Below are 144179 nucleotides of genomic sequence, written 5' to 3' on the forward strand. Positions count from 1 at the left end.
TTTCTTTTTCAACCTCTCTTTCTCTTTAATTTTCATGATTTCATGCCTGAGCATGTTTGTTAATGTATTACGTGCGGGCGGGGCTTGGTGCAATGGTAAGGTTGCTCCATTTGACCTGTGCATCATGTATTCGAAACACCTCAGATGCTAAGTGGCAGAAACCTTGGGGATGCCTTTTTTTGTTTTCTTGAATGTATTATGTATCATAAAGATAAGGCTTGTGATATGTCGGGATGATTATATTATATTAAGTTGTGAATGATTGTTTTATGATTATTATTTTTTAGGATGTAGTCTTATCTTCTAAAGTTCAAATGGACCAACAATTAGCATATCTGGTTGACTCGGTGATTTATTTTTCGAACTGAGGTTGGCTCGTTACAAAGCCAAATATTGTGTCTTGTAGGTAAATTGTCTGTTTTGGTTTCTTAGGACTCACTTCTCGTAGGCTAAACATGATTCCTTTTTTGGCTTCCAAAAAGGCTCCATTTATTTTTATACAAGAATTGACTTGTGTCTGGCCTGTAGTGGATATAGCTTTGTGTTCTTTATTATTGGAAGCCATTCTTTTCTTTTCTTTTTCTTTTTTCTAACATTTTTTAATATTTTTTTTCTTTTTTTAATAAAAAACGTTGTCTTCTTGCACCTTCCATGCTAGACCTAATGATTTCTATTGAACACAGATAATTCCTTGACCTGTACGTGGTTTGACGGCCATAGTCTTTCTGGTTCCCTTTAGATGAGATGAAGTTTCTTGATTCCACCTAGTTTGAGACTAAGTTTGTTTAATTTATTTACATAAATAGTACACTTGTATTGCGTTCAGATGATAATGTACTTGCTTGAGTTTCTATTGTCCGCCGGCCTTTGTAGTTTAGGTAATTATGGATAGCCACTCTCTTTGCCAGCTATCCCTTTTTAACCACAACTTTTATGTTGATTATACACTTTGCATTTCGCTTTATTCATGGTAAATCTACTTCATCAGTTTTTGTGGCTTGGACCTTCAAATTGCATCATCCTAGAATTTTACCAAACTCATAAAAACTGTTCAAGTATATTCGTGTCTGCTGTTGTCTTATCTATTTATCTTCTGAGCTATTGCTGACCCTATGCAGCAGCTAAAGTCCGAACCTTTTGGGTGATGATGACATCTTTACTCCTTTCTTTGATAGCCTTTAAATGAAATATTACAGCTCCTAGTCATCTTATCTTATAGGGGCTTGATTCGTGATTTTCTGTGGAAGCTGTCCTCGATAAATCCTAACCATTGATGTCTCTTTAGCAAGCATATCTGATTGGTGGAACAGCGTGCTCAGGTCGAAAAATTTTCTGATCGCATTATTTCTTGAAGTATATAAGTATATTTTGATTTATTTGCCAACAATTTGTCATAGTATTACTTTTATTGCTTTAGGCTGTGATTTTTTGAATCAAATTAGCTTTTTGGTCTATTATTGACGTTCAACAAGCATCAATAGTCTTGGACACCAATTTTTAGACTGGTATACTAGATTAAATTATCCATGTGTTGGTGACCTGTTCTGGCCAGATCTTGATTTGAAAGCATTGGTAGCTTGCGGGTTGGGAGGGAACCCTCTTGGTTCACGTATCCAAAAGCTCCAAAAAAATTTGGAACCGGTACGGGCCGATACGGTTAGCCGGTTCGGGCCGGTACGGGTTTTTAACACCGAACCAGACCGTTCGGAGCCAGTATCGGTTCGGTACGGGCTGAACCGGCCGGTACAGCATTCCTTGCTTTTTTGTTTGTATGGATGCATTTTTGCAGGAATATTGATGCAACAAGGGTTGACTTCTAAATTTGTTCTCTTCTTTGCATGCCACCTTATCTGGCAATAGGCGAGGCATTTTTGGAAGGTCTACTACGCTGCTGACAACCAATCTGCATTCATTGTAAGTTGGAGAGGTCATCACCCGAGGAGAGGAGCGGGGATCTTCTCCTCTTTTTTGTGTGTATGTATGTATATTGATGAGATGATGGGTGACTTGTAAAATTGCTCTTTTCTTCTTTGCGTGTCAGCTTCTCTAGCAATTGGCGGGGAACATCTGGAAGTGGCGAATTTGAGCCTCTTTTTCCTTTTCCCATTTTGCCTTCTAATTTCTTGTTTTTTGAAGATTATATTTTTTTTAAGGCTTCTTTAATTACAAAACTGTAATTAAATTTCTTCTGATGTGTTTTTTCTGCTGTTCCTGAAGAATTCATATGATTTGGAGGCTGATGATAGTTTCGAGATAAAGATGGTATCAATAAAGGTACGATTTTGACTTCGAGAACCGACATTCTCAAAGTTCGTGTTTTGCTTGTCAGAAATCAGGAGTTGTTTGCTCAATACTAGAATGTGTCGCATATTTACATTTTCTCCTTCACAAAATCCCGACCATAAATAGATGGGCTTTTTTACATGAACTACCAGTTTGTGTGAATCTTATTGTGCTATTTTTTTCTGCAATTCTTTTATGTCTCTTGTTATTAAGTTAGCTGAAATGCCTGCTTCACCATTGGATAACTTTTCTCCTAATTGTTGCGATTGGCTAATTAATTTAATTTGTTTTTTCATTTTTATTTCTGCTCTCATTTAATTTGGGATGCTCTGGTGTTTTTCTGACATTTACATCTTTGTTTTCCGATCGCAGTATTTCTTGAAGTATGTAAGTATATTTTGATTTATTTGCCAACAATTTGTCATAGTATTACTTTTATTGCTTTAGGCTGTGATTTCTTGGATCAAATTAGCTTTTTGGTCTATTATTGACGTTCAACAGGCATCAATAGTCTTGGACACCAATTTTTAGACTGGTATACTAGATTAAATTATCCATGTGTTGCTGACCTGTTCTGGCCAGATCTTGATTTGAAAACATTGGTAGCTTGCAGGTTGGGAGGGAACCCTCTTGGTTCACGTATCCAAAAGCTCCAAAAGAATTTGGAACCGGTACGGGCAGATACGGTTAGCCGGTTCGGGCCGGTACGGGTTTTTAACACCGAACCAGACCTTTCCAAGCCAGTATCGGTTCGGTACGGGCTGAACCGGCCGGTACAGCATTCCTTGCTTTTTTGTTTGTATGGATGCATTTATGCATGAATATTGATGCAACAAGGGGTGACTTCTAAATTTGTTCTCTTCTTTGCTTACCATCTTCTCTAGCAATAGGTGAGGCATTTTCGGAAGGTCTACTACATTGCTGGCAACCAATCTGCATTCATTGTAAGTTGGAGGGGTCATCACCCGAGGAGAAGAGGAGCGGGGATCTTCTCCTCTTTTTTGTGTATGTATGTATCTTGATGAGATGATGGGTGACTTGTAAAATTGCTCTTCTCTTCTTTGCGTGTCAGCTTCTCTAGCAATAGGCGGGGAAGTTCGGGAAGTGGCGAATTTGAGCCTCTTCTTCCTTTTCCCATTTTGCCTTTTAATTTCTTGTTTTTTGAAGATTATATTTTTTTAAGGCCTCTTTAATTACAAAACTGTAATTAAATTTCTTCTGATGTGTTTTTTCTGTTATTCCTGAAGAATTTGTAGGATTTGGAGGCCGTTGATAGTTTCGAAATAAAGATGGTATCAATAAAGGTACGATTTTGACTTTGAGAATCCACATTCTCAAAGTTCGTATTTTGCTTGTCAGAAATCTGGAGTTGTTTGCTCAATACTAGAATGTGTCGCATATTTACATTTTCTCCTTCACAAAATCCCGACCATAAATAGATGGGCTCGTGCTATATTTTTCTGCAATTCTTTTATGTCTCTTGTTATTAAATTAGCTGAAATGCCTGCTTCACCATTGGATAACTTTTCTCCTAATTGTTGCGATTGGCTAATTAATTTAATTTGTTTTTTTATTTTTATTTCTGCTCTCATTTAATTTGGGATGCTCTGGTGTTTTTCTAACATTTACATCCTTGTTTTCTATACATCATGACAGTGACACCTCTACTTTTGTTTTGGTTTTTATGTGCTGTGTATGTTGCTTAATCTTTTATTTGACAAAAGTGATGGGTTCCTTTAGTACAACTTTCAAATCATATCATATGCAGTTGCCATGAGATAATGACATGATCTTCTGAAAATGCTTTTACATAATCTTAGAACTATTAGACTAATCCCTGTATAGCTCCTATCCCTTTTTATATTAGATCAAGTTTCGAATCGGAAGAATTTCTCATTGTTTTGTCTGCTGGCCATCAGTTATGGTTATATCCTTGTGACATACCGTGTGGTAATTCCAATCCTTTAATCTTTTTTTATTAACCTTGTTGGTTACAATGAATCTGCATGACTTTCCATTTGCTTGGAAACTTTAATTTTCATGTTTTCATGCCTGAGTTTGTATTGTAATTTTAGTATGTTTGTTAATGTATTTTATGTGGGCGGGGCTTGGTGCAGTGGTAAGGTTGTTCCATTTTGACCTGTGCATATTATGTGTTCGAACCACCTCTCGAGATCCTGTGGGGCAGAAACCTTGGGACGCCTTTTTTTTTCTTTTGAATGTATTATGTCTAATAAGGGTGAGATTTGTGATATCTTGTAATGATTATATTCTATTAAGTTGTGAATGATTGTTTTATCCTTATCATTTTGTAGGGTGTAGCCATATCTGCTGAAGTTCAAATGGACCAACAATAAGCATATGTTGGTTGACTCTGATTTATTTTTGGATCTGAGATTGACTTGTTACAAAGCCAAATATCGTGTATTCTAGGTAAATTTTCTGTTTTGATTTCTTAGTACTCACTTCTCAGCTATTGTTGGACCCTATGCTGCAGCAAAAGTCCGAACTTTTTGGGTGAAGATGACAGCATCTTTACTCATTCCTGTGTTATCCTTCAAATGAACTATTTCTACTCCTGGTCATCTCATTTTATAGGGGCTAGATTCGTGATTTTCTGTGGAAGCTGTCCTTGATAAATCCTAACCATTGATGTCTCTTAAGCAAGCATATCTAATTGGTGGAACAACATGCAAAGGTCGAAAAACTGTCCGATCGCAGTATTTCTTTAAGTACGTAAGTATATTTTGATTTATTTCCCAACAATTTGCCTTACTATTACCTTTATTGCTTATGGCTGTGCTTTCTTCAATCAGATTGGCTTTTTGATCTGTTCTTGATGTTCAACAAGCATCAATAGAGCTAGTCATATTTTAGATTGGTATACTAGATTAAGTTATTCATGTGTTGCTGACCGGTTCTGACCATATCTTGATTTGAAAGTACTGGTAGGTTGTGGGCTGGGAGGGAACCCTCTTGAGTCATATTCAGATTTGCGGTAAACCTTATTTATTTATTGCAGTAGACCTGATTATCGAATGCTCGAGATTTTGTGAGCTTGTCATGCAAGACATAAGCTTCAAAATGGCTTTTATAATGGTTCCATGCTTTAGGTGGAGCACGGGCAGGCATACAATGTGACGGATAATCGCCTTCTCAAAGAGTTGGTTCTTGTATGTTGGTAAAAAAGGCTCAGCCTTCCACCTCTCCTGCCCCCTAGCTTTCTTCTGCTCTTTTTTGTGTATGTATGTATATTGATGAGAAGATGGGTGACTTGTAAAATTGCAGTTCTCTTCTTTGCGTGCCAGCTTCTCTAGCAATAGGCGAGGAACTTCTGGAAGTGGTGAATTTGAGCCTCTTCTTCCTCTTCCCTTTTTTCCTTTTAATTTCTTGTTTTTTGAAGATTATGTTTTTTTATGACTTCTTTAATTACATAACTGTAATTATATTTCTTTTGATGTGTTTTTTCTTCTGTTCCTGAAGAATTCATAGGATTTGGAGGCTGATGAAAGTTTTGGGATAAGGATGCTATAAAAAAAGGTACGATTTTGACTTCGAGAACCCAAATCCTCAAAGTTTGTATTTTGCTTGTCAAAAATCAGGTGTTGTTTGCTCAATAACAGGCTGTCACATTTTTACATGTTTCAAATCTACTCGCATTCCAACATCATTTTTTCAGTTTTCCTGACTCTTCTTTTTTATTTCACTTATTCTTTCCCAGGTAATTTTTGGTCTTGCATGGATTCTGTCATCCTTCGTTATTCTCTTTTTTCCATCTTTTCTTCAAGTAATAGTGTGAAAAAAGACGAAGTGGCTTGCTTAGAGGCCAACTAGTGCTGGCGATAACTTTAAGTTCCATTTTTGCGCTTCCTTTATGTAGGAGTTGCAGAAGCCGAGGTAGAAATTTCTCTAGAGTTGGTATTAACTAGGGTAATCTCTTTGGACTTTCCCATGATGATGTCCTTAGTCTTGGTAACAGTTATCCAATCAATCAATTATTTATTCTGGTCCTTTGTCTACTTTTATTTTTCCTGATCTTGCTACTTATCTCTGTATATCTGGTGGTAATTTGATTCACTTGTAAACTTTTATGCTTCAGAGGCCTGGATCATACTCTATTGCTATGTGGTGGTCTATCGGTTGCTGCTGCAGGAATTTCTATACAATAGTTTGAATTTGATTTTCCACTACAACTGTTCATGAAATACTCTTTCCTTATAAACTTATTACTATTGTTTGACTACTAGAATTATTCCGAATTTGTTATTTATAAGATTCACTTCTATTTATTTGCCCCTTTTTCTTCATAGCTATTTATTTGCCCCTTTTTCTTCCTAGCTATTTCGTAGTATTATTTGCTAATCAAATTGGAAAGGGCGGAAATAAAATATAAAAATTTTATGCTTTGCAAGTTGGAAGGTCCATTGTTCTGCAGGCTACTGCTGCAGCCTATTGGAGACTGGACAAGATTTTTGGATCGCTAAATGCCTTTCCTCCTACTCAACTCTGTATACCATTTCTTTTCCTACTCTTCTGTTGGTTGATTTGTTCATTAAATATTGCACTTTATTCTTTTATTGACAGCTTTTGAATTTATATGTTAAGGCCATTTTCTCCAGAAGGTTGTGATGATTCTTGGACCCGGGTTTTGCTATGAAAGGAAAGCGGCTATTTTCTTGACGACGAGGCAATCTTGGATTTGGCATTCTTGGCTGTTTGTGGGACTCCGTTTAATTTGGTTCTGGTGGTTATGTTCTATATTGTTTCGATGTGCTCTCTCTCCCTCTTTTCAATTGTTAATGTTCTGGCTTGTGAAATGATCTCTGACATGCTAAATTCATGGGAAATCCTAAACCATTAAGCTTAAAAGGTTGCTATTTAGGATTTCTCCGGAGGCTTATTTCGTTAAATGCTAAGACTAGTTCTCTGGTTCTTCATATAAAGAGTTTGGATTATTTTATTGCTTTTATATCTCTCATCCTACTTGGTTGTTGTGCATAAATTTGTGCTGGTTGTTGTTTCGGTTGGCTGCCGTTGCTTGCTCCATTTGATGACATGTGAAGGATGGTCATCAAGTTCTGGGCAAACTTTTTTTGGGTCTGTTAGTCTTGGTGATGTAATTGGTTGTCCACCCGCTTTAATTTGTTGTTGCCCGCACCACGTTTGTGGAATGCCCCCGCATCTATTTAATGTTGGCATTATGTGGTTCTGTATGCTGTTTTTTGCCACTGTGACTGAGACACATAACTTTAGTGTTTTCGTGGATGTATTATTAGTAATTTCTGCGCGTTTGTTACCTGTTGCTATAAACTTTGAATGATATGATCGACCCTTTCTTGGTAGATGCTGTTTGTAGGTCACTGTTGGTTTGAACTGTGGATGAAATGTTCTGCTAGTTGATTGCACTTCTAGTCATCGTATCTGGCGTTGATAAATAGTTAATTTTTGAACCAACAATTTTATTTTTTTGGGCTATGGTAATGTGCATTTTGTTGTTTTAATTCAATGTTCAATAAGCATTATTCAGTTGATCTCACCTATGTTCAATCTTCACGTGTTCAATAAGTGGTTCTGTATGCTATTTTTTGCCTTTGTGACTGGGGCACACATATAACTTTAGTGTTTTCATGGATCGATTATAGTAATTTCTATGCTTTTGTTGCTTCTTGCTGTCAACTTTGAATGATATGGTCAGGCTTTTCATGGTGGATGTTGTTTGTAGGTCACTGTTGGTCTAGACTGTGGTTGAAATAGTTTGGTGTTGGAGATTATGTTCTCTTCAGCAGCGATTGAGCGAGCAGCTCCGGAAGGTCTGCTGTTCCGCAGACAATTGAGCAGCAACAATCGTTCGATGGGGGGAGGAGAATAAGAGACACTGTGGGATCTTTTCCCCAGCTCGGCTTCTAGTTCTTTTACTCATGATTTGTTGGTCTTCTCTTTCTTCTTCTCCTTCAACTTGTTGTTGGTCTTCCGGGGGGGTAATTGTTGGGAGTTGTATCCTACGTGTCAATCGTCAGCGTGTTGATCTCTTATATTCATTGTTGGGAATTGATTGATAAATTAATAAAGTGTTATTTGGCATTATTCATCATTTCATTGTACATCTTCAAATGATCTCTTATATGATGTTCTTAAGACTTATTTTATGATAAAGAAGGATTTATGTTCTTAAACCTATTTGCGACCAAATGATATGCTGTTAATAGGACAACAACATTGTCGAGATTAGGTCGTTATGAGACATATACGTTGGTTGTCCTCTTAACCAAGGAGTGTGGAGATACTGATATGTCACACAGGTGAAGTGGAGTACATTTCACTGAACGTGACCAATTCCGGAACGCTCTACTGTCAAGAGATGTTCCGAGTGGATATGGGTGTAAATATCCCTCAGACCTGAGATCACCACAGTGATTAGCAAGCAACTTACTGTACTTTGGTACCGAACTAGCAGAATTTCTAATTCTGGAACGGAAGGTTACTGGTGCAGTCAAGTACTTGCGAAATCAGTTCGTGAGTCAAGATGGTATTGACCCCTCCTGGAAGTAGGAGATAATGCTGTGTTCAATTTAGCAAAATCTTGGCCAGGGCAATCCTTGTGATGAGTCACAGGATTTCTAAAGTTGATCACATAGTGGATGTACTGATTAGAGAGTTGACAGAACTCTGAGGTCATCCTAGCATTAGGAGTCAAAGGGATGAATTATACAGTAACCATAGTCTAGGGTTTCAGAATATTTGCTTCGCATATATTCGGCCTATCCCGACGTCGGATACCATTGCTAGATGGTCACATCGATTAGTGCAAGAAGTCGTTCCTGTACTACCGGCTTAGGTTCGAACCAATGAGGTCACACGCATAGAAGTTTTCTGATTGATCAAGATAGCTGATGGATGATTGAGAATCATTTAGGAATAATTTGGTCAATTCGATTGGCAAATTATCCTATAAAATAATTAAAGTAATTATTGGAGGATTAATTAGTAATTTGATTACTAATAAACTCGATTTGATTGAGTAAACGGACTAAGAATGAGCCAAATTGAATTGGATTTAATTTTGGTTTTGACCTAATTGGATTAGTGGCGCAGGGGTCGACTCGAAGTAAAGAGGGGTCGACTCGAGATGGGCTGGGGTCGACTCAAGCTTGGCTGGGGTCGACTCTCTCTCAGAGAATCCAAAGAACGAATTCTTCCCAGGTGGGGTCGACTCGAAGTAAAGAGGGGTCGACTGGAGATGAGTTGGGGACGACTCTCTCAGAAAATGCAAAGAACGACTTTTGTTTTTGCAGGTGGTGTCGACTCGAGTTTCCTTGGGGTCGATTCGAAGCAAGTTGGGGTCGACTCGAGCTCTGAAAGGGTCGACTCGTTGGGGGTATTAGGAGTTCTCTGTCGTCTCAGCCAGGGTTGACCTGCGAAGCTATGGGGTCGACTCGGGTCGACTTTGGAGTCGACTCGAAGGGGAAGGAGTCGACTCGAGGCGACTTGGAGTCGACTCGAGATCGGGAAGGTCGACTCCTTCTGAAAATCCTGAAACTCGTGGACGGGCTGAATTCGGAGGATTCGATCCGGACGTGGATTTTCAATGAAAAGTGAAGGGATTTGGATCGTGGGACGTGGGAGAATGGTTAGATGATGATGGAATATCTGCACCATCTATTTCGATCCTATCTCACCTGCATGAACTTTCTATTGTTTGAATTTTGAATTCAAACAAGATAAGAACTATCTTGTTACAACCAACACCTTCATGAGCCAACAAGATTACCAAATTTCCATTTGAATTTCGAATTCAAATGATCAGATGGCGCGCCTTTAAAAGAAGAGTTCCAATTGTGGCTAAAAAAGAAATGAAATTTTGTGAATGAAATTCAGCCTTCCATCTCGCCCATTTTCATCTTCCTCTAAGTCCATCTCGCCATAGCTGGTAGGGATCCCAGATAAGAGCCTTTAGATCAGATCAAGTCCTCTTCAATCCCTACTAACCATTCCTCCAAGTTCTTCCAAGAAGGCGAACCAAAAGTTGATAGCGTTGGAAAGATCAAAATTCAGCAAAGGAAGATCCTGCGCAAGCTAGCACTTCCGCGGGATTGGATCACTCCAGGAGCTTCGTGTGGATTACTTGTAGAGGCCAGACGAGTGTGTGGCTACGAAGCTCGAGCATCAGATCCGTTACTTTCAGATTTCATAAAGGTATAATCCGTATAAATCTAGGTCCAAAGATATCTTATAGGTTTCAATCCCCGAGGGTTAAACCTCTTTTGGGGCTCTTCACAGAGTAATCTTCTGAGCCTATTCGATGGGCATTCGAAGATTAGTTGGGTGTTAGATTAGTTGAGTTTAGAACTTAATTAATAATCTCATTTCAGATCTGAAATTAATCGTGCAATGATTTTAGCTTAATCGTTTAAACAATCCCGACATATTGATCATGTATACTTGTAGTGGTACTTTGAAATTTGATTTCTTATGCATATCTGAATTAAAATGTCTAATTTGATTTTTTCGCTGTGAATTTCAAAATTAAAAGAACTACGTATGGCTTGATCTCCCTTGTGAAGGGGGTACGTAGGCAACCCCAACAGGTACAGCCATTATTTTTGAAAAATTCTAAATTTCAACATGCTATCACTACTAGCATCATAGGATCGCTTTCGGTAATGGCCGTGATGTTGTGCTTCTTGTTATCTTGTTCTCTTTGTTTGTTTATGTTTCTTCTCTTTTGCTTTTCTTCTTCTTTGTTTCGCAAACTGGGAGAGCGGCATTGCTTTTGGGTTCTATACAAAGAGGCTGTGATGATTCTTGGATGAGGGTTTTGATGGAGAGAGAATATTTTGATCGCTATTTGTTCAATCTGGATTTGGTATTCTTGGTTGTTGGTGAGATTCTGTCTAATTTGGTTCTGGAGGTTATGTTTATATTGTTTCGATGTGCCATCTCTCCCTCTTTTCAATTGTTAATGTTATAGCATGTGAAATGATCTCTGACATGCTAAATCCATAGGAAATCCTAAACCATTGAGCTTAAATGGTTGCTATATAGGATTTCTTCGGAGGCTTATTTAGCTAGATGCTAAGACTAGTTCTATGGTTCTTAATACAAAGAGTTTGGATTATTTTATTGCTTCTATTTCTCTCATCCTGCTTGGTTGTTGTAGATAAATTTGTGCTGGTTGTTGTTTTGGTTGGCTGCCATTGCATGCTCCATTTGATGAGATGTGAATGATGTTAATCAAATTTTGAGCAAACGTCTTTTAGGTCAGTTAGTCTTGGTGATGCAATTGGGTGTCCACCTGCTTTAATTTGTTGTCGCACGCACCACATTTGTGGAATGCCCAAACATCAATTTAAAGACGGCATTATGTGGTTCTGTATGTTGTTTTTGCCACTGTGACTGAGACACACATATGATTTTAGTGTTTTCATAGATGTATTATAGTAATTTCTGTGCTTTTGTCGCCTCTTCCTGTCATGATATGATCAAGCCTTTCAAGGTGGATGCTGTTTGTTGGTCACTGTTGGTCTAAACTCTTAAGCTGTGGATGAAATAGTTTGGTGCTGGCGGTTATGTCGTCTTCGGTAGCGGTAGAGCGAGCAGCTTTTGAATGTCTGCTGTTTTGCAGACATCCGAGCAGCGGCCATGGTTAGAAGGGGGGAGGAGAAGAAGACATTGTGGGATCTTTTTCCTAGGTCGGCTTCTAGTTCTCTTTCTCAAGATTTGCTGGTATTCTATTTCTTCTCCTCCTTGTTCTTGGTCTCCCGGGTGGATAATGGTCACAATGTTGTGCTTCTTGTTATCTTTTTCTCTTTGTTTATGTGCCTTCTCTTTTGCTTTTCTTATTCTACTTTGTTTCCCAAATTGGGAGAGCGGCGCTGCTTTTGGGTTCTTTACAAGGAGGCTATGATGATTCTTGCTTGAGGGTTTCGCTACAATTGAGAGGAAAGCAGTTATTCTCTTGACGGCAAGGCAATCTTGCAGGCAACTATTTGCAGCCATTTTGATTTATTAGTTGCAGATCAATCGGTGAATCAGAGCCCCCCTCTCCATCTTCCCCTTCCCTGCTTTCAAATTGCTGGGATTTTTGTTTTCAATATTCTTTTTACGGTTGTGTTTCCGAGAGATTTTAAAGTAGATTTAGGTGGAGAGTATAGGAAGTGGGGAGATCTTGGTCAAAGTCTCTCTCCCTCTCTCCCTTTTCTTCAGTATATCTTCAAAAGTATTGAACTTGGTTCAGATATTTTATGTTGTCAACTTTGCTTTAAGTTCTCTCTGGACTTGAATAATAGTGAGATAATATTTTGATCGGTGTTTGTTCAATCTAGATTTGGTATTCTTGGTTGTTGGTGGGACTCCATCTAATTTGGTTCTGGAGGTTATGTTCTATATTGTTTCGATGTGCTTTCTCTCCCTTTTTTCAATTGTTGACGTTCTGGCATGTGAAATGATCTCTGACATTCTAAATCCATGGGAAATTCTAAACCATTGAGCTTAAAAGGTTGCTATATAGGATTTCTTTGGATGCTTATTTCGTTAAATGCTATGACTAGTTCTCTTGTTCTGCATAGAAAGAGTTTGGATATTTTATTGCTTCTATATCTCTCGTCCTGCTTGGTTGTTGTACATAAATTTATGCTGGTTGTTGTTTCGGTTGGCTGCCATTGCTTGCTCCGTTTGATGACACGTAATTGATGGTCATCAAATTTTGAGCAAACTTTTTTTGGGTCCGGTAGTCTTGGTGATGCAATTGGTTGTCCACCTGCTTTAATATGTTGTTGCACGCACCACATTTGTGGAATGCCCGAACATCTATTTAATGTTGGCATTATGTGGTTCTGTATGCTGTTTTTTGCCGCTGTGACTGAGACACATATAACTTTAGTATTTTCATGGATGGATTATGGTAATTTCTTTGCGTTTGTTACCTCTTGCTGTCAACTTTGAATGATATGATCAACCCTTTTTTGGTAGATGCTGTCTGTAGGTCCCTGTTGGTCTAAACTGTGGATGAAATGGTCTGCTAGTTGATTGCACTCTCTGTCATTGTATTTGTCTTTGATAAATAGTTAATTTTCGGACCAACAATTTTTTTTTTTGGGGCTATGATAATGTGCATTTTGTTGTTTTAATTCATTTTCGATAAGCATTATTCATTTGATCTCACCTAAGTTCAATCTTCACGTGATGCTACAGGCCTTAAAGCATTCACGTCATAAGTTATATTAATTGCAATTGTGTTCAAAGTATTTCCGTTCCCTTTTTTATTTTTATCATATCCACAACTGAAGTGACATATGTCACGCCCCGGACCCGGATCCGTGACATGGCCGTGCTATTGCCGACTACCGCCCACAATAGCACGAAGCCTCATACATGGGTAACAGGGTAGTCAGACTTGTCAAAGTGTCATATATTTAAAATATTTGCTGTGTATCATATAAGGTAGTACAGGGTATTTCTTCTTCCATCTCTGTGCCAGTCTTTTTTCCTCTGTTTTACTGTTGAAACAGAGGGTAGAAACATTCCACATAGGAACTTTCCCTCTTTTTATTTTGTTTAAACCCATTTAAGTAAATCAGGTCATACCTTGCTCCGGGTTGGCTACAGCCGAGCAGTACACCCTTCAAGAAATCCCTCCTTCCTCTCCTAGGGCTTCAGAGGTTCAGCTCCATCAACCTTCGGCTCTAGGGTTCGGCTTCTCTGGTACAGTACTCGAGAGGGCTAAGGAATAAGAGGGTATAGTAACTCCTAAGTTAAGAAACTGAGAGTTTAAATAAACTCTGCTTAGGAGGTGACCCTTGGAGACGCGGCACCCTCTCCTTCCTCGTTGCTCCGGAAGCCTACAGATGCACTTTCCCTCAGGCCAGCTGGGCTTGTCCTTTCAACCTGGGTGAGGTGGCAGACTCCCATTTTGCATGGATGAGGGCCCAACAGCTGGTCTTCCCCCCTATTGGCCAGCGGGGGCCTGTCACTTCAGTCCTCAGGCGTGAGGTGAGGGTTGCCATCCATGGGCCCAATACGGCCCCATTAAAGACCGAGCCCAAATACCCTTAAACTGGGCCTCAGAAGTATTGGGCCCAGTTAGTATCAGGCCCGGATGTTACATTCTTTCCCTCTTAAATAAATTTCATCCTCGAAATTAATCATACCTCTATTCTTAGGTATGCAGTGTAATTCTCTAGAAAAACTAACTGAAATAAAGAAATGTGCATGGCCAGAATCAAACAAAATCCATGGGAAATCCTAAACCATTGAGCTTAAAAGGTTGCTATATAGAATTTCTTTGGAGGCTTATTTCGTCAGATGCTAAGACTATTTATCTGGTTCTTCATATAAAGAGTTTGGATTATTTTATTGCTTCTATATCTCTCATCTTGCTTGGTTGTTGTACATAGATTTGTGCTGGTTGTTGTCTTAGTTCGCTACCATTGCTTGCTCCATTTGATGACATGTGAACGATGGTCATCATATTTTGAGCAAACTTTTTTTTGGTTCCATTAGCCTTGGTGATTCAATTGGTTCTGGAGGTTATGTTCTATATTGTTTCATTGTGCTCTCTCTCCCTCTTTTCAATTGTTGACGTTCTGGCATGTGAAATGATCTCTGATATTCTAAATCCATGGGAAATTCAAAACCATTGAGCTTAAAAGGTTGCTATATAGGATTTCTTCGGATGCTTATTTCGTTAAATGCTAGGACTAGTTCTCTAGTTCTTCATAGAAAGAGTTTGGATTATTTTATTGCTTCTATATCTCTCGTCCTGCTTGGTTGTTGTACATGAATTTATGCTGGTGGTTGTTTCGGTTGGCTGCCATTGCTTGCTCCGTTTGGTGGCACGTAATTGATGGTCATCAAATTTTGAGCAAACTTTTTTTGGGTCCGGTAGTCTTGGTGATGCAATTGGTTGTCCACCTGCTTTAATATGTTGTTGCACGCACCACGTTTGTGGAATGCCCGAAAATCTATTTAATGTAGGCATTTTGTGGTTTTGTATGCTGTTTTTTGCCGCTGTGATTGAGACACATAACTTTAGTATTTTCATGGATGGATTATGGTAATTTCTTTGCATTTGTTGCCTCTTGCTGTCAACTTTGAATGGCATGATCAACCCTTTTTTGGTAGATGCTGTCTGTAGGTCCTTGTTGGTCTAAACTGTAGATGAAATGGTCCGCTAGTTGATTGCACTCCCCGTCATTGTATCCGTCTTTGATAAATAGTTAATTTTCGGACTAACAAATTTTTTTTTTTGGGCTATGATAATGTGCATTTTGTTGTTTTAATTCAATGTTCGATAAGCATTATTCATTTGATCTCACCTAAGTTCAATCTTCATGTGATGCTACAGGCCTTAAAGCATTCACGTCAAAAGTTTTATTAATTGCAGGTGTGTTCAAAGTATTTTTGTTCCCTTTTTTATTTTTATCATATCCACAACTGAAGTGACATATGTCACGCCCCGGACACGATCCGCGACACGGCCGTGCTATTGCCGACTACCGTCCACAATAGCACGAGCAGTACAACCTTCAAGAAATCCCTCCTTCCTCTCCTAGGGCTTCAGAGGTTCAGCTCCTTCAACCTTCGGCTCTAGGGTTCGGCTTCTCTGGTACAGTACTCCAGATGGCTAAGGAATAAGAGGGTATATTAACTCCTAAGTTAAGAAACTGAGAGTTTAAATAAACTCTGCTTAGGAGGTGACCCTTGGAGAGGTGGCACCCTCTCCTTCCTCCTTGCTTCCGAAGCCTACAGCTGCCCTTTCCCTCTGGCCCGCTGGGCTTGTCCTTTCAACCTGGGTGAGAGGTGGCAGACTCCCATTTTGCATGGATGAGGGCCCAACAGCTGGCCTTCCCCCACTGGCCAGCTGGGGCCCGTCACTTCAGTCCTCAGGCGTGAGGCGAGGGTTGCCATCCATGGGCCCAATACGGCCCCATTAACGACCTGGCGTAAATACCCTTAAACTGGGCCTCAAAAGTATTGAGCCTAGTTAGTATCGGGCCCGGACATTTATTCTTTCCCTCTTAAATAAATTTCATCCTCGAAATTAATCATGCCTCAATTTTTAGGTATGCAATGTAATTCTCTAGAAAAACTGACTGAAATAAAGAAATGTGAATAGCCAGAATCAAACAAAATCCATGGTAAATCCTAAACCATTGAGCTTAAAAGGTTGCTATATAGAATTTCTTTGGAGGCTTATTTCGTCAGATGCTAAGACTATTTCTCTGGTTCTTCATATAAAGCTACTAATGCGTCTCAACCCCCCAACACGCCAATACTCGCAATTGGATTATTTTATTGCTTCTATATCTCTCATCTTGCTTGGTTGTTGTATATAGATTTATGCTGGTTGTTGCCTCAGTTCGCTGCCATTGCTTGCTCCATTTGATGACATGTGAACAATGGTCATCAAATTCTGAGCAAACTTTTTTTGGTTCCGTTAGCCTTGGTGATTCAATTGGTTGTCCACCTGCTTTAATTTGTTGTTGCTCGCACCACGTTTGTAGAATGCCCCAACATCTATTTGATGTTGGCATTATGGGGTTATGTATGCTATTTTTTGCCTTTGTGACCGAGACACATATAACTTTAGTGTTTTCATGGATCGATTATAGTAATTTCTATCCTTTTGTTGCCTCTTGCTTTGAACTTTGAATGATATGATCAAGCCTTTCATGGTGGATGCTGTTTGTAGGTCACTGTTGGTCTAGACTATGGATGAAATAGTTTGGTCATCTCATGGTCATCTCATCTTATAGGGGCTAGCTTCGTGATTTTCTGTGGAAATTGTCGATAAATCCTAACCATTGATGTCTCTTTAGCAAGCATATCTGATTGGTGGAACAGCATGCTCAGGTCGAAAAACTGTCCGATTGCAGTATTTCTTGAAGTTTGTAAGTATATTTTGATTTATTTGCCAACAATTTGTCACAGTATTACTTTTATTGCTTAAGGCTGTGATTTCTTGAATCAGATTAACTTTTTGGTCTGTTACTGACGTTCAACAAGCATCAATAGTGCTGGACACCAAATTTTAGACTGGTATACTAGATTAAATTATCCATTTGTTGCTGACCTGTTCTGACCAGATCTTGATTTGAAAGCATTGGTAGGTTGTGAGTTGAGAGGGTACCCTCTGAGTCATATTCGGATTTGCAGTAAACCTTATTTATTTATTGCAGTAGACCTGTTTATCTAATGCCGCAGATTATGTTAACTTTTCATGTAAGACATAAGGTTCAAAATGGTACTTATAATGGTTCCAAGAATTAGGAGCATGGGCGGGCATACAATGTGATGGATAATCGCCTTCTCAAAGGGCTGGTTCTTATATGTTGGTAAACAAGGCTCAGCCTTCCACCTCTCCTTTCTCCTAGCTTTCTACTTGAGAGAGGAGGTGAGCATCTATAGTGATTTCTCAGTTACCTTTCAAGCATTGTTCCTTCTCCTTTTCTTCTTCGCTTTTTTGTGTACGGATTTATTTTTGTATGAATATTCATGCAACAAGGGTGACTTCTAACAATTGTTCTTCTCTTCTTTGCATGCCATCTTCTCTAGCAATAGGCGAGACATATGTGGAAGGTCTGCTACATTGCTGGCACCTGAGCTGCATTCATTGTAAGTTGGAGAGGTCATCACCATCGGAGAAGAGGCGCGGGGATCTTCTCCTCTTTTTTGCGTGCATGTATATTAATGAGATGATGGGCAAGTTGTGAAATTACTCCTCTTCTTTGCGTGTCAACTTCTCTAGCAATAGGCGAGGAACTTCTGGAAGTGGTGAATTTGAGCCTCTTCTTCCTTTTCCCTTTTTGCCTTTCAATTTCTTGTTTTTTGAAGATTATATTTTTGTAGCACTTTTTTAATTACATAACTGTAATTAAATTTTTTTTGATGTAATTTTTCGGTTGTTCCTGAAGAATTCATTGGATTTGGAGGCTGATGGTAGTTTCAAGATAAAGATGGTATCGATAAAGGTACGATTTTGACTTCGAGAACCCAAATTCTCAAAGTTTCTATTTTGCTTGTCAAAAATCAGGAGTTGTTTGCTCAATACTCGAATGTGTCACATTTTTACATTTTCTCCTTGACAAAATCCCGACCATAAATACATGGGCTCTTTTACATGAACTACCAGTTTATGTGTGAATCTTATTGTGCTTTTTTTTTTTCTGCAATTCTTTTACGTCTCTTGTTATAAAGTTATCTGAAATGCCTGCTTCACCATTGGATAACTTTTTCTCCCATTTGTTGCGATTGGCTAATTAAGTTAATATGTTTTTTCATTTTTATTTCTGCTCTCATTTAATTTGGGAAGCTGTGGTGTTTTTCTAACATTTACATCCTTGTTTTCTATAAATCATGACAGTGACACCTCTACTTTTGCTCCCATTTTTATGTGCTGTGTATGTTGCTTAATATTTTATTTGACAAATGTGGTTGGTTCTCTTAGTACACTTTCAAATAGTATCATATGCAGTTCCCATGAGATAATGACATGATCTTCTGAAAATGCATTTGCATAATCTCAGAACCGAACTATTAGACTAATCCCTGTATAGCTCCTATGCCTTTTTATATTACATCAAGTTCAGAACCAGAAGAATTTCTCTTTGTTTTGTCTGCTGGCCATCAGTTATGGTTATATCCTTGTGACATACTGTGTGGTAATTCCAATCCTTCAATCATTTAATCATTTTTTGTTAACCTTGTTGGTTACATTGATCTGCATGACTTTCCATTGGCTTGGAAAACATTTCTGCATGTTGTTCTGGATACTTTACCATTTCTTTTTCAACCTCTCTTTCTCTTTAATTTTCATGATTTCATGCCTGAGCATGTTTGTTAATGTATTACGTGCGGGCGGGGCTTGGTGCGATGGTAAGGTTGCTCCATTTGACCTGTGCATCATGTATAAGAAACACCTCAGATGCTAAGTGGCAGAAACCTTGGGGATGCCTTTTTTTGTTTTCTTGAATGTATTATGTATCATAAAGGTAAGGCTTGTGATATGTCGGGATGATTATATTCTATTAAGTTGTGAATGATTGTTTTATGATTATTATTTTTTAGGATGTAGTCTTATCTTCTAAAGTTCAAATGGACCAACAATTAGCATATCTGGTTGACTCGGTGATTTATTTTTCGAACTGAGGTTGGCTCGTTACAAAGCCAAATATTGTGTATTCTAGGTAAATTGTCTGTTTTGGTTTCTTAGGACTCACTTCTCGTAGGCTAAACATGATTCCTTTTTTGGCTTCCAAAAGGGCTCCATTTATTTTTATACAAGAATTGACTTGTGTCTTGCCTGTAGTGGATATAGCTTTGTGTTCTTTATTATTGGAAGCCATTCTTTTCTTTTTCTTTTTTCTAACATTTTTTAATATTTTTTCTTTTTTTAATAAAAAACGTTGTCTTCTTGCACCTTCCATGCTAGACCTAATGATTTCTATTGAACACAGATAATTCCTTGACCTGTACGTGGTTTGACGGCCATACTCTTTCTGGTTCCCTTTAGATGAGATGAAGTTTCTTGATTCCACCTAGTTTGAGACTAAGTTTGTTTAATTTATTTACATAAATAGTACACTTGTATTGCGTTCAGATGATAATGTACTTGCTTGAGTTTCTATTGTCCGCCGGCCTTTGTAGTTTAGGTAATTATGGATAGCCACTCTCTTTGCCAGCTATCCCTTTTTAACCACAACTTTTATGTTGATTGTACACTTTGCATTCCGCTTTATTCATGGTAAATCTACTTCATCAGTTTTTGTGGCTCGGACCTTCAAACTGCATCATCCTAGAATTTTACCAAACTCATAAAAACTGTTCAAGTATATTCGTGTCTGCTGTTGTCTTACTTATCTATTTATCTTCTGAGCTATTGCTGACCCTATGCAGCAGCTAAAGTCCGAACCTTTTGGGTGATGATGACATCTTTACTCCTTTCTTTGATAGCCTTTAAATGAAATATTACAGCTCCTAGTCATCTTATCTTATAGGGGCTTGATTCGTGATTTTCTGTGGAAGCTGTCCTCGATAAATCCTAACCATTGATGTCTCTTTAGCAAGCATATCTGATTGGTGGAACAGCGTGCTCAGGTCGAAAAATTTTCTGATCGCATTATTTCTTGAAGTATATAAGTATATTTTGATTTATTTGCCAACAATTTGTCATAGTATTACTTTTATTGCTTTAGGCTGTGATTTCTTGAATCAAATTAGCTTTTTGGTCTATTATTGACGTTCAACAAGCATCAATAGTCTTGGACACCAATTTTTGGACAGGTATACTAGATTAAATTATCCATGTGTTGCTGACCTGTTCTGGCCAGATCTTGATTTGAAAGCATTGGTAGCTTGCAGGTTGGGAGGGAACCCTCTTGGTTCACGTATCCAAAAGCTCTAAAAAAATTTGGAACCGGTACGGGCCGATACGGTTAGCCGGTTCGGGCCGGTACGGGTTTTTAACACCGAACCAGACCGTTCGGAGCCAGTATCGGTTCGGTACGGGCTGAACCGGCCGGTACAGCATTCCTTGCTTTTTTGTTTGTATGGATGCATTTTTGCAGGAATATTGATGCAACAAGGGTTGACTTCTAAATTTGTTCTCTTCTTTGCATTCTCTGGCAATAGGCGAGGCATTTTTGGAAGGTCTACTACACTGCTGACAACCAATCTGCATTCATTGTAAGTTGGAGAGGTCATCACCCGAGGAGAGGAGCGGGGATCTTCTCCTCTTTTTTGTGTGTATGTATGTATATTGATGAGATGATGGGTGACTTGTAAAATTGCTCTTTTCTTCTTTGCGTGTCAGCTTCTCTAGCAATTGGCGGGGAACATCTGGAAGTGGCGAATTTGAGCCTCTTTTTCCTTTTCCCATTTTGCCTTCTAATTTCTTGTTTTTTGAAGATTATATTTTTTTTAAGGCTTCTTTAATTACAAAACTGTAATTAAATTTCTTCTGATGTGTTTTTTCTGCTGTTCCTGAAGAATTCATATGATTTGGAGGCTGATGATAGTTTCGAGATAAAGATGGTATCAATAAAGGTATGATTTTGACTTCGAGAACCGACATTCTCAAAGTTCGTGTTTTGCTTGTCAGAAATCAGGAGTTGTTTGCTCAATACTAGAATGTGTCGCATATTTACATTTTCTCCTTCACAAAATTCCGACCATAAATAGATGGGCTTTTTTACATGGACTACCAGTTTGTGTGAATCTTATTGTCCTATTTTTTTTCTGCAATTCTTTTATGTCTCTTGTTATTAAGTTAGCTGAAATGCCTGCTTCACCATTGGATAACTTTTCTCCTAATTGTTGCGATTGGCTAATTAATTTAATTTGTTTTTTCATTTTTATTTCTGCGCTCATTTAATTTGGGATGCTCTGGTGTTTTTCTGACATTTACATCTTTGTTTTCCGATCGCAGTATTTCTTGAAGTATGTAAGTATATTTTGATTTATTTGCCAACAATTTGTCATAGTATTACTTTTATTGCTTTAGGCTGTGATTTCTTGAATCAAATTAGCTTTTTGGTCTATTATTGACGTTCAACAAGCATCAATATTCTTGGACACCAATTTTTAGACGGGTATACTAGATTAAATTATCCATGTGTTGCTGACCTGTTTTGGCCAGATCTTGATTTGAAAGCATTGGTAGCTTGCAGGTTGGGAGGGAACCCTCTTGGTTCACGTATCCAAAAGCTCCAAAAGAATTTGGAACCGGTACGGGCCGATACGGTTAGCCGGTTCGGGCCGGTACGGGTTTTTAACACCGAACCAGACCTTTCCAAGCCAGTATCGTTCGGTACGGGCTGAACCGGCCGGTACAGCATTCCTTGCTTTTTTGTTTGTATGGATGCATTTATGCATGAATATTGATGCAACAAGGGGTGACTTCTAAATTTGTTCTCTTTGCTTGCCATCTTCTCTTGCAATAGGTGAGGCATTTTCGGAAGGTCTACTACATTGCTGGCACCCAATCTGCATTCATTGTAAGTTGGAGAGGTCATCACCCGAGGAGAAGAGGAGCGGGGATCTTCTCCACTTTTTTGTGTATGTATGTATCTTGATGAGATGATGGGTGACTTGTAAAATTGCTCTTCTCTTCTTTGCGTGTCAGCTTCTCTAGCAACAGGCGGGGAACTTCTGGAAGTGGCGAATTTGAGCCTCTTCTTCCTTTTCCCATTTTGCCTTTTAATTTCTTGTTTTTTGAATATTATATTTTTTTAAGGCCTCTTTAATTACAAAACTGTAATTAAATTTCTTCTGATGTGTTTTTTCTGTTGTTCCTGAAGAATTTGTAGGATTTGGAGGCCGATGATAGTTTCGAAATAAAGATGGTATCAATAAAGGTACGATTTTGGCTTCGAGAATCCACATTCTCAAAGTTCGTATTTTGCTTGTCAGAAATCTGGAGTTGTTTGCTCAATACTAGAATGTGTCGCATATTTACATTTTCTCCTTCACAAAATCCCGACCATAAATAGATGGGCTCTTTTACATGAACTACCAGTTTGTGTGAATCTTATTGTGCTATATTTTTCTGCAATTCTTTTATGTCTCTTGTTATTAAGTTAGCTGAAATGCCTGCTTCACCATTGGATAACTTTTCTCCTAATTGTTGCGATTGGCTAATTAATTTAATTTGTTTTTTCATTTTTATTTCTGCTCTCATTTAATTTGGGATGCTTTGGTGTTTTTCTGACATTTACATCCTTGTTTTCTATACATCATGACAGTGACACCTCTACTTTTGTTTTGGTTTTTATGTGCTGTGTATGTTGCTTAATCTTTTATTTGACAAAAGTGATGGGTTCTTTTAGTACAACTTTCAAATCATATCATATGCAGTTGCCATGAGATAATGACATGATCTTCTGAAAATGCTTTTACATAATCTTAGAACTATTAGACTAATCCCTGTATAGCTCCTATCCCTTTTTATATTAGATCAAGTTTCGAATCGGAAGAATTTCTCATTGTTTTGTCTGCTGGCCATCAGTTATGGTTATATCCTTGTGACATACCGTGTGGTAATTCCAATCCTTTAATCTTTTTTTATTAACCTTGTTGGTTACAATGAATCTGCATGACTTTCCATTTGCTTGGAAACTTTAATTTTCATGTTTTCATGCCTGAGTTTGTATTGTAATTTTAGTATGTTTGTTAATGTATTTTATGTGGGCGGGGCTTGGTGCAGTGGTAAGGTTGCTCCATTTTGACCTGTGCATATTATGTGTTCGAACCACCTCTCGAGATCCTGTGGGGCAGAAACCTTGGGACGCCTTTTTTTTTCTTTTGAATGTATTATGTCTAATAAGGGTGAGATTTGTGATATCTTGTAATGATTATATTCTATTAAGTTGTGAATGATTGTTTTATCCTTATCATTTTGTAGGGTGTAGCCATATCTGCTGAAGTTCAAATGGACCAACAATAAGCATATGTTGGTTGACTCTGATTTATTTTTGGATCTGAGATTGACTTGTTACAAAGCCAAATATCGTGTATTCTAGGTAAATTTTCTGTTTTGATTTCTTAGTACTCACTTCTCAGCTATTGTTGGACCCTATGCTGCAGCAAAAGTCCGAACTTTTTGGGTGAAGATGACAGCATCTTTACTCATTCCTGTGTTATCCTTCAAATGAACTATTTCTACTCCTGGTCATCTCATTTTATAGGGGCTAGATTCGTGATTTTCTGTGGAAGCTGTCCTTGATAAATCCTAACCATTGATGTCTCTTAAGCAAGCATATCTAATTGGTGGAACAACATGCAAAGGTCGAAAAACTGTCCGATCGCAGTATTTCTTTAAGTACGTAAGTATATTTTGATTTATTTCCCAACAATTTGCCTTACTATTACCTTTATTGCTTATGGCTGTGCTTTCTTCAATCAGATTGGCTTTTTGATCTGTTCTTGATGTTCAACAAGCATCAATAGAGCTAGTCATATTTTAGATTGGTATACTAGATTAAGTTATTCATGTGTTGCTGACCGGTTCTGACCATATCTTGATATGAAAGTACTGGTAGGTTGTGAGCTGGGAGGGAACCCTCTTGAGTCATATTCAGATTTGCGGTAAACCTTATTTATTTATTGCAGTAGACCTGATTATCTAATGCTCGAGATTTTGTGAGCTTGTCATGCAAGACATAAGCTTCAAAATGGCTTTTATAATGGTTCCATGCTTTAGATGGAGCACGGGCAGGCATACAATGTGACGGATAATCGCCTTCTTAAAGAGTTGGTTCTTGTATGTTGGTAAAAAAGGCTCAGCCTTCCACCTCTCCTGCCCCCTAGCTTTCTTCTGCTCTTTTTTGTGTATGTATGTATATTGATGAGAAGATGGGTGACTTGTAAAATTGCAGTTCTCTTCTTTGCGTGTCAGCTTCTCTAGCAATAGGCGAGGAACTTCTGAAAGTGGTGAATTTGAGCCTCTTCTTCCTCTTCCCTTTTTTCCTTTTAATTTCTTGTTTTTTGAAGATTATGTTTTTTTATGACTTCTTTAATTACATAACTGTAATTATATTTCTTTTGATGTGTTTTTTCTTCTGTTCCTGAAGAATTCATAGGATTTGGAGGCTGATGAAAGTTTTGGGATAAGGATGCTATAAAAAAAGGTACGATTTTGACTTCGAGAACCCAAATCCTCAAAGTTTCTATTTTGCTTGTCAAAAATCAGGTGTTGTTTGCTCAATAACAGGCTGTCACATTTTTACATGTTTCAAATCTGCTCGCATTCCAACCTCATTTTTTCAGTTTTCCTGACTCTTCTTTTTTATTTCACTTATTCTTTCCCATGTAATTTTTGGTCTTGCATGGATTCTGTCATCCTTCATTATTCTCTATTTTCCATCTTTTCTTCAAGTAATAGTGTGAAAAAAGACGAAGTGGCTTGCTTAGAGGCCAACTAGTGCTGGCGATAACTTTAAGTTCCATTTTTGCGCTTCGTTTATGTAGGAGTTGCAGAAGCCGAGGTAGAAATTTCTCTAGAGTTGGTATTAACTAGGGTAATCTCTTTGGACTTTCCCATGATGATGTCCTTAGTCTTGGTAACAGTTATCCAATCAATCAATTATTTATTCTGGTCCTTTGTCTACTTTTATTTTTCCTGATCTTGCTACTTATCTCTGTATATCTGGTGGTAATTTGATTCACTTGTAAACTTTTATGCTTCGGAGGCCTGGATCATACTCTATTGCTATGTGGTGGTCTATCGGTTGCTGCTGCAGGAATTTCTATACAATAGTTTGAATTTGATTTTCCACTACAACTGTTCATGAAATACTCTTTCCTTATAAACTTATTACTATTGTTTGACTACTAGAATTATTCCGAATTTGTTATTTATAAGATTCACTTCTATTTATTTGCCCTTTTTTCTTCATAGCTATTTATTTGCCCCTTTTTCTTCCTAGCTATTTCGTAGTATTATTTGCTAATCAAATTGGAAAGGGCGGAAATAAAATATAAAAATTTTATGCTTTGCAAGTTGGAAGGTCCATTGTTCTGCAGGCTACTGCTGCAGCCTATTGGAGACAGGACAAGATTTTTGGATCGCTAAATGCCTTTCCTCCTACTCAACTCTGTATACCATTTCTTTTCCTACTCTTCTGTTGGTTGATTTGTTCATTAAATATTGCACTTTATTCTTTTATTGACAGCTTTTGAATTTATATGTTAAGGCCATTTTCTCCAGAAGGTTGTGATGATTCTTGGACCCGGGTTTTGCTATGAAAGGAAAGCGGCTATTTTCTTGACGACGAGGCAATCTTGGATTTGGCATTCTTGGCTGTTTGTGGGACTCCGTTTAATTTGGTTCTGGTGGTTATGTTCTATATTGTTTCGATGTGCTCTCTCTCCCTCTTTTCAATTGTTAATGTTCTGGCTTGTGAAATGATCTCTGACATGCTAAATTCATGGGAAATCCTAAACCATTAAGCTTAAAAGGTTGCTATTTAGGATTTCTCCGGAGGCTTATTTCGTTAAATGCTAAGACTAGTTCTCTGGTTCTTCATATAAAGAGTTTGGATTATTTTATTGCTTCTATATCTCTCATCCTACTTGGTTGTTGTGCATAAATTTCTGCTGGTTGTTGTTTCGGTTGGCTGCCATTGCTTGCTCCATTTGATGACATGTGAATGATGGTCATCAAGTTCTGGGCAAACTTTTTTTGGGTCTGTTAGTCTTGGTGATGCAATTGGTTGTCCACCCGCTTTAATTTGTTGTTGCCCGCCCCACGTTTGTGGAATGCCCCCGCATCTATTTAATGTTGGCATTATGTGGTTCTGTATGCTGTTTTTTGCCACTGTGACTGAGACACATAACTTTAGTGTTTTCGTGGATGTATTATAGTAATTTCTGCGCGTTTGTTACCTGTTGCTATAAACTTTGAATGATATGATCGACCCTTTCTTGGTAGATGCTGTTTGTAGGTCACTGTTGGTTTGAACTGTGGATGAAATGTTCTGCTAGTTGATTGCACTTCTAGTCATCGTATCTGGCGTTGATAAATAGTTAATTTTTGAACCAACAATTTTATTTTTTTGGGCTATGGTAATGTGCATTTTGTTGTTTTAATTCAATGTTCAATAAGCATTATTCAGTTGATCTCACCTATGTTCAATCTTCACGTGTTCAATAAGTGGTTCTGTATGCTATTTTTTGCCTTTGTGACTGGGGCACACATATAACTTTAGTGTTTTCATAGATCGATTATAGTAATTTCTATGCTTTTGTTGCTTCTTGCTGTCAACTTTGAATGATATGGTCAGGCCTTTCATGGTGGATGTTGTTTGTAGGTCACTGTTGGTATAGACTGTGGATGAAATAGTTTGGTGCTGGAGATTATGTTCTCTTCAGCAGCAATTGAGCGAGCAGCTCCGGAAGGTCTGCTGTTCCGCAGACAATTGAGCAGCAACAATCGTTCGATGGGGGGAGGAGAATAAGAGACACTGTGGGATCTTTTCCCCAGGTCGGCTTCTAGTTCTTTTACTCACGATTTGTTGGTCTTCTCTTTCTTCTTCTCCTTCAACTTGTTGTTGGTCTCCCGAGGGGGTAATTGTTGGGAGTTGTATCCTACGTGTCAATCGTCAGCGTGTTGATCTCTTATATTCATTGTTGGGAATTGATTGACAAATTAATAAAGTGTTATTTGGCATTATTCATCATTTCATTGTACATCTTCAAATGATCTCTTATATGATGTTCTTAAGACTTATTTTATGATAAAGAAGGATTTATGTTCTTAAACCTATTTGCGACCAAATGATATGCTGTTAATAGGACAACAGCATTGTCGAGATTAGGTCGTTATGAGACATATACGTTGGTTGTCCTCTTAACCAAGGAGTGTGGAGATACTGATATGTCACACAGGTGAAGTGTAGGAGTACATTTCACTGAACGTGACCAATTCCGGAACGCTATACTGTCAAGAGATGTTCCGAGTGGATATGGGTGTAAGTATCCCTTAGACCTGAGATCACCATAGTGATTAGCAAGCAACTTACTGTACTTTGGTACCGAACTAGCAGAATTTCTAATTCTGGAACGGAAGGTTACTGGGTGCAGTCAAGTACTTGCGAAATCAGTGCGTGAGTCAAGATGGAATTGACCCCTCCTGGAAATAGGAGATAATGCTGTGTTCAATTTAGCAAAATCTTGGCCAGGGCAATCCTTGTGATGAGTCACAGGATTTCTAAAGTTGATCACACAGTGGATGTACTGATTAGAGAGTTGACAGAACTCTGTGGTCATCCTAGCATTAGGAGTCAAAGGGATGAATTATACAGTAACCATAGTCTAGGATTTCAGAATATTTGCTTCGCATATATTCGGCCTATCCGGACGTCGGATACAATTGCTAGATGGTCACATCGATTAGTGCAGGAAGTCGTTCCTGTACTACCGGCTTAGGTTCGAACCAATGAGGTCACATGCATAGAAGTTTTTTGATTGATCAAGATAGCTGATGGATGATTGAGAATCAGTTAGAAATAATTTGGTCAATTCGATTGGCAAATTATCCTATAAAATAATTAAAGTAATTATTGGAGGATTAATTAGTAATTAGATTACTAATAAACTCAATTTGATTGAGTAAACGGACTAAGTATGAGCCAAATTGAATTGGATTCAATTTTGGTTTTGACCTAATTGGATTAGTGGCGTAGGGGTCGACTCGAAGTAAAGAGGGGTCGACTCGAGATGGGCTGGGGTCGACTCAAGCTGGCTGGGGTCAACTCTCTCTTAGAGAATCCAAAGAACGAATTCTTCCCAGGTGGGGTCGACTCGAAGTAAAGAGGGATCGACTGGAGATGGGTTGGGGTCGACTCTCTCAGACAATCCAAAGAACGACTTCTGTTTTTTCAGGTGGGGTCGACTCGAGTTTCCTTGGGGTCGATTCGAAGCAAGTTGGGGTCGATTCGAAGCTAGTTGGGGTCGACTCGAGCTCTGAAAGGGTCGACTCGTGGGGGGTATCAGGAGTTCTCTGTCGTCTCAGCCCGGGTTGACCTGCGAAGCTATGGGGTCGACTTTGGAGTCGACTCGAAGGGGAAGGAGTCGACTCGAGGCGACTTGGAGTCGACTCGAGATCGGGAAGGTCGACTCATTCTGAAAATCCTGAAAATCCTGAAACTCGTGGACGGGCTGAATTCGGGGGATTCGATCCGGACGTGGATTTTCAATGAAAAGTGAAGGGATTTGGATCGTGGGACGTGGGAGAATGGTTAGATGATGGAATATCAGCACCATCTATTTCGATCCTATCTCACCTGCATGAACCATCTATTGTTTGAATTTTGAATTCAAACAAGATAAGAACTATCTTGTTACAACCAACACCTTCATGCGCCAACAAGATACCAAATTTCCATTTGAATTTCGAATTCAAAGGATCAGATGGCGCGCCTTTAAAAGAAGAGTTCCAATTGTGGCTAAAAAAGAAATGAAATTTTGTGAATGAAATTCAGCCTTCCATCTCGCCCATTTTCATCTTCCTCTGAGTCCATCTCGCCATAGCTGATAGGGATCCCAGATAAGAGCCTTTAGATCAGATCTAAGTCCTTTTCAATCCCTACTAACCATTCCTCCAAGTTCTTCCAAGAAGGCGAACCAAAAGTTGATAGCGTTGGAAAGATCAAAATTCAGCAAAGGAAGATCCTGCGCAAGCTAGCACTTCCGCGGGATTGGATCACTCCAGGAGCTTCGTGTGGATTACTTGTAGAGGCCCGATGAGTGTGTGGCTACGAAGCTCGAGCATCAGATCCGTTACTTTCAGATTTCATAAAGGTATAATCCGTATAAATCTAGGTCCAAAGATATATCTTATAGGTTTCAATTCCCGAGGGTTAAACCTCTTTTGGGGCTCTTCACAGAGTAATCTTCCGAGCCTATTCGATGGGCATTCGAAGATTAGTTGGGTGTTAGATTAGTTGAGTTTAGAACTTAATTAATAATCTCATTTCAGATCTGAAATTAATCGTGCAATGATTTTAGCTTAATCGTTTAAACAATCCCGACATATTGATCATGTATACTTGTAGTGGTACTTTGAAATTTGATTTCTTATGCATATCTGAATTAAAATGTTTAATTCGATTTTTTCGCTGTGAATTTCAAAATTAAAAGAACGACGTATGGCTTGATCTCCCTTGTGAAGGGGGTACGTAGGCAACCCCAACAGGTACAGCCATTATTTTTGAAAAATTCTAAATTTCAACATGCTATCACTACTAGCATCATAGGATCGCTTTCGGTAATGGCTGTGATGTTGTGCTTCTTGTTATCTTGTTCTCTTTGTTTGTTTATGTTTCTTCTCTTTTGCTTTTCTTCTTCTTTGTTTCGCAAACTGGGAGAGCGGCATTGCTTTTGGGTTCTATACAAAGAGGCTGTGATGATTCTTGGATGAGGGTTTTGATGGAGAGAGAATATTTTGATCGCTATTTGTTCAATCTGGATTTGGTATTCTTGGTTGTTGGTGAGATTCTGTCTAATTTGGTTCTGGAGGTTATGTTTATATTGTTTCGATGTGCCATCTCTCCCTCTTTTCAATTGTTAATGTTATAGCATGTGAAATGATCTCTGACATGCTAAATCCATAGGAAATCCTAAACCATTGAGCTTAAATGGTTGCTATATAGGATTTCTTCGGAGGCTTATTTAGCTAGATGCTAAGACTAGTTCTATGGTTCTTCATATAAAGAGTTTGGATTATTTTATTGCTTCTATTTCTCTCATCCTGCTTGGTTGTTGTAGATAAATTTGTGCTGGTTGTTGTTTTGGTTGGCTGCCATTGCATGCTCCATTTGATGATATGTGAATGATGTTAATCAAATTTTGAGCAAACGTCTTTTAGGTCCGTTAGTCTTGGTGATGCAATTGGGTGTCCACCTGCTTTAATTTGTTGTCGCACGCACCACATTTGTGGAATGCCCAAACATCAATTTAAAGACGGCATTATGTGGTTCTGTATGCTGTTTTTGCCACTGTGACTGAGACACACATATGACTTTAGTGTTTTCATAGATGTATTATAGTAATTTCTGTGCTTTTGTCGCCTCTTTCTGTCATGATATGATCAAGCCTTTCAAGGTGGATGCTGTTTGTTGGTCACTGTTGGTCTAAACTCTAAGCTGTGGATGAAATAGTTTGGTGCTGGAGGTTATATTCTCTTCAGTAGCGGTAGAGCGAGCAGCTTTCGAATGTTTGCTGTCCCGCAAACATCCGAGCAGCAGCCATTGTTAGATGGGGGGAGGAGAAGAAGACATTGTGGGATCTTTTCCCTAGGTCGGCTTCTAGTTCTCTTTCTCAAGATTTGCTGGTATTCTATTTCTTCTTCTCCTTCTACTTGTTCTTGGTCTCCGGGTGGATAATGGTCATGATGTTGTGCTTCTGGTTATCTTTTTCTCTTTCTTTGTTTATGTGCCTTCTATTTTGCTTTTCTTATTCTTCTTTGTTTCCCAAATTGGGAGAGCGGCGCTGCTTTTGGGTTCTTTACATGGCGGCTGTGATGATTCTTGCACGAGGGTTTCGCTACAATTGAGAGGAAAGCAGTTATTCTCTTGACGGCAAGGCAATCTTGCAGGCAACTGTTTGCAGCCATTTTGATTTATTAGTTTGCAGATCAATCGGTGAATCTGAGCCCCCCTCCATCTTCCCCTTCTCTGCTTTCAAATTGCTGGGATTTTTGTTTTCAATATTCTTTTTTACGGTTGTGTTTTCGAGAGATTTTAATGTAGATTTAGGTGGAGAGTGTAGGAAATGGGGAGATCTTGGTCAAAGTCTCTCTCCCTCTCTCCCTTTTCTTCAGTATATCTTCAAAAGTTTTGAACTTGGTTCAGATATTTTATTTTGTTAACTTTGCTTTAAGTTCTCTCTGGACTTGAATGATAGTGAGATAATATTTTGATCGGTGTTTGTTCAATCTACATTTGGTATTCTTGGTTGTTGGTGGGACTCCGTCTAATTTGGTTCTGGAGGTTATGTTCTATATTGTTCTGGCATGTGAAATGATCTCTGACGTTCTAAATCCACGGGAAATTCTAAACCATTGAGCTTAAAAGGTTGCTATATAGGATTTCTTCGGATGCTTATTTCGTTAAATGCTAGGACTAGTTCTCTAGTTCTTCATAGAAAGAGTTTGGATTATTTTATTGCTTCTATATCTCTCGTCCTGCTTGGTTGTTGTACATAAATTTATGCTGGTTGTTGTTTCGGTTGGCTGCCATTGCTTGCTCTGTTTGATGATACGTAATTGATGGTCATCAAATTTTGAGCAAACTTTTTTTTGGGTCCGGTAGTCTTGGTGATGCAATTGGTTGTCCACCTGCTTTAATATGTTGTTGCACGCACCACGTTTGTGGAATGCCCGAACATCTATTTAATGTTGGCATTATGTGGTTTTGTATGCTGTTTTTGCCGCTATGACTGAGACACATAACTTTAGTATTTTCATGGTTGGATTATGGTAATTTCTTTGCGTTTGTTACCTCTTGCTGTCAACTTTGAATGATATGATCAACCCTTTTTTGGTAGATGCTGTCTGTAGGTCCCTGTTGGTCTAAACTGTGGATGAAATGGTCTGCTAGTTGATTGCACTCCCCGTCATTGTATCCGTCTTTGATAAATAGTTAATTTTCGGACTAACAAATTTTTTTTTTTGGGCTATGTTAATTGGATTTTGTTGTTTTAATTCAATGTTCGATAAGCATTATTCATTTGATCTCACCTAAGTTCAATCTTCTCGTGATGCTGCAGGCCTTAAAGCATTCACGTCATAAGTTATATTAATTGCAGTTGTGTTCAAAGTATTTCTGTTCCCTTTTTTATTTTTATCATAACCACAACTGAGGTGACATATGTCACGCCCCGGACACGATCCGTGACACGGCCGTGCTATTGCCGACTACCGCCCACAATAGCACGAAGCCTCATACATGGGTAACAGGGTATTCAGACTAGTCAAATTGTCATATTTTTAAAATATTTGCAGTGTATCATATAAGGTAGTACAGGTTATTTCTTCTTCCATCTCTGTGCCAGAGTCTTCCTCCCTCTATTTTACTGTTTAAACTTGAAACAGAGGGAAGAAACATTCCACAGAGGAACTTCCTCCCTTTTTATTTTGTTTAAACCTATTTTAGTAAATCAGGTCATACTTTGCTCCGGGTTGGCTGTAGCCGAGCAGTACACCCTTCAAGAAATCCCTCCTTCCTCTCCTAGGGCTTCAGAGGTTTAGCTCCTTCAACCTTCGGCTCTAGGGTTTGGCTTCTATGGTTTAGTACTCCAGAGGGCTAAGGAATAAGAGGGTATAGTAACTCCTAAGCTAAGAAACTGGGAGTTTAAATAAACTCTGCTTATTGGAGAGGTGGCACCCTCTCCTTCCTCCTTGCTTCGGAAGCCTACAGCTGCCCTTTCCCTCAGGCCAGCTGGGCTTGTCCTTTCAACCAGGGTGAGAGGTGGAAGACTCCCATTATGCATGGATGAGGGCCCAACAGCTGGCCTTCCCCCCTACTGGCCAGCTGGGGCCCGTCACTTCAGTCCTTAGGCTTGAGGTGAGGGTTGCCATCCATGGGCCCAATACGGCCCCATTAATGACCTGGCCCAAATACCCTTAAACTGGGCTTCAAAAGTATTGGGCCTAGTTAGTATCGGGCCTGGACATTACATTCTTTTCCTCTTAAATAAATTTCGTCCTCGAAATTAATCATGCCTCAATTCTTTGGTATGCAATGTAATTCTCTAGAAAAACCGACTGAAATAAAGAAATGTGAATAGCCAAAATCAAACGAAATCCATGGAAAATCCTAAACCATTGAGCTTAAAAGGTTGCTATATAGAATTTCTTTGGAGGCTTATCTCGTCAGATGCTGAGACTATTTCTCTGGTTCATATAAAGAGTTTGGATTATTTTATTGCTTCTATATCTCTCATTTTGCTTGGTTGTTGTACATAGATTTGTGCTGGTTGTTGTCTCAGTTCGCTGCCATTGCTTGCTCCATTTGATGACATGAATGATGGTCATCAAATTTTGAGCAAACTTTTTTTGCTCTGTTAGCCTTGGTGATTCAATTGGTTGTCCACCTGCTTTTATTTGTTGTTGCATGCACCACGTCTGTGGAATGCCCCAACATCTATTTGTGTGGTTTTGTATGCTATTTTTTGCCTTTGTGACTGTGACATATAACTTTAGTGTTTTCATGGATCTGTTATAGTAATTTCTCTGCTTTTGTTGTCTCTTACTGTCAACTTTGAATGATTTGATCAAGCCTTTCATGGTGGATGTAATAGTTTGGTGCTTGAGATTATGTTCTCTTTTTTTTTTTTGGTGTACCGGCATCTCACTGCAAACCGTGAAAACGCCCAGAATAATCAAAAAGCAAAACATGCTCTAGTGCCACCGGCACTCGCTCGAAACCCCTCCATAGGACGGCTCCAGAGTGGTGTGCTACGAATGAGGCGACCCAGTCTGCTGCATTGTTCGCCTCACGAAAGACATGCGTGGCTCGGAAGGAGTCCACCTCCCCCACCAGATAGCAGATATCATAGACAAGAGGGTGCAGATCTGGCCGCGGCTCTTTAGCAGCGATTGAGTGAGCAGCTCTGGAAGGTCTGCTGCTCCGCAGACAGCCGAGCAGCAACGATCGTTCGATGGGGGGAGGAGAAAAAGAGACACTGTGGGATCTTTTCCCCAGGTCGGCTTCTAGTTCTCTTACTCAAGATTTGTTGGTCTTCTCTTTCTTCTCCTTCAACTTGTTGTTGGTCTCCCGGGTGGATAATGGCCGCGATGGTGTGCTTCTTGTTATCTTGTTCTCTTTGTTTGTTTTTGTTTCTTCTCTTTTGCTTTTCTTCTTCTTCTTTGTTTCGCAAACTGGGAGAGCGGCATTGCTTTTGGGTTCCATGCAAAGAGCCTGTGATGATTCTTGGATGAGGGTTTTGCTACATTTTGAGAGGAAAGCAACTATTCTCTTGATGGTGAGGCAATCTTGGATGGTCTGCTGCTGTTGTTCTGCAGGCAACCGTTTGCAGCTGTTTTGATTTATTAGTTGCAGATCAATTGGTGAATCTGAGTCTCCTTCTCCATCTTCCCCTTCTTTGCTTTCCAGTTGCTGGGATTATTTTTTTCAATATTCCTTTTTAAGGGTTTCTTGAATTTCTGAGAGATTTAAAGTAGATTTTGGTGGAGAGCGTAGGAAGTGGGGAGATCTTGGTAAAAGTCTCTCTATCCCTCTCTCCCTTTTCTTCAGTATATCTTCAAAAGTTTTGAACTTGGTTAAGATAATGCCTTTTGTCTAAGTTGCACATGATAATGTACTTGCTTGAGTTTCTATTGTCCGTTAGCCTTTGTAGTTTAGGTAATTATGGATAGCCACTCTCTTTGCCAACTATTCCTTTTAACCACAAATTTTATGTTGATTATACACTCTGCATTCCGCTTTATTCATGGTAAATCTACTTCATCAGTCCTTCAAAACTGCATCATCCTAGAACTTTACCAAGCTCATAAAAATTGTTCAAGTTTATTCTTGTCTCTGTTGTTGTCTTAATTATCTATTTATCTTCTGAGCTATTGTTGGACGGTCCGGTCCGGTACGTACCGGCCGGTACCGGTACCGTACCGGCCGGTATGCAGTAGTTTCAAAAACCACGCGCGCTGTGGTTCTAAAAAAAAAATCGTTCACACCGGTACGAGGCCGGTACCGGCCGGTACCGGCTCCGAACCGGCCGGTACGCACCCGTACCGGCCGGTTCGGATAAAAAATCGGAAAATACCGGTTTTTTATCCGTTCCGGTACCGGTCTAGGACTGGACCGGTACGGCATTCCATGGTTGGACCCCTATGCTGCAGCAAAAGTCCGAACCTTTTGGGCAATGATGACAGCATCCTTACTCATTCCGGTGATAGCCTTCAAATAAACTATTACAACTCATGGTCATCTCATCTTATAGGGGCTAGATTCGTGATTTTCTGTGGAAATTGTCTTCGATAAATCCTAACCATTGATGTCTCTTTAGCAAGCATATTTGATTGGTGGAACAGCATGCTCAAGTCGAAAAACTGTTCGATTGCAGTATTTCTTGAAGTTTGTAAGTATATTTTGATTTATTTGCCAACAATTTGTCAGAGTATTACTTTTATTGCTTAAGGCTGTGATTTCTTGAATCAGATTAACTTTTTGGTCTGTTATTGACGTTGAACAAGCATCAATAGTGCTGGACACCAATTTTTAGACTAGTATACTAGATTAAATTATCCATTTGTTGCTGACCTGTTCTGACCAAATCTTGATTTGAAAGCATTGGTAGGTTGTGAGTTGAGAGGGTACCCTCTGAGTCATATTCGGATTTGCAGTAAACCTTATTTATTTATTGCAGTAGACCTGTTTATCTAATGCCGCAGATTATGTTAACTTTTCATGTAAGACATAAGGTTCAAAATGGTACTTATAATGGTTCCAAGAATTAGGAGCATGGGCGGGCATACAATGTGATGGATAATCGCCTTCTCAAAGGGCTGGTTCTTATATGTTGGTAAACAAGGCTCAGCCTTCCACCTCTCCTTTCTCCTAGCTTTCTACTTGAGAGAGGAGGTGAGCATCTATAGTGATTTCTCAGTTACCTTTCAAGCATTGTTCCTTCTCCTTTTCTTCTTCGCTTTTTTGTGTACGGATTTATTTTTGTATGAATATTCATGCAACAAGGGTGACTTCTAACAATTGTTCTTCTCTTCTTTGCATGCCATCTTCTCTAGCAATAGGCGAGACATATGTGGAAGGTCTGCTACATTGCTGGCACCTGAGCTGCATTCATTGTAAGTTGGAGAGGTCATCACCATCGGAGAAGAGGCGCGGGGATCTTCTCCTCTTTTTTGTGTGCATGTATATTAATGAGATGATGGGCAAGTTGTGAAATTACTCTTCTTCCCTTCTTTACGTGTCAGCTTCTCTAGCAATAGGCGAGGAACTTCTGGAAGTGGTGAATTTGAGCCTCTTCTTCCTTTTCCTTTTTTGCCTTTCAATTTCTTGTTTTTTGAAGATTATATTTTTGTAAGACTTCTTTAATTACATAACTGTAATTAAATTTCTTTTGATGTGTTTTTTCGGTTGTTCCTGAAGAATTCATAGGATTTGGAGGCTCATGATAGTTTCAAGATAAAGATGGTATCGATAAAGGTACGATTTTGACTTCGAGAACCCAAATTCTCAAAGTTTGTATTTTGCTTGTCAAAAATCAGGAGTTGTTTGCTCAATACTCAAATGTGTCACATTTTTACATTTTCTCCTTCCCAAAATCCCGACCATAAATACATGGGCTCTTTTACATGAACTACCAGTTTATGTGTGAATCTTATTGTGCTTTTTTTTTTCTGCAATTCTTTTACGTCTCTTGTTATAAAGTTATCTGAAATGCCTGCTTCACCATTGGATAACTTTTTCTCCCATTTGTTGCGATTGGCTAATTAAGTTAATATGTTTTTTCATTTTTATTTCTGCTCTCATTTAATTTGGGAAGCTGTGGTGTTTTTCTAACATTTACATCCTTGTTTTCTATAAATCATGACAGTGGCAGCTCTACTTTTGCTCCCATTTTTATGTGCTGTGTATGTTGCTTAATATTTTATTTGACAAATGTGGTTGGTTCTCTTAGTACACTTTCAAATAGTATCATATGCAGTTCCCATGAGATAATGACATGATCTTCTGAAAATGCATTTGCATAATCTCAGAACCGAACTATTAGACTAATCCCTGTATAGCTCCTATGCCTTTTTATATTAGATCAAGTTCAGAACCAGAAGAATTTCTCTTTGTTTTGTCTGCTGGCCATCAGTTATGGTTATATCCTTGTGACATACTGTGTGGTAATTCCAATCCTTCAATCATTTAATCATTTTTTGTTAACCTTGTTGGTTACATTGATCTGCATGACTTTCCATTGGCTTGGAAAACATTTCTGCATGTTGTTCTGGATACTTTACCATTTCTTTTTCAACCTCTCTTTCTCTTTAATTTTCATGATTTCATGCCTGAGCATGTTTGTTAATGTATTACGTGCGGGCGGGGCTTGGTGCAATGGTAAGGTTGCTCCATTTGACCTGTGCATCATGTATTCGAAACACCTCAGATGCTAAGTGGCAGAAACCTTGGGGATGCCTTTTTTTGTTTTCTTGAATGTATTATGTATCATAAAGGTAAGGCTTGTGATATGTCGGGATGATTATATTCTATTAAGTTGTGAATGATTGTTTTATGATTATTATTTTTTAGGATGTAGTCTTATCTTCTAAAGTTCAAATGGACCAACAATTAGCATATCTGGTTGACTCGGTGATTTATTTTTCGAACTGAGGTTGGCTCGTTACAAAGCCAAATATTGTGTATTGTAGGTAAATTGTCTGTTTTGGTTTCTTAGGACTCACTTCTCGTAGGCTAAACATGATTCCTTTTTTGGCTTCCAAAAAGGCTCCATTTATTTTTATACAAGAATTGACTTGTGTCTGGCCTGTAGTGGATATAGCTTTGTGTTCTTTATTATTGGAAGCCATTCTTTTCTTTTCTTTTTCCTTTTTCTAACATTTTTTAATATTTTTTTCTTTTTTTAAATAAAAAATGTTGTCTTCTTGCACCTTCCATGCTAGACCTAATGGTTTCTATTGAACACAGTTAATTCCTTGACCTGTACGTGGTTTGACGGCCATACTCTTTCTGGTTCCCTTTAGATGGGATGAAGTTTCTTGATTCCACCTAGTTTGAGACTAAGTTTGTTTAATTTATTTACATAAATAGTACACTTGTATTGCGTTCAGATGATAATGTACTTGCTTGAGTTTCTATTGTCCGCCGGCCTTTGTAGTTTAGGTAATTATGGATAGCCACTCTCTTTGCCAGCTATCCCTTTTTAACCACAACTTTTATGTTGATTATACACTTTGCATTCCGCTTTATTCATGGTAAATCTACTTCATCAGTTTTTGTGGCTCGGACCTTCAAACTGCATCATCCTAGAATTTTACCAAACTCATAAAAACTGTTCAAGTATATTCGTGTCTGCTGTTGTCTTACTTTTCTATTTATCTTCCGAGCTATTGCTGACCCTATGCAGCAGCTAAAGTCCGAACCTTTTGGGTGATGATGACATCTTTACTCCTTTCTTTGATAGCCTTTAAACGAGATATTACAACTCCTAGTCATCTTATCTTATAGGGGCTTGATTCGTGATTTTCTGTGGAAGCTGTCCTCGATAGATCCTAACCATTGATGTCTCTTTAGCAAGCATATCTGATTGGTGGAACAGCGTGCTCAAGTCGAAAAATTTTCTGATCGCATTATTTCTTGAAGTATATAAGTATATTTTGATTTATTTGCCAACAATTTGTCATAGTATTACTTTTATTGCTTTAGGCTGTGATTTCTTGAATCAAATTAGCTTTTTGGTCTATTATTGACGTTCAACAAGCATCAATAGTCTTGGACACCAATTTTTGGACTGGTATACTAGATTAAATTATCCATGTGTTGCTGACCTGTTCTGGCCAGATCTTGATTTGAAAGCATTGGTAGCTTGCGGATTGGGAGGGAACCCTCTTGGTTCACGTATCCAAAAGCTCCAAAAAAATTTGGAACCGGTACGGGCCGATACGGTTAGCCGGTTCGGGCCGGTACGGGTTTTTAACACCGAACCAGACCGTTCGGAGCCAGTATTGGTTCGGTACGGGCTGAACCGGCCGGTACAGCATTCCTTGCTTTTTTGTTTGTATGGATGCATTTTTGCAGGAATATTGATGCAACAAGGGTTGACTTCTAAATTTGTTCTCTTCTTTGCATGCCACCTTCTCTGGCAATAGGCGAGGCATTTTTGGAAGGTCTACTACACTGCTGACAACCAATCTGCATTCATTGTAAGTTGGAGAGGTCATCACCCGAGGAGAGGAGGAGCGGGGATCTTCTCCTCTTTTTTGTGTGTATGTATGTATATTGATGAGATGATGGGTGACTTGTAAAATTGCTCTTTTCTTCTTTGCGTGTCAGCTTCTCTAGCAATTGGCGGGGAACATCTGGAAGTGGCGAATTTGAGCCTCTTTTTCCTTTTCCCATTTTGCCTTCTAATTTCTTGTTTTTTGAAGATTATATTTTTTTTAAGGCATCTTTAATTACAAAACTGTAATTAAATTTCTTCTGATGTGTTTTTTCTGCTGTTCCTGAAGAATTCATATGATTTGGAGGCTGATGATAGTTTCGAGATAAAGATGGTATCAATAAAGGTACGATTTTGACTTCGAGAACCGACATTCTCAAAGTTCGTGTTTTGCTTGTCAGAAATCAGGAGTTGTTTGCTCAATACTAGAATGTGTCGCATATTTACATTTTCTCCTTCACAAAATCCCGACCATAAATAGATGGGCTTTTTTACATGAACTACCAGTTTGTGTGAATCTTATTGTGCTATTTTTTTTCTGCAATTCTTTTATGTCTCTTGTTATTAAGTTAGCTGAAATGCCTGCTTCACCATTGGATAACTTTTCTCCTAATTGTTGCGATTGGCTAATTAATTTAATTTGTTTTTTCATTTTTATTTCTGCTCTCATTTAATTTGGGATGCTCTGGTGTTTTTCTGACATTTACATCTTTGTTTTCCGATCGCAGTATTTCTTGAAGTATGTAAGTATATTTTGATTTATTTGCCAACAATTTGTCATAGTATTACTTTTATGCCTTTTCGAAGGGGATTTTTTCTTTCTGGGTTTGTTTTTGATCCCAAATGGATGATTTGTTGCCCCTAGCCAAGGTTCGGGAGCTAGATTTTATGTTTTTCTTTCTATTGGATTCGATTTTCTGCCAAAGATTTGGTTTTGGAATCTCTATCTTGATTGCCCATCAAAGATGGAACCTTTATCTTGATCTCTTTAAATTTTTCATTGTCTTTTTTTTTTAATTATTATTTAGCTGAATTCTTTATTTCTTATTTGCTTTGTTATTTCTCTCTCTCCAGCGCGCGCGCGTCTCATGCCAGGTATTTAGAGTCACTTATCTAACGTTGGAGTTTGGATTTTATAATATCATGGAAGAGCTGCTTTGATAAATTTTTTTTCCTGATTTTAGTTTCTATTTATTGAGAGTCGAAATTTGGCACTAGTTAAACATCTGCTTGAGTTGTGAAAAACAAAAAGATCTGAATTTGGGTTTTGAAGATTGAAGAATAAGTGGCAATATTCAGAAGCCAGGATTTTTTTTTTCTCAATTGTTTAGCTTGTCCAAGAATGTTCTGACCTCGTAAAAGTAGATATGATATGTTTTCAGCTTATGTTTTAACTATGACTGCCGTGAGTGTTGGACTAACTTTAATTTACTATCTTAGCTCGTTTACAAAACTTAATTTATTTGGATTGTTTAATGATTACAGCAGTCTTTTGTTAAGTATGTCGAATCTGAAAAGGTCCCCAAGGAATTTAAATCATTCCTTTACTGTTCTCCTTGAGGCTTGGAAGAAAAATTTGCTCCATGGCTTTTTATTTAGTCTGTATTAAGTTATTTGATTTTTCATTTTTCCCATCAATTTCCTATGCCTATCAGAGCATCATAATTTTACTGTTGTTAATTCTTTTTTTATCATGTAAAGGATTTCAACCAATTTTTACAAGACAATTATAAATGTGATATAAAATTTTGCCCCAAAGTCAAACCTATGGAAAAAACATTAATTTTTCTTGGATTAAAGTTGGAACACTACCTTGCTTTTGACCCAGCCTATTTCAGATATTGTTTTCTTGTTTTGGATGAAGACTTTCTTAAATGCAATTAAAGAAGTTGAATTTTATGTAAACCTAAATTGATTATACTCTCATCTGCTTGTGGTCAAGAAGTTTTCAACCCCATGCTATTAGCACAATGGTCATTGAAAATATATTTATAATTTTCTTGATGAATAGAGTATTTTTAAAAATCTAGCAAAGTTTGCAAGTACTTTACAAATCACTGTGACAAGATTTTGCTGTACTCTTCCCTTTTACATACTCAAATTTCAGGAGATTCGTTATTTTTCCTACTTTACTCGCAACTTTATCTCATGTTATTACATTTCCTCTATCATCGTTATCCCATATTTTGACATTGTTACCGTGACAATCTAAACTAGAATATGATTCTCAGTGTTTTGACTTTTACGCTATCAAGGTTAAGGACTAAAACTGTCGTTCTTTTTCCTAATGTAGGTATCTGCCCTTGCTTATACTTTTGTAGAATGGGAGGCACCATCAACTGACTGCTTTTGCCTCCATAATATTGTGTAATAATTGTAAAGTAACTGGTTGACATGAAATGGCGACCAGTGTTGGTCAGACTTATTATGGATGGTCACAGGAGGAGTTATCTGATCGAGATGATTCTCAAGTAATTTTTTTCTAATCTCTTTGGGTTGTTCACCATCATAATTATTTGTCTAAAAAAATCTTTAATGCTCCTTTAGAGTGCTAAACTAACAGCAATTCATTCTTACATGTATCAAACCATCTATTTTTTGCTCTTTAACCCTTTTTTAATGACATTATTCAGGTTACATAAATGCTAACTACAATGATACGATATTTATCTATTGCTAGTTTCATTTTGCATTTCAGATTTTTTAATATATGATCTTACATGTAATATATTGTATCAAATTCTACACTATATTTGCAACAGAATGGTACGAGTTCTTTTATTCTCTGCTGTGGTCTTATTGGTTCTATTTTGCTTGTTTTCCTCTCCTTGCAGTTTCATTGCTGTTTTTGAAGTATATACAGTTGGGATGATATAAACTCCTTACATCTGCTTATTAAGTTAGATTGCTATGCAAAAGGTCTATAATGAATATAATTTTCCTATTCTGTTGTTATTGGGTGGCTAAATGGGTGCTTGAGCTTTATTAAGTACCTGAGTTTCATTTCTCTGTATTTCCTGATGTGACCTACTTTGTTATTCTTCTCCTATATTGAATTCTGAACTCATGATACATTACCTTTCAGCTGTGTTGGTATATTAATTTTCCCCTTTTTGTTTCTTACATTTTCTGTTGATTTATATGGATATTATATTAAGTTTGATACAAAGTTAGCAGAGAATATAGCATGTGATACAAAGAAGCCAATGAAAGATAATTGGGGTGCTGTAATTATTTAAATATATTGTTTTCTTTCATTTATGTAGAGTATTAATATTGTTAATGTGGTTTGCAGGAAGCTTCGGTCTCGCAAATGCTTGATCATGGTTCTATATCCTTTGGAAGATTTGCAGCTGAGTCATTGTCATGGGAGAAAAGGTCAGTGTTTACTCACGACAGACGCCAGGAGGAACTGGACAAGTTTAGTGGCTTAGTTGCCAAAAAGAAAGCATACTTTGAAGAATACTACAGAAGGCTTCGAGCTTTAAAGGCCTTGGAACAGAACCAGCAAACTGAGCTCACATTGGATTATGGTGGTGATGGTAGTAATTCTAGCCAAACTGGAGAAGATGATGAAACAGCTCTGCAGCATGGAAGTCTTAGAGATGGGGCAGCAGAAACTATTGATGCCCCTTCTACAGAAACTGAAAATGAACTAAACTTCAAGCAGGATACGAAGTGCAGTCAAGCTCTTCAAACTAGACCGCTGTATCCAGGATCCACAACATCAAATATAGACTCGCTGAGAAGAAGCATGGAAAAAATTGAGCCAGAGAAAAACTTTAACCATGCTGTGATGCAAGACCTGGACAGAGAATCCTTGTCGTCATTAAGTAGAAGCATAGAAGAGATTGAACAGAATGATATCAGTAGTGTTGATGACAGAGAGATTCTGAGGGAACAGGAGAGTCCAGGGTCTAATGTTGAATCTGGGCCTCCTACCAACAGGTCTGTGTCAGACGTGACAAATTCTAGAACCGGAGTCTCACAGCATGCACCTGGTCACAACTTGATACCATACAAAACCAAACTGGCTGTTGAGAAACCTCCAGACTGTAAATCAGTTCCTGAAGTGAAGAAGGTATGGCAAACTTGGAATGTTTTCTTGCATGTGTATAAAAACTACTTGTTACTTTGAATAAGCTAGTTTGTTTTTCTTCAGTGACCAAATGAAATCAAGACTGGGAAAGGAACTGGAAATGTTTGTTTCGCTATGCTGCAGCAAATCCAACTTCCCAGTCAGATATGATGTCCAAATTTGTTTTAAAAATACGGCGTGCTAGGGACATACTTGGGCAATAGCTCATTTAGGAGGAAAATCTTGACCACCATGGGTCACCCAGTCCACAAAATTGATTCAGATAGGATTTTGGGTGCAGTAGTTCGTGCACATTTTCTAAATGCAATATCTCCTTTCCACCATTCAGCTCAGAGCTAAAGCAGAGCCGGCTTGTTACTGACGGTCTCCACAGAATCCCAGCATGATTTATTGATCAGAAATTGTTTCTTCCTTTCATCCCTTTAACCTTCCAATCAGATATAACTTATTTTTATATTAGTTATCTAACCAAGGGTATATATCATGGCCATCACCCACAATTCAGAGAAGCATAAAAAAAGAGAAGTTGATGTACTCCATACGGTGGATTTTGATATGCCAAATATTACCTATTCTTCAGTTTATTCTTAATAGTAAATACAGACTTACTGTATATGCTAAGTATTGTTTGTTCCTACTAGCGTACTGAATATATTCAGTCAAGAGAATAGTGTAAGCCTAATTCTGTTATACCATGAGATTGATCCTTAACATTCTAGGAAAATGCTTCCCTTAAAACAATATCGTTTTGGTTGTGACAGGCGAGAAACACCACGATGGCAATGACTTGTCTGAAGATGCAAAGCCTCAGGTGTTCCCATTAAAAGTAATCAATCATCAGATAGCTGCAATCATGCATAATGCAGTGTGTCAGCAGCTGCCTGCTGTGTGCGGTTAACTAGTTATAATACCTGTTTTCTCTCCTAGTTAAAATGGCTGCTGCTGTCAAGTGGTACATATCTGTAGTCTGTGTAACTTGCTGTATCATATATGCCATAAAAGGCTGTAATTTAGATCTTGTATTGCTTTGGAGCGTTGATCCCGTCGGATTACTCTCGCACGCGTTGCGACGATTGCAGTGGAAACACACGTGCGGGGTTGTTCATCACATGAACATTCCAGGAAGGGTAGAATTCAAAAAAATTCTGAGTTCACAAACTCAGAAAATTATGAATTAAAAAAAAGAGATTAAAATTAAAACTTGATTAATTTAATTCTATAATAAAGAATTGTAAAGATTCTATTTTACCTTTGAGCGGGTAGATCTTTACCGCTATCTGATGATCGAAGGATTAAACCGTACAAGTGTCCAACCTTTATAGGTATCCACACGAGGTACAGATCGTTTCAAGCATCTTGATTTCATCGGAGTGCTAGCTTTCTTACAGAAGATTCTCTTTTGAAGGTTGAAACTTTTTTAAGCAATTAACTTTTGATTGCTTCCAAGAGGAGGAAGAAGGAAGAAGAAAAAGAAACATTTCTCTTTTTCTTGGAAGGAGGAAGAAGAAAAGGACTTCCTTGCGGCTAAAGAAGAGGAAGAGAAGGCTGAATTCAATAATCTCTAATGCATATTTAGCCCTCACGCCCCCCTCCTCTTTATGTATCATGTCTAGCTTAAAGAAGGAAATGGATTTGGAGAAATTCTTTCTTGATTCACCCCTTCCAATCCTTTACTTAAAAGAGGTTGGAGAGAACCAAGGAGAGGCAACATGGCCTCTCCTTGTGCCGTGTGGAAGGCCAAAAAAGGAAGGAGGGGTGGGGCGTGATGCAATCAAGAGGTTCTTGGCGTGATTCAAGGAGGGGTGGATGCCCCTCCTTTGTTTCACCCGAGGAAGAAAAGGAGGGGGAGTTCCTTCCTTTTATGCTTTAGATTTTCTAATTCAATTAGGAATCATATGGTTCCTCTTGATTAATTGAATCCTAATCTAATTAGGACCCAATATGTCCTCCAATTTGATTCATGTAAATCCTAATCCAATTAGGATCCAAATTGGATTTATGAATTAAGTTCCTTATTAAATAAGGAGTTCTAATTAATTAGGACTTTCCATCCTTATCTAATAAGGTTAAGCCTAATTGATTTAGTCCAATTGAAATCCTCCTTCTTTAACTCACTAACTCTTAGTGGGTTAAACCAATTATCAATCAAATTGACAATCAAGATATATTGCAATTCTAAATCGCAATCCAACCGTCGGAATGATCAAAATCTCTTATATGTGTGACCCCATAGGTTCGATTCTGTCTGATAGTGAGATATATTGTGATCTCCATCATAATATTATTGAAACTCCTTTCAATTGGTTGAAATAATTTCAACTCTTTTCTTCAGAATTTACTGATCATCAAGTGAATGCCTTCGAGTCTCACAATCCACCAGTGATACCTAGCAGCATGTAGTGACAATCCAGTAAAACGGAATAGATGAACTTCTAGGTGCAGTTAGCGTATGATATAGTCCTTCTATCATGGATCCCGACAAGATGGAGGTCATGGATAACTCCTCAAACCCCATCATCTGTCATATGTCAAAATTTATTTGACTTAAGTTCGAGATTAGAAAACTCCTTTTCCAAAATGTCTTAGCCAAGGTTTTTCGAACTCAGACTCATAAATCACATAGGATCTCTCTTAGTCTATCAAGATCGATAGATCCCATCTAGATGCAATCCTAATTCGACAGTGAACCTACTGCAGCCAATCTGCACCACAAGGATCCTAATGGATAGGGCCCATGTTTATGTGCTCGTCAAACTACAGCGACCTCACTGTGAATAGCTATGGCATCGCAGGTCTAAGTACCAATCATACAACTGCAGCATCAAGTAAATCACTGACATCCAAGTGACTTCTTGCTTTGGTCACGCTCAGTACCCTTATTCTCTAACAAGCACTTGCACAATCATTTCAGTGTCCCCACACTGTGGACTCAAGACTCGTCCATTAAAAAATATGATATGTGCACTAATCTCATCGAATCGATCACCGTCCTTCGTAATGATCCATCGATCAAGAGTAATTCAGAAATTAATCAACAATGGCACATGCTTTAAATTCTCAACTCTTGAGAATATATGTCATTATCTTATTAATTCTTTGGACAATTCATGGACGGATAATAACATGAATGAAAAAAATATCCAATTTTATTAATTAATAAAAAGATCAAGTACAAATTTATGTCTCAGAATATATACAATTTTTCTGCCAAATTAGCTTCTAGGGCATACTTCTAATAGATCCTGCAGCTAGAAGTGTCATTGGATATTTAAAGATGGTGTATATACATCAAAGAGAAAGGAATGAACTTAGATATATGAGCATGATAGATCATCAAACATCTCTTTCTAATTTTGATTGATGTGGTGATCATGTAATTTGGAATGTATAGTAGGTCAGTGGATTCCTTTGGGCCTTGATATGCATGTTAATGGTTCCTTTTGCCGTGTTGCTTCAGCAGCTCAACCGAAAAAAAAAAAAAAAAAGCTGGCTAGAGGCTGTTGTCTTCCAGCAATAAATCCACCTCATATTTATGAGGAGAAAGGGCTGTGGTATCTACCAACCACTTGCTCATGCAATTCCCCACAAGGAGCAGAGTAGGAGAAATCTGAGGTGATTAGATGATAGCTCGTCAATGCTACAGGGCCACCCTCAAGAGAAAGAAATCCATAGAAATCCTACCGATAGAAGGGTTGGACACAAGGGACAAACTGAAGGAGCAGCGAGGAGAACTAGCCGAAGAGTTGGCGCAGGTTCCCTTAAAGAAATATAAGCCTGACCAAACTGTTTGGATCAGCTCCAACTTGAGTGAAGAAAATCGAGGTAAAGTAATCAATTTCTCTATGCCAATGCGGATGACTTCACCTAGTCGGCCCAACAACATGCTGGGTTTAAGCTCCAAGGTGTTGGTTCACAGGCTCAATGTGGACCCAACTCATCGACTTGTGTAATAAAAGAAGAAAAACTTCATCGTAGAAAAACAACAAGTCATCGACCAAAAAGTTGACAAACTCTTGGAGAATAGTTTTGTTCACGAGGTGAACTATTCTGATTGGTCAGCCAATATTGTACTTGTGAATAAAACTAACAAAAAATGACAAGTTTGCATCGACTATACCGACTAGAATAAGACTTTTCCGAAAGACAGCTTTCCACTCCCCAAGATTGATCAGCTCGTAGATGTGACCTTTGGACATCAATTACCAACCTCCATAGATGCAATCTCTAGGTACAACCAGATCCAAAAGACATCCGAAGACGAGTAGAAAACAACCTTTCTCACTGGCAGAGGCCTCTACTGCTACAAGGTAATGCCCTTTGGCTTAAAGAATACAAGGGCAACTTACCAACACCTCATCAATAAGATCTTCAAGGAGCAAATCGGCCGAAACATGGAGGTGTATATGGATAACATGTTCGTAAAAAGCTAAGTAATGGGGCAGCACATAGCCGACTTAGAGGAAACTTTTGCGACCCTCAAAAGGTTCCAAATAAAGCTCAATCGGACGAAGTACGCCTTCGGAGTTGCGTTAAGAAAATTTCTGGATTCCGTAGTGACACAGCGAGGCATTGAGGCAAATCCAGAGAAGATCTGAGCAGTGCAGGACATACAACTCCCAAAGACCGTCAAAGAAATTCGGCGCCTGGCTGGTCAGGTCGCCGCGCTGGCAAGATTTGTCTCCAAATCAGTGGAGTGCTGCCTTCCATTCTTCAAGATCCTAAAGCATCCAAAGAACTTTCAATGGATCAAAAGTGTCAAAAGGCCTTCGACCAACTAAAGAAGTACCTCAGCTCTATCGCCTTTCCTCACCAAGCCATAAGTTAGAGAAATGCTTTACTTATAATTAGTCGTTTCTCCTTCTGTTGTGAGTGTGATCTTGGTGCAGGAGGAAGAAGGATGCTAGAAACTGATCTACTACACAAGTAGTATCCTACAAGATGCCAAGACCAGATATTCTAAGTTGGGGAAGGTGGTTTATGCTCTCATCATCTCGGCTCGGAAGCTCCGCCCATATTTCTAGACCCATTCAGTCACAATCTTGACCGACCAGCCAGTGAGGCAAATTATAAGAAAGCCCAGAAATGCAGATTAGTTGGTGAAGTGGGCAGTGAAGCTCGAAGAATTCGACTTGGAGTACCAACCTAGGCCGTCCATCAAGGCAAAAGGGTTGGCATACTTTCTGGTGGAATGCACCATCCCTAATGAAGATCCTGCCGAGCTCTCCAAAATAAAGACCACAGAGTGGTTATGGATCCTGCACGTAGACGAGTCATCAAACCTAGGGGGCAGTAGGGTTGGGCTCATACTTACCAGCCCAGATGGAGTAATCATAGAGTACGCTCTGCGATTCAAGTTTTCAACCTTAAATAAGAAGGCTAAATATGAAGTGCTCATCACCAGGCTCAAGCTTTCCAAGGAGCATGGGTCCAGCAGTTGAAGGTCTTCAAAGACTCACAATTGATCGTCGGCCAAGTTCGAAGAGAATTCGAAGCTCGGTGGCCATCGATGATCATATATCTACAGAAAGTAAACGACATCACTTTAGCCTTTCATAGCTTTGATATACATTAGATTTCTCATACGGAGAATGCAAGGGTCGACCTGCTGTCAAAACTAGCCACCTCGAAGATTGTCGACCCGACCAAAGCTACATCTCTCGAAGTCCTAGAGAAGCCGAGCATCGACGAGCCCGAGGTCATGATAAACACTATTGTTGAGCCGAGCTAGATTGATCCCCTCTTCGACTTCTTGAAGGATGAAAAATTGTCTACGAACTAGGGTGGAGCCTGCTGGATGAAGCAACAAGCCTCCCACAATGCTCTCCTTGATGACAAGTTATATTGGAGATCATTTTCATTGCCTCTCCTCAGATGCCTTTGTCTGACTGAGGTAGATTATACACTTCAGAAAGTGCATGAGGGCATCTGTGGAATCACTTGGGGGGAATATCCTCGGCCTATAAGATCTTACGACAAAGATACTGTTGGCCCACCCTGCAAAAGGATACTGCCGACATCGTCAAGAGATGCAACCAATACCAATGCTAGGCAAGCATCCAATAATGACTAGCTGTGTCGCTGACACCGATTAGTGCCCTTTAGTTATTTGCACAGTGGAGAATCGACATCCTTGGACCTTTTTCAAAGGCAATCGGGCAGTGCCAGTTTTTCTTTGTGGCGGTGGACTACTTCACCAAATGGGCAAAAGTCGAGCTAGTGGCTTGGATTACCAAGGTGAAAGCTCAAAATTTTGTTTGGAAGGCCATATTTTCTATATTCGGACTCCCTCGAGTGATCATCACCGATAATGGGCGTCAGTTTGACAATGCCCAATTCACAGAATTTTACACTAAGCTCGGAATCGACCACCGGTTTACTTCGGTGGCACACCTCCAATCAAACAGAGAGGCCAAAGTAACCAACCGAACGATTTTGTAGGGACTAAAGGCAAGACTGGACTGAGTAAAGGGCATGTGAGTTGAAGAGCTCTACAATGTTTTGTGGGCATATAGAACCACGTCTCGAGTCCCCACCAAAGAGACGCCCTTCAACCTTGCTTTTGGAACAAAGGCAGTAATCCCATTAGAGATTAGGCTTCCATCACTTCGGGTGAAAAGCTTTGATGACCAAACAAATCTCGATCAGCTCCGAGCCAACCTTGATCTATTGGAAGAAACTAGAGAGCAAACTCAAATCCGCCTGGCAAAGTACCAGTGGAAAGCAGCTAGGTACTACAACTCAAAGGTCAAGAGTAAGATCTTCTGACTTAGCGACCTCGTCTTAAGAAAGATCGAAGTATTTTGACCAAGAGAGCCCGAAAAGCTAAACCCAAACTGGGAAGGCCCATACTGAGTAGCCGAATCAATGCGACCTAGAATATATAAGTTGGAGCACCTTGACGATGCTCTGATCCCATGAACTTAGAATTTCGACAATCTTCATATTTATCACCAATAAGGTTCGTTTGTATTTCAAGTTTATTCCTAATAAAAATTTTCTCGTTATGTCTCTATCTTTTAGATTGGACAAGTATAACAAGCATTTTGACTCAAGACACCCCACGAATGCCTGGGCTCCGAACTAAGGAGACACCCCAAATCCGTCTAGGACATCCTCAAGCCGAGCTCATTTGAAGTTCTTCTAGACTCGAACTCTAGAGAGAACAACTAAGGAGACACCCTGAATCCATCTGGGACCTCCTCAAGCCAAGCTCACTCAAAATTCCTCCTAACATAAATTTCGAAGAGGTCAACTAAGGAGACACCCCAAGCCAACTTGGGACCTCCTCAAGCTAAGCTCACTTAAAATTCCTTCGGAGACGAACTCCAAAGAGGTCAACTAAGAAGACACCCAAGGCCGACCGGGAACCTCCTAAAGCCAAGCTCACCTAGAGTTTATCTAGAGACAAACTCAAGAAGGATCAACCAAGGAGCCCAAGATAGGCCAAAAACCCTTGCCAATCCTGTGGTTGGAATTGAATATAAGAAGATGCGTCAAAGGAAGGTTCAATGCTATAACCCAAACACAAGCAAAAAGTAGACAACATAAGCAAAATCTGAAGTCAGGTATTTTAGAAAATTCTTTATTTTCATTACTTTTAAATATATACATTGACCTCGACAAAGGTCGAGCAAAAATAGATGTACATCAACCTCGGTAAAAATCGAGCCAAAAATGAAGTACAAGCCCAGTCCAAAGCAAAAAAGGTAAAGAAGTGAAGGGCTTCATTCTTTGCCTTCACCCTCACCAACATCGCCGTCCTCGCCATCTTTGCCGCTTCTGCCGGCCTCGCTACCTTCGCCGTCCTCATCGCTTCTTTCACCGAAGTTAGGTTGAAGGTCGAAAAAGTCCATCTCCGGGAAGAGTTGCTGGTCCCGAGCTCAACATTCCTCAAAGCCCTTTACAAAAGCATCAGTCGCGTTCTCCTCGTAGTCATCCTTATACTAGTCTAAGGAGAGATATTCCTCAATTGCCTTGGCGGCCCTCTACTTGGCTTGGATGACGAGCTCCTTGGCCTCTGCGACTTACCCCTTAGCTCAGATGACAAACTCCCAGACCTTGTTAGCCTTTTGTTCAGCCTAACCTAGCTTCGTAGAAAGCTCTGCAGCCTTTTGCTTGATAGCTTTGAAGGCCTCCCTGGCCGCAGACAGTTGAGATCTCATTGCATGATTGAACTGATTCATTTTTTATGAGCAAATATTAAACTCATTCTTTCTGCAGCTGCATAATTTATACTGTAGCCTTTGAGTGCGATCACTTCTAACTTACCGTCCATAAACCATTAAGGTCTTTATTGAGAGAGATGCTGAGGTCTTTATGGGCCTCTCCTGTGGTTACCTGAGCTGAGGCTATAAAAAGGCTCTAAATCTTCGAACTTGAGCACAACATATCACACCTGAGACAAGCCTTGTACAACTACTTATCAGATAGAGAACTTCCACTTGCCCACTTATTTTTCCACTCTTTTCCGCTCTCAATTTTTCTATCTTTTCTTTTTGGATAATAAAGGAGAGTTAATTGGATCAGATCTTCACACAATGATGTCATGATAGGAGGACTAAGCTGAATTTATTGTACCTTAGAGATGATCTCACAGTGAAGTTGCACAAGAGGGATATTTATACCCTATCTCAACAATCTAGCTGATGGTTAAGAGCAAGCGCGACGTAAATCAGATTTGATAAAATCCATCACATGGCCCTTACTAAATTGAGTAAAGTTTGATTACAATAAAATTCAACATGTGTGGATGCACAGATCGAAGGAGAAGAGTTAGGTCAAAAACAAACCGAAGGCCTAGGACTTGGCTATAATTAGCTACGATATGTAGAAGTAGACTAAGATGACTAAAACATTTTGAAGGATAGCCTCAAATATAAAACTGCATCTTAGCCAAAAAAATACATGATTATCTGTCTAACAGTTGTGGAGCAACTATACTAAGGAGCGTGCATAATGAGGCATACGTAGCGCTAGTTACTAGAATTGCTAAGAATAGAGGCCAGACATGAGAGCAATCATCAAAGTGTGTATACACTATCTATTAGTATAAATAAGTAGAATTGTACTTTGTAATAGATCCTTCAACAATCAATCCGATGCATATTTATCTCATCTTAGTTTTGCCTTACGTTTTATCCTAGAAATAGGCATAACTTAGCTTTTTACTATAGCCCAATGCTATATCCCTACCGTAGCTCGATGCTATACCGTTAATCTCTCTTCAAACAGTAGTGTAATGGTGATGCAAATTTTTGAAAATCAAGGCATCCAAACCTACGCTACTTTTATCCTTTCTTTAATCCCGATCATCATATTTCCAGCTGATCAGATGTCGGTGGTATGTCCGCACACAATAACCTTGATGCTGTTGAAGATTTGGTGCCTTTCTCCGCCTACCAATCGAGTTCCGTAGGACCCCAAGTTTCCTGGCACTCACTTGAACGGGATAGAAAAATCACAAATGGAGGTGAAATTTGTTCATAAGGTAGCCTTTTAACATGCCTCATTCCAAGAACATCTTCCTTCCCATTTATTTTTTTAAACTAATCTTGTTATTAATTTTTGAAATTACTATTTTATGTAATTATTGGTAATTTCTAGGAACTACATCTCCAATAAAAAGCACTCCAGGGATCAAGGTGGAGCAGAGAAGATAAATGTCGGCGCCATTTTAATTAGACATTTTCGTTATATATAAAGAGTTAACAAATTATATAATTTACTTTGAAGAACATAAACTAGGGGATGAATGACCTTCTTATGACACAACGTTTTAATACATTGGAACACAGAAGAAAAAATGTTAACCAGAAGGAACATATGGTTGTTGACAATTACACAGATGGCAAGAGCCAGATAGGTCCAACATAGGCACATAGCTATAGACAGTTAGTAACTTCATGAGCTAAGGTGCAAAACCTCTATTGAGGAGTCGAAAAGGATTGCGAGCCAACCGATGCTAGACTAAGCCTTCCAACTCCGACTTCAAGTGACTCAATTGACATAATTTGACAACATCCAGGGTGCCATGATATAATCAAAATGGATGTTTGGCACGTTATGTCATTTAGAAGGCCGCCAAGTGTCAAAATACAAGCCCCCTTCCCTCATAATAAATTCCAGCAAAAACAAGCTTGTCAACCAGCATATATACATATATATATATATATATATATATATATATATATATATATATATACATATATACATATATATATATATACATATACATATAGATATATATATACATATACATATGCATATATATATACATATACATATATATATACATATATATATACATATATATATATCCACCATCCGATGCTGCCATGCGTCTACATCGAGACACCGAACACCGTAGATAATCTGCTGTCACATGTCACGCGGTAAGGAGTAGAGATGGGCATCGGGCCGTGCCGGGCCCGGCCCGGCCCAGGCCCCCCGGGCCACAGAATAAACGGGTCGTGCCTGGCCCGGCCCGCTTCGTAAATGGGCCGTGCCGGGCACGGCCCGCTTAGCCTAAAAGCTAAGCCCGGCCCGGCCATCACGGGCCGCGAAATGGGCCGTGCCTGGCACGGCCCGTCTAGCAGGGGGAAGAAAATAGCCGTTTCCAAACGGCTATTTTTTGGTTTTTACCCAAAATACATGTGGAGTGATTGATAATACCCCAATTTGATTTTGATGAGACCAAAGCATTTGAGTATATTTTATGTAATACTAATGAATTCAATATAATATCTCAGGCAAAATTTGTGAGAATCTTCTTTTGAGTGCATGTGAAAATCAGCTTGAGTCAAAGGCTGAAACTCGAGTCGACTCTGGAGGATTACGAGTCGACTCCAAGTGTTTCAGATGTTCTGGCACAGGCTCGAGTCGACTTCGGCACACTGCGAGTCGACTCCGACTGAGAACAGAGAGCAGGACAGAAAGATGAATCTCAGACCCTGTCACCGAGTCGACTCAACGGCTTCGAGTCGACTCCGATGCTTACCGAGTCGACTCCCAACAGTTCCGAGTCGACTCCAAGGAATAACAGACCGAAAGAGAGAGAAGTGGTTTCTGGACCCTGTTACCGAGTCGACTCCGGAAGAATTCGAGTCGACTCCAACGGTTGGGAAGTCAACTCCTAAACAAGCAAGAGTCGACTCTCAGAGGAAAGCAAGACTAATAGTCAGAGAACCAACTACGGGCTTTGAGAGCCGAGTCGACTCCAAGATGATCCGAGTCGACTCCGAGGCAGTTCAACTCCAAAGACAGAAGATCAGTTTTTGGGTTCTGAGAGCCGAGTCGACTCTAAGATAATTCGAGTCGACTCGAGAAAGAAATACAGAAAAATAGATCTCTGGAATCCTGAGAACGAGCCGTCTCCAGAGGGCCGAGTCATCTCCGGATACTGGCGAGTCGACTCCAAGTTTGGCCGAGTCGACTCCAGAACGGGACAGCACTTTAATTCAAATTCTGAACAGTGGGCGAGTCGTCTCCAGTGAAGCATGAGTCAACTCCAGCAACAGCTGAGTCGACTCCAGATCGAGCGAGTCGACTCCGATCCCAACGGACACATTGTCAGGAGTTGCAGATTGTGCAGAACGGCCATAAATTGGTGTCTAACGGCTAGTTTTCAAAGTGGACTACTTAAATAGCCAGAGTGAACAGTAATAGACATTAAGAGAGAGATTCTATTCAAAGAAAAAGTGATTTCCACCTACCAAAGGCTCTTAAGAGTAAATACAAGGGAAAGAAGGAAGAAGCGCATTGAACTTCATCCTACATTCTCTTTCCTTCGCATTCAAGGCTCTCCTTCTGACATCAAGTCTTTAGCGCATTCAAAGAGGAGACTCTGAATTCGAGAAGCCCCTTCTTCCACTTTCAAAATCTGTTTGAGGGCTTCTAACTTCACTCTTTTCATATTGTTTAATATTTGCTTATTAAGAAGCTTTCCGTGTAATTTTTCCAAACTATTTTCTTACTTGATTCAATCAGAGGATTGAATCAAGGGTTGTAAGGTTTGTTGGTGAGCCGAGGGTAAAACCAACGGTGTAAGAGTTCGATTGTGATCCCGGAAAAACAATGGGGTGGTTCTAGTCGGTGAGCTTGTGAAAACCGACCGAGTTCGTTGTGATCTCGTAAAACAACAAGTTGGGTTGTGAGCTTGTAAAACAACCGGCTGTAATCCAAGGGATTATAGTGAACTCCCAAGTGTAGCTTGGGGAGTGGACGTAGGAGCAAGGGTTAGCTCCGAACCACTATAAAACTGCTTGTGTTTGTGTTGGTTGCTGCTTTGTCTCTTACACTTTCTCTACTCATTCACTGCATTTAAATTGCTTAACCTGAATACTTGAAATAGAATTAGTTAATCATTAAACATAGTTTTTTAATTGGTCGAGATTTAAGTCATAACCCAATTCACCCCCCCCCCCCCTCCTGGGTTGTCTTCTTGGGCAACAAGTGGTATCAGAGCCGAAACTCTTATATTAAAAGAGTAAAAGATCAAAATGACAACCCCATTTGGATCTTCTCTTATTGAGGGGCAATCCACCCATAGACCTCCATTCTTCAATGGAACCGACTACACCTATTGGAAGGCTAGGATGAGAATATTTATTCAAACACAAGACTATGAGATTTGGAGCACCATAGTTAATGAACCATACATTCCTTCGATTTTTGTAGATGATATTACTATACCCAAACTTGAAAAAGATTGGGATGATGATGATAGAAGGAAGGTACAACTAAATGCCAAAGCAATGAATGTACTTTATTGTGCCTTAGACCGTAATGAATTCAATAGAGTCTCTACTTGCAATTCTGCAAAAAAGATATGGGATAGACTTGAAGTGACCCACGAGGGCACGAATCAAATAAAAGAATCTAAAATAAACATACTAGTTCATAAATATGAATTATTTAAGATGGAATCTAATGAAACTATCACTTGCATGTTTACTAGATTTACTGATATTATCAATGGCCTAAAAAGCCTTGGCAAAAGTTATACTAACAGTGATCTTGTCAGAAAAATTCTTCATTGTTTGCCAAGGTCATGGGAAGCCAAGGTAACGGCAATCCAAGAAGCCAAGGACTTGAACAAGCTGTCACTTGAGGAGCTTCTTGGATCCCTGATGACGCATGAGCTCACAATGAAACAACACAGCGAAGAAGAATCCTCTCATAAGAAAAAGGTAATAGCCTTCAAATCTACTTCTTCTAACATGGATCTATCTTGCAGTAGCAGCAGCGAAGAAGAAGATAATGAGGGAAATGATGATGAGGCTCTTCTCGTGCGAAAGTTTAGAAAATTCATCAACCGGAAGAAGTCCTTTCATCAGAGGAGAGGTCCCTCAAGTTCCTACAATAAGGATAAAGGTAAGAAAAGGGAAAATGAAGGAATCGGATGCTATGAATGCAAGAAGCCGGGACATTTCAGAGTTGACTGTCCCTTGCTGAAGAAGGGCAGCAAATATAAGAAAAAGAAAGTCCTCGTCTCCACTTTGACGGACTCCGATTCATCAACATCATCATCGGATGAGGAACAAGAGGAAAAGGCCAACGTTTGTTTTATGGCGAATGAAAATGAGGTAACATCTGAAACGCATTTAGATTTTATCTTTGATGAATTGTATGATGCATTTAATGAACTAATGAATGAATATAAGACAATAAATCTTAAGAATAAAGAACTAAAACTAACTAATCAATCTCACTTCCATAAATACGATAAATTAATTAAGGACAAGGATTTTATCATTAAAGAAAATTTAGAACTTAAAACAAACAACCAAATGTTAATTCAAAAAACTAATACCTTAATTAAAGATAACGAAAAACTAACCAAGAAAATTTCAGAACTTAAAAATGGTAAACAAATTATAAAAGATAATCTCACAAAAGACTTAAACATACTGAAAACAGAAAAACAAAAGCTAATAAAAGAACTTGAAAAATACAAACCTATTGTTGAAAAGTTTACATATAGCTCTAAAAAATTGGAAATGATACTTAATAATCAACGAGCTGTATTTAATAGAGCTGGTTTAGGGTATAAACCTAAGAATAAGCAAAAGCTCCTTAAAAACTTTTTTTGTGAAAGCAGGAAAAAGTAAAACTAAGAATATAACCTATTTTTTTTGTGGAAAAGTAGGACATAAAGCTAATGTGTGTGACCATAGGAAAGTAGAAGCTAAAAGAAAAATTAAAAAGATTTGGGTTCCAAAAGGAACCAACATTACTAACCTTGAAGGACCCAAGAAAACTTGGGTACCTAAAATTGTATGATTTCCTTGTGTAGGAGTGTCTTGCAGCCAAAGTCGACAAAAACTGTTGGTACTTGGATAGTGGCTGCTCAAGACACATGACGGGTGACAAGAAGCAATTCTTCACCCTAGAGCCTAAAAAGGGAGATGCTGTGACATTTGGAGACAATAACCAAGGTCACATTGTTGGTATAGGTAAAGTACAAATCACCTCTTCAACCTTTGTTGATAATGTACGATTTGTAGATGGTCTTAAGCATAACTTACTTTGCATAAGTCAATTATGTGATAGAGGTTTTGATGTTCTGTTTAAGCCAACTCTTTGCATCATAACCAACTCAATTGACAATAGCTTAGTATTCAAAGGAATAAGACGTGGCAATGTGTACGTAGTAGATCTTGAAGATCTTGCCCAAAATAACCCTTGCTTAGTAGCTAGTGATACTAAGGTTAATGATGCAAGTTGGTTATGGCACCGTAAGTTAGGTCATGCAAGTATGGATACAATATCAAAACTAGTTAAAAGAGATTCTGTAATAGGTTTGCCAAAACTAAAATTTGAGAAAAATAAAATTTGTGAAGCATGTCAATATGGCAAACAATCTAGAAGTTCCTTTAAATCCAGAAATTGTGTCTCTACTGCTAGACCCCTTGAACTACTTCACATGGATCTATTTGGACCAACTAGAACCACAAGTCTTGGTGGAAACAAGTATGGCATTGTCATTGTAGATGATTTTTCTAGATACACATGGGTCATGTTCTTAGCTCATAAAGATGAAGCATTTTCAGTATTTAAGAAATTTCATAAGGAAGTTACTAATTCAAGAAATGCTTCAGTTATAGCTATTAGGAGTGATCATGGAACGGAATTTGAAAATCATCTATTTGATGAATTCTGTAGTAAAAAGGGAATAACTCATAATTTCTCTGCACCTAGGATACCACAACAAAATGGAGTTGTAGAAAGAAAGAATAGAACCCTAGAGAAAATGGCTAGAACCATGTTGTGTGAAAGTAACCTCCCTAAGTATTTTTGGGGAGAAGCCATTAATACATCATGCCATATATTAAATAGAGTTTTATTGAGACCAATTATAAAGAAAACACCTTATGAACTTTGGAGAGATAGAAAGTCCAAAGTAAACTATTTTCATGTTTTTGGATGTAGGTGTTTCATTCATAATAATGGCAAAGATAACTTAGGTAAATTTGATTCTAAATCTGATGAAGATATCTTTTTGGGATATTCTACATCAAGTAAAGCTTATAGAGTCTTTAACAAAAGAATTCTTGTTATTGAAGAGTCTATACATGTTGTTTTAGCAAGAAAGTAGCTCTTGATGATGATGCAGAAATACTTGAGAAAAAGATAGATGAGATGACATTATAAGAGGATGAACCGAAGCAAATTGGAGAAACTTCAACAAGCCGAGAGGTAATTGTTGATCATGGGCTTACTAAAGCTTGGAGGTATGCTAATGGTCATTCTAAGGAATTAATTTTAGATGATCCATCTCAACCTGTTAGAACTAGAGCATCTCTTAGGAACTTAAATAATCATCTAGCATTTGTCTCACACTTTGAACCTAAAAACATAGAAGAAGCTGAAAATGATGTAAATTGGATAAATGCTATGCAAGAAGAGCTAAACCAATTTACTAGAAACAAAGTATAGAACTTAGTTGAACGACCCACTGAATACTCAATAATAGGAACTAAATGGATATATAAAAATAAACTTGATGAAAATGGAATCGTGATTAGGAACAATGCTAGACTAGTAGCAAAGGGATATAATCAAGAAGAAGGTATAGACTTTGATGAGACTTTTGCTCCTGTAGCTAGACTTGAAGCAATTAGATTGTTACTAGCATTTGCATGCTCTAAAGACTTCAAACTATTTCAAATGGATGTAAAAAGTGCCTTTTTGAATGGGTATATTAATGAGGAGGTGTATGTAGAACAACCTCCTGATTTTGAAAATCATCAATACCCCAATCATGTTTCTAAACTAAACAAAGCACTTTATGGTCTGAAACAAGCTCCTAGAGCATGGTATGAAAGACTTAGCAAATTTCTATTAGACCATGAATTCTCTAGAGGGAACGTTGATACAACACTGTTCTTAAAGAAGAAAAACAAAGATATGTTAGTAGTACAGATTTATGTAGATGATATTATTTTTGGTGCTACTAACAATCGCCTCTGTGAAGAATTTGCTGACTTAATGCAGAGTGAATTTGAAATGAGCATGATGGGAGAGCTGAACTATTTCCTTGGGCTCCAAATCAAACAATCTAAAGAAGGCATCTTCATCTGTCAAGCAAAATACATCAAGGAGATGCTTAAGAAGTTTGATATGGAAGGAAACAAATCAATCAGCACACCCATGAGTTCATCATGCAAACTAGACAAAGATGAATCAGGTAAATCAGTAGATCAAAAGATGTATAGAGGTATGATAAGATCTTTATTATATCTTACTGCAAGTAGACCTGATATCATGTTTAGTGTATGCATGTGTGCTAGATATCAATCTAATCCTAAGGAATCACATTTAATTGCTTTTAAGAGAATCTTTAAATACCTAATAGGAACAAAAAACATAGGTTTATGGTACTCTAAAGAATCAAGCATAAACTTAATAGGGTACACTGATTCAGACTTCGCTGGTTGTAAACTTGATAGAAAAAGCACCAGCGGTTCATGTCAATTCTTAGAAAAAAACTTAATCTCTTGGTTTAGCAAGAAACAAAACTCGGTTGCACTATCTACGGCTGAAGCCGAATATGTAGCTGCCGGGAGTTGTTGTGCTCAAATCTTGTGGATTAAACAACAACTTGAAGATTATGGCATTAAACAAGATAAAATTCTCATTAACTGTGATAATACAAGTTCCATTAATCTAACTAAAAATCCAATTCAACATTCAAGAACTAAACACATTGAGATAAGACATCACTTCATAAGAGATCATGTTCTGAATGGTGATGTGACACTTCAATTTGTTTGTACTGATGATCAACTTGCTGATATCTTCACAAAACCTTTGAGTGAAGATCGATTTTGTATGCTTAGAAGAGGGTTAGGAGTGATTGATCCATTCTAGTGATACTCTCCTCTAATTTATTGATTTTGATGATTAGTTTATGTTGGACATAGAACTTCTTATCTATGATCATCAAATCAGTTCTTAAATCTTAGATAGTTCCATAACTCTCTCTCTTTTGGCACGGAAATGACAAGTTTTTTGGTTATGTGCCAGAGTTCGAGTTGACTCGAAAAGAATTTAGAGTCGGCTCGTGGGCGAGTCGACTCGCGCATATTTAGGAGTCGACTCGAGGTCGAGTCGACTCGCGACTTACCGGAGTCGACTCGAGGTCGGGAATCTGATTTTTAACCCTAAGCAGAATGTTTTTCTCTTTACTTCTATTTTCAGTCGCCACTGTTCAAAAGCCCTAGAGCCGTCTCCGACCTCGTCTCCGACCTCGTCTCCGACCCATTTTAGGTCATCTCCATCGAGTTTTCTTCCATTTTTCTTGTCCTTCCCCTGTGTTTAGGTCAAAAATGCCTTGGAAAGCCGTTGTCCCAAGCCGGAAGAGACCTCTCTCCGCGAGCGGCGCCGAGCGACGGTCAAAGGCTCAGAACGAACCCGCGAGGCCACCACCTCCGGTTCCTTCCCCGCCTCGGTCGGTTCCCTCGCGTCCGTGCGCCAGGAGGGCAGTCTCCACCGGGAGGAAAGTCGACTTTGACTTGTCTCCCGGGAAAGGTTCACCCTAGGGCATCGTCTCAGGGCTCAAGGGTTAGAGTTATTCTGTTCCTTAGACCTCCCTACTTACCCGGAGTTAGTTAGGAAATTCTATGGGACTGTAGCCCGAAGTAGTGGTGGTATCCAGGGAACCGTAGCGGGTGTCCCTGTATTCATCTCGGAGGACTTCATTGCTCGAGTCCTCCATCTCTCCCAGGAAGGGATCTTTCCTAGTCACCCCCTTATAGGACTGAGGCCCTTACGGCAGTGTTAGAGAGACCCCCTCAGTCCCCTATAGAGGAAGTGTCTGCAAATCAGCTTTCAGCTGAAATGCGGCTCCTCCTCAGTATCATTTCTAGGACTCTCTTTCCAAAAACTGGCCGATTTGACTTTATCTCTGAGAGGGACCTAGCCTTGATGTTCCACATACTCCAGGACACTCCTATCAACTTCTCTAAACTCATCTACAAGTATATCTGTGAACCCCTAGATAAACCTAGGTTGAGTCTCCCATATGGTATGCTATTCACTCTTATCTTTAGGGAGTTAGAGGTCCCTATTCCTGAGGGGGAACCCTCTCGCTCACTGCGTCACACAGATCGCATGGGTGAGGGGACTCTCCATCGTATGGGCTTTCATAGAGTTGAGGGAGTCTAGGCACGGAGACCATCCACTTCCACACCATCTGACCCTACCACTCATCACTCCCCTAGCCCTGACCATGACCAGGAGCACTATACAGATCTTCCCACCTTTTCTTCCACTTCTGGTCCATCTTTCCCATCCACTTCAGCCGGACCCTCGACTGCACCACCTTTTCAACAGCAGCTTCTAGAGGTTCGGATATCTTCTGAGCAGCTCCGAGAGTTGCGGCAGGAAATAGTGAGGGAACTGAGGGATGACCTGCTGAGGAAGCTCCGAGGTCCTCAGACTGCTCCCTCCACCAAGGTAGTTTCCTCCTTGGCAGCCGTGACAGAGATGACTGCACACCTGAAGGAGGAAATATCCAATGTGCGAAGCCTAGTTCAAGCTCAATACTGGAACATGAGTGACGTCAAGGACGACACGAGGAAGATGCAAGACGACATCCGACATGATCTAGGCAGTCAGAGTCAGGGTGCAGAGCGGTTAGCCAATGCATTGATCTCCAAGTTGGACACCCTCTAGGAGAGTGTGACCGAGCTTACCTCGATCCAGACTAGGGCCACCTCGGAGATCATAGCTCAGCTAGGGAATGTCTCAGAGGGGCTCAGCTTGGTCTTGAAACACACAAGACTAAGTTCGGGAGCCACATCCTCCAAGAAACCCTAGTGCAGCACTTTATGATGTATTTGTTTTTACACTTGTCTGATGTATTTACAATTGTATTTAAATGAACATCAATACAATGAGTAGACATTTCTTTTTCAAGACTGTGCACTTGTGCTTCTATACTTGTATGGTTTCTGTCTTTTTGCTATGATCACAAAAAGGGGGAGAAAATATGATGAATTGAAATGTAAAGGGAATCACAAAAAAAGAAATCCTTAAAGCAAAAGTCGCACTTAAAAGCCGAGTACTCTACCGTTGAGTTCGGCGCTGCTTTCATTCTTGTTTACCAAGACGTAGCTGATCTCTCGATTCACCCTTGCCTCTACGGGATCAACTACTACTATGTAATTTGTTCTAAGTGGATTCGATACCTCAAGGCTCATTATCTCTCTGTTGGGGCTCCTCAAGGAGTAATCTCCAGAATCTATTCAAGGATATTCGGAGATTAGTTGAATCATACTCTAGAACAAATTGTCAGATTTTTCCTCTGAAAGTAAGAATTTAAGCTAAAAAGATTCAAGACATTAAAAGAAAATTCAGAAAATCTAAACAAAATTGAATGCATATGTTGAGGGAGAGAATCTGAAATCTTAAGAAAGCAAATTCATTAAACACATATAAGCCAAACAATTGATTGCATGATATGAAGGCTTATATAATTCCAAATGAAAGGGGGAGCTTTAATTTCAGGATTTACTGATTCATACCTTTCAATTCTGGATAGATTAAAATAACTAGACATTTGAATTCATTTCAAAATTTTATTATGAATCATCTTTTTAGATGGGGATTTCTCTCATCAAATACTCAATGTTTTGTCATCATCAAAAAGGGGGAGATTGTGGAGTGATTGATAATACCCCAATTTGATTTTGATGAGACCAAAGCATTTGAGTATATTTTATGTAATACTAATGAATTCAATCTAGTATCTCAGGCAAAATTTGTGAGAATCTTCTTTTGAGTGAATGTGAAAATCAGCTTGAGTCAAAGGCTGAAACTCGAGTCGACTCTGGAGGACTACGAGTCGACTCCAAGTGTTTCAGATGTTCTGGCACAAGCTCGAGTCGACTCCGGCACACTGCGAGTCGACTCCGACTGAGAACAAACAGCAGGACAGAAAGATGAATCTCAGACCCTGTCACCGAGTCGACTCCAACGGCTTCGAGTCGACTCCCGACAGTTCCGAGTCAACTCCAAGGAGTAACAGGCCGAAAGACAAAGAAGTAGTTTCTGAACCCTGTTACCGAGTCGACTCCGGAAGAATTCGAGTCGACTCCAACGGTTGGGAAGTCGACTCCTAAACAAGCAAGAGTCAACTCTCAGAGGAAAGCAAGACTAATAGTCAGAGAACCAACTTCGGGCTCTGAGAGCCGAGTCGACTCCGAGGCAGTTCAACTCCAAAGACAAAAGATCAGTTTTTGGGTTCTGAGAGCCGAGTCGACTCCAAGATAATTCGAGTCGACTCGAGAAAGAAATACGGAAAAATAGATCTCTGGAATCCTGAGAACGAGTCGTCTCCAGAGGGCCGAGTCATCTCCGGATACTGGCGAGTCGACTCCAAGTTTGGCCGAGTCGACTCCCGAACGGGACAACACTTTAATTCAAATCCTGAACAGTAGGCGAGTCGTCTCCAGTGAAGCATGAGTCGACTCCAGCAACAGCCGAGTCGACTCCAGATCGAGCGAGTCGACTCCGATCCCAACGGACACATTGTCAGGAATTGCAGATTGTGCAGAACGGCCACAAATTGGTGTATAACGGCTAGTTTTCAAAGTGGACTGCTTAAATAGCCAGAGTGAACAGTAATAGACATTAAGAGAGAGATTCCATTCAAAGAAAAAGTGATTTCCACCTACCAAAGGCTCTCAAGAGTAAATACAAGGAAAAGAAGGAAGAAGCGCATTGACTCCATCCTACATTCTCTTTCCTTCGCATTCAAGGCTCTCCTTCTGACATCAAGTCTTTAGCGCATTCAGAGAGGAGACTCTGAATTCGAGAAGCCCCTTCTTCCACTTTCAAAATCTGTTTGAGGGCTTCTAACTTCACTCTTTTCATATTATTTAATATTTGCTTATTAAGAAGCTTTCCGTGTAATTTTCCCAAACTATTTTCTTACTTGATTCAATCAGAGGATTGAATCAAGGGTTGTAAGGTTTGTTGGTGAGCCGAGGGTAAAACCAATGGTGTAAGGGTTCGATTGTGATCCCGGAAAAACAATCGGGTGGTTCTAGTCGGTGAGCCTGTGAAAACCGACCGAGTTCGTTATGATCTCGTAAAACAATAAGTTGTGTTGTGAGCTTGTAAAACAACCGGCTGTAATCCAAGGGATTATAGTGAACTCCCAAGTGTAGCTTAGGAAGTGGACGTAGGAGCAAGGGTTAGCTCCGAACCACTATAAAACTGCTTGTGTTTGTGTTGGTTGCTGCTTTGTCTCTTGCACTTTCTCTACTCATTCACTGCATTTAAATTGCTTAACCTGAATACTTGAAATAGAATTAGTAATCATCAAACATAGTTTTTTAATTGGTCGAGATTTAAGTCATAACCCAATTCACCCCCCCCCCCTCTCCTCTTGGGTTGTCTTCTTGGGCAACAATACCCCTCCCAACAGTCCAAAAACGGCTAATTTGAGGGGTATTTTGGGAAAAAAATATTTGGAGTCCTATAAATACCCCTTTCCTCCCTCATTCTCACCACACCAAACCAACTATTCTCTCGTTCTCTACTACTATTATTTCTCTCTTCTAAAGTGCTCTTCTAGCAATTTAATTTTTAGAAGAGACTACAATGGTCTAGTAGATCTTTGATGCTCAGCCTTTACCTGCTAACAAACTAAACACTGAGCAACATATTGAGTGATATCTCTTCTCATGCCAGTCCACCAGAAATTTTTCTCGGTATATCTTAGTGCCTCCTGGGTGCACTGTATAACCTGAATTGTGAGCCTCATCAAGAATTTCTTTTTTAATTCTGGAACTTTCGGCATACACCCCCTACTACCAAGCCTCAAACAACTATCCTCATGTATCCAAAATTATGATTGGATACAAGATTCTACAACTTCTCTAATCTTCTATAACTTTGAGTCCTCTTTTTAAGACAACTTTATTCCCTCAATTAAGGTAAGCTGCAACGTGAGAGTGCAAGCTGAATCTTAGGATCATATAGTCGTACCTCAATCCCAAATCTTTCTAAATCTAATAAAATATATTTTTGTGTAGTAATCAGAACCACCAATTCATCCGAAAATTTTTTGCTCAAAGCATCAGCTACAACATTTGACTTTCTTGGCTTATAATTGATAATCAAGTCATAATCCTTTAGTAGCTCCAACCATCTTCTTTACCTCAGGTTCATCTCCTTTTGAGTAAAGATATAGTTCCTCAGAATGCTCTCCATAAAAATAGTACCTCCATATTTTTAGAGAAAAAACCACACCTGCTAACTTTTAGGGTAGTTCAGCTAATATGACTTGAACTATCTAGAAGTATAAGCTATTACTTTTCCATTCTGCATCAAGATACAACCAAGTCTCTTATGAGATGCATCCACGTAGATGGTGAAACCTCCTATTCCATATGGAATTGTCAACATTGGGTTGTCACCAGCCGTGTTTTCAACTCCTAAAAGCTTTGTTCACAATCTTCCATCCAATCAAACTTTACTGACTTTTGGGTCAAACGAGATAGGGGTATAGTAATACAAGAAAATCTTTCAACAAATTTTTGATAATAACTTGCCATTCCTAAGATGCTTTAAGCAGCGGATAAACTATGATTTCAACTTGAGAATATAATGTGCTTTAAGCAGTGAATGAATAAAAGCAGAAGTTGAAGTGCAATAGTGTAAAGAGAAAAAAAGCACACACAAATACAAAAAATTTTATAGTGGTTTGGTGTAACCCACACCTACATCCACTCCCCAAAACTCTTAAAAATTTTACTATAACCACCCATATCACAGTACGGCTGTTTTTTCAGCTCACAACCGAACTCGCTGTTTTTCCGGGATCACAACGAACCCAGTCGGTTTTCACAGGATCACTAACTACAACCTATCCATTTGTTTTTCGGGTTCACAAACAACCCAGTCGGTTTTCACAGGCTCATCAACCAAAACCTTACACGATTGTTTTTCGGGTTTCCAAACAACCCAGTCAGTTTTCACAGGCTCACCAACCACAACCTTAACCTTGTTGAATCCCCTGATTCAACAACTTTCAATTAAGGTTTGAAAGAACCTTTATCAGTTTTGGATTTAATGGACACTGATACAACAAAGTTTAAAGCAAGAAAATAAATGTTGTAACAAAGTAAGCAAAGCTTCAAATATAAGTGAAATCAATAAAGATGGATCAGAAGCTTTGAAGATGGTCGTTGGATGCAGACGAGAAGCTTGATTGCACAGCAGTACTTTTCTGTGGAATATCCCAACTGATTTTCTCACAAAATGGTTTTTCTCTTTGAAAGCTCTCTTGTGAGGATATGAACTTTGGAAGCTTGGATTTTGAGTTTTTTGGATTCTCTCTTTTGTTGTTCTCTTTTCTCACTTTTCTTCTCTGGTGTTCCTTTGAATTTATGGACTGTAAGCTTTTTAGGAAGTACTGGATACCCATCACACCAAGAAACTATCCGTTGTTCACCTAGAAGAAGTACTAATAAAATAGCCGTTGGAGCTGTCAGGATGCCATGGGTCGACTCACCAGGTTTGGGGGTCGTCCCGTGTACAAAGAAAAACGGCTCACTGATTTTAGGAGTCGGCTCTTTCCTTCAATCCATATAATGTTTCTGTGTTTGCTTCTAGGGTCGACTCGTCAATGTTGGTAGTCGGCTCATGTAGATGTTGGGTCGGCTCATCAAACACAAGAGTCGCCTCATTCTTTTAGTGCTCATAGGTTACCTGCACTCCCCCAAGGGTCGACTCAACAATGTTGGGAGTCGGCACATGTAGATATTGGGTCGGCTCATCAAACACAAGAGTCGTCTCATTCCTTTAGTGCTCATAGGTTACCTGCGCTCCCCTAAGGGTCGACTCAATAATGTCAGGGGTCGGCTCATGTATAAATTGAATCGCCTCTGCAAGCACGAGAGTCGGCTCATGTACTTGGTCCCAGGCGGTGTTTCTTCTCTGTTTCTCTTGAACTACATAAGGGTCGACTCTTTAAACACAAGGGTCGGCTCACTCAGTTTACAAACGGAGTTTTTCATGTTTCTTGATTTTGTTTTTCTTGATTCTTTGGAGTTTGTAGGTGCAACTTTCGTCTAGAGATCTATCCCTTCACATTTGAGCCAACATCATTAGAGTACACATTTAACTCAATTATTTTCGTGATCATCAAAATACATCCTTTAGGATTAACAATCTCCCCCTTTTTGATGATGACAAAACTATTGAGTCTAAAAAAATTTAGCAATAATTTTCAGAGTATTTTTGCTATATAGTTCAGAGCAAAAAGGATATTTAGAAAGTTCAAAATATTCAATAAAGTTTAGTGTGAGAGCATGTTTTGCAATAACATTCAGAGCAAGGAAATATTCATAATATGTGCATTATTGATTCTTAAAACTTTCAAAAAAAATATGTTTATGATAGAATCTCCCCCTTTATATTATGATTAATCAAATTATGCTTCTCCCCCTATCTCTTGTCATTTATCGATTTTCTTCAATAGGATAGTCTTCAAAGCAGTGTCTCTCCCCTGTTTGAAGTTCTGGTACTTCTTTCCCTTTCTTGAAATTCTTTTACTTCTCCCCAATTTAAAATTTATGAAATTCTTTTACTTCCCCCTTTTTGTCATCAACAAAATGGTGAGGGGTTAGAAAATTTTCTATTTATAGATCATGATTGAAGCATCAAGAGTTAAGGAGAATAATTGAATTTAATACTGAATAGAGTTTCAGTGCCAAAATTTTTAGAGCAATTTGACTTAACAAGATTAGAGCTTTTTGAGTGAAAGATATAGCGGTCTTTTAAATATATCAACATAGCTTATCATACCAAAAGCAAGTTGTGAATGTTTCAGAGCTAATTTATTACTGTATCAAAGCTTTTGTTTTGTAAGTGTATCAGAAGATTAAATGTATCAGAGCACCTTTTAAATTATACATGTATCAGAGCTTCTTTTAACAAGTATTAGGTCATTTTATCAGCATGTTGACTTTGAGAATGTATCTGATTTTTTGATTTTAGAAATAGAGCAGTTGAATATAGGCAGTTGGAGACAATTAAGATATAATAATTGTACTGAAGTCATAGCTAATGAAACATGTATTTCATTGATAACAGTGCAATTTACAACCAAAGTGTTCATATAACAAGTAGATGATTGTCTAGAATGAAATACAAAAGATGTGAAGATCTTTTGACATTCAAATAGATCTAGGCTAAGGGAGCTAGGCCTAAGATGATGGTCTAGGCTGATCGGGCTTCCTATCTGCTAGCAGTTGACTAACTTTAGAATCTATAGTGGAGAGTGAAGCAGTCAGCTGAGAGCCTTTTTCCTTAGCTTGCTGTAGTGATGCTTGGAGTTCATTTCCTTGTTGCCTAGTATGTTCTTCAATAACACCAAGTCTTCTCTGTTGGGCAGCAGCAAGTGTCCTCAAACTTTCTAATTCAGTCTTCACTTCTTTCACCATCACAGTCAGATTATTGACTTAATCCCAACAGATTCCAGAATGAAAAAGACCTTATAGTATGTGATTTCCTATAAATCTTAGTTGGTCTCTTTCTAGCCTTAGGGACTAAGCAGGTGGCCTTTCTCCATGCGCACTAGTGCTGGGTACTCTCTGTGAAGGTCCTGCACTAGTTTGTCTTGAATCAGCTGGCCTTTGTGTCTATGTCCTTGTTCCTTTTTCCTTGTCTTCTCCTTTATGTGCCCACTTGTCATTGGCTTTGACAAACCCTATTCTTATCAGTGACTTTTCACTATAAATGTCAGTGTGTTTGAGCTCCATTTTAGCTTCCACTAAAATCAAATCTAATAAAAATAAGAGATAGAACCATACCATAAGGGAGTGATGCTCCCTTTCTCTATCCAAGATCTGCCATATGCTTCCTCATCATGGCAGGGAGGTTTAGTGGTTGGCCTTTAAGCAGATGATGCATTACCAGTATATCTCTCTCTGACACATGATCATATCGACCAGTTTTGGGGAACAAAATCCGACAGATAATGTGATGAAGTAGCCTCATCTCAGCATTCAGTTTATTGGCCTTGATTTCTTCTTCTTTAGCAACTTCATCCTTGGATAGAATCAACTTTAGTCCTTCAGTTCTATCCTCCAGCTCTTCTAAATTCTCTCCATCAGTTGGTGCCCTAATTGCATTTTCCAAAATTTCTTTTGTGATTAGTGTTGCGAGATTTTCACCCAGGCAACAGCCCGCACACCGGCCGAGCAGGGAAAGCGAATGCGTCCCCACCGAGGTATTGTCCGCTCTGGGCCCCGTGGGCGCGGAGCTCGCACGGGGTGCGCACCCACCTGCAGGCGCGGAGCTCGTACGGAGGGCTTGGGCGTCCCTCACGGTTTTGTCCCCAAAAGACCCCTCGGTAAGAAGAGGTTATTGAGCCCCCCATTTAAGGCACAGACCTTCCGCTGATTAACCGATGTGGGACTAAACTGGGAACCCCATCCCACAACACAGCCCCCCCAGTGGGAAGGTCTGTGCGTGGGCGGGGCCCTCCTTCTAACGCCATCTGTTGCGAAATTTTCACCCCGGCAACAGCCCGCACACCGGCCGAGCAGGGAAAGCGAATGCGTCCCCACCGAGGTATTGTCCGCTCTGGGCTCCGTGGGCGCGGAGCTCGCACGGGGTGCGCACCCACCCGCAGGCGCGGAGCTCGTACGGAGGGATTGGGCGTCCCTCACGGTTTTGTCCCCAAAAGGCGCCTCGGTAAGAAGAGGTTATTGAGCCCCCCATTTAAGGCACAGACCTTTCCGCTGATTATCCGATGTGGGACTAAACTGGGAATCCCATCCCACAACAATTAGGATAGGAACGTCCCTGACCTTTGACAAAATCTGAGCTAGGCCGTGCCTAAAATTGCCATAGAACTCTTTAACCATGTCGGGGTAGGTCAGAAGGTCCAGTGAACATATATATACTCCCATCCCATTTCTTTTAGATTTGTCCCAATGTGGCTCTAAAAACTGGAAATCTACCTTTCTACCGGTAGACACCATTTGGATGGACAATGTGGTGAACGATATAAGTCTAGGAATGGGAGAAAGTGGTGACGGAATGGGTGAGGATGGAATGGATTCTTGTTGAGATGGTGACGGATTTGTAGGTTCCACCGTTCTGTCCAATCGTGCTTTAGATCTTCTTTCTTGTTGCATGATTGGTTGCTTTCTCTTGAAACCATTTGTGATTTTGTTGCCCAGTAGATACAACCCAAGATGTGGGGTGAATTGGATCTTTTAAAACTTTTATACTACTTCTAAAACTTTTCAATTAATTATGCTAAGTTGTATAGATGCACAGTGGAATTTAAACTTAGCAACAGTTTAATTTTAATCTTATTAAGATTAAAACTATTAAGCAGCGGACTCAATAAAAGATTAGTCTAAGTTTGCCCAAGCATGCAATTCAATACAATGAGTCTTAATGCAGTTTTATTGAATGAGACTTGATTAAGTAAATTGAATATGTTCGCAACTAAAGGATGCGCAGATAAGAGTTAAGCAAGCAATTTATCTAAGTAAGTAAGTGAGAAAGTTAGACAATGACAGAAAGCATCACAAATACAACAAACATATAGTGATTCGGTGCACCCCAGCACCTACATCCACTCCCCAAGACCTCTTGGGAATTTCACTATAATCCTTCAGATTACAGCCGGTTGTTTTACAAGCTCACAACCTAACTTGTTGTTTTCACGAGATCACAACGAACTCGGTCGGTTTTCACAGGCCCACCGACTAGAACCATCCGATTGTTTTTCCGGGTTCACAATCAAATCCAGTTGGTTTTTTTGGATGGCGTGGGAACAAAGATCTAGCCGTTAGAGACAAAAATAGAGCCGTTGGAGTTGAGAAAAAACTAGCCATTATGCCTCCCAGCGTGTTCGAGTCGACTCGGCTGAAGCAGGAGTCGACTCTGCTGGGAGTCGACTCGAGCACTGTAGCGTTGAAAATCAACTCTCTGTCTTTTTATCTGTTCTCAGTCGGAGTCGACTCGCAGAGTCTCGGAGTCGACTCGAGCACTGTTCCTTGAAACTTCAGAGTGCCAGAGTCGACTCTAAACTTCCAGGAGTCGACTCGAGGACTATTATTTTGAATCTTTCTTTGAATTTGCCCTCCAACTTGAATCCTTTAAACTTGAATCTTGGGCCAATGAAGTGTAGCTTTCTTCCAACTTTTCTTGAGAGCTTTTGAGATCTTTTTGTATTTTTTCAACTTGCTATGTTCCTTGCAAAACAAATTATTTTTCTTCTTACAACACAAACATTAGTAATTATACTTCAAGGTTTTCTGATCATCAAAATCAATCTTTAAATCAATCTTTGGGTCATCAGATTTGCTTCCTAGGAGCCATGAAGGACTGGCCGAGACCACATTGGGGTTTTAGGGTTTTTGGATTTCGGAAAGAAAGACGATGGAAAGGGAAATTTTGGAATGAATGAAACGTTTTGTGGAACAGGAGTCGACTCTTGACTAAGTGAATAATGTTTCGGGAGAAAGCTATTTCAGAACAGCGATGGTCGACTCATTTGTTTGATGAGTCGACTCAAGTAAGGCCGGTGGTCAACTCCGGACTTGGGTGAGTCATCTCTTCTACTTGAGACAGAGTTATTTCAGACCTTTATATGATGCAGACTCTCCTCCGCACTTCATGAGTCGACTCCTCATTACCATGAGTCATCTCCTCATTAGTCAAGACTCAAATTTTCAGCTTAAGATTCTCCGAATATGATTTAATCAATAAGAATAATCGGAATTAATCATGTAAGTATTCAACTAAACAAATGTTTGTACTATAGTTTTAATCAAATGGGTCACAAATACACAGTTCTCCTCTTGTCTCATTAAATCTCTCTTCATTTAGGCAAGGGACATGTTTTAACATGTTTTCATAACTGAAAGATGCATGGTTAGAAAATGTGGTTGTAACGCTGTTTCTACGCGTTCTCACATTGAGGGGCATTTAGGGGAACTCTATAGAAGTCTGTTCAAAGCTGGAAATATACCAGCCATAAGTATTTTTTGTCTCGAATCCAACGAATCCAATTTCGTGGTAATCCGAGTTCGTTTGGGGCACGAACATGGCCGGTTCATCTGACTGCGCAGAATCCTGTGGGAATGGGGGGTTTTCCCATCTTATCTAAGATTGATCCTTATCTTGTAAAAAGGAAGTGGAGTTCATGAGGGATTTGTAATTCGAGGTTGCTCCTCTATAAGAGGATCCTCAAAGGGGAGGGGCTGGTATCAGGTAGATCTGGAGAGACCAGGAGAGCTTATTGTAATCAGTTGAGTGGTTATTCAATGAAGTTCTCTTCCCTGTATTTCTCCTTCTCCTTCGTGGTATTTTCTGGTGTCGTGCTTCGCTGCATTATTGTTGTTAGGCGTGACCTAAGTCATAGAGACTAGGTTCCCATGCCAGGAAGGCTGATCGGTTCTCTTCGGTAGACCGAGCCGCATGTTGTTGGGATCCGCTCTGAGATCCCTTCGTACGTGACACTTGGTATCAGAGCCATACCAGAAATGAAGGAGACGACCTCTACGGCAGCTTCCATGGTGGGAACTAGGGATGCATTATCCTCGATCATGGATCCCAATCCAGCCTTAGGAAGAGGTACGGCGATGGGTGGAACACATCCAGTTGATGATTTCCTGCATGGGTTACGCATTGCATCTTCGATTATCTCCGCCGAAAATCGATTACCAAGGTGTGAGGCCCAAATAGCTAGGGTTGAAGAGCGGATGGAGGACCTTGAGGGTAGGGATGCAACCCTCCGAGGTGAGATCGCCGCTTAGCTGAACCAGATTTTCTTCGATATGGAGCAGCGCTATAAGGAAGTGCTGCGTCATAACGGGGAGTTGGAGACCATGGTGAAAGCTCTCCAAAATCAGGTGGTTTACCTTTTAAAGGAAGGTACCACCACGGGCGTGTCCTCTTCTCCATTGACAATGGAGGTCGCAAGAGAGGCTACGCACCCTCTGCACAAGCTTGATGTGCCCAAGCCACAGGAGTTCTGCGGACGGCGGTCCACGAAGGAGGTGGATAACGTCCTTTTCGCTGTGGAACAATACCTGCAGGTTACCGGCATAAGGGAGGAAGCCATGAAGATGAGCACGGCGGCCTTGTTCTTGAAGGACGTGGCGATGCTTTGGTGGCGACGTTGGGCTGATGATGTGAATCGAGGGGTTGTTCCAATCACCACTTGGATACAGTTCCAAACTGGTCTTCGGAAGCAATTCTTCCCCGCGTTCGCTAAGGATGATGCTCGAGCACAACTGCGGCGACTCATGCAAAAGGGTGATGTGCGTAAGTATGTGCGAGAGTTCAGCAAATTGTTGTTGGAGGTACTAGACCTCAGCAACGAGGACTGTCTCTTCACCTTCCTTGACGGGCTCAAACCGTGGGCTAAGATGGAATTGCAGCGAAGAGGAGTCCAGAGTTTGAACAAGGCGGTATCTCAAGCGGAGGCTCTCATCGAGTTCAAGACTCAACCCACAGCTCCCAAAGCCCAAGCATCGAAATAGGGCAAAGGTGGGGGAGCGAAATCAGGTTACAAGGGAGGTGTAAAAGGCTCGAATCCGGGCTCCTCGAGTGGAGGGGCTTCCCAAGCGAAGGGAAAAGGGGTGGCGCAAGGTACCAGCACTATCTCATGCTATATTTGCAATGGACCGTACAAGGTGAAGGACTGTCCATTGAGGGGCAAGATAGCATCTATGGCGATGGAGGAGAAGCAAGAGACCGACCAAAGGATGGGCTCACTCAGTCTCAACGCCCTAAAGGCCAAGGGGCCACGAGGCCTACTCTATGCACCTATCAGCATTGGTGGTCACACCTTCCAGGCACTCATTGATACGGGTGCCACTGACTTCTTCGTAAACTTAGCTACGGCAAAGAGACTCAATCTGAAGATTGAACATGATGAACACACGTTCGAAGCGGTCAACTCCATAGAGGTAGCTACAAGCGGAACGTCGAAGGATGTTGAGATCCAATTGGGCACATGGACCGGACGGGTGACATTGGTGGTCGCCCCAATCGACGACTACGAGGTTGTCATCGGTATGTCTTTTGCTTGCCCAGCTACAAGCCATGGTAAAGCCGGATTCAGATGTGGTAGTAGTCTTGAATTCGAGTAGAGCGTGCATAGTTCCAGGAAAGCGAATTAAAGGGACTCCGCAGTGAGTCCTATTGGCGATGCAACTTGCTAAGGGGCTAAGAAGGGGACTTCCAACATATATTGCGTCCCTTCAGCAGGAAGGCCTACTGGAAGGAGAGGAGATTCCAGCACCCATCAAGGGTGTTCTCACTGAATTCGACGATGTGATGCCCCCCAAATTACCCAAGCAATTGCTACCAAAAAGAGAAATCGATCATCGGATTGATTTGGTGATAGCTTTGAAGGCCTCTCTGGCCGCAGACAGTTGAGATCTCATTGCATGATTGAATTGATTCATTTTTTATGAGCAAATATTAAACTCATTCTTTCTGCAGCTGCATAATTTATACTGTAGCCTTTGAGTGCGATCACTTCTAACTTACCGTCCATAAACCATTAAGGTCTTTATTGAGAGAGCTGCTGAGGTCTTTATGGGCCTCTCCTGTGGTTACCTAAGCTGAGGCTATAAAAAGGCTCTAAATCTTCGAACTTGAGCACAACATATCACACCTGAGACAAGCCTTGTACAACTACTTATCAGATAGAGAACTTCCACTTGCCCACTTATTTTTCCACTCTTTTCCGCTCTCAATTTTTCTATCTTTTCTTTTTGGATAATAAAGGAGAGTTAATTGGATCAGATCTTCACACAATGATGTCATGATAGGAGGACTAAGCTGAATTTATTGTACCTTAGAGATGATCTCACAGTGAAGTTGCACAAGAGGGATATTTATACCCTATCTCAACAATCCAGCTGATGGTTAAGAGCAAGCGCGACGTAAATCAGATTTGATAAAATCCATCACATGGCCCTTACTAAATTGAGTAAAGTTTGATTACAATAAAATTCAACATGTGTGGATGCACAGATCGAAGGAGAAGAGTTAGGTCAAAAACAAACCGAAGGCCTAGGACTTGGCTATAATTAGCTACGATATGTAGAAGTAGACTAAGATGACTAAAACATTTTGAAGGATAGCCTCAAATATAAAACTGCATCTTAGCCAAAAAAATACATGATTATCTGTCTAACAGTTGTGGAGCAACTATACTAAGGAGCGTGCATAATGAGGCATACGTAGCGCTAGTTACTAGAATTGCTAAGAATAGAGGCCAGACATGAGAGCAATCATCAAAGTGTGTATACACTATCTATTAGTATAAATAAGTAGAATTGTACTTTGTAATAGATCCTTCAACAATCAATCCGATGCATATTTATCTCATCTTAGTTTTGCTTTATGTTTTATCCTAGAAATAGGCATAACTTAGCTTTTTACTATAGCCCAATGCTATATCCCTACCGTAGCTCGATGCTATACCGTTAATCTCTCTTCAAACAGTAGTGTAATGGTGATGCAAATTTTTGAAAATCAAGGCATCCAAACCTACGCTACTTTTATCCTTTCTTTAATCCCGATCATCATATTTCCAGCTGATCAGATGTCGGTGGTATGTCCGCACACAATAACCTTGATGCTGTTGAAGATTTGGTGCCTTTCTCCGCCTACCAATCGAGTTCCGTAGGACCCCAAGTTTCCTGGCACTCACTTGAATGGGATAGAAAAATCACAAATGGAGGTGAAATTTGTTCATAAGGTAGCCTTTTAACATGCCTCATTCCAAGAACATCTTCCTTCCCATTTATTTTTTTAAACTAATCTTGTTATTAATTTTTGAAATTACTATTTTATGTAATTATTGGTAATTTCTAGGAACTACATCTCCAATAAAAAGCACTCCAGGGATCAAGGTGGAGCAGAGAAGATAAATGTCGGCGCCATTTTAATTAGACATTTTCGTTATATATAAAGAGTTAACAAATTATATAATTTACTTTGAAGAACATAAACTATGGGATGAATGACCTTCTTATGACACAACGTTTTAATACATTGGAACACAGAAGAAAAAATGTTAACCAGAAGGAACATATGGTTGTTGACAATTACACATATGGCAAGAGCCAGATAGGTCCAACATAGGCACATAGCTATAGGCAGTTAGTAACTTCATGAGCTAAGGTGCAAAACCTCTATTGAGGAGTCGAAAAGGATTGCGAGCCAACCGATGCTAGACTAAGCCTTCCAACTCCGACTTCAAGTGACTCAATTGACATAATTTGACAACATCCAGGGTGCCATGATATAATCAAAATGGATGTTTGGCACGTTATGTCATTTAGGAGGCCGCCAAGTGTCAAAATACAAGCCCCCTTCCCTTATAATAAATTCCAGCAAAAACAAGCTTGTCAACCAGCATATATATATATATATATATATATATATGTATATGTGTATATATATATATATATATGTATATGTATATATATATGTATATGTATATATATATATATACATATACATATATATATACATATACATATATATATATATACATATACATATACATATATATATATATATATACATATATATATATATATATATATATATATATATATATATATCCACCATCCGATGCTGCCATGCGTCTACATCGAGACACCGAACACCGTAGATAATCTGCTGTCACATGTCACGCGGTAAGGAGTAGAGATGGGCATCGGGCCGTGCCGGGCCCGGCCCGGCCCAGGCCCCCCGGGCCACAGAATAAACGGGTCGTGCCTGGCCCGGCCCGCTTCGTAAATGGGCCGTGCCGGGCACGGCCCGCTTAGCCTAAAAGCTAAGCCCGGCCCGGCCATCACGGGCCGCGAAATGGGCCGTGCCTGGCACGGCCCGTCTGGCAGAGGGAAGAAAATAGCCATTTCCAAACGGCTATTTTTTGGTTTTTACCCAAAATACCTGTGGAGTGATTGATAATACTCCAATTTGATTTTGATGAGACCAAAGCATTTGAGTATATTTTATGTAATACTAATGAATTCAATATAATATCTCAGGCAAAATTTGTGAGAATCTTCTTTTGAGTGCATGTGAAAATCAGCTTGAGTCAAAGGCTGAAACTCGAGTCGACTCTGGAGGATTACGAGTCGACTCCAAGTATTTCAGATGTTCTGGCACAGGCTCGAGTCGACTCCGGCACACTGCGAGTCGACTCCGACTGAGAACAGACAGCAGGACAGAAGGATGAATCTCAGACCCTGTCACCGAGTCGACTCAACGGCTTCGAGTCGACTCCGATGCTTACCGAGTCGACTCCCGACAGTTCCGAGTCGACTCCAAGGAATAACAGACCGAAAGACAGAGAAGTGGTTTCTGGACCCTGTTACCGAGTCGACTCCAGAAGAATTCGAGTCGACTCCAACGGTTGGGAAGTCGACTCCTAAACAAGCAAGAGTCGACTCTCAGAGGAAAGCAAGACTAATAGTCAGAGAACCAACTACGGGCTTTGAGAGCCGAGTCGACTCCAAGATGATCCGAGTCGACTCCGAGGCAGTTCAACTCCAAAGACAGAAGATCAGTTTTTGGGTTCTGAGAGCCAAGTCGACTCCAAGATAATTCGAGTCGACTCGAGAAAGAAATACAGAAAAATAGATCTCTGGAATCCTGAGAACGAGCCGTCTCCAGAGGGCCGAGTCATCTCCGGATACTGGCGAGTCGACTCCAAGTTTGGCCGAGTCGACTCCAAAACGGGACAGCACTTTAATTCAAATTCTGAACAGTGGGCGAGTCGTCTCCAGTGAAGCATGAGTCAACTCCAGTAACAGCCGAGTCGACTCCAGATCGAGCGAGTCGACTCCGATCCCAACGGACACATTGTCAGGAGTTGCAGATTGTGCAGAACGGCCATAAATTGGTGTCTAACGGCTAGTTTTCAAAGTGGACTACTTAAATAGCCAGAGTGAACAGTAATAGACATTAAGAGAGAGATTCCATTCAAAGAAAAAGTGATTTCCACCTACCAAAGGCTCTCAAGAGTAAATACAAGGGAAAGAAGGAAGAAGCGCATTGAACTTCATCCTACATTCTCTTTCCTTCGCATTCAAGGCTCTCCTTCTGACATCAAGTCTTTAGCGCATTCAAAGAGGAGACTCTGAATTCGAGAAGCCCCTTCTTCCACTTTCAAAATCTGTTTGAGGGCTTCTAACTTCACTCTTTTCATATTGTTTAATATTTGCTTATTAAGAAGCTTTCCGTGTAATTTTTCCAAACTATTTTCTTACTTGATTCAATCAGAGGATTGAATCAAGGGTTGTAAGGTTTGTTGGTGAGCCGAGGGTAAAACCAACGGTGTAAGAGTTCGATTGTGATCCCGGAAAAACAATCGGGTGGTTCTAGTCGGTGAGCTTGTGAAAACCGACCGAGTTCGTTGTGATCTCGTAAAACAACAATTTGGGTTGTGAGCTTGTAAAACAACCGGCTGTAATCCAAGGGATTATAGTGAACTCCCAAGTGTAGCTTGGGGAGTGGACGTAGGAGCAAGGGTTAGCTCCGAACCACTATAAAACTGCTTGTGTTTGTGTTGGTTGCTGCTTTGTCTCTTACACTTTCTCTACTCATTCATTGCATTTAAATTGCTTAACCTGAATACTTGAAATAGAATTAGTTAATCATTAAACATAGTTTTTTAATTGGTCGAGATTTAAGTCATAACCCAATTCACCCCCTCCCCCCCCCCCTCTTGGGTTGTCTTCTTGGGCAACAAGTGGTATCAGAGCCGGAACTCTTATATTAAAAGAGTAAAAGATCAAAATGACAACCCCATTTGGATCTTCTCTTATTGAGGGGCAATCCACCCATAGACCTCCATTCTTCAATGGAACCGACTACACCTATTGGAAGGCTAGGATGAGAATATTTATTCAAACACAAGACTATGAGATTTGGAGCACCATAGTTAATGAACCATACATTCCTTCGATTTTTGTAGATGATATTACTATACCCAAACTTGAAAAAGATTGGGATGATGATGATAGAAGGAAGGTACAACTAAATGCCAAAGCAATGAATGTACTTTATTGTGCCTTAGACCGTAATGAATTCAATAGAGTCTCTACTTGCAATTCTACAAAAGAGATATGGAATAGACTTGAAGTGACCCACGAGGGCACGAATCAAATAAAAGAATCTAAAATAAACATACTAGTTCATAAATATGAATTATTTAAGATGGAATCTAATGAAACTATCACTTGCATGTTTACTAGATTTACTGATATTATCAATGGCCTAAAAAGCCTTGGCAAAAGTTATACTAACAGTGACCTTGTCAGAAAAATTCTTCGTTGTTTGCCAAGGTCATGGGAAGCCAAGGTAACGGCAATCCAAGAAGCCAAGGACTTGAACAAGCTGTCACTTGAGGAGCTTCTTGGATCCCTGATGACGCATGAGCTCACAATGAAACAACACAGCGAAGAAGAATCCTCTCATAAGAAAAAGGTAATAGCCTTCAAATCTACTTCTTCTAACATGAATCTATCTTGCAGTAGCAGCAGCGAAGAAGAAGATAATGAGGGAGACGATGATGAGGCTCTTCTCGTGCGAAAGTTTAGAAAATTCATCAACCGGAAGAAGTCCTTTCATCAGAGGAGAGGTCCCTCAAGTTCCTACAATAAGGATAAAGGTAAGAAAAGGGAAAATGAAGGAATCGGATGCTATGAATGCAAGAAGCCGGGACATTTCAGAGTTGACTGTCCCTTGCTGAAGAAGGGCAGCAAATATAAGAAGAAGAAAGTCCTTGTCTCCACTTTGACGGACTCCGATTCATCAACATCATCATCGGATGAGGAACAAGAGGAAAAGGCCAACGTTTGTTTTATGGCGAATGAAAATGAGGTAACATCTGAAACGCATTTAGATTTTATCTTTGATGAATTGTATGATGCATTTAATGAACTAATGGATGAATATAAGACAATAAATCTTAAGAATAAAGAACTAAAACTAACTAATCAATCTCACTTCCATAAATACGATAAATTAATTAAGGACAAGGATTTTATCATTAAAGAAAATTTAGAACTTAAAACAAACAACCAAATGTTAATTCAAAAAACTAATACCTTAATTAAAGATAACGAAAAACTAACCAAGAAAATTTCAGAACTTAAAAATGGTAAACAAATTATAAAAGATAATCTCACAAAAGACTTAAACATACTGAAAACAGAAAAATAAAAGCTAATAAAAGAATTTGAAAAATACAAACCTATTGTTGAAAAGTTTACATATAGCTCTGAAAAATTGAAAATGATACTTAATAATCAACGAGCTGTATTTAATAGAGCTGGTTTAGGGTATAAACCTAAGAATAAGCAAAAGCTCCTTAAAAACTTTTTTTGTGAAAGCAGGAAAAAGTAAAGCTAAGAATATAACCTATTTTTTTTGTAGAAAAGTAGGACATAAAGCTAATGTGTGTGACCATAGGAAAGTAGAAGCTAAAAGAAAAATTAAAAAGATTTGGGTTCCAAAAGGAACCAACATTACTAACCTTGAAGGACCCAAGAAAACTTGGGTACCTAAAATTTTTATGATTTCCTTGTGTAGGAGTGTCTTGCAGCCAAAGTCGACAAAAACTGTTGGTACTTGGATAGTGGCTGCTCAAGACACATGACGGGTGACAAGAAGCAATTCTTCACCCTAGAGCCTAAAAAGGGAGGTGCTGTGACATTTGGAGACAATAACCAAGGTCACATTGTTGGTATAGGTAAAATACAAATCACCTCTTCAACCTTTGTTGATAATGTACGATTTGTAGATGGTCTTAAGCATAACTTACTTTGCATAAGTCAATTATGTGATAGAAGTTTTGATGTTCTGTTTAAGCCAACTCTTTGCATCATAACCAACTCAATTGACAATAGCTTAGTATTCAAAGGAATAAGACGTGGCAATGTGTACGTAGTAGATCTTGAAGATCTTGCCAAAAATAACCCTTGCTTAGTAGCTAGTGATACTAAGGTTAATGATGCAAGTTGGTTATGGCACTGTAAGTTAGGTCATGCAAGTATGGATACAATATCAAAACTAGTTAAAAGAGATTCTGTAATAGGTTTGCCAAAACTAAAATTTGAGAAAAATAAAATTTGTGAAGCATGTCAATATGGCAAACAATCTAGAAGTTCCTTTAAATCCAGAAATTGTGTCTCTACTACTAGACCCCTTGAACTACTTCACATGGATCTATTTGGACCAACTAGAACCACAAGTCTTGGTGGAAACAAGTATGGCATTGTCATTGTAGATGATTTTTCTAGATACACATGGGTCATGTTCTTAGCTCATAAAGATGAAGCATTTTCAGTATTTAAGAAATTTCATAAGGAAGTTACTAATTCAAGAAATGCTTCAGTTATAGCTATTAGGAGTGATCATGGAACGAAATTTGAAAATCATCTATTTGATGAATTCTGTAGTAAAAAGGGAATAACTCATAATTTCTCTGCACCTAGGATACCACAACAAAATGGAGTTGTAGAAAGAAAGAATAGAACCCTAGAGAAAATGGCTAGAACCATGTTGTGTGAAAGTAACCTCCCTAAGTATTTTTGGGGAGAAGCCATTAATACATCATGCCATATATTAAATAGAGTTTTATTGAGACCAATTATAAAGAAAACACCTTATGAACTTTGGAGAGATAGAAAGTCCAAAGTAAACTATTTTCATGTTTTTGGATGTAGGTGTTTCATTCATAATAATGGCAAAGATAACTTAGGTAAATTTGATTCTAAATCTGAGGAAGATATCTTTTTGGGATATTCTACATCAAGTAAAGCTTATAGAGTCTTTAACAAAAGAATTCTTGTTATTGAAGAGTCTATACATGTTGTTTCTAATGATACTAATGATATCTCTTCTAGCAAGAAAGTAGCTCTTGATGATGATGCAGAAATACTTGAGAAAAAGATAGATGAGATGACATTATAAGAGGATGAACCGAAGCAAATTGGAGAAACTTCAACAAGCCGAGAGGTAATTGTTGATCATGGGCTTACTAAAGCTTGGAGGTATGCTCATGGTCATCCTAAGGAATTAATTTTAGATGATCCATCTCAACCTGTTAGAACTAGAGCATCTCTTAGGAACTTAAATAATCATCTAGCATTTGTCTCACACTTTGAACCTAAAAACATAGAAGAAGCTGAAAATGATGTAAATTGGATAAATGCTATGCAAGAAGAGCTAAACCAATTTACTAGAAACAAAGTATGGAACTTAGTTGAACGACCCACTGAATACTCAATAATAGGAACTAAATGGATATATAAAAATAAACTTGATGAAAATGGAATCGTGATTAGGAACAATGCTAGACTAGTAGCAAAGGGATATAATCAAGAAGAAGGTATAGACTTTGATGAGACTTTTGCTCCTGTAGCTAGACTTGAAGCAATTAGATTGTTACTAGCATTTGCATGCTCTAAAGACTTCAAACTATTTCAAATGGATGTAAAAAGTGCCTTTTTGAATGGGTATATTAATGAGGAGGTGTATGTAGAACAACCTCCTGATTTTGAAAATCATCAATACCCCAATCATGTTTATAAACTAAACAAAGCACTTTATGGCCTGAAACAAGCTCCTAGAGCATGGTATGAAAGACTTAGCAAATTTCTATTAGACCATGAATTCTCTAGAGGGAACGTTGATACAACACTGTTCTTAAAGAAGAAAAACAAAGATATGTTAGTAGTACAGATTTATGTAGATGATATTATTTTCGGTGCTACTAACAATCGCCTCTGTGAAGAATTTGCTGACTTAATGCAGAGTGAATTTGAAATGAGCATGATGGGAGAGCTGAACTATTTCCTTGGGCTCCAAATCAAACAATCTAAAGAAGGCATCTTCATCTGTCCAGCAAAATACATCAAGGAGATGCTTAAGAAGTTTGATATGGAAGGAAACAAATCAATCAGCACACCCATGAGTTCATCATGCAAACTAGACAAAGATGAATCAGGTAAATCAGTAGATCAAAAGATGTATAGAGATATGATAAGATCTTTATTATATCTTACTGCAAGTAGACCTGATATCATGTTTAGTGTATGCATGTGTGCTAGATATCAATCTAATCCTAAGGAATCACATTTAATTGCTTTTAAGAGAATCTTTAAATACCTAATAGGAACAAAAAACATAGGTTTATGGTACTCTAAAGAATCAAGCATAAACTTAATAGGGTACACTGATTTAGACTTCGCTGGTTGTAAACTTGATAGAAAAAGCACCAGCGGGTCATGTCAATTCTTAGAAAAAAACTTAATCTCTTGGTTTAGCAAGAAACAAAACTCGGTTGCACTATCTACGGCTGAAGCCGAATATGTAGCTGCCGGGAGTTGTTGTGCTCAAATCTTGTGGATTAAACAACAACTTGAAGATTATGGCATTAAACAAGATAAAATTCCCATTAACTGTGATAATACAAGTGCCATTAATCTAACTAAAAATCCAATTCAACATTCAAGAACTAAACACATTGAGATAAGACATCACTTCATAAGAGATCATGTTCTGAATGGTGATGTGACACTTCAATTTGTTTGTACTGATGATCAACTTGCTGATATCTTCACAAAACCTTTGAGTGAAGATCGATTTTGTATGCTTAGAAGAGGGTTAGGAGTGATTGATCCATTCTAGTGATACTCTCCTCTAATTTATTGATTTTGATGATTAGTTTATGTTGGACACAGGACTTCTTATCTATGATCATCAAATCAGTTCTTAAATCTTAGATAGTTCCATAACTCTCTCTTTTGGCACGGAAATAACAAGTTTTTTGGTTATGTGCCAGAGTTCGAGTGGACTCGAAAAGAATTTAGAGTCGGCTCGTGGGCGAGTCGACTCGTGCATATTCAGGAGTCGACTCGAGGTCGAGTCGACTTGCGACTTACCGGAGTCGACTCGAGGTCGGGAATCCGATTTTTAACCCTAAGCAGAATGTTTTTCTCTTTACTTCTATTTTCAGTCGCCACTGTTCAAAAGCCCTAGAGCCGTCTCCGACCTCGTCTCCGACCCATTTTAGGTCATCTCCGTCGAGTTTTCTTCCATTTTTCTTGTCCTTCCCCTGTGTTTAGGTCAAAAATGCCTAGGAAAGCCGTTGTCCCAAGCCGGAAGAGATCTCTCTCCGCGAGCGGCGCCGAGCGACGGTCAAAGGCTCAGAACGAACCCGCGAGGCCACCACCTCCGGTTCCTTCCCCGCCTCGGTCGGTTCCCTCGCGTCCGTGCGCCAGGAGGGCGGTCTCCACCGGGAGGAAAGTCGACTTTGACTTCCTCTCTCGGGAAAGGTTCACCCTAGGGCATCGTCTCAGGGCTCAAGGGTTAGAGTTATTCTGTTCCTTAGACCTCCCTACTTACCCGGAGTTAGTTAGGAAATTCTATGGGACTGTAGCCCGAAGTAGTGGTGGTATCCAGGGAACCGTAGCGGGTGTCCCTGTATTCATCTCGGAGGACTTCATTGCTCGAGTCCTCCATCTCTCCCGAGAAGGGATCTTTCCTAGTCACCCCCTTGATAGGACTGAGGCCCTTACGGCAGTGTTAGAGAGACCCCCTCAGTCCCCTATAGAGGAAGTGTCTGCAAATCAGCTTTCAGCTGAAATGCGGCTCTTCCTCAGTATCATTTCTGGGACTCTCTTTCCAAAAACTGGCCGATTTAACTTTATCTCTGAGAGGGATCTAGCCTTGATGTTCCACATACTCCAGGACACTCCTATCAACTTCCCTAAACTCATCTACAAGTATATCTGTGAACCCCTAGATAAACCTAGGTTGAGTCTCCCATATGGTATGCTATTCACTCTTATCTTTAGGGAGTTAGAGGTCCCTATTCCTGAGGGGGAACCCTCTCGCTCACTACGTCACACAGATCGCATGGGTGAGGGGACTCTCCATCGTATGGGCTTTCATAGAGTTGAGGGAGTCTAGGCACGGAGACCATCCACTTCCACACCATCTGACCCTACCACTCATCACTCCCCTAGCCCTGACCATGACTAGGAGCACTATACAGATCTTCCCACCTTTTCTTCCACTTCTGGTCCATCTTTCCCATCCACTTCAGCCGGACCCTCGACTGCACCACCTTTTCAACAGCAGCCTCTAGAGGTTCGGATATCTTCTGAGCAGCTCCGAGAGTTGCGGCAGGAAATAGTGAGGGAACTGAGGGATGACCTGCTGAGGAAGCTCCGAGGTCCTCAGACTGCTCCCTCCACCAAGGTAGTTTCCTCCTTGGCAGCCGTGACAGAGATGACTGCACACCTGAAGGAGGAAATATCCAATGTGCGAAGCCTAGTTCAAGCTCAATACTGGAACATGAGTGACGTCAAGGACGACACGAGGAAGATGCAAGACGACATCCGACATGATCTAGGCAGTCAGAGTCAGGGTGCAGAGCGGTTAGCCAATGCATTGATCTCCAAGTTGGACACCCTCCAGGAGAGTGTGACCGAGCTTACCTCGATCCAGACTAGGGCCACCTCGGAGATCATAGCTCAGCTAGGGAATGTCTCAGAGGGGCTCAGCTTGATCTTGAAACGCACAAGACTAAGTTCGGGAGCCACATCCTCCAAGAAACCCTAGTGCAGCACTTTATGATGTATTTGTTTTTACACTTGTCTGATGTATTTACAATTGTATTTAAATGAACATCAATACAATGAGTAGACATTTCTTTTTCAAGACTGTGCACTTGTGCTTCTATACTTGTATGGTTTCTGTCTTTTTGCTATGATGGCAAAAAGGGGGAGAAAATATGATGAATTGAAATGTAAAGGGAATCACAAAAAAAGAAATCCTTAAAGCAAAAGTCGCACTTAAAAGCCGAGTACTCTACCGTTGAGTTCGGCGCTGCTTTCATTCTTGTTTACCAAGACGTAGCTGATCTCTCGATTCACCCTTGCCTCTACGGGATCAACTACTACTATGTAATTTGTTCTAAGTGGATTCGATACCTCAAGGCTCATTATCTCTCTGTTGGGGCTCCTCAAGGAGTAATCTCCAGAATCTATTCAAAGGATATTCGGAGATTAGTTGAATCATACTGATAAGAGCACACTTCGGACCGTCCTGGAAACAGGTAGAGAATGAGGAACTTGACCCTAACCGCGACCTGCCGGTAGAACCAAAGTTATCAAAAGAAGCGTGACCCTAACCGCGACCTGCCGGTAGAACCAACACTATCAAGTTCTAATCCAAGAACAAAGGTGAAGCTCTCACATAAGAGAAACCCTCAAATTTCATTCATGCGTTCCCCCCCTCTCAAGTACAATCAGGTGCTATTTTAAGGCTGAAATGGCTTCAAAGAGAAGCAACTCCTAGGAAATTACATAGCACTACTTGTCATGCATTTTCCAAGGCTGCATTTACCAAGGCTTGGAAAAGATGCATGTTACACCTACTCCTAGAAAAGTAACCAGAACTTAGGAAAAAGATCCCAAAGTAATTATAGTGACTTTGGGAACTACAAGAAAGTCTGAATGTGACTTGGGGAATACAAAACATCATCTGAAATATCACCCCAAAAGTATGCACGAAAATCCAAATATAATAGGAAAGTTGGCCTTCCCATGAATGCTTCTTGTCATGTGATTTGGACTTTCCAAAGTGTTGTCTTCAGGTTGGACTCAAAGCATCTTCACCCAATTGTATGAAAGTGACCCAATTAGGTGCAGCCTCTATCTCACGTTGGTCTTCTTTTCCTTTGATTTTTATGATTAGGATTTCCAAAGCTTGTTTCATCCTCTTAGTCTTGGCCCTAGTCATAGGACCTTCAATTCCATGCAAAGGATCTTTAGATGGGCTGGTTGCGTCTCTATCATTGGTTGCGTCTCTATCATTCCCTCCCTCTTCAAAAGGATTCGTCCTCGAATCAGATTCATCACCTACATCAAACAAAGATAGATCAGCCACATTAAAGGTAGCACTTACATTACCATATTCACTTGGCAAGTCCAACTTGTAGGCATTGTCATTGATCTTCTCTAGAACTTGGAAGGGTCCTTCTCCTCTTGTTTGCAGCTTAGATTTTCTTTGAGTGGGAAACCTCTCCTTCCTCATATGAACCCAAACCCAATCTCCTGGTTCAAAAATAACTTTAATACGCCCCTTATTTGCTTGCTTTGCATATTGCTCATTCTTCCTCTCAATGTTGGCTCGAACTTTTGCATGCAATTCCCTAATAGTATCCGCCTTTTTCTTACCATCCAAATTGGTACACTCATTAGTAGGCAAAGGTAAGATGTCTAAAGGAGTCAAAGGATTAAAGCCATACACAACTTCAAAAGGAGAATAAGAAGTAGTAGAATGAACAGTTCTATTATAAGCAAACTCAACATGTGGCAAGCATTTCTCCCAATTTTTCAAATTCTTTTTAATGATAGCACGCAACAAGGTAGTAAGTGTTCTATTTACTACTTCAGTTTGTCCATCCGTTTGAGGATGTGCAACAGTAGAAAATAAGAGTTTTGTTCCTAGTTTATTCCACAAAGTTTTCCAAAAATGACTTAGGAACTTTACATCCCTATCACTTACTATTGTTCTAGGCAATCCATGCAAGCGCATTATCTCTTTAAAGAACAGATCAGCAATATGTGTTGCATCATTGGTTTTAGAGCATGCAATGAAATGTGCCATTTTACTAAACCTATCAACAACGACAAATATACTATCTTTGCCACCTTGAGATCGAGGTAATCCTAACACGAAATCCATTGAAATATCAGTCCAGGGTTGATTAGATACAGGCAAAGGTGTATAGAAGCCATGGGGCATGACTTTAGATTTAGCTTGTTTACATGCTATGCACTTATCACAGACCGATTGCACATCATGCTTCATGTTAGACCAATAAAAATGCTCATGCAATATTTCTAAGGTCCTTTTTATCCCAAAATGTCCCATCAATCCACCACCATGACTTTCTCTAACTAGCATTTCACGCAAGGAACAAACAGGCACACACAACTTATTTTTCTTAAACAAGAAACCATCATGCCTATAATAGTCCCCAAAAGCATATTTAGAACAAGAATCCCATACTTGGCCAAAGTCAGAATCATTAGCATATAAGTCCTTTATAAACTCAAAACCAAGTAATTTAGTTTGCAAAGAAGTAAGCAATGCATACCTTCTGGACAATGCGTCAGCCACTTTGTTTTCCTTACCATTCTTGTACTTGATTACATAACATCTCAATGAATTCCAACCACTTGGCATGTCTTTTTTGAAGCTTACCTTGAGATCTTAGAAACTTCAAGCTTTGATGGTCAGAATGAATTATGAATTCCCTTGACCACAAGTAGTGTTGCCAAGTTTGCAAAGCTCTCACCAAAGCGTACATCTCTTTGTCATACGTGGAATAATTCAATGATGCCCCATTAAGCTTTTCACTAAAGTAAGCAATTGGTTTAGAGTCCTGCATTAGTACGGCCCCTATGCCAACACCAGATGCATCACATTCAATTTCAAAAGCTTTATCAAAATTAGGCAAACAAAGCAAAGGTGCATTGGTCAATTTTTCTTTTAATGAATTAAAAGCTTCCTCATGCACTTCATTCCACTTAAACACAACATTCTTTTTAACAAGTTCATTCAAAGGTGCAGCAATAGAACTAAAGTTCTTTACAAACTTTCTATAAAAACTTGCTAAACCATGAAAACTTCTTACCTCATTTGCATTCTTAGGTGTAGGCCATTCTCTAATTGCCCTTACCTTCTCCTCATCCACACTTATTCCTTTCGAGCTTACAACAAAACCCAAAAACACGACAGATTCATGGCAAAATGAACACTTTTTAAGATTAGCATATAATTTGTTTTCTCTCAAAACATTAAGAACAACATGCAAATGATTAACATGTTCATCTAAGGTTTTGCTATAAATCAAAATATCATCAAAATACACTACAACAAATTTCCCAATGAAAGAACGCAAAACATGGTTCATTAACCTCATGAAGGTGCTGGGTGCATTAGATAAGCCAAATGGCATCACCATCCACTCATATAAACCATATTTTGTTTTAAAAGCTGTTTTCCATTCATCACCTTCTTTCATGCGAATTTGATAGTATCCACTCTTCAAATCTATTTTAGAAAACACACACGAACCATGCAATTCATCAAGCATATCATCCAATCTAGGGATAGGATATCGATACTTTACAGTGATTTTATTTATGGCTCGGCAGTCCGTACACATGCGCCACGTCCCATCTTTCTTCGGAACCAAGATCACAGGAGCAGAACACGGGCTAAGACTCTCCCTCACAAATCCTTTTTGCAGCAACTCATCTACTTGCCTTTGAATTTCTTTTGCTTCCTCTGGACTTGTTCTGTAGGCTGGTCTATTTGGGATTGAAGAACCTAGAATTAAGTCAATCTGATGCTCAATACCTCTTGTAGGAGGTAATCCATGGGGAATTTCTTCTGGAAAAATATCACCAAATTCCTGTAACAAAAAAGCAACCATACTAGGCAAAGAAGAATTGTGTTCGTTAGTAAAATAAACATCCTTTTGTATGAGCACAAGTAGCTGCTCTTTTGCTAACAAGGCACTCTCAACCTCTCTTTTGCTTGCAAATGCACTCACTCTCTTTTTTTTCTCTTCTTTGGATTCTGATTTATTCTTTTCTTTCGTCTGCTGACTCTCATTTTTCTTATCTTTTCTCTCTTTTTCTTGAATGCTCAATTGTTCCTCTCTCAAATTACACTCTCTTGTAATTCTGATTTGATCAGCATAGGCCTCGGTTGGTTGGAGAGGTGTTAAAACAATAGTGTGATTGTTCATAACAAGAGTGTATCTATTTTTGTACCCATCATGAATAACCCTTCTATCAAATTGCCACGGACGCCCAAGAAGTAGATGTCCAGCATGCATAGGTGCCACATCACAAAGAACTTCATCCTTGTATTTACCGATGGAAAATGAAATCATCACTTGCTTAGTCACCCTTATGTCTCCACAATCATTCAGCCACTGAAGTCTATATGGATTAGGGTGCTTTAATGTGGGCAAACTCAATTTTTCAACCAACAAGGTGCTAGCAACATTAGTGCAACTCCCACTATCAATGATTAAGCTGCATACCTTGTCGTTTATATGGCATCTTGTATGAAATATATGCTCACGTTGCTCCTCATTACCACCCGCCTTAGGTTGCATGTTGAGAGCACGCCTAGTAACAAGCACATCTCCAACAACAGGTTCAGCAACTTCAACATCACTACAATCCTCCAATGGTGGCATGTCATCATCACTTGAGCTCACACTCTCTATGTCTCCATTATCCAGCAGTATCATGGCTCTTTTGTTTGGACATTGAGAAGCAATATGTCCAACTCCTTGACACCTGAAACATTTGATATCACGAGATCTAGAGGATGAATTAGTTTTCATTTTACCTTTAGGTGCAGCAATCGAATTTTTGGCCTTTGCATCTTCTTTTGGCTTTGACACAGATTTGTTATTTTGCCAATTCGATTTCCATGAGGAACTAGTAGTAAATTTGGAAGTACTCTTAGCTTTCAATTGCCTTTCCACTAGAATAGCTTTGTGCAGCAAATCCTCCATCTCTATATAATGTTGCAATTCTACCACATCAGCTATCTCCTTCTTTAAACCTCCAATGAATCTAGCCATAGTTGTCTCTCGGTCTTCTTCAACATTGGCTCTAATCATGGCTATTTCCATCTCCTTATAGTAATCTTCCACACTCATGGAGCCTTGAGTTAGACTTTGCAATTTCCTGTGCAAATCTCTATAGTAGTGGCTGGGTACAAACCTTTTTCTCATGACAGCCTTCATCTCATCCCATGTACCAATAGGCCTCTCCCCATTTCTACGTCTACTAGTCACCATTTGATCCCACCAAATACTAGCATAATCATGGAACTCAACAATGGCTAGTTTAACCCTCTTCTCCTCGGAATAATTATGACATTCAAACACATGTTCAACCTTTCTCTCCCACTCTAAATATAATTCAGGATCATTTTTACCTTGGAATGCAGGGATTGTCATCTTAATACTTCCCAAATGACTGTCTTTTCTTGATTCATCTCTTTGCCTCCTTCCATTACTTCTTCCATCCGAATACTCCTCTTCTTCTTCTTCTTCAAACATCCGCCCCCTCAAAGGTTTGAGTCTGCTTGGTGATTCCAAATCATTCATTCGTGCACCAAGCTTAGTAAGTTGATCAGCAATGGCTTTCATCCATAACTTCATATCAACATCTGGTTGTTTACTACCTTCACTACTCATCTTTGTATGCTGCAATCAAAAGATTAGTATAAACAGAATAGGTCCTCACACACTCCTCTCTCTGGTGGACACTCTTTTATGGCTTTTTCTTGATGATGATCTCACCCTCTTGCCTTTTACCACTTAGCTTCACCTTATGAGCTCTTAAATAAGAACCTTTTGGATGTTTCTACACAACAGGAAACAGTAAGGAGTCGATGATAACCTTAGGGAACAAGAACTCGCAAGGAACAATTTAATTGGAACCAACAAAGGGTTCAAGGAAGGTTTGAATTGAGAACAATTCAATGGAAGCGTTAAAGAACCCACAAGGAAATTAGAAGCAAAATCTGCCCCGAATTTTTTTCTTTTTTTTTTTTTCTTCTTCTTCTTTCTTCCTTCTCTTTTTTTTTTTTTCTTGAAATAGCAGAACAGAAAGAAACAAGGACGATGACACAAACCGATTAAAGGAAGATGTCACCAAGGATATAGAGATAAACAACAGCGGAACACCTTTTTTTTTTTTGAATTAAACAAGATAAACACACAAAGGATAGATAACACCTGATTTCAGGAACCGGGCTCTGATACCAAATGATAAGAGCACACTTCGGACCGTCCTGGAAACAGGTAGAGAATGAGGAACTTGACCCTAACCGCGACCTGCCGGTAGAACCAAAGTTATCAAAAGAAGCGTGACCCTAACCGCGACCTGCCGGTAGAACCAACACTATCAAGTTCTAATCCAAGAACAAAGGTGAAGCTCTCACATAAGAGAAACCCTCAAATTTCATTCATGCGTTCCCCCCCTCTCAAGTACAATCAGGTGCTATTTTAAGGCTGAAATGGCTTCAAAGAGAAGCAACTCCTAGGAAATTACATAGCACTACTTGTCATGCATTTTCCAAGGCTGCATTTACCAATGCTTGGAAAAGATGCATGTTACACCTACTCCTAGAAAAGTAACCAGAACTTAGGAAAAAGATCCCAAAGTAATTATAGTGACTTTGGGAACTACAAGAAAGTCTGAATGTGACTTGGGGAATACAAAACATCACCTGAAATATCACCCCAAAAGTATGCACGAAAATCCAAATATAATAGGAAAGTTGGCCTTCCCATGAATGCTTCTTGTCATGTGATTTGGACTTTCCAAAGTGTTGTCTTCAGGTTGGACTCAAAGCATCTTCACCCAATTGTATGAAAGTGACCCAATTAGGTGCAGCCTCTATCTCACGTTGGTCTTCTTTTCCTTTGATTTTTATGATTAGGCTTTCCAAAGCTTGTTTCATCCTCTTAGTCATGGCCCTAGTCATAGGACCTTCAATTCCATGCAAAGGATCTTTAGATGGGCTGGTTGCGTCTCTATCATTGGTTGCGTCTCTATCACATTCTCAAGAACAAATTGTCAGATTTTTCCTCTGAAAGTAAGAATTTAAGCTAAAAAGATTCAAGACATTAAAAGAAAATTCAGAAAATCTAAACAAAATTGAATGCATATGTTGAGGGAGAGAATCTGAAATCTTAAGAAAGCAAATTCATTAAACACATATAAGCCAAACAATTGATTGCATGATATGAAGGCTTATATAATTCCAAATAAAAGGGGGAGCTTTAATTTCAGGATTTACTGATTCATACCTTTCAATTCTGGATAGATTAAAATAACTAGACATTTGAATTCATTTCAAAATTTTATTATGAATCATCTTTTTAGATGGGCATTTCTCTCATCAAATACTCAATGTTTTGTCATCATCAAAAAGGAGGAGATTGTGGAGTGATTGATAATACCCCAATTTGATTTTGATGAGACCAAAGCATTTGAGTATATTTTATGTAATACTAATGAATTCAATCTAGTATCTCAGGCAAAATTTGTGAGAATCTTCTTTTGAGTGAATGTGAAAATCAGCTTGAGTCAAAGGCTGAAACTCGAGTTGACTCTGGAGGACTACGAGTCGACTCCAAGTGTTTCAGATGTTCTGGCACAAGCTCGAGTCGACTCCGGCACATTGCGAGTCGACTCCGACTGAGAACAAACAGCAGGACAGAAAGATGAATCTCAGACCCTGTCACCGAGTCGACTCCAACGGCTTCGAGTCGACTCCCGACAGTTCCGAGTCGACTCCAAGGAGTAACAGGCCGAAAGACAAAAAAGTGGTTTCTGGACAAAAAAGTGGCGAGTCGACTCCGGAAGAATTCGAATCGACTCCAACGGTTGGGAAGTCGACTCCTAAACAAGCAAGAGTCAACTCTCAGAGGAAAGCAAGACTAATAGTCAGAGAACCAACTTCGGGCTCTGAGAGCCGAGTCGACTCCGAGGCAGTTCAACTCCAAAGACAGAAGATCAGTTTTTGGGTTCTGAGAGCCGAGTCGACTCCAAGATAATTCGAGTCGACTCGAGAAAGAAATACGGAAAAATAGATCTCTGGAATCCTGAGAACGAGTCGTCTCCAGAGGGCCGAGTCATCTCCGGATACTGGCGAGTCGACTCCAAGTTTGGCCGAGTCGACTCCAGAACGGGACAGCACTTTAATTCAAATCCTGAACAGTAGGCGAGTCGTCTCCAGTGAAGCATGAGTCGACTCCAGCAACAGCCGAGTCGACTCCAGATCGAGCGAGTCGACTCCGATCCCAACGGACACATTGTCAGGAATTGCAGATTGTGCAGAACGGCCACAAATTGGTGTCTAACGGCTAGTTTTCAAAGTGGACTGCTTAAATAGCCAGAGTGAACAGTAATAGACATTAAGAGAGAGATTCCATTCAAAGAAAAAGTGATTTCCACCTACCAAAGGCTCTCAAGAGTAAATACAAGGAAAAGAAGGAAGAAACGCATTGAACTCCATCCTACATTCTCTTTCCTTCGCATTCAAGGCTCTCCTTCTGACATCAAGTCTTTAGCGCATTCAAAGAAGAGACTCTGAATTCGAGAAGCCCCTTCTTCCACTTTCAAAATCTGTTTGAGGGCTTCTAACTTCACTCTTTTCATATTATTTAATATTTGCTTATTAAGAAGCTTTCCGTGTAATTTTCCCAGACTATTTTCTTACTTGATTCAATCAGAGGATTGAATCAAGGGTTGTAAGGTTTGTTGGTGAGCCGAGGGTAAAACCAATGGTGTAAGGGTTCGATTGTGATCCCGGAAAAACAATGGGGTGGTTCTAGTCGGTGAGCCTGTGAAAACCGACCGAGTTCGTTATGATTTCGTAAAACAACAAGTTGGGTTGTGAGCTTGTAAAACAACCGGCTGTAATCCAAGGGATTATAGTGAACTCCCAAGTGTAGCTTAGGAAGTGGACGTAGGAGCAAGGGTTAGCTCCGAACCACGATAAAACTGCTTGTGTTTGTGTTGGTTGCTGCTTTGTCTCTTACACTTTCTCTACTCATTCACTGCATTTAAATTGCCTAACCTGAATACTTGAAATAGAATTAGTTAATCATTAAACATAGTTTTTTAATTAGTCGAGATTTAAGTCATAACCCAATTCACCCCCCCTCTTGGGTTGTCTTCTTGGGCAACAATACCCCTCCCAACAGTCCAAAAACGGCTAATTTGAGGGGTATTTTGGGAAAAAAAATATTTGGAGTCCTATAAATACCCCTTTCCTCCCTCATTCTCACCACACCAAACCAACTATTCTCTCGTTCTCTACTACTATTATTTCTCTCTTCTAAAGTGCTCTTCTAGCAATTTAATTTTTAAAAGAGACTACAATGGTCTAGTAGATCTTTGATGCTCAGCCTTTACCTGCTAACAAACTAAACACTGAGCAACATATTGAGTGATATCTCTTCTCATGCCAGTCCACCAGAAATTTTTCTCGGTATATCTTAGTGCCTCCTGGGTGCAATGTATAACCTGAATTGTCATCAAGAATTTCTTTTTTAATTCTGGAACTTTCGGCATACACCCCCTACTACCAAGCCTCAAACAACTATCCTCATGTATCCAAAATTATGATTGGATACAAGATTCTACAACTTCTCTAATCTTCTATAACTTTGAGTCCTCTTTTTAAGACAACTTTATTCCCTCAATTAAGGTAAGCTGCAACGTGAGAGTGCAAGCTGAATCTTAGGATCATATAGTCGTACCTCAATCCCAAATCTTTCTAAATCTAATAAAATATATTTTTGTGTAGTAATCAGAACCACCAATTCATCCGAAAATTTTTTGCTCCAAGCATCAGCTACAACATTTGACTTTCTTGGCTTATAATTGATAATCAAGTCATAATCCTTTAGTAGCTCCAACCATCTTCTTTACCTCAGGTTCATCTCCTTTTGAGTAAAGATATAGTTCCTCAGAATGCTCTCCATAAAAATAGTACCTCCATATTTTTAGAGAAAAAACCACACCTGCTAACTTTTAGGGTAGTTCAGCTAATACGACTTGAACTATCTAGAAGTATAAGCTATTACTTTGCCATTCTGCATCAAGATACAACCAAGTCTCTTATGAGATGCATCCACGTAGATGGTGAAACCTCCTATTCCATATGGAATTGTCAACATTGGGTTGTCACCAGCCGTGTTTTCAACTCCTAAAAGCTTTGTTCACAATCTTCCATCCAATCAAACTTTACTCACTTTTGGGTCAAACGAGATAGGGGTATAGTAATACAAGAAAATCTTTCAACAAATTTTTGATAATAACTTGCCATTCCTAAGATGCTTTAAGCAGCGGATAAACTATGATTTCAACTTGAGAATATAATGTGCTTTAAACAGTGAATGAATAAAAGCAGAAGTTGAAGTGCAATAGTGTAAAGAGAAAAGCACACACAAATACAAGAAATTTTATAGTGGTTTGGTGTAACCCACACCTGCATCCACTCCCCAAAACTCTTAAAAATTTTACTATAACCACCCATATCACAGTACGGCTGTTTTTTCAGCTCACAACCAAACTCGCTGTTTTTCCGGGATCACAACGAACCCAGTCGGTTTTCACAGGATCACTAACTACAACCTATCCATTTGTTTTTCGGGTTCACAAACAACCCAGTCGGTTTTCACAGGCTCATCAACCAAAACCTTACACGATTGTTTTTTGGGTTTTCAAACAACCCAGTCAGTTTTCACAGGCTCACCAACCACAACCTTAACCTTGTTGAATCCCCTGATTCAACAACTTTCAATTAAGGTTTGAAAGAACCTTTATCAGTTTTGGATTTAATGGACACTGATACAACAAAGTTTAAAGCAAGAAAATAAATGTTGTAACAAAGTAAGCAAAGCTTCAAATATAAGTGAAATCAATAAAGATGGATCAGAAGCTTTGAAGATGGTCGTTGGATGCGGACGAGAAGCTTGATTGCACAGCAGTACTTTTCTGTGGAATATCCCAACTGATTTTCTCACAAAATGGTTTTTCTCTTTGAAAGCTCTCTTGTGAGGATATGAACTTTGGAAGCTTGGATTTTGAGTTTTTTGGATTCTCTCTTTTGTTGTTCTCTTTTCTCACTTTTCTTCTCTGGTGTTCCTTTGAATTTATGGACTGTAAGCTTTTTAGGAAGTACTGGATACCCATCACACCAAGAAACTATCCGTTGTTCACCTAGAAGAAGTACTAATAAAATAGCCGTTGGAGCTGTCAGGATGCCATGGGTCGACTCACCAGGTTTGGGGGTCGTCCCGTGTACAAAGAAAAATGGCTCACTGATTTTAGGAGTCGGCTCTTTCCTTCAATCCATATAATGTTTCTGTGTTTGCTTCTAGGGTCGACTCGTCAATGTTGGTAGTCGGCTCATGTAGATATTGGGTCGGCTCATCAAACACAAGAGTCGCCTCATTCTTTTAGTGCTCATAGGTTACCTGCACTCCCCCAAGGGTCGACTCAACAATGTTGGGAGTCGGCACATATAGATATTGGGTCGGCTCATCAAACACAAGAGTCGTCTCATTCCTTTAGTGCTCATAGGTTACCTGCGCTCCCCTAAGGGTCGACTCAATAATGTCAGGGGTCGGCTCATGTATAAATTGAATCGCCTCTGCAAGCACGAGAGTCGGCTCATGTACTTGGTCCCAGGCGGTGTTTCTTCTCTGTTTCTCTTGAACTACATAAGGGTCGACTCTTTAAACACAAGGGTCGGCTCACTCAGTTTACAAACGGAGTTTTTCATGTTTCTTGATTTTGTTTTTCTTGATTCTTTCGAGTTTGTAGGTGCAACTTTCGTCTAGAGATCTATCCCTTCACATTTGAGCCAACATCATTAGAGTACACATTTAACTCAATTATTTTCGTGATCATCAAAATACATCCTTTAGGATTAACAATCTCCCCCTTTTTGATGGTGACAAAACTATTGAGTCTAAAAAAATTTAGCAATAATTTTCAGAGTATTTTTGCTATATAGTTCAGAGCAAAAAGGATATTTAGAAAGTTCAAAATATTCAATAAAGTTTAGTGTGAGAGCATGTTTTGCAATAACATTCAGAGCAAGGAAATATTCATAATATGTGCATTATTGATTCTTAAAACTTTCAAAAAAAATATGTTTATGATAGAATCTCCCCCTTTATATTATGATTAATCAAATTATGCTTCTCCCCCTATCTCTTGTCATTTATCGATTTTCTTCAATAGGATAGTCTTCAAAGCAGTGTCTCTCCCCTGTTTGAAGTTCTGGTACTTCTTTCCCTTTCTTGAAATTCTTTTACTTCTCCCCAATTTAAAATTTATGAAATTCTTTTACTTCCCCCTTTTTGTCATCAACAAAAAGGAGAATATAGCGGTCTATTTATGAAATTCTTTTACTTTCCCTTTCTTGAAATTCTTTTACTTCCCCCTTTTTGGTGAGGGGTTAGAAAATTTTCTATTTATAGATCATGATTGAAGCATCAAGAGTTAAGGAGAATAATTGAATTTAATACTGAAATAGAGTTTCAGTGCCAACATTTTTAGAGCAATTTGACTTAACAAGATTAGAGCTTTTTGAGTGAAAGATATAGCGCGCGGTCTTTTAAATATATCAACATAGCTTATCATACCAAAAGCAAGTTGTGAATGATAGAATCTCCCCCTTTATATTATGATTAATCAAATTATGCTTCTCCCCCTATCTCTTGTCATTTATCGATTTTCTTCAATAGGATAGTCTTCAAAGCAGTGTCTCTCCCCTGTTTGAAGTTCTGGTACTTCTTTCCCTTTCTTGAAATTCTTTTACTTCTCCCCAATTTAAAATTTATGAAATTCTTTTACTTCCCCCTTTTTGTCATCAACAAAAAGGAGAATATAGCGGTCTATTTATGAAATTCTTTTACTTTCCCTTTCTTGAAATTCTTTTACTTCCCCCTTTTTGGTGAGGGGTTAGAAAATTTTCTATTTATAGATCATGATTGAAGCATCAAGAGTTAAGGAGAATAATTGAATTTAATACTGAAATAGAGTTTCAGTGCCAACATTTTTAGAGCAATTTGACTTAACAAGATTAGAGCTTTTTGAGTGAAAGATATAGCGCGCGGTCTTTTAAATATATCAACATAGCTTATCATACCAAAAGCAAGTTGTGAATGTTTCAGAGCTAATTTATTACTGTATCAAAGCTTTTGTTTTGTAAGTGTATCAGAAGATTAAATGTATCAGAGCACCTTTTAAATTATACATGTATCAGAGCTTCTTTTAACAAGTATTAGGTCATTTTATCAGCATGTTGACTTTGAGAATGTATCTGATTTTTTGATTTTAGAAATAGAGCAGTTGAATATAGGCAGTTGGAGACAATTAAGATATAATAATTGTACTGAAGTCATAGCTAATGAAACATGTATTTCATTGATAACAGTGCAATTTACAACCAAAGTGTTCATATAACAAGTAGATGATTGTCTAGAATGAAATACAAAAGATGTGAAGATCTTTTGACATTCAAATAGATCTAGGCTAAGGGAGCTAGGCCTAAGATGATGGTCTAGGCTGATCGGGCTTCCTATCTGCTAGCAGTTGACTAACTTTAGAATCTATAGTGGAGAGTGAAGCAGTCAGCTGAGAGCCTTTTTCCTTAGCTTGCTGTAGTGATGCTTGGAGTTCATTTCCTTGTTGCCTAGTATGTTCTTCAATAACACCAAGTCTTCTCTGTTGGGCAGCAGCAAGTGTCCTCAAACTTTCTAATTCAGTCTTCACTTCTTTCACCATCACAGTCAGATTATTGACTTAATCCCAACAGATTCCAGAATGAAAAAGACCTTATAGTATGTGATTTCCTATAAATCTTAGTTGGTCTCTTTCTAGCCTTAGGGACTAAGCAGGTGGCCTTTCTCCATGCGCACTAGTGCTGGGTACTCTCTGTGAAGGTCCTGCACTAGTTTGTCTTGAATCAGCTGGCCTTTGTGTCTATGTCCTTGTTCCTTTTTCCTTGTCTTCTCCTTTATGTGCCCACTTGTCATTGGCTTTGACAGACCCTATTCTTATCAGTGACTTTTCACTATAAATGTCAGTGTGTTTGAGCTCCATTTTAGCTTCCACTAAAATCAAATCTAATAAAAATAAGGGATAGAACATACCATAAGGGAGTGATGCTCCCTTTCTCTATCCAAGATCTGCCATATGCTTCCTCATCATGGCAGGGAGGTTTAGTGGTTGGCCTTTAAGCAGATGATGCATTACCAGTATATCTCTCTCTGACACATGATCAAATCGACCAGTTTTGGGGAACAAAATCCGACAGATAATGTGATGAAGTAGCCTCATCTCAGCATTCAGTTTATTGGCCTTGATTTCTTCTTCTTTAGCAACTTCATCCTTGGATAGAATCAACTTTAGTCCTTCAGTTCTATCCTCCAGCTCTTCTAAATTCTCTCCATCAGTTGGTGCCCTAATTGCATTTCCCAAAATTTCTTTTGTGATTAGTGTTGCGGGATTTTCACCCAGGCAATAGCCCGCACACCGGCCGAGCAGGGAAAGCGAATGCGTCCCCACCGAGGTATTGTCCGCTCTGGGCCCCGTGGGCGCAGAGCTCGCACGGGGTGCGCACCCATCCGCAGGCGCGGAGCTCGTACGGAGGGCTTGGGCGTCCCTCACGGTTTTGTCCCCAAAAGACCCCTCGGTAAGAAGAGGTTATTGAGCCCCCCATTTAAGGCACAGACCTTTCCGCTGATTAACCGATGTGGGACTAAACTGGGAACCCCATCCCACAACACAGCCCCCCCAGTGGGAAGGTCTGTGCGTGGGCGGGGCCCTCCTTCTAACGCCATCTGTTGCGAAATTTTCACCCCGGCAATAGCCCGCACACCGGCCGAGCAGGGAAAGTGAATGCGTCCCCACCGAGGTATTGTCCGCTCTGGTCCCCGTGGGCACGGAGCTCGCACGGGGTGCGCACCCACCCGCAGGCGCGGAGCTCGTACGGAGAGATTGGGCGTCCCTCACGGTTTTGTCCCCAAAAGGCGCCTCGGTAAGAAGAGGTTATTGAGCCCCCCATTTAAGGCACAGACATTTCCGCTGATTAACCGATGTGGGACTAAACTGGGAATCCCATCCCACAACAATTAGGATAGGAACGTCCCTGACCTTTGACAAAATCTGAGCTAGGCCGTGCCTAAAATTGCCATGGAACTCTTTAACCATGTCGGGGTAGGTCAGAAGGTCCAGTGAACATATATATACTCCCATCCCATTTCTTTTAGATTTGTCCCAATGTGGCTCTAAAAACTGGAAATCTACCTTTCTACCGGTAGACACCATTTGGATGGACAATGTGGTGAACGATATAAGTCTAGGAATGGGAGAAAGTGGTGACGGAATGGGTGAGGATGGAATGGATTCTTGTTGAGATGGTGACGGATTTGTAGGTTCCACCGTTCTGTCCAATCGTGCTTTAGATCTTCTTTCTTGTTGCATGATTGGTTTCTTTCTCTTGAAACCATATGTGATTTTGTTGCCCAGTAGATACAACCCAAGATGGGGGGTGAATTGGGTCTTTTAAAACTTTTATACTACTTCTAAAACTTTTCAATTAATTATGCTAAGTTGTATAGATGCACAGTGGAATTTAAACTTAGCAACAGTTTAATTTTAATCTTATTAAGATTAAAACTATTAAGCAGTGGACTCAATAAAAGATTAGTCTAAGTTTGCCCAAGCATGCAATTCAATACAATGAGTCTTAATGCAGTTTTATTGAATGAGACTTGATTAAGTAAATTGAATATGCTCGCAACTAAAGGATGCGCAGATAAGAGTTAAGCAAGCAATTTATCTAAGTAAGTAAGTGAGAAAGTTAGACAATGACAGAAAGCATCACAAATACAACAAACATATAGTGATTCGGTGCACCCCAGCACCTACATCCACTCCCCAAGACCTCTTGGGAATTTCACTATAATCCTTCAGATTACAGCCGGTTGTTTTACAAGCTCACAACCTAACTTGTTGTTTTCACGAGATCACAACGAACTCGGTCGGTTTTCACAGGCTCACCGACTAGAACCACCCGATTGTTTTTCCGGGTTCACAATCAAATCCAGTTGGTTTTTTCCGGTTCACCAACCACAACCTTACACCGTTGGTTTTTTCTTTGGCTCACCAACAAACCTTAACCCCTTGATTCAATCCCTTGATTGAATCAAGTTACAAGATATTAAAACAAAAAAATAAATACAAACTTCTTAAACAAGCAGATATAAAAATGTAAATAAATAGAGTAAAGAGAAGAAGCCTTCAAACAGATTTTGTAGATGAAGGAACTCGGCTTCTTCTTTACTTGACCCTCTTCTGATTTCGCACGAGGTAGAGGATCACTGAGGCAGCACACAGTCGGAGAGGAAGCTTTGGGATTCACTCGGATACTCTTCTTCACTCTCTTTTGCTTTAAATGGCCCTTTTGTGCTTATGGAAGGTTTCTCTAGAAATCCCTTTGAAAAATCTTTCCTATGTGTTCTCTCCCACTTTCTTAGCTTCTCTCCTAGCTCTCTTCTTGATTTTATAGCTTTAGATGGCGTGGAAACAAAGATCTAGCCGTTAGAGACAAAAATAGAGCCGTTGGAGTTGAGAAAAAACTAGCTGTTATGCCTCCCAGCGTATTCGAGTCGACTCGACTGAAGCAGGAGTCGACTTGGCTGAAGCAGGAGTCGACTCTGTTGGGAGTCGACTCTGCTGGGAGTCGACTCGGCTGGGAGTCGACTCGAGCACTGTAGCGTTGAAAATCAACTCTCTGTCTTTTTGTCTGTTCTCAATCGGAGTCGACTCGCAGAGTCTCGGAGTCGACTCGAGCACTGTTCCTTGAAACTCCAGAGTGCCAGAGTCGACTCTGAACTTCCAAGAGTCGACTCGAGGACTATTCTTTTGAATCTTTCTTTGAATTTGCCCTCCAACTTGAATCCTTTAAACTTGAACCTTGGGCCAATGAAGTGTAGCTTTTTTCCAACTTTTCTTAAGAGCTTTTGAGACCTTCTTGTATTTTTTCAACTTGCTATGTTCCTTGCAAAACAAATTATTTTTCTTCTTGCAACACAAACATTAGTAATTATACTTCAAGGTTTTGTGATCATCAAAATCAATCTTTAAATCAATCTTTGGGTCATCAATCTCCCCCTTTTTGATGATGACAAAACTTGGAGTATGTGCAATATAAAATAGATTGAGTTCTAGAACTAATGCATAGCTAAGTTGCATAAAGTAGAAAACATATATCTTTAAAATATACTTCATGATAATGCTTTAGATTTAATCAACTTAACATAATCAACACATAAAGCATTATGAGCATATACTCAGATATTTCTCCCCCTTTTTGACAACATCAAAAAGGTTGCAGGATAATGAAACATTAAGCACAAAGATAATGATACTCAAATATTTCTTTTCCTTATTGTACTCTGATTTTCAGTTAATGCATGTCAAATTATTGCAAGAATATGAATCATATAACTCAAGGCAATAATGTCAGAATAAGATTAATTAGCATTGATCAGAGCCAATTAAGATGATTTCAGAGTAAATTATAATGAGAGCACATCGAATGTGATTCCAAAGATAGTTTTCAAATCAAGTGTAGGTGGAACCTTTTTCAAGTTAATTCAAGAAGTATCAAGACTGATATTCAAAGAAGGCACGAATGGAAATCTAACCCCCTTTTTTTGAAAGATCTTTAATAACAATTACGAAAGCTTGTTCATTTAAGATCTTTTGCCCAATATATTAAATATATAGCAACATGAGAGCAATCTAATCAATTTTTTGAGTATAATATCAAAACTTATATACTCGAAAAATATAACATCATGTTGGATCATTAATTCTGAATGACTTCAAAGTTCTTTTATGATATAAAAACATTGGGGCACAAAATACCGAAATATGAATTCATGCAATTTATGATATATCTTAGAGCATACATAAAATTCAAAGCTTTGAAGGTTCTTTTAGAGCTCTTTTAAAGATTTTCTTTTACTCCGTTAAAGAGAAACACATTTTGATACATATAAAAATGAATTGGCACAAAATTAAAGTTCTAAAGAGCAAGCCAATAAGAACTCATTAGTGAATTCCAAAATAGATTTTCTAATAAAGACAGATGGAATTCGTATTCAACACATTATTCTCCCCCTTTTTCATTAAACTAGAGGCTCTTAAGATCAACTGTTTGAATTGTAATTTGGTTCATGATTGATGCATAAAATATATTAACCAAATAGTAAGCCTCAAGGTGTATTACAGAGATTTTCATATTTAAATTTCAAATATTTATATAATGGAGAGTATTAGGATCACTTCTCATTTAGTATTCTTTCTCTCTCCTTTAGTTATGGATTTATGCGGTTAAGTTCCATATGATCTCTCCCCCTGAAACAATCTTTATAGAACTCAACTCAAGGCAAGCAATGGCAACATAAAGAGGTTCATCAAAATCAATCCATAAAACATCCAAGGAATGCATCAAGTGAAAGTGACTTTTAAATAAGATACAATATCTAAAGCTTCCCCTCAAAAGATGCATTCTTCTTTAATTATTCTTTTCTTTTTGTTGAATTTTAGATTTTGATGATAAGCGTGAATAAAACTGAAATTCTATGATATCAAGAATGTAAAGTGATCTAGAATTATTCAAAATTTGTAGCAATCACACTTTTTAATCTTTCAAGAATAAGTTATGCTTCCTCTTAATTTTTGAGAAAATATTCTGAAATATTAATAAGAAAATAATTCATTTGAAGCTCAATTTCTTTCAAAAGCAATTACATTTTCTTTCTTTTAAGAGTCATTTGAGTGAGCTGAAATGTTTCTAGCTTTAAGATCATTCACTCTTTTAAAAATAGCTTTTTCTTTTAGTGATGGAAACAACAATCATGCAGAGAGGGATATAGAAGATCATTCAAGTGAATGTTTATAGAATTTAATTTCTTACTCATAGATTCATAGCAATGTATACATGAAATACAATGAATCTTTTTAATATCAAAATAAAGTCATATATTTAGAAATAGTTGTTTGCAATCAAGATCATTGAAAAATACATCATTTAAACCAATTTTAGTGCACTTTAAAGATAAGAAATAATATGTTTCAGATGCGTATCGGAGCAATCAACCAAGGCATCAAAATTAATTCTGTTTTTCTTAAGTTAAAATTTTTATTTAGGAATCATATTGAGTTATTCTCCTGAATGATGCGATCATTGAAGCATATAACTAAGGATACAAAGATGTAACGATATAAGCATTTTTTAAATTAAGTTGAAGCTTTTATACAAAATCGGATTTTGAACTTCATAAAGATTTTCAAGGAGACTTTCAAAGTTATAATTTGAGATATGTATCTTCCACATTGTAGCTCATCTTAAATCATTACGATTGAAAATATATATTTCAAACATATTAGAGCATATTCAGAATATTTGTATTTAATGTTGAGTTTTGGTACGGATTAGAACATTATGTACCAAAGTTAGGCAAGTTGAAAGATAAAACAAAATCAATTCATTTTGCCTAAATAGAGATATCATTCTCTTCTTCTTTTTACAAATTTATTCAACTTTCATATTTCAAAGATGATTGTGAACGACAAATCTGAAATTTCTTTTCAATAATACCAAAAAAAATTCTATGTAGTATTTCAAACATTCAATCAAATTATCCAAGCATGGAGCATTACAAAATATTGAGAACCCATAATTCAAAACATCATGCCACATGCAAAATATATTATGTGTTAAGTCATGCATTAAAATATTAAGAACAAGTATGTCAATGATCAAAATCAATTCTTTTTAAATAAACTCCCCCTATTTAAATATAATCTTGCATTGATTTCATCCTTAAGGTGTGTTTTCAAGTGATTAAAACTTGACTTGATTCTTCTTATATACTTTCATTTACTTTGTCATTCATTTTCTCATTTTTCTTTTTTGAATTTCTTTCCTTAACCAATTAACGAACATTTTGATTTTATTTTTTTTTTTGTTTTTACTTTCTTATGCTCTATACTCTATTTGCTCCCTATCCAGTGGAGTTGGAAGGGGCACGAGGTACTACCACTAGCCTCCCTCTTGTGCCGTCCCTAATATACTCAACACCGAATAGTTGGGTCAAATAGTGCCGGGTACTACCACTAGCCTTCCCATTGGCACCATCCCTATGATGAGCAATATAGAAAGGTTAAAATGTTCACTTCAAATTTTCTCTATTTAAGTGTAATTAATTATGGATTTTATCCCTTCCAAAAGAATACTCACACAAGTCTCACAAATATGCCGAATATATTATGCTTGTTTTGCTTTTCCTTAAGATTGGAGTATTTGCCTTTACTTAGATTTTTTACTTCCCTTGAATATGTTCATTTCCTTTTCTTTTTCTCTCTCTCTTTTTGTTATTCTCAAGTAATTTACATGAAATAGCAGAATAAAGAAATAATCTTATGTATCATATAGATGTATATCATGCAAACAACATTTTCATTATGCTCAAGGATTCATAGCTTCTCACAAGTTATTTTAAATCAAAATTTTAAGCATAAACTTGTGTATTTCATGGCTATGACATAGGCAAAGATATATTTTAGTTTGGGCAAACCATGAAACAATTTCTAAAAGCATAAGTCAATCAATACATATATAGACATGATATCAAAAAATTAATAATTAAAGACTTTAATCAAGCCATAATAAGATTTAAGTTTAATCTCTTGGTTTAGCAAGAAACAAAACTCGGTTGCACTATCTACGGCTGAAGCCGAATATGTAGCTGCCGGGAGTTGTTGTGCTCAAATCTTGTGGATTAAACAACAACTTGAAGATTATGGCATTAAACAAGATAAAATTCCCATTAACTGTGATAATACAAGTGCCATTAATCTAACTAAAAATCCAATTCAACATTCAAGAACTAAACACATTGAGATAAGACATCACTTCATAAGAGATCATGTTCTGAATGGTGATGTGACACTTCAATTTGTTTGTACTGATGATCAACTTGCTGATATCTTCACAAAACCTTTGAGTGAAGATCGATTTTGTATGCTTAGAAGAGGGTTAGGAGTGATTGATCCATTCTAGTGATACTCTCCTCTAATTTATTGATTTTGATGATTAGTTTATGTTGGACATAGGACTTCTTATCTATGATCATCAAATCAGTTCTTAAATCTTAGATAGTTCCATAACTCTCTCTTTTGGCACGGAAATAACAAGTTTTTTGGTTATGTGCCAGAGTTCGAGTGGACTCGAAAAGAATTTAGAGTCGGCTCGTGGGCGAGTCGACTCGCGCATATTTAGGAGTCGACTCGAGGTCGAGTCGACTCGCGACTTACCGGAGTCGACTCGAGGTCGGGAATCCGATTTTTAACCCTAAGCAGAATGTTTTTCTCTTTACTTCTATTTTCAGTCGCCACTGTTCAAAAGCCCTAGAGCCGTCTCCGACCTCGTCTCCGACCCATTTTAGGTCATCTCCGTCGAGTTTTCTTCCATTTTTCTTGTCCTTCCCCTGTGTTTAGGTCAAAAATGCCTAGGAAGGCCGTTGTCCCAAGCCGGAAGAGACCTCTCTCCGCGAGCGGCGCCGAGCGACGGTCAAAGGCTCAGAACGAACCCGCCAGGCCACCACCTCCGGTTCCTTCCCCGCCTCGGTCGGTTCCCTCGCGTCCGTGCGCCAGGAGGGCAGTCTCCACCGGGAGGAAAGTCGACTTTGACTTCCTCTCTCGGGAAAGGTTCACCCTAGGGCATCGTCTCAGGGCTCAAGGGTTAGAGTTATTCTGTTCCTTAGACCTCCCTACTAACCCGGAGTTAGTTAGGAAATTCTATGGGACTGTAGCCCGAAGTAGTGGTGGTATCCAGGGAACCGTAGCGGGTGTCCCTGTATTCATCTCGGAGGACTTCATTGCTCGAGTCCTCCATCTCTCCCGGGAAGGGATCTTTCCTAGTCACCCCCTTGATAGGACTGAGGCCCTTACGGCAGTGTTAGAGAGACCCCCTCAGTCCCCTATAGAGGAAGTGTCTGCAAATCAGCTTTCAGCTGAAATGCGGCTCTTCCTCAGTATCATTTCTAGGACTCTCTTTCCAAAAACTGGCCGATTTGACTTTATCTCTGAGAGGGACCTAGCCTTGATGTTCCACATACTCCAGGACACTCCTATCAACTTCCCTAAACTCATCTACAAGTATATCTGTGAACCCCTAGATAAACCTAGGTTGAGTCTCCCATATGGTATGCTATTCACTCTTATCTTTAGGGAGTTAGAGGTCCCTATTCCTGAGGGGGAACCCTCTCGCTCACTACGTCACACAGGTCGCATGGGTGAGGGGACTCTCCATCGTATGGGCTTTCATAGAGTTGAGGGAGTCTAGGCACGGAGACCATCCACTTCCACACCATCTGACCCTACCACTCATCACTCCCCTAGCCCTGACCATGACTAGGAGCACTATACAGATCTTCCCACCTTTTCTTCCACTTCTGGTCCATCTTTCCCATCCACTTCAGCCGGACCCTCGACTGCACCACCTTTTCAACAGCAGCCTCTAGAGGTTCGGATATCTTCTGAGCAGCTCCGAGAGTTGCGGCAGGAAATAGTGAGGGAACTGAGGGATGACCTGCTGAGGAAGCTCCGAGGTCCTCAGACTGCTCCCTCCACCAAGGTAGTTTCCTCCTTGGCAGCCGTGACAGAGATGACTGCACACCTGAAGGAGGAAATATCCAATGTGCGAAGCCTAGTTCAAGCTCAATACTGGAACATGAGTGACGTCAAGGACGACACGAGGAAGATGCAAGACGACATCCGACATGATCTAGGCAGTCAGAGTCAGGGTGCAGAGCGGTTAGCCAATGCATTGATCTCCAAGTTGGACACCCTCCAGGAGAGTGTGACCGAGCTTACCTCGATCCAGACTAGGGCCACCTCGGAGATCATAGCTCAGCTAGGGAATGTCTCAGAGGGGCTCAGCTTGATCTTGAAACACACAAGACTAAGTTCGGGAGCCACATCCTCCAAGAAACCCTAGTGCAGCACTTTATGATGTATTTGTTTTTACACTTGTCTGATGTATTTACAATTGTATTTAAATGAACATCAATACAATGAGTAGACATTTCTTTTTCAAGACTGTGCACTTGTGCTTCTATACTTGTATGGTTTCTGTCTTTTTGCTATGATGACAAAAAGGGGGAGAAAATATGATGAATTGAAATGTAAAGGGAATCACAAAAAAAGAAATCCTTAAAGCAAAAGTCGCACTTAAAAGCCGAGTACTCTACCGTTGAGTTCGGCGCTGCTTTCATTCTTGTTTACCAAGACGTAGCTGATCTCTCGATTCACCCTTGCCTCTACGGGATCAACTACTACTATGTAATTTGTTCTAAGTGGATTCGATACCTCAAGGCTCATTATCTCTCTGTTGGGGCTCCTCAAGGAGTAATCTCCAGAATCTATTCAAAGGATATTCGGAGATTAGTTGAATCATACTCAAGAACAAATTGTCAGATTTTTCCTCTGAAAGTAAGAATTTAAGCTAAAAAGATTCAAGACATTAAAAGAAAATTCAGAAAATCTAAACAAAATTGAATGCATATGTTGAGGGAGAGAATCTGAAATCTTAAGAAAGCAAATTCATTAAACACATATAAGCCAAACAATTGATTGCATGATATGAAGGCTTATATAATTCCAAATAAAAGGGGGAGCTTTAATTTCAGGATTTACTGATTCATACCTTTCAATTCTGGATAGATTAAAATAACTAGACATTTGAATTCATTTCAAAATTTTATTATGAATCATCTTTTTAGATGGGCATTTCTCTCATCAAATACTCAATGTTTTGTCATCATCAAAAAGGGGGAGATTGTGGAGTGATTGATAATACCCCAATTTGATTTTGATGAGACCAAAGCATTTGAGTATATTTTATGTAATACTAATGAATTCAATCTAGTATCTCAGGCAAAATTTGTGAGAATCTTCTTTTGAGTGAATGTGAAAATCAGCTTGAGTCAAAGGCTGAAACTCGAGTCGACTCCAAGTGTTTCAGATGTTCTGGCACAAGCTCGAGTCGACTCCGGCACATTGCGAGTCGACTCCGACTGAGAACAAACAGCAGGACAGAAAGATGAATCTCAGACCCTGTCACCGAGTCGACTCCAACGGCTTCGAGTCGACTCCCGACAGTTCCGAGTCGACTCCAAGGAGTAACAGGCCGAAAGACAAAGAAGTGGTTTCTGGACCCTGTTACCGAGTCGACTCCGGAAGAATTCGAGTCGACTCCAACGGTTGGGAAGTTGACTCCTAAACAAGCAAGAGTCAACTCTCAGAGGAAAGCAAGACTAATAGTCAGAGAACCAACTTCGGGCTCTGAGAGCCGAGTCGACTCCGAGGCAGTTCAACTCCAAAGACAGAAGATCAGTTTTTGGATTCTGAGAGCCGAGTCGACTCCAAGATAATTCGAGTCGACTCGAGAAAGAAATACGGAAAAATAGATCTCTGGAATCCTGAGAACGAGTCGTCTCCAGAGGGCCGAGTCATCTCCGGATACTGGCGAGTCGACTCCAAGTTTGGCCGAGTCGACTCCAGAACGGGACAGCACTTTAATTCAAATCCTAAACAGTAGGCGAGTCGTCTCCAGTGAAGCATGAGTCGACTCCAGCAACAGCCGAGTCGACTCCAGATCGAGCGAGTCGACTCCGATCCCAACGGACACATTGTCAGGAATTGCAGATTGTGCAGAACGGCCACAAATTGGTGTCTAACGGCTAGTTTTCAAAGTGGACTGCTTAAATAGCCAGAGTGAACAGTAATAGACATTAAAAGAGAGTTTCCATTCAAAGAAAAAGTGATTTCCACCTACCAAAGGCTCTCAAGAGTAAATACAAGGAAAAGAAGGAAGAAGCGCATTGAACTCCCTCCTACATTCTCTTTCCTTCGCATTCAAGGCTCTCCTTTTGACATCAAGTCTTTAGCGCATTCAAAGAGGAGACTCTGAATTCGAGAAGCCCCTTCTTCCACTTTCAAAATCTGTTTGAGGGCTTCTAACTTCACTCTTTTCATATTATTTAATATTTGCTTATTAAGAAGCTTTCCGTGTAATTTTCCCAAACTATTTTCTTACTTGATTCAATCAGAGGATTGAATCAAGGGTTGTAAGGTTTGTTGGTGAGCCGAGGGTAAAACCAATGGTGTAAGGGTTCGATTGTGATCCCGGAAAAACAATCGGGTGGTTCTAGTCGGTGAGCCTGTGAAAACCGACCGAGTTCGTTATGATTTCGTAAAACAACAAGTTGGGTTGTGAGCTTGTAAAACAACCGGCTATAATCCAAGGGATTATAGTGAACTCCCAAGTGTAGCTTAGGAAGTGGACGTAGGAGCAAGGGTTAGCTCCGAACCACTATAAAACTGCTTGTGTTTGTGTTGGTTGCTGCTTTGTCTCTTACACTTTCTCTACTCATTCACTGCATTTAAATTGCCTAACCTGAATACTTGAAATAGAATTAGTTAATCATTAAACATAGTTTTTTAATTAGTCGAGATTTAAGTTATAACCCAATTCACCCCCCCTCTTGGGTTGTCTTCTTGGGCAACAATACCCCTCCCAACAGTCCAAAAACGGCTAATTTGAGGGGTATTTTGGGAAAAAAAATATTTGGAGTCCTATAAATACCCCTTTCCTCCCTCATTCTCACCACACCAAACCAACTATTCTCTCGTTCTCTACTACTATTATTTCTCTCTTCTAAAGTGCTCTTCTAGCAATTTAATTTTTAGAAGAGACTACAATGGTCTAGTAGATCTTTGATGCTCAGCCTTCACCTGCTAACAAACTAAACACTGAGCAACATATTGAGTGATATCTCTTCTCATGCCAGTCCACCAGAAATTTTTCTCGGTATATCTTAGTGCCTCCTGGGTGCAATGTATAACCTGAATTGTGAGCCTCATCAAGAATTTCTTTTTTAATTCTGGAACTTTCGGCATACACCCCCTACTACCAAGCCTCAAACAACTATCCTCATGTATCCAAAATTATGATTGGATACAAGATTCTACAACTTCTCTAATCTTCTATAACTTTGAGTCCTCTTTTTAAGACAACTTTATTCCCTCAATTAAGGTAAGCTGCAACGTGAGAGTGCAAGCTGAATCTTAGGATCATATAGTCGTACCTCAATTCCAAATCTTTCTAAATCTAATAAAATATATTTTTGTGTAGTAATCAGAACCACCAATTCATCCGAAAATTTTTTGCTCCAAGCATCAGCTACAACATTTGACTTTCTTGGCTTATAATTGATAATCAAGTCATAATCCTTTAGTAGCTCCAACCATCTTCTTTACCTCAGGTTCATCTCCTTTTGAGTAAAGATATAGTTCCTCAGAATGCTCTCCATAAAAATAGTACCTCCATATTTTTAGAGAAAAAACCACACCTGCTAACTTTTAGGGTAGTTCAGCTAATATGACTTGAACTATCTAGAAGTATAAGCTATTACTTTTCCATTCTGCATCAAGATACAACCAAGTCTCTTATGAGATGCATCCACGTAGATGGTGAAACCTCCTATTCCATATGGAATTGTCAACATTGGGTTGTCACCAGCCGTGTTTTCAACTCCTAAAAGCTTTGTTCACAATCTTCCATCCAATCAAACTTTACTCACTTTTGGGTCAAACGAGATAGGGGTATAGTAATACAAGAAAATCTTTCAACAAATTTTTGATAATAACTTGCCATTCCTAAGATGCTTTAAGCAGCGGATAAACTATGATTTCAACTTGAGAATATAATGTGCTTTAAGCAGTGAATGAATAAAAGCAGAAGTTGAAGTGCAATAGTGTAAAGAGAAAAGCACACACAAATACAAGAAATTTTATAGTGGTTTGGTGTAACCCACACCTGCATCCACTCCCCAAAACTCTTAAAAATTTTACTATAACCACCCATATCACAGTACGGCTGTTTTTTCAGCTCACAACCGAACTCGCTGTTTTTCCGGGATCACAACGAACCCAGTCGGTTTTCACAGGATCACTAACTACAACCTATCCATTTGTTTTTCGGGTTCACAAACAACCCAGTCGGTTTTCACAGGCTCATCAACCAAAACCTTACACGATTGTTTTTTGGGTTTCCAAACAACCCAGTCAGTTTTCACAGGCTCACCAACCACAACCTTAACCTTGTTGAATCCCCTGATTCAACAACTTTCAATTAAGGTTTGAAAGAACCTTTATCAGTTTTGGATTTAATGGACACTGAAACAACAAAGTTTAAAGCAAGAAAATAAATGTTGTAACAAAGTAAGCAAAGCTTCAAATATAAGTGAAATCAATAAAGATGGATCAGAAGCTTTGAAGATGGTCGTTGGATGCGGACGAGAAGCTTGATTGCACAGCAGTACTTTTCTGTGGAATATCCCAACTGATTTTCTCACAAAATGGTTTTTCTCTTTGAAAGCTCTCTTGTGAGGATATGAACTTTGGAAGCTTGGATTTTGAGTTTTTTGGATTCTCTCTTTTGTTGTTCTCTTTTCTCACTTTTCTTCTCTGGTGTTCCTTTGAATTTATGGACTGTAAGCTTTTTAGGAAGTACTGGATACCCATCACACCAAGAAACTATCCGTTGTTCACCTAGAAGAAGTACTAATAAAATAGCCGTTGGAGCTGTCAGGATGCCATGGGTCGACTCACCAGGTTTGGGGGTCGTCCCGTGTACAAAGAAAAACGGCTCACTGATTTTAGGAGTCGGCTCTTTCCTTCAATCCATATAATGTTTCTGTGTTTGCTTCTAGGGTCGACTCGTCAATGTTGGTAGTCGGCTCATGTAGATATTGGGTTGGCTCATCAAACACAAGAGTCGCCTCATTCTTTTAGTGCTCATAGGTTACCTGCACTCCCCCAAGGGTCGACTCAACAATGTTGGGAGTCGGCACATATAGATATTGGGTCGGCTCATCAAACACAAGAGTCGTCTCATTCCTTTAGTGCTCATAGGTTACCTGCGCTCCCCTAAGGGTCGACTCAATAATGTCAGGGGTCGGCTCATGTATAAATTGAATCGCCTCTGCAAGCACGAGAGTCGGCTCATGTACTTGGTCCTAGGCGGTGTTTCTTCTCTCTTTCTCTTGAACTACATAAGGGTCGACTCTTTAAACACAAGGGTCGGCTCACTCAGTTTACAAACGGAGTTTTTCATGTTTCTTGATTTTGTTTTTCTTGATTCTTTGGAGTTTGTAGGTGCAACTTTCGTCTAGAGATCTATCCCTTCACATTTGAGCCAACATCATTAGAGTACACATTTAACTCAATTATTTTCGTGATCATCAAAATACATCCTTTAGGATTAACAATCTCCCCCTTTTTGATGGTGACAAAACTATTGAGTCTAAAAAAATTTAGCAATAATTTTCAGAGTATTTTTGCTATATAGTTCAGAGCAAAAAGGATATTTAGAAAGTTCAAAATATTCAATAAAGTTTAGTGTGAGAGCATGTTTTGCAATAACATTCAGAGCAAGGAAATATTCATAATATGTGCATTATTGATTCTTAAAACTTTCAAAAAAAATATGTTTATGATAGAATCTCCCCCTTTATATTATGATTAATCAAATTATGCTTCTCCCCCTATCTCTTGTCATTTATCGATTTTCTTCAATAGGATAGTCTTCAAAGCAGTGTCTCTCCCCTGTTTGAAGTTCTGGTACTTCTTTCCCTTTCTTGAAATTCTTTTACTTCTCCCCAATTTAAAATTTATGAAATTCTTTTACTTCCCCCTTTTTGTCATCAACAAAAAGGAGAATATAGCGGTCTATTTATGAAATTCTTTTACTTTCCCTTTCTTGAAATTCTTTTACTTCCCCCTTTTTGGTGAGGGGTTAGAAAATTTTCTATTTATAGATCATGATTGAAGCATCAAGAGTTAAGGAGAATAATTGAATTTAATACTGAAATAGAGTTTCAGTGCCAACATTTTTAGAGCAATTTGACTTAACAAGATTAGAGCTTTTTGAGTGAAAGATATAGCGGTCTTTTAAATATATCAACATAGCTTATCATACCAAAAGCAAGTTGTGAATGTTTCAGAGCTAATTTATTACTGTATCAAAGCTTTTGTTTTGTAAGTGTATCAGAAGATTAAATGTATCAGAGCACCTTTTAAATTATACATGTATCAGAGCTTCTTTTAACAAGTATTAGGTCATTTTATCAGCATGTTGACTTTGAGAATGTATCTGATTTTTTGATTTTAGAAATAGAGCAGTTGAATATAGGCAGTTGGAGACAATTAAGATATAATAATTGATGGAAACCAGGATGCAGCCACCAAACAACCTAAGGAGGGACTATCCAAGGCCATGGGAAGCAAGGAGCAATGTATGGAGCATTCTGGTCCGATACATCTTGATGATCCATTACAAACTGGTGGAGGACCAATCACTCGGTCCAAAGCTAAAAGAATGAAGGAAGCACTTAATGGGCTGATTGAGGAAGCTTGGAACCAGCAAGAGGCTATTGGAGTAGATTTGGACGTGAAGATAGCTTGTGGACTAGTCAACATGATCCATGCAATTATTAGGCCAAATTAGATGCTTACTTGGTGGAAATATTGCTGGAGTTTTCAGATTTAGTTTTATGTTGCTGAATATCTAAAGGCTAGTGGAGCTTCATTAATGTTCTAGGAAATTGTCTTCATTAATTTCCTAGGAGATTGATCTTTGACTAGTGGAGTTTCATTAATGTTCTAGGAAACTGTCTTCATTAATTTCCTAGGAGACTGAACTATGACTAGTGGAGTTATTATTATTCTAGGGATTAGACTTTAATTAAAGGCTGGTAGGTTTCCCTTTGGGCTATAAAAAGGGTGTTCCTTATGTAAACAGGAGATCTGAATTGGAATGAAAATTGTGAGGTTATTCACTTCTTTGGTTCTTCATTGAACTTAGAACTTATCAAGGCAACCCTTGTGGTGTTCAAGTGACTTATCATCCTGATTCTATTAGGGTGTGGCGTCAACAACCTTCTATACCTTTGGTTCATGTTTTGCTAAACATCGGGTCAAGGTTCTATCTCTTCCAAACTGATTTTCAGACTTTCTTGGGTTATTCATCAACTTGTTCTGGGTTTCTAAGAATCTATCTTACGGGGTTCACATCAATTGGTATCAGAGCATAGGTCTTCTAAATCAGTTTCTATCATTGGTGCTTCTTATTTTATTTTTACCTTTTCATCTTCTTCATTGTTGCTTTCCATATTTTCAGTTTCTATTCCTTGAAGTTTAAAGTGCCTCTATTGTGCTTTATATATAAAAAAAATCAGAAGAAAAAAAAAATTTGTGAGGCAAAAAAAAAAAAGAAAAAAAAAGAAAAAAAAAGTGTGGCTTCGGTTTGGAATTCTGAAATAGATTTGAACTGAAAAAGAAAGTAAGTATCTGACTTGTTATTCTTGATCCTTTTCAATTCTTGTCCACCCTCTGAGTTTCGTGGATAAGTTGTTTGTACATCGCAAGGTAATTGCTTTCATTTGAGTTTCTCTAGTTCCTTGAAGAACTAATTTAAGTGAATTGAGAGGTAAAAGGCAAGAGTGAAACACCTGGTGAGTGACATATCATTGGGGTAAAACACCTGGGGGGGAACTTGTGAGGTTTTCTTAACATTCTTGACAGGTTACTACAATGATGTCAAGTGGCGACGAAGAAAGGACGGCAGAGACACTTGAACAACGAGCTATGCGACAACATTTTGAGCGCATGGAAGTCAGATTTGGTGAAATTTTGGATAGGTTGGAAAGACAAGATGCGAACATTGCTGCGTTGCAAAGGAACCATGCACGTGAAGGTCCTAATGTGCAAAGGCAAGCAAGGCGTCAATTCCAAGTTGAGCATGAGGATGCGAACGATGATGTTTTTGATGAAAAAGCGTCTTATAACATGTCCGACCATGCTAGAGTTGATAGAGGTGGTTGGAGAGGAAGGCGGGTAGATGATGTTGATCGCAGCTTGGGAAACATTAAAATGAAGATTCCTTCATTTCAAGGCAAGAGCAATCCTGAGGCATACTTGGAATGAGAAAAGAAAGTGGAGTTGGTTTTTGATTGCCACAACTATTCCGAAGAAAAAAAGGTAAAACTTGCTGCTGTTGAATTCACTGACTATGCTATTATTTGGTGGGATCAACTTGTTTTGTCTAGGAGGCGAAACCGTGAGAAACCCATTGACACTTGGGACGAGATGAAAGCTATCATGAGGAGGAGGTTCATCCCATCCCATTACTATAGGGACTTGTACCAGCGGTTGCAAGGCCTAACCCAAGGGTCCAAAAGTGTGGAAGAGTACCACAAGGAAATGGAGATAGCCATGATTCGGGCTAATGTGGAGGAGGACCGAGAGGCAACCATGGCACGGTTTTTGCAAAGCTTGAATCTAGACATTGCCAATATAGTGGAATTGCAACATTATGTGGAGCTTGAGGACATGGTACACATGGCCATGAAGGTTGAGAGACAACTCAAAAGAAAGGGTTCAACAAGGCATGAACGGAATTTGGGGTCTTCCACTTGGAAATCAAATTGGAGCAAAAAGGATTACAAGGTTGAATCCAAGAGTAAGGCTGAAACTTCCAAAGGCAAGGATGCGGGTTCTAGCTTGGATAAAGGTAAATCTATTTCCCAAACTTCTAGAAATAGAGATATTAAATGTTTTAAGTGCTTGGGAAGGGGACATATTGCATCTCAATGTCCAAATAAAAAAATGATGTTATTAAGGGAAGATGGGGATGTTGAGACAGCAAGTGAATCGGATAAAGATGAAGAGCCCATGCCACCATTGGAGGAGAGCGATGGAGAAGAATATCCGGTTAATGGTGAAACCCTTGTCACCAGGAGAGCTTTGAATGTGCAAGTAAAGGAGGAGGATGATGCACAGCGAGATAACATCTTTCACACCCGTTGTCACATCCAAGACAAGGTATGCAGCATGATAATTGATGGGGGTAGTTGCACTAATGTAGCAAGCACTGTTTTGGTTGAAAAGTTGAACTTACCTACTATTAAGCATCCTAGACCTTATAAGCTTCAATGATTGAATGATTGTGGAGAAATTAAGGTCAATAAGCAGGTGCTGGTTTCATTTTCCATTGGGAGGTATCATGATGAGGTGCTCTGTGATATAGTGCCAATGCATGCTGAATATATTCTTTTGGGCCGACCTTGGCAATTTGATAGAAAGGTTATGCATGATGGGTTCAAGAATCGGTATTCTTTTGTAATGAATGGCAAACCTATAACGCTTATACCATTAACACCTCGGCAAGTGTATGAGGATCAAAAGAAAATCAAAAGTGATTGTGAGAAAAGGAGTGAGACCGAGAGGAGTGGTAAAAAGAATGAGAATGAAAATGAAAAGGAGGCTAAAAACAAAAAGAAAGATAAAAAAGAAAAGCCTCAGGAGCAAGAAAAAAAAAGGGGAGCTTTTTATGCAAAAGAAAGTGAAGTTAAGAGAGCTTTTTTTTTAAAACAGCCAATGATTGTACTTCTGTACAAAGAGGCTTATACTAACGACCTTAACCCTTCTTTGCCTAGTGTTGCTATATCTCTTTTGCAGGAATTTGCTGATGTTTTTCCCAATGAGGTTCCCTACGGATTGCCACCACTTAGGGGAATAGAGCATCAGATTGATTTCATCCCTGGTGCATCAATTCCCAACAGGCCAGCCTATAGGAGTAACCCCGAGGAGACGAAGGAACTCCAAAGACAAGTTGAGGAGTTGATAGCAAAAGGGCATGTTAGAGAAAGCTTGAGTCCGTGTGCTGTTCCTGTTTTGCTTGTGCCTAAGAAGGATGGAACTTGGCGAATGTGCGTTGATTGTAGGGCTATCAACAAGATTACGGTAAAGTATCGCCACCCCATTCCTAGGTTAGATGATATGCTTGATGAATTGCATGGTTCTTGCATCTTTTCTAAGATTGATTTAAAATCCGGTTATCATCAAATTCGCATGCGTGAGGGTGATGAATGGAAAACTGCTTTTAAAACTAAATATGGTTTATATGAATGGTTAGTTATGCCTTTTGGGTTAACTAATGCCCCTAGTACTTTCATGAGATTAATGAACCATATCTTGCGTGCTTTTATTGGTAAGTTTGTTGTTGTATACTTTGATGACATTCTGATTTATAGCAAAAGCTTAAATGAGCATCTTGATCATTTGCATAAGGTTTTAAGTATTTTGCGAGATGAGAAGTTATATGCTAACCTCAAAAAATGTTCTTTTTGTACTAGTCAAATTGTATTTCTTGGTTATGTTGTTAGTACTAAGGGAATTGAGGTTGATGAAGAGAAGGTTGAGGCAATCCGTGAGTGGCCTACACCTAAAACCATAACTGACGTACGTAGCTTTCATGGGTTGGCTAGTTTTTATAGAAGGTTCGTTAAGGATTTTAGCACCCTAGCTGCACCTTTAACTGAAATTGTGAAAAAAAGTGTTGGATTTAAATGGGGAAGTGAACAAGAATCGGCTTTCAATTTGATCAAAGAAAAACTAAGTTCAGCACCATTACTTGCTTTACCTAATTTTGCTAAAACTTTCGAAGTTGAGTGTGATGCTTCAGGTATAGGTATTGGAGCTGTCTTGCTGCAAGAAGGCCGACCCCTCGCCTATTTTAGTGAAAAACTCAATGGGGCAGCTTTGAACTATCCAACTTACGACAAAGAGATGCTTTGGTAAGAGCCTTGGAGACTTGGCAGCATTATTTGTGGCCCAAGGAGTTTGTCATTCATACAGATCATGAATCCTTAAAGCATTTGAAGGGCCAAGGTAAGCTGAACCGCCGCCATGCTAAATGGGTGGAGTTCATCGAGTCATTTCCTTATGTGATCAAGTACAAACAAGGTAAGGAAAACGTGGTTGCGGATGCTTTGTCTCGAAGGTACACTTTGATCTCTACTTTGAATACTAAGTTGTTAGGATTTGAGTACATTAAAGATTTGTATTCTAATGATTCTGACTTTGGTAATGTGTTTGAAGCTTGCGAACATGCGGCATTTGGAAAATTTTATAGGCATGAGGGATTTCTATTTAGAGAAAATAGATTATGTGTGCCTAATTGTTCTTTGAGAGAGTTATTAGTTCGAGAGGCTCATGGTGGGGGACTAATGGGACACTTTGGTGTGAGGAAAACCTTAGATGTCTTGGCTGAACATTTCTTTTGGCCACACATGAAACGAGATGTAGAGAGGGTTTGTGCGAAGTGCATCACTTGCAAGCAAGCTAAATCTAGATCTTTACCTCATGGATTATATAAGCCATTGCCAATACCTAGTGAACCTTGGGTAGATATTTCCATGGACTTTGTGTTGGGTTTACCGAGGTCAAAAAGGGGTATGGATTCTGTTTTTGTGGTTGTAGACAGGTTTTCTAAAATGGCACATTTCATTCCATGTCATAAAACTGATGATGCTAACCATATTGCAGATTTGTTCTTTAAAGAGATAGTTCGACTACATGGCGTGCCAAGGAGCATTGTTTCAGATAGAGATGCTAAGTTCTTGAGCTACTTCTGGAAGATTTTGTGGGGTAAGTTAGGTACTAAGCTCATGTTTTCTACAACTTGCCACCCACAAACTGATGGGCAAACCGAGGTAGTTAATAGAACTTTATCTACTTTATTGCGTGCCATCATTCAGAAGAATTTGAAGAATTGGGAAGAGTGTTTGCCACATGTTGAATTTGCTTATAATAGATCCGTGCATTCTGCTACTAACTTTTCTCCTTTTGAAATAGTGTATGGGTTTAATCCTTTAACTCCAATGGATTTGTCACCTTTACCTATTGATGAGCGTGCTAGTTTAGATGGCAAAAGGAAAGCTGAAACGATGAAGCAATTGCATGAGAAAGTTCGGCAAAACATTAAGAAAAGAACTGAACAATATGCTACTCAAGCCAACAAAGGGCGGAAGAAAGTGATCTTTGAACCAGGAGATTGGGTTTGGGTGCATATGAGAAAGGAAAGATTTCCAGCAAAACGGCGTTCTAAGTTGCACCCTAGAGGAGATGGGCCATTTCAAGTCATTGCTCGCATTAATGATAATGCATATAAGCTTGACTTACCAGGAGAGTATAATGTTAGTACTACATTTAATGTTTCTGATCTTTCCCTTTTTGATGCAGGTGATGAAGATTCGAGGACGAATCCTTTTCAGGAGAGGGGGAATGATGGAAACCAGGATGCAGCCACCAAATAACCTAAGGAGGGACTATCCAAGGCCGTGGGAAGCAAGGAGCAATGTATGGAGCATTCTGGTCCGATACATCTTGATGATCCATTACAAACTGGTGGAGGACCAATCACTCGGTCCAAAGCTAAAAGAATGAAGGAAGCACTTAATGGGCTGATTGAGGAAGCTTGGAACCAGCAAGAGGCTATTAGAGTGGATTTGGACGTGAAGATAGCTTGTGGACTAGTCAACATGATCCATGCAATTATTAGGCCAAATTAGATGCTTACTTGGGGGAAATATTGCTGGAGTTTTCAGATTTAGTTTTATGTTGCTGAATATCTAAAGGCTAGTGGAGCTTCATTAATGTTCTAGGAAATTGTCTTCATTAATTTCCTAGGAGATTGATCTTTGACTAGTGGAGTTTCATTAATGTTCTAGGAAACTGTCTTCATTAATTTCCTAGGAGACTGAACTATGACTAGTGGAGTTATTATTATTCTAGGGATTAGACTTTAATTAAAGGCTGGTAGGTTTCCCTTTGGGCTATAAAAAGGGTATTCCTTATGTAAACAGGAGATCTGAATTGGAATGAAAATTGTGAGGTTATTCACTTCTTTGGTTCTTCATTGAACTTAGAACTTATCAAGGCAACCCTTGTGGCGTTCAAGTGACTTATCATCCTGATTCTATTAGGGTGTGGCGTCAACAACCTTCTATACCTTTGGTTCATGTTTTGCTAAACATCGGGTCAAGGTTCTATCTCTTCCAAACTGATTTTCAGACTTTCTTGGGTTATTCATCAACTTGTTCGTGGGTTTCTAAGAATCTATCTTACGGGGTTCACATCAATAATTGTACTGAAGTCATAGCTAATGAAACATGTATTTCATTGATAACAGTGCAATTTACAACCAAAGTGTTCATATAACAAGTAGATGATTGTCTAGAATGAAATACAAAAGATGTGAAGATCTTTTGACATTCAAATAGATCTAGGCTAAGGGAGCTAGGCCTAAGATGATGGTCTAGGCTGATCGGGCTTCCTATCTGCTAGCAGTTGACTAACTTTAGAATCTATAGTGGAGAGTGAAGCAGTCAGCTGAGAGCCTTTTTCCTTAGCTTGCTGTAGTGATGCTTGGAGTTCATTTCCTTGTTGCCTAGTATGTTCTTCAATAACACCAAGTCTTCTCTGTTGGGCAGCAGCAAGTGTCCTCAAACTTTCTAATTCAGTCTTCACTTCTTTCACCATCACAGTCAGATTATTGACTTAATCCCAACAGATTCCAGAATGAAAAAGACCTTATAGTATGTGATTTCCTATAAATCTTAGTTGGTCTCTTTCTAGCCTTAGGGACTAAGCAGGTGGCCTTTCTCCATGCGCACTAGTGCTGGGTACTCTCTGTGAAGGTCCTGCACTAGTTTGTCTTGAATCAGCTGGCCTTTGTGTCTATGTCCTTGTTCCTTTTTCCTTGTCTTCTCCTTTATGTGCCCACTTGTCATTGGCTTTGACAAACCCTATTCTTATCAGTGACTTTTCACTATAAATGTCATAGTGTTTGAGCTCCATTTTAGCTTCCACTAAAATCAAATCTAATAAAAATAAGGGATAGAACCATACCATAAGGGAGTGATGCTCCCTTTCTCTATCCAAGATCTGCCATATGCTTCCTCATCATGGCAGGGAGGTTTAGTGGTTGGCCTTTAAGCAGATGATGCATTACCAGTATATCTCTCTCTGACACATGATCAAATCGACCAGTTTTGGGGAACAAAATCCGACAGATAATGTGATGAAGTAGCCTCATCTCAGCATTCAGTTTATTGGCCTTGATTTCTTCTTCTTTAGCAACTTCATCCTTGGATAGAATCAACTTTAGTCCTTCAGTTCTATCCTCCAGCTCTTCTAAATTCTCTCCATCAGTTGGTGCCCTAATTGCATTTCCCAAAATTTCTTGTGATTAGTGTTGCGGGATTTTCACCCAGGCAATAGCCCGCACACCGGCCGAGCAGGGAAAGCGAATGCGTCCCCACCGAGGTATTGTCCGCTCTGGGCCCCGTGGGCGCAGAGCTCGCATGGGGTGCGCACCCACCCGCAGGCGCGGAGCTCGTACGGAGGGCTTGGGCGTCCCTCACGGTTTTGTCCCCAAAAGACCCCTCGGTAAGAAGAGGTTATTGAGCCCCCCATTTAAGGCACAGACCTTTCCGCTGATTAACCGATGTGGGACTAAACTGGGAACCCCATCCCACAACACAGCCCCCCCAGTGGGAAGGTCTGTGCGTGGGCGGGGCCCTCCTTCTAACGCCATCTGTTGCGAAATTTTCACCCCGGCAACAGCCCGCACACCGGCCGAGCAGGGAAAGTGAATGCGTCCCCACCGAGGTATTGTCCGCTCTGGTCCCCGTGGGCACGGAGCTCGCACGGGGTGCGCACCCACCCGCAGGAGCGGAGCTCGTACGGAGGGATTGGGCGTCCCTCACGGTTTTGTCCCCAAAAGGCGCCTCGGTAAGAAGAGGTTATTGAGCCCCCCATTTAAGGCACAGACATTTCCGCTGATTAACCGATGTGGGACTAAACTGGGAATCCCATCCCACAACAATTAGGATAGGAACGTCCCTGACCTTTGACAAAATCTGAGCTTGGCCGTGCCTAAAATTGCCATGGAACTCTTTAACCATGTCGGGGTAGGTCAGAAGGTCCAGTGAACATATATATACTCCCATCCCATTTCTTTTAGATTTGTCCCAATGTGGCTCTAAAAACTGGAAATCTACCTTTCTACCGGTAGACACCATTTGGATGGACAATGTGGTGAACGATATAAGTCTAGGAATGGGAGAAAGTGGTGACGGAATGGGTGAGGATGGAATGGATTCTTGTTTAGATGGTGACGGATTTGTAGGTTCCACCGTTCTGTCCAATCGTGCTTTAGATCTTCTTTCTTGTTGCATGATTGGTTGCTTTCTCTTGAAACCATATGTGATTTTGTTGCCCAGTAGATACAACCCAAGATGGGGGGTGAATTGGGTCTTTTAAAACTTTTATACTACTTCTAAAACTTTTCAATTAATTATGCTAAGTTGTATAGATGCACAGTGGAATTTAAACTTAGCAACAGTTTAATTTTAATCTTATTAAGATTAAAACTATTAAGCAGCGGACTCAATAAAAGATTAGTCTAAGTTTGCCCAAGCATGCAATTCAATACAATGAGTCTTAATGCAGTTTTATTGAATGAGACTTGATTAAGTAAATTGAATATGCTCGCAACTAAAGGATGCGCAGATAAGAGTTAAGCAAGCAATTTATCTAAGTAAGTAAGTGAGAAAGTTAGACAATGACAGAAAGCATCACAAATACAACAAACATATATTGATTCGGTGCACCCCAACACCTACATCCACTCCCCAAGACCTCTTGGGAATTTCACTATAATCCTTCAGATTACAGCCGGTTGTTTTACAAGCTCACAACCTAACTTGTTGTTTTCACGAGATCACAACGAACTCGGTCGGTTTTCACAGGCTCACCGACTAGAACCACCCGATTGTTTTTCCGGGTTCACAATCAAATCCAGTTGGTTTTTTTCGGTTCACCAACCACAACCTTACACCGTTGGTTTTTCCTTTGGCTCACCAACAAACCTTAACCCCTTGATTCAATCCCTTGATTGAATCAAGTTACAAGATATTAAAACAAAAAAATAAATACAAACTTCTTAAACAAGCAGATATAAAAATGTAAATAAATAGAGTAAAGAGAAGAAGCCTTCAAACATATTTTGTAGATGAAGGAACTCGGCTTCTTCTTTACTTGACCCTCTTCTGATTTCGCACGAGGTAGAGGATCACTGAGGCAGCACACAGTCGGAGAGGAAGCTTTGGGATTCACTCGGATACTCTTCTTCACTCTCTTTTGCTTTAAATGGCCCTTTTGTGCTTATGGAAGGTTTCTCTAGAAATCCCTTTGAAAAATCTTTCCTATGTGTTCTCTCCCACTTTCTTAGCTTCTCTCCTAGCTCTCTTCTTGATTTTATAGCTTTAGATGGCGTGGAAACAAAGATCTAGCCGTTAGAGACAAAAATAGAGCCGTTGGAGTTGAGAAAAAACTAGCTGTTATGCCTCCCAGCGTGTTCGAGTCGACTCGACTGAAGCAGGAGTCGACTTGGCTGAAGCAGGAGTCGACTCTGTTGGGAGTCGACTCTGCTGGGGTCGACTCGGCTGGGAGTCGACTCGAGCACTGTAGCGTTGAAAATCAACTCTCTGTCTTTTTGTCTGTTCTCAATCGGAGTCGACTCGCAGAGTCTCGGAGTCGACTCGAGCACTGTTCCTTGAAACTCCAGAGTGCCAGAGTCGACTCTGAACTTCCAAGAGTCGACTCGAGGACTATTCTTTTGAATCTTTCTTTGAATTTGCCCTCCAACTTGAATCCTTTAAACTTGAACCTTGGGCCAATGAAGTGTAGCTTTTTTCCAACTTTTCTTAAGAGCTTTTGAGACCTTCTTGTATTTTTTCAACTTGCTATGTTCCTTGCAAAACAAATTATTTTTCTTCTTGCAACACAAACATTAGTAATTATACTTCAAGGTTTTGTGATCATCAAAATCAATCTTTAAATCAATCTTTGGGTCATCAATCTCCCCCTTTTTGATGATGACAAAACTTGGAGTATGTGCAATATAAAATAGATTGAGTTCTAGAACTAATGCATAGCTAAGTTGCATGAAGTAGAAAACATATATCTTTAAAATATACTTCATGATAATGCTTTAGATTTAATCAACTTAACATAATCAACACATAAAGCATTATGAGCATATACTCAGATATTTCTCCCCCTTTTTGACAACATCAAAAAGGTTGCAGGATAATGAAACATTAAGCACAAAGATAATGATACTCAAATATTTCTTTTCCTTATTGTACTCTGATTTTCAGTTAATGCATGTCAAATTATTGCAAGAATATGAATCATATAACTTAAGGCAATAATGTCAGAATAAGATTAATTAGCATTGATCAGAGCCAATTAAGATGATTTCAGAGTAAATTATAATGAGAGCACATCGAATGTGATTCCAAAGATAGTTTTCAAATCAAGTGTAGGTGGAACCTTTTTCAAGTTAATTCAAGAAGTATCAAGACTGATATTCAAAGAAGGCACGAATGGAAATCTAACCCCCTTTTTTTGAAAGATCTTTAATAACAATTATGAAAGCTTGTTCATTTAAGATCTTTTGCCCAATATATTAAATATATAGCAACATGAGAGCAATCTAATCAATTTTTTGAGTATAATATCAAAACTTATATACTCGAAAAATATAACATCATGTTGGATCATTAATTTTGAATGACTTCAAAGTTCTTTTATGATATAAAAACATTGGGGCACAAAATACCGAAACATGAATTCATGCAATTTATGATATATCTTAGAGCATACATAAAATTCAAAGCTTTGAAGGTTCTTTTAGAGCTCTTTTAAAGATTTTCTTTTACTCCGTTAAAGAGAAACACATTTTGATACATATAAAAATGAATTGGCACAAAATTAAAGTTCTAAAGAGCAAGCCAATAAGAACTCATTAGTGAATTCCAAAATAGATTTTCTAATAAAGACAGATGGAATTCGTATTCAACACATTATTCTCCCCCTTTTTTATTAAACTAGAGGCTCTTAAGATCAACTGTTTGAATTGTAATTTGGTTCATGATTGATGCATAAAATATATTAACCAAATAGTAAGCCTCAAGGTGTATTACAGAGATTTTCATATTTAAATTTCAAATATTTATATAATGGAGAGTATTAGGATCACTTCTCATTTAGTATTCTTTCTCTCTCCTTTAGTTATGGATTTATGCGGTTAAGTTCCATATGATCTCTCCCCCTGAAACAATCTTTATAGAACTCAACTCAAGGCAAGCAATGGCAACATAAAGAGGTTCATCAAAATCAATCCATAAAACATCCAAGGAATGCATCAAGTGAAAGTGACTTTTAAATAAGATACAATATCTAAAGCTTCCCCTCAAAAGATGCATTCTTCTTTAATTATTCTTTTCTTTTTGTTGAATTTCAGATTTTGATGATAAGCGTGAATAAAACTGAAATTCTATGATATCAAGAATGTAAAGTGATCTAGAATTATTCAAAATTTGTAGCAATCACTCTTTTTAATCTTTCAAGAATAAGTTATGCTTCCTCTTAATCTTTGAGAAAATATTCTGAAATATTAATAAGAAAATAATTCATTTGAAGCTCAATTTCTTTCAAAAGCAATTACATTTTCTTTCTTTTAAGAGTCATTTGAGCGAGCTGAAATGTTTCTAGCTTTAAGATCATTCACTCTTTTAAAAATAGCTTTTTCTTTTAGTGATGGAAACAACAATCATGCAGAGAGGGATATAGAAGATCATTCAAGTGAATGTTTATAGAATTTAATTTCTTACTCATAGATTCATAGCAATGTATACATGAAATACAATGAATCTTTTTAATATCAAAATAAAGTCATATATTTAGAAATATTTGTTTGCAATCAAGATCATTGAAAAATACATCATTTAAACCAATTTTAGTGCACTTTAAAGATAAGAAATAATATGTTTCAGATGCGTATCGGAGCAATCAACCAAGGCATCAAAATTAATTCTGTTTTTCTTAAGTTAAAATTTTTATTTAGGAATTATATTGAGTTATTCTCCTGAATGATGCGATCATTGAAGCATATAACTAAGGTTACAAAGATGTAACGATATAAGCATTTTTTAAATTAAGTTTAAGCTTTTATACAAAATCGGATTTTGAACTTCATAAAGATTTTCAAGGAGACTTTCAAAGTTATAATTTGAGATATGTATCTTCCACATTGTAGCTCATCTTAAATCATTACGATTGAAAATATATATTTCAAACATATTAGAGCATATTCAGAATATTTGTATTTAATGTTGAGTTTTGGTACGGATTAGAACATTATGTACCAAAGTTAGGCAAGTTGAAAGATAAAACAAAATCAATTCATTTTGCCTAAATAGAGATATCATTCTCTTCTTCTTTTTACAAATTTATTCAACTTTCATATTTCAAAGATGATTGTGAACGACAAATCTGAAATTTCTTTTCAATAATACCAAAAAAAATTCTATGTAGTATTTCAAACATTCAATCAAATTATCCAAGCATGGAGCATTACTGATAGAGACGCAACCAATAATAGAGACGCAACCAGCCCATCTAAAGATGCTTTGCATGGAATTGAAGGTCCTATGACTAGGGCCAAGACTAAGAGGATGAAACAAGCTTTGGAAAGCCTGATCATAAAAATCAAAGGAAAAGAAGACCAACGTGAGATAGAGGTTGCACCTAATTGGGTCACTTTCATACAATTGGGTGAAGATGCTTTGAGTCCAACCTGAAGACAACACTTTGGAAAGTCCAAATCACATGACAAGAAGCATTCATGGGAAGGCCAACTTTCCTATTATATTTGGATTTTCGTGCATACTTTTGGGGTGATATTTCAGATGATGTTTTGTATTCCCCAAGTCACATTCAGACTTTCTTGTAGTTCCCAAAGTCACTATAATTGCTTTGGGATCTTTTTTCCTAAGTTCTGGTTACTTTTCTAGGAGTAGGTGTAACATGCATCTTTTCCAAGCCTTGGTAAATGCAGCCTTGGAAAATGCATGACAAGTAGTGCTATGTAATTTCCTAGGAGTTGCTTCTCTTTGAAGCCATTTCAGCCTTAAAATAGCACCTGATTGTACTTGAGAGGGGAAGAACGCATGAATGAAATTTGAGGGTTTCTCTTATGTGAGAGCTTCACCTTTGTTCTTGGATTAGAACTTGATAGTGTTGGTTCTACCGGCAGGTCGCGGTTAAGGTCACGCTTCTTTTGATAACTTTGGTTCTACCGGCAGGTCGCGGTTAGGGTCAAGTTCCTCATTCTCTACCTGTTTCCAGGACGGTCCGAAGTGTGCTCTTATCATTTGGTATCAGAGCACGGTTCCTGAAATCAGGTGTTATCTATCCTTTGTGTGTTTATCTTGTTTAATTCAAAAAAAAAAAAGGTGTTCCGCTGTTGTTTATCTCTATATCCTTGGTGACATCATCCTTTAATCGGTTTGTGTCATTGTCCTTGTTCCTTTCTGTTCTGCTATTTCAAAAAAAAAAAAAAAAGAAAGGAAAAAAAAAAGAAAGAAAAAATTCGGGGCAGATTTTGCTTCTAATTTCCTTGTGGGTTCTTTAACGCTTCCATTGAATTGTTCTCAATTCAAACCTTCCTTGAACCCTTTGTTGGTTCCAATTAAATTGTTCCTTGCGAGTTCTTGTTCCCTAAAGTTATCATCGACTCCTTACTGTATCCTGTTGTGTAGAAACATCCAAAAGGTTCTTATTTAAGAGCTCATAAGGTGAAGCTAAGTGGTAAAAGGCAAGAGGGTGAGATCATCATCAAGAAAAAACCATAAAAGAGTGTCCACCAGAGAGAGGAGTGTGTGAGGACCTATTCTGTTTATACTAATCTTTTGATTGCAACATACAAAGATGAGTAGTGAAGGTAGTAAACAACCAGATGTTGATATGAAGTTATGGATGAAAGCCATTGCTGATCAACTTACTAAGCTTGGTGCACGAATGAATGATTTGGAATCACCAAGCAGACTCAAACCTTTGAGGGGGCGGATGTTTGAAGAAGAAGAAGAAGAGGAGTATTCGGATGGAAGAAGTAATGGAAGGAGGCAAAGAGATGAATCAAGAAAAGACAGTCATTTGGGAAGTATTAAGATGACAATCCCTGCATTCCAAGGTAAAAATGATCCTGAATTATATTTAGAATGGGAGAGAGGTTGAACATGTGTTTGAATGTCATAATTATTCCGAGGAGAAGAGGGTTAAACTAGCCATTGTTGAGTTCCATGATTATGCTAGTATTTGGTGGGATCAAATGGTGACTAGTAGACGTAGAAATGGGGAGAGGCCTATTGGTACATGGGATGAGATGAAGGCTGTCATGAGAAAAAGGTTTGTACCCAGCCACTACTATAGAGATTTGCACAGGAAATTGCAAAGTCTAACTCAAGGCTCCATGAGTGTGGAAGATTACTATAAGGAGATGGAAATAGCCATGATTAGAGCCAATGTTGAAGAAGACCGAGAGGCAACTATGGCTAGATTCATTGGAGGTTTAAAGAAGGAGATAGCTGATGTGGTAGAATTGCAACATTATATAGAGATGGAGGATTTGCTGCACAAAGCTATTCTAGTGGAAAGGCAATTGAAAGCTAAGAGTACTTCCAAATTTACTACTAGTTCCTCATGGAAATCGAATTGGCAAAATAACAAATCTGTGTCAAAGCCAAAAGAAGATGCAAAGGCCAAAAATTCGATTGCTGCACCTAAAGGTAAAATGGAAACTAATTCATCCTCTAGATCTCGTGATATCAAATGTTTCAGGTGTCAAGGAGTTGGACATATTGCTTCTCAATGTCCAAACAAAAGAGCCATGATACTGCTGGATAATGGAGACATAGAGAGTGTGAGCTCAAGTGATGATGACATGCCACCATTGGAGGATTGTAGTGATGTTGAAGTTGCTGAACTTGTTGTTGGAGATGTGCTTGTTACTAGGCGTGCTCTCAACATGCAACCTAAGGCGGGTGGTAATGAGGAGCAACGTGAGCATATATTTCATACAAGATGCCATATAAACGACAAGATATGCAGCTTAATCATTGATAGTGGGAGTTGCACTAATGTTGCTAGCACCTTGTTGGTTGAAAAATTGAGTTTGCCCACATTAAAGCACCCTAATCCATATAGACTTCAGTGGCTGAATGATTGTGGAGACATAAGGGTGACTAAGCAAGTGATGATTTCATTTTCCATCGGTAAATACAAGGATGAAGTTCTTTGTGATGTGGCACCCATGCATGCTGGACATCTACTTCTTGGGCGTCCGTGGCAATTTGATAGAAGGGTTATTCATGGGTACAAAAATAGATACACTCTTGTTATGAACAATCACACTATTGTTTTAACACCTCTCCAACCAACCGAGGCCTATGCTGATCAAATCAGAATTACAAGAGAGTGTAAGTTGAGAGAGGAACAATTGAGCATTCAAGAAAAAGAGAGGAAAGATAAGAAAAATGAGAGTCAGCAGACGAAAGAAAAGAATAAATCAGAATCCAAAGAAGAGAAAAAAAAGAGAGTGAGTGCATTTGCAAGCAAAAGAGAGGTTGAGAGTGCCTTGTTAGCAAAAGAGCAGCTACTTGTGCTCATACAAAAGGATGTTTATTTCACTAACGAACTCAATTCTTCTTTGCCTAGTATGGTTGCTTCTTTGTTACAGGAATTTGGTGATATTTTTCCAGAAGAAATTCCCCATGGATTACCTCCTACAAGAGGTATTGAGCATCAGATTGACTTAATTCCAGGTTCATCAATCCCAAATAGACCAGCCTACAGAACAAGTCCAGAGGAAGCAAAAGAAATTCAAAGGCAAGTAGATGAGTTGCTGCAAAAAGGATTTGTGAGGGAGAGTCTTAGCCCGTGTTCTGCTCCTGTGATCTTGGTTCCGAAGAAAGATGGGACGTGGCGCATGTGTACGGACTGCCGAGCCATAAATAAAATCACTGTAAAGTATCGATATCCTATCCCTAGATTGGATGATATGCTTGATGAATTGCATGGTTCGTGTGTGTTTTCTAAAATAGATTTGAAGAGTGGATACTATCAAATTCGCATGAAAGAAGGTGATGAATGGAAAACAGCTTTTAAAACAAAATATGGTTTATATGAGTGGATGGTGATGCCATTTGGCTTATCTAATGCACCCAGCACCTTCATGAGGTTAATGAACCATGTTTTGCGTTCTTTCATTGGGAAATTTGTTGTAGTGTATTTTGATGATATTTTGATTTATAGCAAAACCTTAGATGAACATGTTAATCATTTGCATGTTGTTCTTAATGTTTTGAGAGAAAACAAATTATATGCTAATCTTAAAAAGTGTTCATTCTGCCATGAATCTGTTGTGTTTTTGGGTTTTGTTGTAAGCTCGAAAGGAATAAGTGTGGATGAGGAGAAGGTAAGGGCAATTAGAGAATGGCCTACACCTAAGAATGCAAATGAGGTAAGAAGTTTTCATGGTTTAGCAAGTTTTTATAGAAGGTTTGTAAAGAACTTTAGTTCTATTGCTGCACCTTTGAATGAACTTGTTAAAAAGAATGTTGTGTTTAAGTGGAATGAAGTGCATGAGGAAGCTTTTAATTCACTAAAAGAAAAATTGACCAATGCACCTTTGCTTTGTTTGCCTAATTTTGATAAAGCTTTTGAAATTGAATGTGATGCATCTGGTGTTGGCATAGGGGCCGTACTAATGCAGGACTCTAAACCAATTGCTTACTTTAGTGAAAAGCTTAATGGGGCATCATTGAATTATTCCACGTATGACAAAGAGTTGTACGCTTTGGTGAGAGCTTTGCAAACTTGGCAACACTACTTGTGGTCAAGGGAATTCATAATTCATTCTGACCATCAAAGCTTGAAGTTTCTAAGATCTCAAGGTAAGCTTCAAAAAAGACATGCCAAGTGGTTGGAATTCATTGAGATGTTTCCTTATGTAATCAAGTACAAGAATGGTAAGGAAAACAAAGTGGCTGACGCATTGTCCAGAAGGTATGCATTGCTTACTTCTTTGCAAACTAAATTACTTGGTTTTGAGTTTATAAAGGACTTATATGCTAATGATTCTGACTTTGGCCAAGTATGGGATTCTTGTTCTAAACATGCTTTTGGGGACTATTATAGGCATGATGGTTTCTTGTTTAAGAAAAATAAGTTGTGTGTGCCTGTTTGTTCCTTGCGTGAAATGCTAGTTAGAGAAAGTCATGGTGGTGGATTGATGGGATATTTTGGGATAAAAAGGACCTTAGAAATATTGCATGAGCATTTTTATTGGTCTAACATGAAGCATGACGTGCAATCGGTCTGTGATAAGTGCATAGCATGTAAACAAGCTAAATCTAAAGTCATGCCCCATGGCTTCTATACACCTTTGCCTGTGTCTAATCAACCCTGGACTGATATTTCAATGGATTTCGTGTTAGGATTACCTCGATCTCAAGGTGGCAAAGATAGTATATTTGTCGTTATTGATAGGTTTAGTAAAATGGCACATTTCATTGCATGCTCTAAAACCAATGATGCAACACATATTGCTGATCTGTTCTTTAAAGAGATAATGCGCTTGCATGGATTGCCTAGAACAATAGTAAGTGATAGGGATGTAAAGTTCCTAAGTCATTTTTGGAAAACTTTGTGGAATAAACTAGGAACAAAACTCTTATTTTCTACTGTTGCACATCCTCAAACGGATGGACAAACTGAAGTAGTAAATAGAACACTTACTACCTTGTTGCGTGCTATCATTCAAAAGAATTTGAAAAATTGGGAGAAATGCTTGCCACATGTTGAGTTTGCTTATAATAGAACTGTTCATTCTACTACTTCTTATTCTCCTTTTGAAGTTGTGTATGGCTTTAATCCTTTGACTCCTTTAGACATCTTACCTTTGCCTACTAATGAGTGTACCAATTTGGATGGTAAGAAAAAGGCGGATACTATTAGGGAACTGCATGCAAAAGTTCGAGCCAACATTGAGAGGAAGAATGAGCAATATGCAAAGCAAGCAAATAAGGGGCGTGTTAAAGTTATTTTTGAACCAGGAGATTGGGTTTGGGTTCATATGAGGAAGGAGAGGTTTCCCACTCAAAGAAAATCTAAGCTGCAAACAAGAGGAGATGGACCCTTCCAAGTTCTAGAGAAGATCAATGACAATGCCTACAAGTTGGACTTGCCAAGTGAATATGGTAATGTAAGTGCTACCTTTAATGTGGCTGATCTATCTTTGTTTGATGTAGGTGATGAATCTGATTCGAGGACGAATCCTTTTGAAGAGGGAGGGAATGATAGAGACGCAACCAATAATAGAGACGCAACCAGCCCATCTAAAGATCCTTTGCATGGAATTGAAGGTCCTATGACTAGGGCCAAGACTAAGAGGATGAAACAAGCTTTGGAAAGCCTGATCATAAAAATCAAAGGAAAAGAAGACCAACGTGAGATAGAGGTTGCACCTAATTGGGTCACTTTCATACAATTGGGTGAAGATGCTTTGAGTCCAACCTGAAGACAACACTTTGGAAAGTCCAAATCACATGACAAGAAGCATTCATGGGAAGGCCAACTTTCCTATTATATTTGGATTTTCGTGCATACTTTTGGGGTGATATTTCAGATGATGTTTTGTATTCCCCAAGTCACATTCAGACTTTCTTGTAGTTCCCAAAGTCACTATAATTACTTTGGGATCTTTTTTCCTAAGTTCTGGTTACTTTTCTAGGAGTAGGTGTAACATGCATCTTTTCCAAGCCTTGGTAAATGCAGCCTTGGAAAATGCATGACAAGTAGTGCTATGTAATTTCCTAGGAGTTGCTTCTCTTTGAAGCCATTTCAGCCTTAAAATAGCACCTGATTGTACTTGAGAGGGGGAGAACGCATGAATGAAATTTGAGGGTTTCTCTTATGTAAGAGCTTCACCTTTGTTCTTGGATTAGAACTTGATAGTGTTGGTTCTACCGGCAGGTCGCGGTTAGGGTCACGCTTCTTTTGATAATTTTGGTTCTACCGGCAGGTCGCGGTTAGGGTCAAGTTCCTCATTCTCTACCTGTTTCCAGGACGGTCCGAAGTGTGCTCTTATCAATTACAAAATATTGAGAACCCATAATTCAAAACATCATGCCACATGCAAAATATATTATGTGTTAAGTCATGCATTAAAATATTAAGAACAAGTATGTCAATGATCAAAATCAATTCTTTTTAAATAAACTCCCCCTATTTAAATATAATCTTGCATTGATTTCATCCTTAAGGTGTGTTTTCAAGTGATTAAAACTTGACTTGATTCTTCTTATATACTTTCATTTACTTTGTCATTCATTTTCTCATTTTTCTTTTTTGAATTTCTTTCCTTAACCAATTAACGAACATTTTGATTTTGTTTTTTTTTTGTTTTTACTTTCTTATGCTCTATACTCTATTTGCTCCCTATCCAGTGGAGTTGGAAGGGGCACGAGGTACTACCACTAGCCTCCCTCTTGTGCCGTCCCTAATATACCCAACACCGAATAGTTGGGTCAAATAGTGCCGGGTACTACCACTAGCCTCCCCATTCGCACCATCCCTATGATGAGCAATATAGAAAGGTTAAAATGTTCACTTCAAATTTTCTCTATTTAAGTGTAATTAATTATGGATTTTATCCCTTCCAAAAGAATACTCACACAAGTCTCACAAATATGCCGAATATATTATGCTTGTTTTGCTTTTCCTTAAGATTGGAGTATTTGCCTTTACTTAGATTTTTTACTTCCCTTGAATAATGTTCATTTCCTTTTCTTTTTCTCTCTCTCTTTTTGTTATTCTCAAGTAATTTACATGAAATAGCAGAATAAAGAAATAATCTTATGTATCATATAGATGTATATCATGCAAACAACATTTTCATTATGCTCAAGGATTCATAGCTTCTCACAAGTTATTTTAAATCAAAATTTTAAGCATAAACTTGTGTATTTCATGGCTATGACATAGGCAAAGATATATTTTAGTTTGGGCAAACCATGAAACAATTTCTAAAAGCATAAGTCAATCAATACATATATAGACATGATATCAAGAAATTAATAATTAAAGACTTTAATCAAGCCATAATAAGATTTAAGTTATTGACTTTGCTCAGCTAATTTATAAGAGAGGTATCTGAATTACCGATTCATTCTGCATTCTTCAAGTCAAATACCTACTAGATTTCTTATGTGTAAACTTTTGGCTGAAGAAGGTCCCCTTTCTTGGTTACATGTGAGTGTTTATTGTATCTTATGTGGAGGTGTCCTTCAGGTTGAAATCTCTCATTTTCTTGCTTAAGAATTGGGCATTATTAACAAGATTTTTTTCTTTCTTGAAGGAAAGTCATTAGTTTCTTCAAAATACAACACATTTCTTAACTAGATGACTCAACATAAGATATGACAATAATTGAATGTTGAGTCACTTTACTCAAGAGATTGCCTAAATATAAGCAAGCACAAGTCACTTGAACTAAAGAGACAATTCTATTAAGCAAGATGGCTCAAGGACAAACATGTGAGGCAATAGAAAGATTCACCAAGATCAAATCAATTTCTTGTTTTCAAAATTAATTTAGCTTAGATTCTATTTGCTTAAGATAATTATCAATAAGACATGCTAGCTAAGTTTTAATCAAATTATCTTAAATAGTTGTTTCTATCAAAATTCAGATTATGATTCATTTGTCATCAATAAAATATGATTCATTAGAGTTAGATTGAAGTCTTGCACAAGGGCACATAATGAGCATACAATCTGGTCTACTAGCTGTATGATAAAATAATTATTCTATCATGCTTCAATACAGTTTTAAAACAATAGATCTACCTTGCTCATCCTTTTCAAATTCTACAAGATGGGGTCATAGACATACCTTCTTCATGCCAATCTTCTATAAGAGTTTTCTTGTGGACTAACTTTGATCAATGAAGATCCCCTTTCTTGTTTGTCTTAATTTGGAGTTCGAGAAAAAATGTTAATTCATTCATCATACATATTTCAAACTCACCTTGCATGAGCTTAGTGAAATCTTCATATAAATCTTCAATAGTAGAACCAAAAATGATGTCATCAATGTATACTTTGAGCAAATAAGATATCACAAATTCTTCTTTTTAATGCATAGATTTATCACTATTACTTTCTATCAAAAAGGTTACTCAAGCTTTTATATCATGCTTTTGGTGCTTGTTCCAAATCATATATTGCTTTATCATATTTGTAATGAGTATTTTCAGATAAGGTGGTTATTTTACATAGATCTTCTTTAATGAAATAACCACATAGGAGTGCATTCTACACATTCATTTGACAGAATATAAAGCTCATAAAGCAAGCAAATGATAATGGTGATCTTTACTTCTAATCATGCAAGAATTTTATTTAGATCTATTTCATCTTTTCTTGAATGAATCTTTTAGTAGTCACCAATTTTTCTTCATTAAGTGCATTTATGAAAAACTCAATTTGGTTCTAATTATTAACAAGTTTTCAGATTTTATCGGCAAGATTTCAAATTCTATCTCTTTCAAAAATAATTTAGTTTAACTTGACCAATTATAATCTTGTTCATTCTTCTTAAGGTGTTTTAGTTTCAGATTGTTATATGTAAGCAAAAAGATTAACCATATACATATATAATCTAATCTTTGTGACTTGATGAAAGATCATTAGTCTCATAAAGAATAAAATGAATTGATATTTCTACAACTAGGATCTTTTCATTGAATATTCTATATGCATTGCTTGATGAATGATACCCAAAGATAGGAGTATCTTTATCAGATTTGGCATTATTTTCATAAGAACATATCAAGCATAACATGTACGACTGAAAAATATGAAAGATATGCAATAGTTCATTTTCTATTTTTCAGAAGATCAAAAGGAGTTTTCATCAAAAATAGATCTAATAAAAACCATATGTATGACAAGCAGTGATGATAGCTTTTTTTAAAAAAAAATGACTATCATACAACATTGTCTTTTTCATTTCTTCAAGAATTCTATTAATTCTATTTTACTTATGGTGTCCTTGGTGCAGAAACAATTGTATTCAATATTATTTTCTGTGCAAACCTTATCAGAATTTTGGTTTTCAATACTGTGCTATGATACTCTTTATCTTCACAGTTTGGAAATCTTTTTCATTTGAAACACTTTTACAAGATTTAGTAAATACAGAAAATACTTCAATTTTATTTGCCAAGAACAAATCCAATGTAAGCTTTTAAAAACTTAGTGATGAAAACAACATGTTTAGATTTAGAAATTGATTCTTGTTTGTTTCCTTAGTTAACATGCATAGCAAACTTTGACCTTGCAGAAGATAATCTAAGTAAGCCAATAACAAGGTCTTTTGAGATTAAGTACATACTAGTACGAGTTGATTTTGTATGCCAAAAGTGATTTCTTTAGTCTTGGTATTTATAATGCATATATATAAAAATATACCAAGTACACATTCTTATGCCTAAGATCAATAAAAGATAATGCCATGGATAAAAACTCTCAATCAAGCATATAGAGAACTCAAAAAGATATTTTAAGAAAATTGATTAATCATTAACAAAGTATCCATCAATAAGTAAAGTATAGCATAGAAGGATGGAGGAATTTGAATTTATTTTTTCTATTTTAATTACTTTTCTTGATTATATTTTAAGTTCCATTCTATAACGTGTGTCTAGAACACCCATTTGTGTGAAAGTTCTATTTGTTCCATGGGTATCTTGGCACACTTACATCTATACCTTCATATTTTCATTTTGGGTACCCAAGCTTGCTTGGGTCCTTGAGAGTTAGGACATATGGTTCCTTTTGGAACCCAAATCTGTTTAATAGTAATAACTTTACCATTTGATTTAATTGTACTAGAACTATAGGTAAAGTTGTTATGCCCATTCTTTTGATGTTTGAAATACGTTATTCTTTTTGATGATTTGCTTGACGAATTTATAACCTTTTTCTTTAGGGATTCATTGCTAAGCGAAGGAGTCAAGCCAAGTTTTGATTTATCAAAATCAGCATATTGGCTTTCAAACATCATTTTTAATCTTTCTGAACTTACAGTGAATTTGTTAATAAAAGATTTCAATTGGTTAATTTCTTCACTTAAGTTTTGATTTTCTTTAATTAAATTCTGATTTTTCTGAATCAATTGTTCTGAATTTAACCTTAAGCTTTCATTTTCAGAATTTAGTTTGTCTTGTATTTCAGCAATAGAATTTCTTTCTTTTAAAATTTCCAAATTTAGTTTCTTAAGATTTTTATTCTTCATAGCTAATTTTCTACATTCACCATACAAATCATGAAAAGCATTTAATAATTCATTATAAGAAAATTCTTCTTGAAAATCATTTGATGTAAAAGTAGATTCAGATTTTACCTTATCTTCTTGTGCCATAAAGCACAAGTTAGTTACCTCTTGTAGTTCTTTGGAGCTAATATCTTCATTGTTGCTCCTAACTTTCATTTTCTTGCTTGACTCTTCCTTGGTCAAGGCTTTCTTACTTTTTATCTCTTTCTTCCTTTCTTCTTGCTTCCTCTTCTTCTTTGTCTTTAGGAAGCTTTTAAATTTTTCGATGTTTGGGAATGGATCCTTGTTTTTATCACCGAATTCTTTATTTGTTGTTCTTTCTTCCTCGAGTCGACTCGGGTTTACTTGGAGTCGACTCGACTGACTTGAGAGGCGACTCGAGATCTTCGGGAGACGTCTCGTTCTCAGAGGCTGAAGAATTTGTTTTCTGTCTTTTGAACTGTTCTGCCTCGGAGTCGACTCGGGCCTTGTTGGAGTCGACTCGGCTAACTTGGGGGTCGACTCTGAAATACTTGGAGTCGACTCATTCACAGGGTCTCCGAAACTGAGTCTCTGCCATTCAGACTGTTTTCCTCTAGGAGTCGACTCAGACAAACTGGGAGTCGACTCAGCTGATGTGAAAGATTCAACATCTTTTTCTGCAAGCTCACTGTTAGTGTGTAATTGAAGCATATGTGAGCTAGTCTGGATTTTGTTATAAATATTTTCTAAAGTGTCCCATATTTCCTTAGCAAATAAGCATGCAGAGATTTCATTAAATTTAGTCTCATGGATAGCACAATATAGTATATTCATAGCATTAGCATTCAGTTGTACTAAGTCTTTTTCATTAACAGTATAAGAGAGTGAGTGGGGGCCATTTATTACGATATTCCATAAATCATAGTTTTGTGATTGAATAAAAATGCGCATGCGTGCTTTCCAATGTGTGTAATTTATACCATTAAATAGTGGAGAGTCTATCAATTAATTGTCCCTCTCCTAGAAAACTATCTATTTGAGTTGTCATGATCTTTGGCTCTTGATCGTGAGATCAACAATTAAACTTAGAGCACCTGCTCTGATACCACTTATTGCCCCGTAGATACAACCCAAGAGGGAGGGTGAATTGGGTTTTTTAAAACTTTTATACTACTTCTAAAACTTTTCAATTAATTATGCTAAGTTGTATAGATGCACAGTGGAATTTAAACTTAGCAACAGTTTGATTTTAATCTTATCAAGATTAAAACTATTAAGCAGCGGACTCAATAAAAGATTACTCTAAGTTTGCCCAAGCATGCAATTCAATACAATGAGTCTTAATGCAGTTTTATTGAATGAGACTTGATTAAGTAAATTGAATATGCTCGCAACTAAAGGATGTGCGGATAAGAGTTAAGCAAGCAATTTATCTAAGTAAGTGAGGAAGTTAGACAATGACAGAAAGCATCACAAACACAACAAACATATAGTGGTTCGGTGCACCCCAGCACCTACATCCACTCCCTAAGATGACAAGAACCCACCAGGAGACCTGCCCTAGGAATCCTTGAATCAATTTGCTATACTTGCCCCAAGATCGCTAGAAAAACAAGTTGTAGGAGATCAGATTAGAACTCTAAGGAAACTAAGTCCTTAAAACCCTAATCCTTGAAGACGCCACAAAGGTTGATCACTCCCTTTGATAAGTCAGAATTTTGTATTCTAATCCAAGAACACAAAAGAGCATAGCAAAGCTTGCCAACACTTTAATTCATTCATCATAATCCCTTGGTTACATATGGCAGCCTTTATATAGGCTTCAAACTAAGCTATTGGAAAGGACACCATCCCCTTTCCAAGGCAATAAGTAAAAAACGTTTTCCAAGTCACAACTTCCAAGTTACAACTTCAAAATAATAAATGACACAACTTTCAAGGTTCCTAACTACGAAGTACATGAATAACTTAGGAAAAACGAGTTGACAAGTCAAAACTTCATGTACAAGTAATTAGGAACACAACAAGACTCAAGCCCAAAAGTACCCACGAAAAATGGGCCTAAATAGCATCTCCACGTGGATCAGCCTTGTTTAATGGCTCCAAGCTTTGTTCTTCAGCATTTACTATGTAAAGATAAGTGATCAATCTGGGTGAAGCCTTAGAGTCTTCTAGAGCAGCCTCCTTCTCTTGAATTTCCATGACTAGTCCATATAAAGCTTCTTTCATTTGTTTTGCCCTTGCTCTAGTCATTGGACCTCCAATTCCTTGTAATGGATCTTTGGAATTAGCTTGAACCATTCGGCCAGCCCCTTGATCTCTATCATTCCCTCCCTCCTCGAAAGGATTCGTCCTCGAATCACCTACATCAAATAAGGATAAATCAGCAACATTAAAAGTAGCACTAATATTACTATAGTTGCTTGGCAAATCCAGCTTGTAGGCGTTGTCATTGATCCTCTCTAAGACTTGAAAAGGTCCATCTCCTCTAGGCTGTAGTTTGGATTTTCGTTGTGTTAGAAACCGTTCTTTCCTCATATGCACCCAGACCCAATCACCAGGTTCAAAAACAATCTTTACACGTCCTTTGTTGGCTTGCTTAGCATATTGCTCATTCTTCTTTTCAATGTTAGCCCGAACCTTGGCATGTAAATCCTTCACAAATTCTGCCTTTTGCTTTCCATCAAGATTAGCACGTTCTTTAGTAGGCAAAGATAGAATATCCAAGGGAGTTAAAGGATTAAAGCCATAGACAACTTCAAAAGGTGAAAATGAAGTAGAAGAATGAACAGTTCTGTTGTATGCAAACTCAATGTGCGGTAAACATTTTTCCCATTGCCTTAAGTTCTTTTGAATGATGGTACGTAACAAAGTAGTGAGTGTCCTATTAACTACTTCAGTTTGTCCATCCGTTTGAGGATGTGCAACAGTAGAAAATAAGAGTTTAGTTCCTAATTTATTCCACAAGGTGCGCCAAAAATGACTTAGGAACTTCACATCTCTATCACTAACAATTGTCTTAGGCAAACCATGCAAACGAACTATGTCTTTAAAGAACAAGTCAGCAATATGTATTGCATCATTGGTTTTAGAATATGCAATGAAATGAGCCATTTTGCTAAATCTATCAACAACAACAAATATGCTGTCCTTTCCACTTTGAGACCTTGGTAATCCTAAAACAAAATCCATAGAAATATCAATCCAAGGTTGGTTAGGCACGGGTAAAGGTGTATACAAGCCATGTGGTAAAACTTTAGATTTCGCTTGTCTACATGTAATGCATTTATCATAAACAGCTTGCACATCATGCTTCATGTTAGGCCAATAAAAATGTTCATGCAAGATATCTAAAGTCTTTTGCACACCAAAATGTCCCATCAGACCACCCCCATGAGTTTCTCTGACAAGCAATTCACGGATAGAACAAATAGGCACACACAACTGATTTTTCTTAAATAGAAATCCGTCATGCCTATAATACTCACCAGATGCACTCTTTTTGCATGTATTCCATGTTTGGCAGAAATCAGAATCATTGGCATACAAGTCCTTAATCAATTCAAAACCAAGTAACTTAGTTTGCAAGGTAGTAAGTAAAGCATACCTTCGAGACAACGCGTCAGCAACGATATTTTCTTTTCCATGTTTGTACTTGATGAAATAAGGAAATGTTTCTATGAACTCCAGCCACTTAGCATGCCTCTTATTAAGCTTACCCTGGGATTTCAAGAACTTCAAGCTCTCATGATCAGAATGAATGATGAATTCCCTCGGCCACAAGTAATGCTGCCATGTTTGAAGAGTTCTCACTAATGCATAAAGTTCTTTGTCATATGTTGGATAATTCAAGGCTGCCCCACTTAGCTTTTCACTAAAATAAGCAATTGGTTTGGAATCTTGCATCAAAACAGCTCCTATTCCAATTCCGGATGCATCACATTCAACTTCA

General features: G+C 38.8%; 1 protein-coding gene across 3 annotated transcripts; it reads left to right on the top strand.

The window, feature by feature from the left end:
- The first annotated feature begins 21309 nt into the window (after positions 1-21309).
- On the top strand, positions 21310-44840 carry LOC120103776 (uncharacterized). 3 transcript variants are annotated; one of them, XM_088706860.1, is made up of 4 exons: positions 21310-21324; positions 41996-42173; positions 42998-43783; positions 44563-44840. In XM_088706860.1, the coding sequence occupies exons 2-4, from the start codon at positions 42102-42104 to the stop codon at positions 44623-44625; spliced, it is 921 nt and encodes a 306-aa protein (XP_088562986.1). In that variant the 5' UTR covers positions 21310-21324; positions 41996-42101; the 3' UTR covers positions 44626-44840. The 3 variants fall into 3 exon arrangements, with proteins under 3 accessions (XP_088562986.1, XP_038976740.1, XP_038976745.1); XM_039120812.2 differs by lacking the exon at positions 21310-21324 and adding an exon at positions 36945-36959; XM_039120817.3 differs by lacking the exons at positions 21310-21324; positions 44563-44840 and adding an exon at positions 43865-43972 and having other exon boundaries at positions 41005-42173.
- Positions 44841-144179: the final 99339 nt, after the last annotated feature.

Source organism: Phoenix dactylifera, chromosome 11, assembly GCF_051530095.1.
Source record: "Phoenix dactylifera cultivar Ajwa chromosome 11, Ajwa_hap1_PhDact_Kaust_v1.1, whole genome shotgun sequence".
Taxonomy (NCBI): domain Eukaryota; kingdom Viridiplantae; phylum Streptophyta; class Magnoliopsida; order Arecales; family Arecaceae; genus Phoenix; species Phoenix dactylifera.

Coding starts and splice junctions, on each gene's coding strand:
- LOC120103776 (XM_088706860.1), top strand. CDS start 42,102: ATGGCGACCAGTGTTGGTCAGACTTATTATGGATGGTCACAGGAGGAG. Junction 42,174..42,997: donor CTGATCGAGATGATTCTCAA/GTAATTTTTTTC, acceptor TGTGGTTTGCAG/GAAGCTTCGGTCTCGCAAAT. Junction 43,784..44,562: donor CAGTTCCTGAAGTGAAGAAG/GTATGGCAAACT, acceptor TGGTTGTGACAG/GCGAGAAACACCACGATGGC.